The 118,181-nt window shown below is 29.5% G+C and overlaps 2 protein-coding genes and 1 long non-coding RNA gene across 4 annotated transcripts; 2 read left to right on the plus strand and 1 right to left on the minus strand.

Annotated features, from left to right (window-relative positions):
* Positions 1-10,061: 10,061 nt before the first annotated feature.
* Positions 10,062-107,075, minus strand: LOC116771386 (uncharacterized). Of its 2 annotated transcripts, XM_032663233.2 has the most exons (16): positions 106,758-107,075; positions 62,029-62,084; positions 35,610-35,824; positions 16,596-16,671; positions 15,870-15,962; positions 15,461-15,522; positions 15,146-15,217; positions 14,871-15,008; positions 14,621-14,686; positions 14,254-14,445; positions 13,880-14,099; positions 13,478-13,733; positions 13,208-13,376; positions 12,913-13,131; positions 12,660-12,826; positions 10,062-12,556 (listed from the first exon to the last, which is right to left on the minus strand). In XM_032663233.2, exons 3-16 carry the CDS (start codon positions 35,652-35,654, stop codon positions 10,771-10,773), a joined length of 3,561 nt encoding a protein of 1,186 aa, XP_032519124.1. In that variant the 5' UTR covers positions 35,655-35,824; positions 62,029-62,084; positions 106,758-107,075; the 3' UTR covers positions 10,062-10,770. The 2 variants fall into 2 exon arrangements, with proteins under 2 accessions (XP_032519124.1, XP_032519133.1); XM_032663242.2 differs by lacking the exons at positions 62,029-62,084; positions 106,758-107,075 and adding an exon at positions 36,041-36,132.
* On the plus strand, positions 45,865-48,797 carry LOC116771400 (uncharacterized). The gene is made up of 4 exons (XR_004353595.2): positions 45,865-45,956; positions 47,607-47,800; positions 48,173-48,379; positions 48,522-48,797. It is a non-coding gene; the product is annotated as an uncharacterized LOC116771400 (long non-coding RNA).
* An 8,712-nt stretch (positions 107,076-115,787) lies between the features above and the next one.
* LOC116773458 (cathepsin B) lies at positions 115,788-116,992 on the plus strand. Its single transcript, XM_032665897.2, has one exon. It carries the CDS (start codon positions 115,883-115,885, stop codon positions 116,885-116,887), a length of 1,005 nt encoding a protein of 334 aa, XP_032521788.2. The 5' UTR covers positions 115,788-115,882; the 3' UTR covers positions 116,888-116,992.
* Positions 116,993-118,181: the final 1,189 nt, after the last annotated feature.

Below are 118,181 nucleotides of genomic sequence, written 5' to 3' on the forward strand. Positions count from 1 at the left end.
TAGTTGCAAAATGTTGTAAAAGTCAACTCCACTCCGTCTAGACGGCTAAGCTAAAGCCTCAATGCTCATGATAGGTTTTGCTTAGTGCAAGGATTTTTGATTTTGTCACATCTCTACTAGAGGTTCTCTACAGTGTCATGTCAACATAATAGAATGATCATGTCACTAAGGGAACACGTCTGCTGCGGCTTAAGAGTAAAATAGGAATTCTATAGCCATCTTTATTATTCGTTAAATATTTCGTTTGCCTTTTTTGTAATTTTTATAGTTGTTTTATAAAGTTTATTTATGAAGTTAGTATATACCTAAAGGATGTATACTTCAACGTAGCAAAGTATAACTCATTCCAGTATACTCATTTATTCTCATTCTAGTATAACATTCTGTGATATAGATTTTCTTTCAGAAATAACAAAGTATATTGTTTTATATTGTCAAGAAGCAAAAAAAGTTTCGATCCAAATCCCACTTTAGCGACTAAAACTTTTTTTACAAAAGTCCTATGAAATTATCTTCGTAGAAATTACAGGGCTTTATAAAAGAGTCAACAGAATTAAAAGTCTGGTATAAAGTGTGTACTTCGGCTCAGACGAGGTCTATTCATTGGACTAAATAATGAGAACCTTAGAGTTGAGCAATAAGAAAGTTTTTCCATATACCAGTGATGTGATGTAAATAAATAATGATTATTTATTATATAAACAGTAATTTTTTAACAACTTCAAACGTAAATCTGTAATGTAAAAGATGAAGAAAAAAATAAGTACACGAAGCTTTATTGTATGCAAAAAGACTATAATTTTTTTATAAAACTTTATAATATTTTATACATTTTAATATTGAAATGTTCACTAACAAAACGCTTTAGGTTATTGTAGACAAGATATTTAATACACCAATAACATAAGTACACAATTGACGTTGCACGATACATTGTTTTAAAGAACATATGTTCTTGTTACATTATCCAGTAAATGCTTGTTAAAAATTACTATCCACATAGTCTACTTTATGCGTTTGAGTAACGCAACATTCAATTCGTGCGGAAAATGCCATTGTTAACAATGTTTGCTTAAAACAGAAAAGTTTCAGACTTTTCATTGAACAAATTTTAAGCAGTAATTCTTTCGCCTTTTAAAAGGAAAAGTCGAGATATTAGAGGCTGTTGATGGCTGTGAACGTTTTGTTATTTTTCATCCCGTTTGCCGTCAGGTGTACCTGACGATGATTTATATAGCATCCAAAATGAGAGAATTGAATGAATTTTTGGTTTGATTCCGGGTCATATTTCTTACAATCTTTTGATATTCCATTTTAAAAATTGATTATTTGCTTAATTCGAGTCTAGGGGTTTATCATTTTGATTTATATTTAAAAGTAAATTTATGTTTTATCTTTGTGTTATTAATTAATAAGAAGATTATGAAAGAATATGAAAACAGTTGTGATATTATGAGAATATATACAAGAGAATTGGGATGTTATTCCGTTAAATATTCTGAAGAGGATGTGAGTAGACGAGGTTAAATTTTATATATATATATACATTTGTGTGATCAACGAATGGCTATTGTTTTTCACTAGGCGACGATTTTATTTTAGGACCCCGTAACAACAGTCTATTAGATTTTTAAAGAATCGCTATATTTTATTTTAAATTAATTATTTTTTTTACTTTCATTAAAGTTAAATCGCAATCATATTCCATGTATTTAACTGTCAGTATGCCATTTTATTTTTGTGTTTAAAAATGGGTTTACAGCGACAAAAAGTGTACACAAAAATCAACAGCTAATGTATAAGTGTGGTTTGTGAATAAGGCGTGAAATCTCATTTTTATAATTAAAACCAAATTTAATAAATAATTCTCACTTCCAACAACGGAAAAAGAAACGATTACAGTTAATTGTCAATAAAAAAGGTATTAAATTAAGAATGTTATATACGTTTCCAGTCTGTTTATCTACAAGCGGTATTGTGGTCATTAGTAAAGAGTGCTCATTTCATTATATTTTACTACCGCTCTAGAGAGTAACCCTTTAAATGCGCTTGCGGGGTCTTAATGGCCTCTATAATGCTCTTTAACGTCACATTAATTATCACCGCATTTACGTGATAGGATCGAGTTAACAGTATTTCGTTGCTTTGTTGCCTATTTATTCAATATTTTATAATTTTAAAGAAAATTAATATTACTATTTATAAAAAACCGCGTAGAAATATTAGTTAAGTATATATATATTTAGGGGTTTTTAAACGATTACTCATCAAAAGTTAATTAACTCTACTAAAACAGTATCATGGAATACATTTTTACATTGAGTTTCGTTTGTAAATTTTTTATACACAATCGATGGGCTCAAAAACAATTTAAAGCCGCATATAAGTCAAAGTAGTGTGCAATCTAAAAAACGAAACCCATCAATCCATCTTCAAAGGGTTCGTAAGGAGTATTTACTGAGACTGTTATAAATGTTGGGTGAAGTATGGGGTTGAGTAAGTAAAATTCTAAAGCGATTTTGTTTAAATTTGTATGATCTTATAACTATATGTCTATTTCAATAATCTTTATACTACATATCTAAAATTACACTACATGTTCTTTTTTTTAATAATTATATAACTAAATAAATTTGATCGCATAAGTTAATTCTTATGAAGATAACGAAAATGCTATAATTAGAATGCACTACTGTACAAGTGCGTGCTCTAACGTTATAACATATATTTTCAACACTTGAATAAAAAATCTATGTTACCTTCATTAAAATTCTATCTCTTTATACTTTCATTGTTCGTTTTTCATTTGAGTAACTATTATTATAACATAACATCACTTTTGGACATTCACTCACATAATATACTTTTAACTTTAACCTTTTCTTTTCTTGAAAATTTCCTTACAAATATAGGGTTTTCCATTAAGGGCGCTTGATCTTTGAAATGCAAAAACAAATACATGTAGGAAAGATATTTGCGAAATTTTTTTTATTTGGAAGGTCTATCGACCCCATTATGTATGGAATATGACATCATTCAAATGACCGCCACGGCTTCGGTTGGTGGCGCGCACACGAAAGGTCCAATTTTCGATTACTCTGGCGCACAAATCGGGCTGTATTTGATCGATGGCGTGGCGTATGTTGACTTTGAGGGCATCGGTGGTTTGCGGCTTGTTGGCATAGACTGCGACTTAAGAAAACCCACAAGAAAAGTCCAGCGGGGTCAAATCGCACGATCTCGGTGGCCAGTTCACGTCGCCTCCGCGCGAGATGACCATGTCCAGAAATTGCTCGTGCAGAACTTCCATCGTAGCGTGTGCTGTGTGGCACGTAGCGCCGTCCTGTTGAAACACATGTTGTCCAGATCCATATTCTCGATTTCAGGCCAAAAGAAGTTGGTTATCATCGACCGGTATCGCTCACCATTGACGGTGACGGCCACACCATTATCGTTTTCGAAAAAATACGGACCAATCACGCCTCCGGCCCAAATCCGCACCAAACAGTCACTTTCTGCGGGTGCATTGCACTTGGTGAACCTCGTGTGGATTGGTCTCGTCCCAAATACGGCAATTTTGCTTGTTGACATAGCCATTCATCCAAAAATGCGCCTCGTCGCTGAAGATGATTTTTTTGCCAAAATCGGCGTCAACTTCCAACTGCTCTAATGCCCAGTCAGCGAACACACGGCGCTGTCTATGGTCATTAACCTTGAGCTCTTGGGTCAGCTGGATCTTGTACGGGTGCAGGCTCAAGTCACAACGCAAAATTCGCCAAGTTGTCGTCTGCGAAAGGCCGAGTTCCTGTGCGCGACGCGGAATTGACTGCCGCGGGTTTTAGAGGACACTGTCGCGCACAGCGGCGATATTCTCGGCAGATCTCGCGTTACGTTGACGCACGGGAACCGGCTGATTGTTAACTGACCCGGTTGACTCGAATTTGTCCACCAATCGACGGATAGTCGACTCGGCAGGACGATCATCGCGACCGTAAAACGGGCGAAGTGCGCGGAACGTTGCTCGAACTGAAGACCCATTTTTATAAAACAATTTTATGATTTGCACGTGCTGCTCGACACTGTAACCTGCCATGGTGGTTTGGGAGGACGGAATGAATATAACACACTGCATTTGACAGCTGTCACTCAAACAACATGGCCGCAATCAGCTGTCAAAGTTCAAGCGTCCCTATTGGAAAACCCCATAGTTACTGATTTTTATATAGAATATGCTTATACACTTTAAATTGATCGCAATCAGACATTTATATTTTAAAACTAAAAATCCAACGTCTGCAAACACAAATATTGAAAAGTTTAATCTTCTGAACTGAAAGCTACTAGAATATGTATGCTATAGAATTCTGAGTAAAAATTCAAAACAATAAGAAAATTTTGTTTCTCGTCAAAATTTCTTGAACTCTCATAATATTTGCAATGAAGTTTAGTGAATGTATCCTACAATTTTTTATATCATCAAACAAAGGTATAGTGCTGTATTAAATTTACAAATTGCAGTCAGCGCATATTTATATTTTTTTTATAGCTCGCAGACGAGTCAACGGTCCACTTGATGACAACTTTCAACATCACTCATCGACTTCTATACGAATAAAATGGGATGGCAGTTGCGGTGCAGGATTTTAAAACCTTCATAATATATTTTTGTTATAAAAAAATTAATTGCATTTTTAATTTAAATATACCAAACAAACACGCAAACCATTTAATAAATATAAAGACTTTGTTGCAATCTTTTTGTATTAAATTTACTATTCCATTTATGAAAATGTGATTAAAAGCTAATATCAATAGTGAATCTTAAAAAGTTTTAGTCATCAGAAGCCAACGCGCAAGTTCTTTAAAACAAAGTTAAGCCGACTTTACATGTATTTTACATTATTCCCCCTTGCTGTTTGAAACACGGCGCGTGGACACTTTTACCCCTGAGGGCGCCCTTGTAGTTTATTGACATTTACTTTCCTAGCGTAAACATGGCGGCAGTGGCAGTCTCGGGTTAACTCCCGCATAACGCGTCTCATCTACGCTATAGAAGGGGATTTTATTAGTTGTAAGTGAAATTTGCTCAGCATTAGATGTGTTGTATCTCACAAGTATGCTAGATATCGTTATAAGGTAACGCGTCTGCTGTACGTAAATATGTTATATTGGAGTCATTAAATTAAAAGAGAAAAACTTTGTCATTTAATACATTCCTATTAAGTGTACGTAGTCAAAACTTGTACTTGAAGAAATACTTGTATTCAACTAAGGAACTATGTATTTTCCTGCAGTCCTTAATCCAACAATTTCTTAAAATATTGAGTACCATGAGGATTATGTATAATAGTCTTATGAATTTTATTGTTCAGTTCAATTATATTAATATTGTGATTTTGAAAGTAAACCTATTTGTTTTACTTTTTAAACTCGATAATTTTACAGAACTACAATTCCTATGATTTTCACGAGATAACATTTTAATAAAACCATATATATCGATCTTTTTTCAAAATTATTCAACAACTACAAATATAAAAATTCCATTTTTACAATGACTCATATGAATGTAAATGGATTCTGTCTAGTCTCTTGAAGTATTAAGTATTGCTTCGACAGTTCTTCTTTATGCTCCACTCATTTGTTAGTGTCCCACTTGAATTGGAGCCAAGACAGCTACTTGAAGCCAAAATTTAGATTGGCAGTGAAACTGGACAAACATTCTAGACCATACGGCTTTTGTTATAAATTAACTATTTTGTTATTCTACTAAATGGTATTCATTAAGACATTTAAAAGCTAACGATTTGTGTAATCTTTTCATTACAATTCAAGTTGAAGTTAGAAATCTATTATTATCCATGTTAGAGAAAAAAATACCAAGATGCTGAAAATTAGGGATTATTTTAAAAAATTGCTAACAGTATAAATATCCTAGATTTCGTAAATATACCTTACTGTTATATATGTTTCTATTTTAACATAAATTATACCTATACATCTAGATTTTATGTTCCAGCTTTATATTGAGTGCTATGTTAACGTATATTTATATTGTTTATAACAATTAAGTAAATAATAAAATCGTTCATGCTATAGAGATATAGGTACCGTTAGTTTGAATTGTTAGCTTATATGATGAATATTGTGTTGAATATCAAATATCTACGCAAGATAAATTGCTTATTCTTCTCAGATGCATCAATATTTTTACATTTCAATGAAGTTCTATTCTAAACATAATACAAGTTAGCTTTTCGAAAAGATAATATTTTGTTCAGAATCATTTAAATTTCGTAGGTTTTATTTTATTTTTAGTATATTACTGTATGGAGGTGTTAAATTATAATTATATGTATTATTTTAATTACTTACTTTTATAATTTTAAGTCTGGGTGAAAATAAATGTTTTTACATCGCTTATTTCAATATCTAATACTTTAAAAAGTTGCCTTAGCTGCTGATAAGACGCTTGAAGAAAAACTGATTCAGATTTTAACGTTGAGTGATAATGATGTAAACGTTCGTCAGCTAGCTTTTTTTTTAAATTAAACTTAACTTCTTTAATTTTTTTTAATTAAAGGTATTTCGTGTTGTCTCAACTCTCATCCCGATAATATATTGTAAAGAAATTGTTGTTCAATGAAATTTAGTTATTGTAAATTATAGCTACCTATGATAAGCATAGGGGTCCGCAGCAACATGCATACACACAAACAAATGCAGTACAGATAATATAACCGCTTTTGAAATAAATGTGTTAACTTAATATTTCCCATTTAAAAAAATATATCGAAAACAGACCCTTTCACATAAATTTTTATTGTAGTTTTCTCCAACAAGTTTTTTTTTATGTATCCTAAGAATTAGTACTTGAAACGATATTACTTTTTACATCAAAGAGATTTCTGATCGTAAAACATGTAGATTTTATTGTATTTTTATTTTGTAATAAATTTTTGATGGTGTTCACGAATAATTCGTTGATGTTCAAAATTTCATTCCGAACTGTTCGAATAGAACAATTCGATCCAACAGTTTATGGCCGCAAAAGTTTAATCGTGAACATTGCTTGGAGATAACAGTATTGCATTAAAACAGTACAGATGACAGGCCATCTGATACAAAATACGTGTCTGAAATATTTGTGCAATCATTTTTTAAAAATTCAAAATACTTTTTAAAAGTTACGTAAAAAGTAGAGTAACCTTATCTGAAAAGCGACGTTATATAAACCTGTTTAACAAGGAATTACGAAACAATTCCAAGACTCGAATCCAATTGTGTTTAAAAACTTTGTAACACACACTATGTGTCGCTATAATGGTGCTTAACATAAATTAGTGCGACTAAAATGTCGGGTAAAGGCATTTCGCTCTTGTGGTTGGCATCGGTGTGATAGAGACCGCTGGCCGCTGCCAAATAGCCCTGTCCGCTTATCATTTGGATTATGTCTAGCGTAGGCACAATATACAACGTCAGGCTACGCTACCTTTAAAAATATATGGATTTTCACGAGTGATCGAAGGTATTACCCTTTTGGATTCTTGACAGCGCTAGTTATTTGTCTACAAAGATGAAAAGCCTTTTGGTCTTATTAATGCAACTTCCATAAGACTTGTATTCTTTTTAGTAAGGAGACGAAAGTCGAAAATATTAATGTTTTTTGTACTAATTACTTTCACTATAAAATAGTTAAATTCAAACAAGTTTTGTTAATAGTTGAAATGTTTTCAAACATGTTGTTTCTGGAAGCGTAAATGACTTTTATTTACATTACGAGTTTTGGATGGAACATTATACGACGAAATTTTGTTTTCCCTTTGCATGTGTCCAGCTGCAACCGTTGACCAAACTGTTTACGTTTCGTATAAGAACATTGTGGTAACTAGCACCTTGTGTGATTTAGTTTAGTAAAATTTTAAAAGTTTTGTCAACTTTAAACAGCATTAAAACTTTGCAATGTTTGCATTATTTGTGAATTAAATAAAGTACTTAAATATTCTAACTAATATTGTTCTAGAAACAAATCAAGCTTTTAGTTTTTCATGACTTTTAGCAAAAGCAATATGTCGCAATGTTTGAAATTTAGTTTATGTTAACGTGGTTATAGTCCGTGTAAACCGTTTTGTTCATCCGAGTTTTTAGCTTTTCAGCATAGTAGGTAGTCAGATTTAAATAAAAATTCTCTTTCTGTTCGACGTACCAGTGACGTGTGCTGAAATTTAAAACCTTAGGTCATGTTTTTTTACAAATCATTATGTGGATTTTTACAGGCCAAGGCACATGAAGGGGATTGATGACTTGGAAAGCAATGGTGTCTTCGCTCCATTTATACTACAAATTGATTTTTATATAGCGACCCATGTTTGTAATTTGGGGGGGTCTTTTGTGTTATTTGTAACTAATTTATTTTTATTATTAAATATGATGTCAACAAAACCATTTAATTTATATACATTATATACAAAAATGCCATACAAATTGAGAGCGTTTGAATTGATCCCAATTTTTATATTAATTTTTTTATGAAAATTCCACTCTAAGAACTTTCTATAAATAAAAAGAATTCAAAGAAAATTCGCTTTATATTTCTGTAACTTGATATTTATAAGGTAATGGAAATATACCAACCCTAGCACCGCTCCTTTGAAAGACTGAGTTTCCTGAGAGGTATAATCGTAGTTCCTTTGCTCTGAACTTAGTCCCTTTATGAAAAGACCTGAGCTTTTAAATCTGTGACACTTAGCTACCATCAACGTGTGAAACGAATAGTACTGTAAAAATGAACGATGCTTCCTCAGATAGGAAGTCATTATGCGACTAGCTTATATTCATATCGTATTGAACGGTTTATTTAACGGATTTAACTTACTTGAAATCATTCAAGTGTTTTGTTCTAGTGTTTGAACGTCCCCTTATAAACTTTAATTAACTTTGTAATACTTGTTAGGAGTTTGTATTTTTTATCAATTACTCTTATAAATCTTATCAATCGTTAAGTATTTATAATTATTCGTTTAACAATGAAATTATTTTAAAGTTCATTAAGACAAAAAAAAAATTACTTAGTCTTTAGTCTAATTAATTCATTGATTTACGTTGTTAGAAAACTGACATTTTATTTAACAATACTAATAATTTTTTTAGATAATATATTTTTTTAATGCTGAGCAGGAATAAGAAACTTTTAATTATTACATTCTTCTTAATCCAACACTCGTATTTTATATAATATAACAAATATTAGTTCCAAAAACATTTTCTATATTTCCATTTAACTTTGTTAAAAGTTTTGTGAATAGCATTATAACTTTATTTCTGGTTAAATTTGTATTATGTATTCTCCTTAACGCCTGTTTAAAAATAGGAGATATTCCATATTATATTTTTATGAGGACTCCTGCATAATTACTTTGTTTAAATAAACTGTATTTTTTTAAACTGTGTATATGCGTGTCATTCATATCTTAAGAAAGTAGATAGGGGGTAACAAAAATACCTCAGTAACTAACTACCCTGGTATTATATATACATACATCATATACGACGACAATAATTTCATTTGGGAAATTATTTTTTTCTTTCTGGTTTGTAAGGTAAGTAAGTGTATTGTGTTATTGTTGTATAATTATTTTGAAGATAAGTGTGGCGCATTGTATAGATTTTTTTTTTTAAATTTTGATTAAAGAAAAAAAAATATCTTAAAGTTTTTATTACTACTTTACTTTTTATAGGCGATAAAACTAAGATTTTTCTAAACCATATTACTTCTGCATTTCTGAATCACCCCACGGAAACAGAAGTGATAAATCATGAGTTTCTGTCATGGGACCGATTGACGTACATTTTTCCTTCAGGAAGGATATATTGTTCCCTTGATATGGCTTCACGGAAGGTATAGTTTGACCCTGTGATGTTTACTTTCCAGCTTGTTAACAAATGTTATAAATAAAACACAATAAACATTTTACTTTTAATTTAGTTTGTAATCTATTTCAACTTAAAAAATTAAAATCGAGGTTTGTATTACGTTAAGGACGTTGGAAATAAAACAAATATTTTATTATTATAAAAATGTGATATATTCTTTCTTAAAGTATAAATATTTAACTGTACAAAATACACGATGCTTCTAATTTACATAATAATATATGTATATTTAACAAAAAATATAAAAACCATATAGAATTTTATTCAATGGCGGGCGACGAACGATCGTTTGTTAAAGCCTTTCTTAGTTTCACTGTTGCAAATTGCTGCGGCCTGGGTACAAATAGGTTATATAATTTTTGACAATCGATATTTGTTTTTCTTAATTTAAAAAGTATTATAACAGTTAGCTTCATATATCTTTTATTAAATTATTTGATAATATTTTTAAACGGTATTAACATTTATTTATTTTTTTTTAAATTAATAAGTGCAAGTATAAATGACCAATTCACGTTATTTTAATTCTAGAAAAGATAATTTTTACAATGAGTATGTAGCTCAATAGAAAATTTCTATATTTAGTATCTTATCCTAAAAATAATAACAAAATATACAAAAAAACACAATCATCTAACACTTTTATGTAAAAAAATATATATTGCCTTAAAAAAAAAAAAAACAGTGCTATGATACTAATACGAATTCAAAAAAAAAACAATATAATAATTTTACACTACGATTAATGGTTAGACATTATTTTACTTCTTACTACTTCTCTCCTAAATACTCACATGTAAACACTGGTATGAAACTCTTAATAAGCTAAACCTTCACTTATTTGTACATAGCAGTTTCTCGCCCCCATAAATCGTACCATGGTCCAAATGTATGACCGTCTTCTGGCAACTCGTTACCATCTGCGGTTCGTTTAAGAAGCTTCGTTCTTGGCAAAAGTTGAGGTCGCTGTTGTTTTAAAGCTTCGTTAAATTTCTGATCATCCGATTCGCTGTAAGGTACATCAGTCCTACGTTCATTTATACGCCTCGCTTCCAATCTCGCTTCCTCTTGGCGCATTTTTGACTTTTCTGCTTTTTTAGAATCAGTTTCATAATCATATCGAGAAGATCTTCTTTCTTGGTCACTGAAGTACGAAATATTTGACTCATAGTATCTTTCTTCTTTTCGACCATTATACTGTAATGAACTATCATCATAACTCCTGTTTACTCTATTTCTTGCTTTATTATCACGATTTTTTGACTCAATAAATTCTTTTTTTGACTGACGTCGATCCAAAGAATAATCAATCCTTGGTTCCGTATTTTCAAACAAACGAGCGTCTTTCTTTTGATGTCTCGTCTCTGTTTGTGGATAATCTCTAGTATTACCATTTTCAAAGTTATGTTTTCTGGATTTTTCTTCATTAGATCGTTTTTTATATTTCAAAGTACCATTATCGTCGTTATATATCTCTTCTTTTCGACTCTCATTGTTATTTCGCTCCAATGGATTGCCATAACGATCTGTTGGCTGTTCGTTATCCTTATATTTTAAAGTTTCAGAAGAAGCAGAAAAGGTTTTAATTTCTTTTGACGAGTCCTTAAACGTTTTGAATTCCATTACTTTCGGTGGAGATCTTTCACGTGATGGTTTTTTAGCTTTGTCATTTAGTAAAGTTGTACGAACATGGGGCTTTATAGGTGTTACCTCGATTTCTTCAAACTCGGGCATATAAGCATTCTCTTCATTCGTTTTAATATCGTTTTCCATAATTTGTGCTTGACGACGTCTATCCAGTTCTTGTTGTTTCTTAGAAGTCATATGATCATCAACAATGATACAATCGTACGGATCTGTACTAGATGCTACAGAATTATTATCCGAATTGCTCTCGTTATCATATCTTTGAAGTATTTCCCTACGTTTCACAGTTTTCATAACATAGCCATCTCCATTTTCATCATTGTAAAAACTATTTTCAAAGTTGGTTTTTATAGTACTTGTGTTTGTAAAATCAGAGTGCCGGGATTCGTTACGATGTACGAAGTCATCTTGTTTTTCTTCAACAATAGACTTTTCTGAGAAACTTTTCTTGTTTATCATTTGATTTTGCTTTTTTTCTCTTTCAGTATGTTCTTCATGTTGAATAGAACCTAAACTTCTTGCCTGTCGCATACCATTGTTAACTTTTATATCTTTTCTATCTATTGTTTCTTGAGGTCTGGAAGAGCTACCATCTTTTAAAGATGAGGGTTTGTCTGGCTGAATATTATGTTTACTTTTATTTGTTTCAGGTATTTCAGGTGCTGGTCGCAACTCCTTTTTTAATTTTACAAATAGTTTCTTTTTATATTCGGGCACAGTATCTACTATATCACGATGCTGCCAAAGACACATACCCTCCATTATCTCTTCGGAAGTGGTGCGCCCAAATTTCCAAAAGGATTTTGTTCTTTTAATTTTTTGAGAATCTTTATCCATATCCAACATATTACGCAGTAGTAATTGTTGATCGTCAGTCAAATATCCATTATTTGTGGTCTTAGGACCTGGACCTCTCTTTAAACTTTGTGTTTTTAACAGATAAGCTTTATGTTCATTGTTAAGCTGTGCGGATTTACTATAAAAATAATATTGTAAATTAAAAATAATCTAGCTAAACTAAATGAAAAAAACAAGCAAAATAAAATAAGCAAACATAAATCCAAACTTTTCTTAAATACCTGATAGGAACGCGAAGTCGTTGTGCCTCTTCGTCGCTGTAGTCAACATCAGGTTGTGGGGGTGGTTCATTGGAAAACCCGGAATCGTTGGAACTATGCAGGGATACATTACCCACTGCACCTACTGCCGACACAACAGTTTTAGCCGGAGCTACTTTTTGGGCAATCTGTTAAAAAAAGTAAAATAAGTAAACCCAAAGAATAGAAAAAAAATATTGCATTTTAAGCTGATAAAATATCCATTTCAAAATACCTGAGAACGCATTGGTAATGTTTGTGGCCCAAAACTTCTAGTTTCTATAACCGCATGAGTAGTAAAACTAGCCGCCGAAGTAGAGTTTTTTATAGCGCTTGATGCTACTGCTGCTAGCGGAGTTGGATGGAATGTAGCACTTGCTGAAGTGCTTAGAGCACTTGGTGAAGGTGCCGGCAGCGTCGGTGGTAAACCAGGAGAGCTGTTTGCCAGTCGACCCTAAAACCATTAATAAAGTTACGAAACATTCGTCATTACAACAGTAATCATTTCATATTTTATAACAAATATAAACCTTTGCTACATGATGAGCCGTAACAGTGTCTCCAAACATGCGTGCTGGTGGATGATTATGTGAATGAGGGGTAGGAGTTGCTGATGACATTTGGGTGTGCGATATGGGAGCAGGTGGTGGCGTCTCACTGGGTGTCTGTGCACTGCTCCAACGAGCGGGAGAACTCCCCCTGCAAGTAACGGTAATTATAGGAAACTGGTGTTATAAATGTTATCTTTAAAATTAAAAGAAATAAAAAAATCTTTAGGTTTCCTAGATTGTATTACGTACCCAGTTTCCTCATTAATCATGGGTTCTGTATAAGCTAATGGAAACCAGCCCGCGCCATGAGTTCGCAAATTTTCACCATATTGCCAACCTTTAGTTCGATCTCCTAGCAAAGCTAATATATCTCCTTGTTGAAAACTTAGTTGGTTGTCACCAGCAGCAGAATAAGCATAAAGGGCACGGGCTAAAGGAGGATCTCGTGATGTGCATGTTGGTGGCGCAAGAGAAGAGGGACGTGTTTTATTTCGTGTTTCTATATCTACAAATAATAACAGATTTTAAATTTATTCGGGTCTCAAATAAAAAGGTATAACACGTATTTATAGTTTATTTTTATTAAAAATTAAGGTTTCAAAGAATAATTATTTAAATTTGAGAATTTGGCGCATTTTATGCTATTTTCACCTTGTTCCATAGTATGCAGACTTGCTTGTAGATTTAAATCAGATTTGGCTCTAGATATTCCATGGGTGGGTGATCCCAGATCTGCAATAGATCTAACGTCTAGACAAGAAGCATCTACAGATCTTGTTTTGCGTAAGGCGGAACCAACGGAAGCACCATCATCGTCATCGCCATTACGTGGACTGGCGTATACATCTTCATCAGCCCAGAAAGATACTTGCTGCATAAAAATATTATATTAAGCACACATTAAGCTAAAAAATATTTTGATTTAGAAATAAAAAAAAAAAAACAATTCAATGCGCTATTTACAGTTTAAATGTACCGTACCGTAAATACGTTTGAAAGTTAGATGATAAATGTTAAATGTTTACCCTCATTCTGCTCACAAACATGGCTTCAACATTGGACGGCAGGAATTCTCTAGTCCTCGATACTTCTAGCCATTCATCTAGGCCAGTGTTATAAGCTGTTGCACCGGCTGTATGGTATGCAAGCCAATGTTTAGCGAGAGAACACTGGCGCTCTAATACAAACCCGTATCGCCTGCGTTCTTGAGTCATTGCCTGTAAAATGTATATTTATAATAAATGTTAATATAATGCAGAACAAAAAATGATATTAAAGATATTTTTAGAAATAAATTTTTAACATATTGCATAAATAAACTCGCCAATAATGTTTTTTGTCGTCATTATAATGGTCCAAATTTTTTATGGTAATGAGTTGATTAAAACTTACATTTTTTAAACTTTGTTCGCAAAAAGCGTCTAGTTTTGTTTTTTCTTCTTCCAATATTTGCATACTCTGAAAGTAATCGAAATATTTTTAATATTATTTGTTTATTAAAACTATTGCACTATTTAATGATTTTGTATAGAAATAAAACAGAGTTAAACACATAAGTGAGAACTGGTATTATTCTTGTTACTTTATATCAGACAGAATTACAGTAATAAAAAGTTTTAAAATACATGTTCAAATTGCGTACCTTCATTTCTTTGTCCATGGCTGTACCAACTTTGGTAACATTCGTTTTTTTCTTTCTTTGTTTTTTGATGGTTGCAGCGGCCTTGCTGTAACTCTCAGAGCGTAGTTTATGTTGTTGCAAAAATCTTTTTTGCTCAGACTAAAAAAAAACTCACATGAATTCTGAATTGAAAGAAATTATTAGATATTTGTTTCAAAATCATAAATAGTAATTGTTGACACACCACCACAGAAAACCAACAAAGGAAAATTGAAAATTAAAATAAATGCACCAACCTGTACGACTTTCGTATCTTTTTCCAGATTAGTCTCTAGAGGGACCAGCAAGTCTACGTAAAAGGCTTTTAACTGTGACAAAAAACAATTTACCATTATTACTTTTCAAGTGAATCTTTATGGAATTTTCGTCGTTAATAAACACATCAAGTGATATCATTTTTAAGCACTCTTATGAAACTAGATAATATAAAATCTCAAATGCTTTTAAAAGAACTCATTTTCAATAGAAATTTGTGTTTTTATTAACTTCAATGATTATTATTTGAAAGCAAAATTTACACAAACTATATTTTGACTTAAATAAAAACTTACAATGTTCATTTGTTGATCTTGTATTTCTCGATAGACTTCCACAACCTTCATAAGAGCTGTACCTGTAATAAATAAAACTGGATGAAATAACGATTTATAAATAGTCATAATTACTTCAGACCATTATTTTAAAATAAAGTCTGTTGAAATAGTCACGTAAATAGCTATATACATTATTACTTCCATTACAAGTCGATAAGTCAATCTGCCTATAACAATAAGACCTTGAATTATAATAGACATTACAGAAGGCAATCTTTGACTTTGTATGTTGTACGTCTGTTGGCATAATATTATTATGAATACATTCATAATATCTTTTTATAGAATCAAGTAGTTATAACAGTTTCTTCATTAGATTGAACTTTTAAATTTAAAGACAGAAAAAAATATATGGTAGGTAGTTTACCGATATCGGCGCATCCTCCCCAAGTTCCCTGCTGAGCCTGTCTTCCGAGTTTCCCCACAGCATCAACGTACATACGAGACGCAGCAGCGGCACCTAAATGTACAGAAGTATATTTATTTCAATAACATATTAAGTTATATAGCTTTATTGTTTATATGAAATTTAAAACAATCTTAAAGAATATAACGTCTCCACTTGTTTTGAAGTATCACAATTCCATCGGAGATTCTCAAAGCGGTATAAGTATCGATAGAAATACATCCCGCTACACAATAGAAAAGTTTATTACATTTAGCATCGAGTATAATACACTAGATAAGCCAACAGAGACAATTTGGCACCAACGATGCCCCAGTTCCGAAGCCAAACAAGCACAACTGAGGTTTTGCATATAGATGCACCCATTTGGCTTACGGTGTATAAATTAATTGTCTCCGTTTTACTGAATACACGTCATACTGAATTAATTTGACTTGTCGCGAATGAATTAGCCTATAAATATCTGATATCTTTATTAATGGGAGTCGTAGCTGTGTAAATGTTGCTTAATTGGGTCGGTTGAAATAGATCCGATTAAGCCATTTATTTCATTTATATGTACACTCGTTAAATCACGACGGGAAAGTAAAAACAATCGTGTTTAAAAACATACGTCTGTGATAAGAACATAGACATTCTATACTTTTCAAGTAAGCTTCGTGCGGTACTAATCCAATAAATACTTACCGTGTAAAGCCTTTAAGTAAGCTTTACCAGCTGTTATCATCTGACGAGCTCCAGGATTGAACTTGTCCAAGATATTCTGAAACAAAGAATATGTAATCGTTAAATTTCGTAATAAATTATTATTACTGATGAGTTTACATTTAATTTTAAGTTAAAATACATTTAATCATCATAAAATTATTCTATTAATGTAGTTCATTTGTAATAGGTGGGCCACTTTTTCCTCAGTCAGAATTAATTTGCAATTGCAAAAGAAAATGAGGTCTTAGACCGTAAATAGACGTTTAGGAATGTGGCCTTTCAAGGATGCTGCAACCTCGTTACTGAGGTGTGGCAAACTGTCGACTGCTAGCAGCATTCCATTGTAAATATTACTTAAAGCAACTTCTTCAGAAACCTACATACCGGGAAAGGATGCAAATTCTTTGAGGCAAATTTTGGAAGTTGTTATATAAGGTATGTATAATTAGAGTAAACATTATAAATAGTCCTGCACTTCAAACATGTTAATTGTTATTGAATAATTTAGAAATAGCCTTTTAGATCTAAATAATGTATGCAAGCGGCATATTGTATAAAATTTTGTATTATTATATGCCAACTCTTTCTATCGCTTTTATGTTATACAGGAGCTTAGATAACAGAACAGCCGGTATTAATCGCATGCCATATTCATAAATATAGATACGAAGTGAAAGTAAAAGGCGGATGAGAGATTCTAACATCCTAATCCGTAGGTTATAGGCATATTACATAAAGGCGATGCATTTTCCCTTTTACCCCAATATCAGGGTACGTGGGGATACTACGTGCTAATGTGTTTTACGGCCTCGTGATACTTAATGCCTGCCGTGCTGTGCAATGTTCTGGATTTTATTACTCCAAATATTTAGTCATATTATATTATAATAAAAATAAAAATAATTTATAATATAAGAAACTACTTTATTTTATTAGATAATTGTTCACATCAAAACCGCTTGCCTAAAATTTGTCCATGTCTCTATGGTATCCACACTCTCTCTATGTATATGGAGTTCTTTATTACTCAGCAAATTGTTAAAACTTACAGACATATTTCCCTAAGGCGCTTTGAAGCAAAACATTTAGGCCAGGCTTTTAAAGTTCTTGTTATTAATTTTGTAATTTTCATCAGTGGCTTCACTTTATTGCTTCTAGTTAGCGTTAATAGAAAACTATACATATATCAGCCAAGTCAGCATAGATTTTAAAACACCATTACGACATCTGTATATATCAGTCAGCCCATTGTGAATTCTTCGACTCATAAATATTAGATTTTTTTCATTCAAATGGTAGGAAATAGATATATTTTCTTTGTTAAAACAGTAATTAATTTTTATAATAATATGACTAAAGTTTTTGTTTTAATAAAAACATTATTTTTTTCCAAATGAATACATTTATACGTATAAAACCAGATTCAAACGAAAACTTATACGTTGTCAGGTATAAATAAACATAGAGATCAAATAAACTAGATTTTACGTAATGTAAACTTTGCTTGCGAGAAGGCATCGCTACAAGGAAAAGCAGTTTGAAACAACAAATTCGTTTTCCTTTTGCATACACAACGTAAGATACGGCATATTGTGAACTAACAGCTCCTACAGTAATACAGGCGGCTTTATTCCATCCTCTTTATTTGTGGGGCACGTACCAAACGACATTTGGTACCAAATTGCCTTGGGTAGACTCCGTGACTGGACCCCTTCTACCACTCTCCTTCTAATGTCTTACACACGTTTTCATTTTTTGATACCTTGATCAAAGGTCTTGGTAATTTATGTTCTTTATTTTATTTACACTTCCCATTCCAAATAATTCATCAACTATTTTATTTGATAAGTATTTATGAAAAACGCCTTTGCACGTATAATGTAAATAAGTATTATAGTTCTTTACATGCTAAAATATAAAATATCAATAAAGATTAAAATTGTCCACTAAAAGTAATAAACAGTTACTGTTACCTCACATATGCTACTGTTTATAAAATACAAACATAAAATACGACATAATTTTAATTAAATTATAAAGATTATAAGCTGATTCTCATCAAATAACAAAAGTAAGGCGATTTTAATTAGTGAGTAAGCACATGTGATCCTACAACCAAAACTAAGAGATTATCTCTTAAATATGTTTACAGGATTAAAGACGTTGATAACCTACATCATATTTAATTTGTACCTTTATCATAAGAGCATTTTGATCCTATTTATACATCTAAGCAAATGTTGGCTATTAATATTTACAACGCTTTGTAGTAGCTCACTCGACATTTTATTGAAGTACGAGTAAATATTTCAGAAGAAATGACCTGAGTTCCGGAAAAATTCTGTTTAATATCTTTTGAGTTGTGGAAGTTTTTGATATTTCTTTAAAGAATAAATTCTTCTGATATGTTTTTGATGCTTTTACTGGATACTTGTTGCCTGTATTCAGCGACTACACGATATCTACAAGACTACAAGCAACCTTAGGAATAACTGTAATAATATCAGCTAAAAAAATTGTAAACCAATTTTATTCGTTTAAGAATTAATTTTAATTTTACTTTAGTATGTAATACACTGTAATCTCAAGATATACTATGCAATTTTCGTTTAAGCCAATGCTTATCTTTATCAATATAAAGCCAGACACGTAGAAATGCGATTTAATGAGGTAGATGTGGACGAAAGAGAAATCCTTTCAGATTCTTTATTGATTTCAAATACTTTTTTTTTGTTGTTGAATTTTATTTTGAATTCCTTAAAGAAATATATATATCTCAAAAACTTCTCTGTGCATATTTAGGTGAATGATGATCGCTTTAAATTACTTAGCAACTAAAATAAATAAATTAATTGCTTATCAAGTATTCTTATTAACGAAGTATTAATAGAGTTTTCTTAAAGATGATTTTTATTACTTTAGTTGCTATTAGGCAAAGTTTTTATTAAATGACTGGCATGTAATTTGTAACCGATTCAACAATGCATCTCTTAAGTTCTTTGATAGAGAAAAAGAAAAGTATTCCCTTTAACTTTCCTAAATGAAGTTGACTACAAAAGGCGGAGTAAAACGTAATTCAAATGAGCATTGCCGGCGCCGACCACTCCTGCCTTCGATTCCGTACTTTAAAAAGTTAAATTTTTAGTAAAACTTTTCGTCGTAGGACTTTTGAATACGCTTTGTAGTTTGAATACAGATTTATTTCTTTCCTATAATGAATTGTATAGATATCTCCTTACCATTAAAAGTTATGTCGAAGATATTCGCTGTTTTAATCTAGAGGATTTTTTTTTAATAACGATAATTTAATTACTATATAATTCATATACATATGGTTATAATATTTTTTCATGTAAAATAAAATGAACAGGATCAAAAATATGGAACTTTTACAATAGCATTATTCATAAAAAAATGTTAACGGTGTTTTTGCTGAAATGTTTTAATTTTATCCAAAGATTCTTAGCACGTAATGTAGCCTATGGTGTTTCTATATAAAACTAAATCCTAATTTTTATATAAAATGTTTAAATAGAATGAAAATGGAATCATAGATTTTTAAATGCGCTGTTAAATTATCATGATACATCACAACAACAATAAAATTGTAGCTCAAATTATAAAAATACTATTTTCCTCATCCATTTGCGAATTCTTATAGTAAAGGCTGAGATCATCCGTGTATAGAATTATGTATGTAATACGAATCAATGAATCGATTACAATATAATATTGTTACTATAGTACTGCATTTTTATTTTTACTTAAGCTATTTTAGCTTCAATAATTACGAGACAAGATTGTTCATAGGGACTACATTTGCTTGAAATTTTAGTGATAGGTATATAGTGGTTGACAATATAAAAATAAAAAAAAAGAAAGTCCATTTCATAATGAACAATTTGTTCAAAATACATTTCATTCAACATTTACCACCTAATGGGCATATGAGTAATTCCTTTAAAAAGTTGCTGTAGATGAGTATAAAGCCAAAGTTACATATAAATTAAGCTATAAGTTACATGAAAGAAAAATGTCGGAGCAGACGGTGTTTGGTTTAATGAAGCAAACTCATATCAAGGGATATGTACCTTTGTATCTTGTAACTTAGTTAGTTTGTATAACTTTGACACTAAGAGGAGAAAGGTGACGAATGTAAACATGACTTGAATGTCAAATGTTATGAACTCAAACAAGGAGCCTGGTAGAGTATTATAACATCACATATATTGTCAAATTGATTAGAATTCATTTATATTACAATCGAATATATTTAATATTGTAACGAATAACATTTTAATTAGTTTATTATAATGACATTCAAAAACATATTATTTAAATATTTCGTTGTTTAATTAACATATCAAGAACATATGGACGGAATCTGCTGAACATTAATTGCATCAAGCGGTCGACTGTTCTATCGGAATTATCGTTTCCCCATCACGTCATGCGTCCAAAACTATTTAACATTTCGCTGGACAAATATGAGCACAACCGAATTTCATATCATATAAAGAGAACAGTTTAAAAATCAAGTAATCATGGAATACATACATTCATAAACCAACATACGTAATCGTGCAACTTATTATGCGTCACTTGTAGGAATATCCAAGACTATATATAAACAAAATAAAAGAATAAGTATTTTTATGTTACTCAAAGATTAAATTTATATGAATGTTTAGTCTCTATTTCAAAGGTCAATATCAAAAAATCATTGTTTAATTTTTTTATTACATCATACCTTTGAATGTTAAGAATTATTCTATATACTTAATATTTTTTTCCAAGCAAATCAGATCAATCTTAATTCAAGTAATAAATAAATGAAATAAGCAATTAACGTTGTATATACGCAGATGATTATGATGCAAAATGCTATTTAAATGCAAAATGAAGATGCCTTGAGCCATTTCTTGATGGAATTTATACAATATGCTCAAGTAACTTATAAAACCTACTTTAAGATTTACGTAAGATTTTGCAATTTTAATATTATGCTCTGTTACATAAAACTTCTTCTTTGTATGTTACTTCCCCATTTGCGTCCAATGCACGTGTTATTTCAAAGCACATCTTTAAATTTGCATTTCATTATATCTAGAATTTAAATACTAGATTCCGTAAGCATATTTAATATTTGGTTAAGTAACTACGTAGCAGGTTAATAAAGATGTTTATAAATACCATTGTAAGCTATGTTTATGTAATCTCAGTCAGTAATTAGACTAAAATGAAACTAAACACACTAATGGATTCGCAATAATAATTCATTTGCACCGCTTATTCCAATCGGACAATATTAAATAACGCCGAGATATTTTCCCTCAAATAATAAGTTGTGAAAACATCAGATCCGCCGTCTGCGGTTTATAATGAAACAGTCAGAACGAATTTTATTGTGAATGGACTATAATTTGCGGTTGTCTCCGGATTATACGGATTCCTGACAGCAGGTTAAATAGATGGCCCAAAAAGTGTTAAGAAAATATAACATTGAATGGCCTTAGTAACGCAAAATTATATCTTAACCTTAAGTGTGTGATTTTCTCTATTTTTAATAAAAAAAAATAAATGATTTATTTCTTGTACAACGTAAAGGTTTCATAATAGTTTTCTTAATGGACTAATTTCAACATTAAATATGTCTTACCGCTACTTATTTACCACGCTCTAATTTTTATAAACAAATGTTAATCTTTATATTTGCTTTAAAAGCCTTCTTTACTACTCTTCATTATGTATTGTTACTACATGTTATGTTTAGTGAAATTTTATAAAATAGATTTGGATAGAAAATAGTATGTACATATTTTATATAGAACATTTAAGGAAGTGTAGTATGACTCATAACAAAGACTTGTCATAGTCCTGACATAGAAAAGGACAGCAGCAATGGAGGGTCTTTAATAGATGTTCTGAGTTTTTCTCGATATAAATTTAATACGGTGATACTTCGAAGAATATTACGCAGTCTAATCGCAGTCACGATTTAAGACAACAGCCGCGTTCCATACATTCTGTAATATTCTTCCGCAATACACTTAATGGGTCTTTATATCCTATTAAAGTAATAAGTTCTTTTTTTTGTGCACTTCAATGTCCTTTAAAATCTTAAGTAATAAATCATAGGGCTTATTTAAGCTTATTTAATGTATGACTTTATTTAGGCTTTTAGACAACTAATTTTAAAGGTTCTTTCAACATTTACCTTGCAATTAAATGCTGAGATAAATAACACAATAGTGTTCATTCAAATAGTAGAGCATACTAAATCTATAAAACATTTCCCTATTATTGAAGTCTTGATCTTAACAGTATATTCTAAAGTTCTTTGTATCATGGAATATAAATTGTAAAGCGTGTTCATAAAATGATTTTCTACAGTACAGCTTCACTGTAATGAAATTCTTCTAGTGTCATCCTCTTGTACAATTAAAATTCATACATTCGTGCGGTCGGAGTGTTGAATTTTCACTGTCCAAATCCTTTGTAAAGATTGTTATATGTTTGTAATAAAAAATATATATTTATAATTTCTATATTCTAACAGATTTTATGTATGCATACGTATTTAAGTTGATGTAAAGGTCATAGAATGTTAAAAAATACCTAAAATGAATTGGCTTAAAAGATTCTAATTCAGCGACGGCTGTGAATGTGCATGTATATGTACGAAACGAATAATTAAACTAATTGCAGCAACATGCATTACATACATAAGTTTAATATACGCACTTAAGCGTTGTCCCAGCTTTGCTTGAGTTTTTTAGTTTTATATCCATATATTTTTTTTATGTTAAAGAATGATAGACGGGTTTATTAATTATCTACCTGATGTTAGCCAGCTGCAACAGCCCATGAACCTTATGTATTTTTCCTTGTGCTTTATTATCCTAGTTATTAAAGATATTTCGATTGTTGAATTATGTGATTGGAGTGAAGGGAAATGGGACTTACATTTTCCGTTACAAAAATTTAGTGAAATCTATTAGGTTCGTTGTTTTAGTTAAACGAAGTAGACACTAGATTTGAATTTGTTATTTTGAATGCTGATTTTTGTTTTTCTCTAACTCATTAACAAAAAATATACATATTTTTATTTAGTAGGTATAAACAAATTGAAAAAGGTATCAGATTGTAGCAAATAAAGTATTGTTATTTGTTATACAAAGTTAAAATGAACACTGAAATCATTCTTAATCCACATACTAAGAATATGCTCGAAACATACAATATTTAACTTGATAGTACATATTAAATGACTAATTCCTATGATTTTGGCTTTGAGTATACGATTCGGCGTTACCTGAACAATTTTGGACCTTTAATCTTAGCGTATTTAGAAAAAAGTCCCACGTCATACACATTTTTACTGTATTGCTCGCGAAATGAAGACATTATTTTATGTTTTATTCTCGCTGTTATTGTACTTTTTTTAAAGTAAAAAGGAAACCGTTTCAAACAAAAGTGACAGCAGCATCTTTTTGGATCAAAAGAATAGTTTTTCGATTACAAAGAAATCAGAAGTGTATCAAATATGAAAAAACCTTGAGATTAAAAGGCATTTAATATATTTCTATCATCTTTAGTATAGTAGCTGATTATATTTCGCTTCATATATCTTAATTTTTATATGATTTTTATATCTAGACTAACTTCTCTTTTTCAAATTATAAAAAAAAATTACTAGAACAAATTATTTTTATGTAACAGAAAAACATACGAAAGTATTAGAAAATCTGTAGGCAACTGATTGGAATGAAGATAATGCAACCAAAACTGGAATATAAATTGTAAGAACCCAATTATATGTCGTGGTTTTTGTAATAGTTACTTGGTAACCATCAAAGGCATTGGTTATATTTGTTCAAACGTTCACGGCTGGTCAACTAACTGTATAGGGTATTAATCGGGCGGGGCACGTACGCTTTACAACCTGTCGTGCAAATATTTATCCACATCGGATTTACGTGTTAACCGCGCGGAATTGTAATCAGCTTTGATTGAACGATGTTGAGACTAATGATTTTGTTTTGTTCCCGTAATAACGTGAAGGTAAAACAAGAAGCCGGTCAGATATTCGTCAATGTGAATCAGGAGGATGATCAACTAAAACATTTATACATGTAAAAATATAATAGAAAATCCGTACGTAAGAAACAATTTTAGTATAAATGATTAACGAATAATTTATTTTAGCATGTTTTATAAAATTATCTATAGAGTGTTGAAATCTTTAATAAATTTGAATCGTTTTAATTTCTTTTTGAGATCATTAAAGTGAATAGTTCCTAATAATTGTATAAGTTGTAAACAACATGAATCCTAATTATCTTCTACAAATCTTCAAAAGATTTGTGACACACGAAAAATTCTGTTTAAGATTTTTACATATTTTTAAATTTTTTCATAAAGGTTTTGCTACTAATAATAACAAGCTTGTGTACTACTTACCGCAGTTTTTAAATATTCATGGATTTGTCAAATGAAAAGTAAAAGTATTATAAATAAAAGAAAAAAAAATTTTCTATCCAGTTCAGGAAAAAAATAGATGTTATAGAAGATATAAATTTTTCCATTAATTTTTACCGTCAGCAAATGTGAGGTGCAGTTTTATAGAAAAAAATATAAATACTAAAAATTTAAAACAAAATTTAAAAAATATTTCTAATTCATCATTGAATATCAAATTACCACCTATAAACATTTTGCTGACTTTCACGATGTTTGCAAAACACATTTTGTTTTAAGACCAATACAATGTACTACTTAAGAAGCACATGCAATTGATGATAAAGCTTTCACCGATTAAAAACTAACAAAATAAAAGGCATTAACTTCAAACTAGAGTCCTCTGATATTTCGTTCAATGAAGGTTATAAAATTAAATGGTTCCCGAAGACATTACGAAGTTTTCATTGAACCAAGAAAGTAGTAAGTGGCTTACCGATAATTTGATTAGAAAGTCATTCGGAGGCTAGTGATATCATTACTCTCTCCTCGGACTTGCTTATTTTTGACGACTAAAATTCTACTAACTTTTTATCTTTTTCACATTCTTATAAATTGGACCATCAATTTGTTTCGGCTACCTTAAAAAAATGTCTAACCAGTAAAATGGAATTGTCATTGTTAAAATATTTAAATGTTCTAATAGGATCCATATAACACTAACCTTACTTTATCATTCAATATTGAGACTGCATTCAAGTTTATAAAAGTATTAAATTAATGACACATGATTGACAACACTATGTAATATAATTAATTAAATAAACAAATATTATGTGCTTTCATTTCTTGAATTTCACTAACACGTGTAGAATTTCTAACAAAAATGTGTCCGTGAAAGTAGACATTAAGTATAAAGACGTTGATGTGTTTTGTATAATTCTAATTTCGCGGCAATGGCTGACTTAGTGTGTCGTATTGAAAGTGTTACAGAACAATGGTATTAGTACGATTGTTTTAAAACGAACCATCGATTCTTGTCAGTGGCGGATGAATAGCAACAACCATTGTTTGTGAGACAGAATGTTAATTACCGACTATTTGGCAAACAATTTGAAGAATATTTTAGCTGTTGACGATAAAACGAGATATACGTTACTTATTTACAAGGAAATAAACCTCATTAATGTTAATAAATGTAATAAAGTTATAAATGTGATACTATCTAGTTAAAAAAGTCTCAGTGAAAAGATACTTAAATTCGAGATTTCTCAACGGCACGCGGCGTCTGCCGGGTATTATGAAATAGCGGAGCACTTAATTTGCACTGAAACGTAATATATTTAAATTAAAATACACATTTTGATACATTTTATTACAAGTCATTTCAATTGCTTATTAGAATATAAAAATCTAGTTTACGTAACCTGAAATCGGTTAATATTGATTAATACAAATTTTAAGCGAAACGTTCATGTGGACAAACCTTTTAACAAACAATTTACTATAAGTAGGTAATCACTAATTCTTTATAATTTTTAAACTTCCATCATGTTAAAATACAACAAAATATCTTAGAGGGAAATGAAATTTTCTGATCCTATCATGCTGGCAATACGACATCAAGTACTATTAAATACGAAACCTTTTCTGTTTCACGCGTAATTAAGAAAATATTTCTCGTCTAGTGACTAATTTCAGTTCGTTTAAGACGAAACAAGCGAACCGGGCCGTGATAGTACAGAATGTAGGCAATTACGTAAACGACAATCAACCGTACAAAGACAAGAGGGAAAGTCGAGTAACGCAATTATTCAGATATGCCACGTTAACACTTAACACAGAGCAATATGACGGATTACACGACGAGTTTGCGTTTACAAATGACTATTAATACGTTTTAGGTTAACATTCACTCACGTCAATTTCATATAATTTACTCAATCTATATTTATTTAATTTATGCTTAATAAAATTTATAATTTGATATTATTTGTGACTCTAAAGCCAAAGATTCCGCGAAGATAATAACTTTACACAATAAGTCATGTCTTAAACCTGATTTCAATATACTGAAATTATTCACACATAAGTATATGTAAATATGAGTGGAGCTTCGAAGTGCAAGCAATCTTGTAAGACTGTTTTAGATGTAAATAGATTGGCATGCAAATCTGTTCCGGAGTTATATAAACATGAAAAGGAATTAAGTAATGTAACAAGCTTGTATGTGAACATATGGGAAGTACATAAACTTATTTGTTGAATATTTGAAACAACATGATAAACTTTCAACGTTAATGAATCTGTGATTGTATTTTATATCTAATTTGTAGTTCATAATTAAAGAAAGGAAATAATTTAAGAGCATTTTAAAAGACTTAAAAGAAGCTTTGGATAACCATACCATTATTGCAGACGGAAGAAAGCTTAGCTTCACTAAACAACCACCCAAAAGGTTTCATCAAGCAAAATAAATGTCCGCTTCAAGACTCAATAGTGCCCATGTGAGTGTACATCTAAATAGCTACAAATAAGTTCCCAATGTACGTTGTCGCTTTTGTTGGTTGTGTGCCAATCACGTCCGACTTTGAACGGTAATTTAGCCAATCACATCGATTTCAAAAAGTCCAGCTATGCTTATATTTTTATTTAGTGCCAGCGAGACACAACTGTCAAAGTTTTTTGATTTATTTACAATCTGTTATAAAAATAAAATTTTGAGATCCTTATTGATAAAGTTTATGTAATATGTAAGAAACGTAACATTTTCCCGTTTTTAATTATTTTTTCAATGTTAATAAATAATTTAACAGAAATCTCTTAAAAGTAATACAGCATTAAGAAATTTCAAACATAATTTTGATAATTCCAAACTAAGTCAAATGCATCGAGTGTGATATATATAAATATAAACTTATGAAATTTAAAATAATATAGAGAAAACACAAAAGTTTATGACTACTATCATTAAAAACGATTAAAACTTGATAATATTTCAAATTTACATTTTTTTATGAATGTTAATTTACATTATTTATTTAGACCACATAAACTAACAAATTTCCTTCGAAAGTGCAATTAAAAAATCTCTCTATCTGTTATATATCTTACGTAAGCCCCCTCTTTACAAAATAACAAAATTCAGAATAATGTACAACACGTTAGAATAAAATTATAATAAACCGCCCTTTGGACGTCCTACAAAGAAAATATAGCTTGGGGTTAAATTTTTTTCAGCAAAATATATCATCGTTCTTTCTAAATTATTTTGTAGCCATTCAACGACCGCGAGTGAGTGTCCTAATAACTGTCATGCAGATTTAATATAACATATTCCGTTTTGTAGGGGTTTTACCACGAAGCAATTTCCTTCCTTAAATTATATTTGGACGAATACGCGTCAACTAATGCATACGTGACGGGAAGACGTATTTATTTATATTTTACTTTTCTAACATTAAAATAAGCCTTATCAACGTTTTGCTTTATGAATCTAAATATTTTGAACAGAGATACAAATAATTTAATGAAATGTCCTTCTAAATCAATATTTTAATGAGCTGGTTATCAGACGTCTCACAAATAAATGCAGACTACTTAAATATCATTCTTCAAAGGCCGTTTGAGTTATAGTTGTGTACCACTCTAAGAAGCAAAGACTCGGTGAAATTATTTGAATTGACTGTGTAAACGTATTTTTTCTTTTTCAGTTTAAGTTTTATAACTTTATATTTAAAGAAAATAAGTTCAAAATTAAAGCAATAAAGTATTGATAAGAAGCAGAATAAAAAGTTTTTGTAAATTTTTAGGGTCAAAATAAGATATATTTTTTTAAAATATTATTTCTGTATGTTGTATGTTTTTTGTACAAAATTCAGAAACTATTTTGTTACTCTTCATTAAATATTTAGATACTAAAGACTAGTTTGTTTAGTACATTATATAAAATAAATCATTTCGTGTTAAATATAGTAAAGGGAGAAACCGATAAATGAAACTTACCGATTCAATAAATAATAAAGATAAAAGAACACTAGAATCAATTCGACAGAATCATATAAGACATAGCTAGTACATTGTCGTTTGACAATTTCTAACGGTTGGATATGAAATGCAGTGGATCGTAAGTTCCTCACAATAATGACGGCAGACCGGAATCAAATTTTCAAAGAGTCTCCTTTGAATATTTAAAACTATAGTGTCTTCGGAGTTCGGTTTGAAGATTTTATTTAGGTAGAGGTTTTATCTTTACTAAGGGTTGTATAATTTATACTGGAAAAGTTCTAAGAACATGAATTTCATATATAAATTAAATCTTTAAGAAGTTCTATAAAAAATCAAGTACAAGTTTTCAACTTTTTAAAGATTCAACGTCTTAGAAAACTCGATATTTCTGCCGTTTAAGTTTGCAATTTAACTTGATGGGCTCGGGTGTAGGACATCCATTTAAATTTCACCATCAGTTGAGATAACGTGATCATTATATCACAGAAATAGACTTCAAAATTTATCACTCTCACTTCCGATAGCAGATTCAACGGATGTCTTGACTAACATGACGTGAAACGTGATTTGAATATATCTTAAACACGTTATTAAGTCACATTATATTCATATGTAAGAAATCGTTTGTAATCTCGAATCATAAATCCTAAAATGACCAAAACACTACCAAAAACTATTATTACTGAAGTTATTTGTGAGTTAAGTAATTTGCTACCACTACAATTGATCATATATTGCTAAGTTCCCTGATTTTGTGATAGCTACATCCACTGGGGTAACTTTGATTGATGTTATGAAAATAAACATTGTGACGTTGAAATAACCGGATGTAATATTGTAATGGATTGTGTTCTTAATACGAGTTTACAAATAACGATAAAATATAATTATACTGAAGCGATGTTATAAGCGGACTTGGAGCAAAACGTGTTTGATGTTATAAGAAATAAAGCGAATATTTATTATATTATATAATAAAACATTTATTAACGAAGATATCAATTTGTATTATAAATAAATGTCTAGGTTATGCGGTTTTCGCCTGTTTATAGGGTAATAAGATTAATTATAAATTCGAATTCACCGTTTGTAATCCTTTCAAACGAAACTTTATGGAGCAACCAGTTTATAAATTCAATATAAATTTTAAACATAATTTATTGCTCTACCAAACCTCATTTGTGGGAATTAAATTATTAAAAATATCATCTTTACTAATATTATCTTAGGCACTACTATAATAAGTTAATCAGATAATTACATATTTGAATTATATTAATATTTGAAGCATCGCTGGAGCTCAAATCATACAACCAACAAATCTCCAGTCCCATGTTTTAAGGACCTAGTTTAAATAGTCCGACTGAATTACAAAGGGGCTTGACAAGAGGTGAACTAGTATACCCCGGGGGATTGGCCATTCTTATTCAAATAAGTGGCCACCGATTTACCCGCCTGCACGAACTAGATAGAACCGCTGCCAGTACTTCAAATAGTTCGTCTGATTATTTTAGGTTATTTTTGCTACACATATAATCTAAGAGCAAGAAATTTAACGATTATTAAGTAGTCTTTAAATATTTTATATGCCTCTTATGTATCATATATATTCTGATCAATTATTTATTTTTATTTAAAATGTACACTTATATTAGGTACAGTTTTATCACAGTTTTACTTTTAAAATAAAACATAATAAATACATCTTGATGTTTCAGTTTAGTGAAGTATCATGCCTTTGTGAGGTTTTCATTGCGGATTATTTGGAATTATATTTCATGAGAATTTCATGGACCTCACACAGAGGACGCATTTCGAAAATTCTTTTGTATATGATACGATCTTACTATTATTTTATTTAAAAGTCTTTTTACCTAACTTCAAAAGACGCAAATTTATGAAATTGCTTCACCAGGTTTGGAAAAAGTGGAAAATTTGCAAGAAAAAGGAAGATAAAATGCATTTAAAGCAAAATAAAGTGAATATTAGTTGATAGGGAAATAATTTTAAACTAGCATCCTAAATTTCTATTCAATAATTCGTGATAGATATTACTTTATCTTTAATAAGTATTAACAATAATATTTAAACCTACATGTTGCGAAAATGTGTCAGAGTATTCGTTTCACCATGCTCTTAAATATTACAGACCATCACGCAGTAGCAATTTATTTAAGGTTTTTCATTTCCGCCAGACGCGTGACACCAATGTGATCTCGATTACGTTCTCGATTACTATTATTGTTATATGTTGAATTAACTTTAGCTTGAATAATCTGGTTGCAATAATGTGTTACATACATAAGTGTGTAAAATACTATTAAAATGTCGCTTTTTCTTTAATGTAAGTGGAAAATGTTTGTAAAATTTTGTTTATAAAAAGAGTGTTAATGATTTCTGCAGTTTTTACTAGAAATATCTATTTTTATATTTAAATATGTTGTGTGTATTCGTTAAATTTTAAATTTTTAGTCCGGACTACATTTTTTTGCAGTTTTCGTGTTAGGGGCGAGACGGGATTAAACTCACTCTCATCCTATCTCTCATTTTCGATTTGACGCCAATTAATTCTAAAAATGAAGTTTAAATTTTTCTATGATCTACAGATATAAAACGTCAAAGACAACAAAGGCTTAACAACTCTTCGATCTCAAGTTTACTCGAAGTCAATACGCCAAAGGAAATTAAAAATTATATGAATTCATTTTAATAACTTCGTCATTTGTAGTAGGGTTACAAAACAACAAAAGTAACTGTTGCAGGGATTATATGACAACAGTTACTCAGAGGCCTATTGTATCCTTATATAAAATATTCACACATTAAATTAAATACAGCAATAAAGATAATAGATACAATTAGAGCCTTGGCAATATCCTTAATTTTGCGGAATGTGTATATCTTGTTGCTAAAGAAAATCACACTACGATCAAAACAAAATGAACTAAGAGGGACGGTATTACGACGAAAATGTCTTCTGTTTAATGTCGTGGAGCAATCTCTTACGGGCGGGGAACTTGGTAAACTCGACTAGTTACCTTTGATCTGTGGAATATATCATAGTAGGTGATAACTAAAGGTCAATTTAGCTGGTTCTGTAATGTTGCTACGATGTCTAGCACGATATCGCAATAAGACAAATGTTCGCATATACCCAAACAACCTTGACATTCTTATTTAGCATTTTTTTTTTAACAACGAGTTGGAGCGTGAATAGCATTCATAGCGTAATTATCATTTGTATTACATTTAGTTTATACACTATGATAACATGCTTAATTATATATATGGATATTATTAAATATTAATAATACTACGCTTAATGAAGATCACTTGAATAATTAAAATAAATTCTTATTAAATATGTGTCCAGTAACTCAACTGTTTGGGTAGCTGAGAAAAGAACTATAATTATTATTGGGATGTTTTATTAAAATAACTTCTCTTACTGATTACTGAACTTAAAGATAAGCTTTATTTGTATTCCGCTTTACAATCTGATATCAAGAATTTCTTAATAAAAGAAATAAATGCAGACACATGCAAACATTTCATTTATAAAAAGAATTTTGAACGTAAGGTAGTTAGGTACAGGGTACTAAGGGCTGGGTTTAGACTTAAAAGATTTATAATTACAGTCATAGGCCTATTGATTAATTTAAAATAATAGCATTAATGGAAACATTAGAAATGCTGTCATGTATTTGTAATTTTTTCAACATACAGATGAAAGAATTTTTCATATCCTGGATATAGGTATATTTATAAATATTTAATAATAAATCCAAGTGTATTGTAATATTTATCGAGGAAATTGAATTCGTTAAAGGCTCCCGAAGATATTAAGATTGAAAAGGACAATAAATTTTCCCTTTTTGTTCAATATAAAACATTTTATAAGGTTTGTTTCAATTAGAAGACTGTATTTAACTGTTCTCATAATAAAACGATTACATTTTTAGCATCCAGGTTTATATCGGTACAGAATAAATATCTTTAGAATTATTTTGAATAAAATAAGTTGCAAAATTCGTTAAAAGGAATAAATAATAATTCCTGACTTTTAGATATATATTTCGTCTTAGTCACTTGGCCAAAGAAGATATTTAGCCTTACTCCAAGCGATAAATGAAGTATCCCATAATTCGAGATGTGGGCTAGAAATTGCTCAAATAGTAAAAAAAGGACAAATATGTCACTCATTTTGTATATTTTTAACTATAGTTAGTAAAAAGGTTTAACATGAAATTTAGAATTCATAGAATCAAAAATAATTGGAATAAATATCAATACATTTTTTCAGGTATTTGAAAAACAAACAGAGCAAAATTTATTGAGGAGCTTCTAAGGCATCTGGCAATTCTCCAGAGAAAGCAGTATTAAATACTTATCTTGCACGCCTAAGGTATACTAATGCCCAAGTTTAAAGACGGATAAAATATGGCATTAAGGTCCACGGGGATAAAAACAGACATATAACGATATTTAAATTGATTGCTCATTGTATATACCAGGTTTTAATGAAGTAAAATTTAATTTTACAATTCATATCTCGCTTAACTCATCTTTATCTGAATATGAGGCTTCGACAGGCCTTGGTTTTATTTTCTTTTAGTATAATCTTATTATTACTTTTATATCTCAAGCCCTTCAAGTGTTTGCTTAATACAATAATAGATTTCTAACATATTGTCCGTGGAATGAGATCATTTAATTAGGAACATTGACACGACCTGCTTCAGAGTAAATCGTATTATGTAATTGGTGTCTATTGTTATTTTTTTAGGAATTATGAATACTAAAATTATGTTATCGTTCTAAAATTTTCCATAGTACGATTCAATATAAATATTTGCGAATGAATAATCTTGAAACAGCAGGTTTTTAAATTAAATAAGTAAAATTATACTACTTATAATGCTACATATTAGAGCCGGAGATAACGACTGGGAAATTTTGTTTAATGCGACGGGAAATGGGATAACATCATCTTTATAATAATCATCGTCATCGGCGTCTTGCTGTCCACAACTAAATGTAAGCCTCTCATATAGAGCACCAACTATGGAAATATGATGAATGAACAAACAAAACCCATATGAATATTACAATTATAAAAATGTGTTTCAGATTTGGGTTGCAATTTACATAAGTTCCAAAAGGGTAAACCTGATTTTATTGGACATTTTAGCGGTATAGCGATATAAAATCGTAACATTTTTGTTGAATGTGCCCTAAGTATGTAATAAAATCTTCATGACAAGCATTTAGAATATTAACTTTATGGAATTGTAATTTTTATAGTACCTTTAATTAAATTTATTGTATTATTCTTTACTTAGTCGGAATAGCATTAAATATTCTTTGTAAGCTTTCCTTTTTGGTAAAATTTTGACCTCATAATTTTTAACGTTGATTGATCGTTCAATTTAGTTCCTAAAAGACCTTTACACGCTTAAAAAGTTTCCATTATACCCCTACTTCTTCTGAATAAGCCCAGTAACTTAATCTGTTTACCATATTTCGACCATTATGAATTAAAGTAATACCGTCATTTTAATTCCGATCCCTGATATTCGATGAAGACACATTTTAATAATATAAAACGAGTTAGTGAAATCGTATTCCTTCCACGGGTTTTGTTGACCGTTTGACCTTGACATTTGTGGGACCACCTGCCCCACAAACACCTTGAACATCCGCTTGGGTACCGCTTTTGGTATTTGTTTTCACTTTCCAACTACCTTTTTTAAAGTTCTAGAATTTATAATAATTTGATCTACAGTGATTTTATCTTACAACGTAAGGATTATTTAATTGCAATTTATTCGTCTCTTCATCATTTTATAGTGACCATTAAACAATTAACATTTATTTAATGGGTTTGAAGTAACATTAATGAACTATTTGCAATCTATTTAATAACATTTAACATACAAACTGCATTAAATATCCCATTTATATAATTAATGCAGGATTTTATGTGTAGAGTTACATGTAAACATTTTATAACACCAACTAAGTCGCAAGTGATCCAGACGCATAGATCTAGTACTTAATAAAAAATTGTCTTAATTAATATATATTGTATAGAATAAACTTTAACCACACTTCATAGGTAAAGCTCTATACATTGGTAGGTAACATATAATTGTAACTTTTGAAAGCAAATAAAGCCTATTGCACACTTATAAGTATTTTCGTACAAAGACTTAATGTTATAAGTTTGTTTTCCTCTCAATAAGGCCACGTCCAACCTTAGACTATTCCTTTCACTTGTCCGTTTTAATAGCAACCTGTATATATTACAGGTATTTCCTATGGAACTTTCAAAGATTGTTTACGAAACAATTTACTGATTAGGACAAAAATAATTATGATGTGAAATGAATGAAGAAAAGAAAAAAATGTATATACATCCAAACCCTAAGTTACGTAATGTTGTATTGGTAGATTATATTAATAAATTTCAGTAATATGTCACGGCGCTTGTTTCAAATTATATTACGTAAATTATATTCTTACCTTGTAAATGCCGTCAACAAGTTTCGTAAGTTCCTCTGTCTCCATGGTTGTAGAATTCAAGTAAACCAATTAAAGAATATAAGTCACACGTGATAATTCATTAGAAAAGTTTTTACACGAAAAACGATTATAACGTTATTGGCACAAAATTCACATTTCAATACACTAAAGTATTTCAACCCACTTCACAATTAGGAATACAATCCTTCGAACATCTGAAACAAGATAATAAATGATTAAAACATTAAAGTACATTTAAAAGTCTCCATTGTAATTACGTATAAAAAAATTACGTATTTTGAATTAAAATTTTTCTAAAAAAAAAAACAGATCCGCTTTAAGAATATAAAAACACGGCACAGTTAATTAGTAGTGACAAAAAAAAAATAACAAATGGTCATAAAAACGAAATAACGCAATCAGTTTCACACCTTTTGTTTTTTGTCTTTGAATACGTGCGCCGCGGACGGAGCGAATGTGTAGAGTCACCTACCGACTCGGTTTGTGTCTCGCGAATGTTTTGAAACACAGTCACTTGAAATGGAGCGTTGAAGTCTAAACTTGTGTACTGTTAGACGGGTAATTGTTAAGGCTCGTTGGTATTTAGGATGGCTATTTTAACAGAAAATACTGATAAGAGAAACTCAAATATAAGTTAAACAGTCAACGTCGTAGATTGTTAGTAATCTTATGTTATAACTTTCTAGTTTCTTCCCACAGCATCAGCTCCGACTAGAAACACACGACTATACCAAAATTGTAATTATCACTTTCGTTCTATTCGTGTAAAAGCATATAAATATTATTTAGCTAGGAAGTTAAGCTATCTTTTCTATTCTAATGGAAAATTGGTTTAAGAAAGTATAATAAAGAATAATAATTAAAAAAACTATTATTAAAAATTTATAGTTTTATATAAATTATTGTCAAAACAAATATCTGAGAATTCTTATATTTTACGTAAGTAAATCGTGATCTACAGGTTCGTGATGTAAAATATTATTAAGTTGGTTACGAAATATTGTCAATGACACAAAGATAATTGGCAGCATAAATGCTGCATAGCATTTCGTGTTTCTTATACATAATTGATATATATGAATACAATGGCAACTATAATTAATGTTAGTAATTAACGCCTACTGATTTATTAAGAAACCAAAACGTTTTCTCGTGGGCTGTCATTGTCATCTCGTTTAATATCATAAAGCACATTTCACTGCCGCTTTCTAAATTTATGCAAGTTATATTTATTTTATGCAAAAGCCGTCAAAACTTCCTAGTAAATGAGTGATGTTGGTGTAAAATTAACATAATTACGAAGATGCACTCACCAGATACTAATCGTATGCATGGCTCGTCACCACGCCTAAGTTCATTAAATTCAAATAATAATTTCTACCCAATGTTTGCGAATTTGTTATAAACTTGTTGTTGATTTAAACTTGGCGCTAAACATAATCAGATTTGCATTGTAAAACTGATTAAACTTCATTCGTCTCGTGATAGAACGAAGTAAGATAAGTCCGAATAAAATACCATATAAATATACTAAACTTTTCTCGCGTCACATGTAAAGGAAAAATATAAGAGTCAATTTCAAAGCGAGTCTGTAACTTCATTTTGAATAAGAGAGATTTACTTTGGGATCTCCCTGCATGTGCACCCAAACGGGACAATCTCGAAGGAGATTCACACTTTCTTTACTTTCCTGTTACCCCGAGGCGTAAAGAAACAAGTATTCCAGTGCTTATTTCAGTTTAAACTTGTTTAGCGGGGATTGAACTTGTTTCACTCAGATTTAGAATAAGCAATGCTCGTAAGAAATCCCGGGATTTTCAAAGTGAAAAACAAAACCGATAACGTTATAATATTTCCTGCCGAATCGCTTGAAAATCTTGATGTTTTATTGTTTTCGTATTTTATTTGCTTTCATTTATGACGGTACTTTCAGAAGTTGAGAGTTAGAGTTTGCGGAGATATTTAATTTAAAAGTTTAAAAAAGTATTTATCGCTTAGTACTCGTTTGAGCGGAGGTTGAAAATGCACAGTCAACATTGGTAGCTGTTTCGCTGACGAACCTTGTTATCGTGAATTTAACATATAATGCAACTACACACATCTGAATATTCATATTGTATTCTTGTTCCGTTGCGACGTTGCTTAGGCAAATCGGATTTGCATCGAAGATTCCGCCACAGGTACGATGAGATCAATAAAAGATTTGCATTATTCTATTCTTCTTCTATGTTTTGTCAGCAGTTTTCAAATAAGAAGAGATAAAAGTCCTCCATCTTTGAACAACATACTTATTTATCTTTAATCTGGGGATGTTTTATGTCTTTATAGCAGGTTTTATGAACTAAGAAAATGTTATTTATTCAGGTATATTAAAAAAAAATATCACACTCTTTGATATTTGTATGTATGGATAAATAAAATCACAATAGTTTTGAACACACGAGTTATGACACATGTTTGAGGGTTGCTTAATCTATGTATAGCGGGAATCCGTCATTTGCCAGCCGCACTAGTGGACTTACCACTAATGATATTCCGATACACTCGCGGGAAATATACCATAGTACGGCAGGACATAATCCGTAATCAAAATGACGGGGCTTTGTTTCAATTATTCATTGATTTAATCGATACCCGATTTTCCTGGGACAGCTATGACAAACCATTTACGCTGAAGACCCTTTTTAAGAAATGTAGTTCTAGAAATAGTTTTTGAAAATTAAATTCAAAATAATATATTTTTTTCGTTCGGTTGTTTAAAAAAAAAATGTTTTATTATTTTGAGATATGAATGCTAATATACAAACTTCAGACAGGATTTTAGTTTACAAAAACTGAATTGCCTTTTAGCAGAAGTTTGAATAGCCCTCCCAAAACTCTATTCAGAGCCGTCCATATTCCCCGTAGGGACGAACCATTACCCACCAGTGATTGCTGCAGTTTGCCTGAATTACAAGCCGGGGTGCGTGCGTGTTTGTGACAGCTTTTGTATAACTACAATATTCACAGAGTTTCATTATATGAAGGTGCTAACGAACGGTCTCGATCGATTTTCATTTATATGTTGAATCATTATTATTTTAAAACATAAACATTGTTATTTCAGTACTTAAACAAAAGAAAAAATGAGTAATATCTGTCTCCCATTATAACACATATCATTCAAATCGATTTACTATTTTGACCCTCAAAAGACAAGCTATTGATAAAAATAACAAGCAAAGAAAACTTTTATATTCAATTATAACAATTGATTACATAAACCCGTTTATTACTTACATACAATGTGTATAGAACTTTTGGCAGCAAACGTTATGTAAACTCCCTATTTCTTATGACCAGACGAAAGGGGACGAACGGCCTTTGTGACATTTGCTTCCGTGGTAATCTACGCGGATTCTAAGAACCTATTACTGCTATGACAACAAAGAGGAACATTGTTCGTGATCTATACATTTCAACATTACAAATCCATTCCCTAAGAAGATAGACGAATAAAGGATCTTTTGTACTCTATAATATAGGTACAAAATAACCTAAGTAATAGCCAATTTCTTCCATTAAATACTTACAGATTGAAATAATACTTCCTTGTAATCGTTTCTCTCTTTAATTGCATTGAAAATGTATTTGATAGATTTCACACACAGGAAGGTCAAGTATTAGTTTATATAAAGTGATTTTGTAACTCTCTAAGTCATCCTTACTCTGAGTTATTGGTTACATATTACGTTGTAATGTTAAAAGCGTTCCTTATATAAGACTACTCTATTTGATTAAGATGTACTTTGCAACTCATTCGAAAACGTTCCGTCTTAATGTGCATTCCTTTGGAAATATTATATTTATGTTAGTATTTCATACATTAAGGATAGAATCCAATGTAATTATGTACAATCTTTACTTAATAGGTAAAAACAAAATTTCTTTAGGTTAAATATGATTTTAAAAACAACTTTTAGGATTAATTTATAAATAAAATGACATAAAAAAAATTATAACTTTCTTGGGAACTTAAACACTATATATTGCAGATTCGTTAGTAGAATTGGTATGTATTGCATATTGTAGGTAGGTCTTTAATAAACATATCGGAGTTATTTGCGATAAATGGACGAAACTACTATGTTTCTTACAAAAATATTCCCAAACATATTATAATGTAGACAGTTTAATAACAAAACTATTATTAAAAGAAATGGCAGTAAGCTCAACAAGATGTATTTAGTTAAAGGCAAATAATAATAGAAATATTATTGTACACATTAGGAAAAACGGTACCATAGTATTTCTCACGTAAAGGGTTAAATTTAAAAAACATTACATTTATTATTAAGTTTGATTCCGATAACTGTTTTGCCGATAGTGTGCGGCCAACGTTTGTAGTTTGCAGCCAGCTTTACCAAGCTTTCAAATTAGTGTCATGTGAATAATGCAAGGACAACAACCTGCGCAAAACATGTCGTAACAGCAAATGTTTCGTACACTGTTAGCAAGGCATAATGGTTTCTACAATTTTGGAGTGTGGTGTGATAGGTGTAACGTATGTGATTTTACTAAAATTACGATAGAACCTTTTCTTATAACACCCGACACTGGTGAATGTTTTCACTAAGAAAATTGAGACATTAGGAAAATATTTAATTAAATTCCTATTTCAATTACATTTTGTTTGGTTACTTAGCTCGACAATTAAATCACAAAGTGTGCTGTAGAATAAAACAACATTGATTAAAAAAAAAATATTAAAATTAAGGACAAAGAGATAAAAGAATCCAAACTGGTTACATTTTAAACATATTATACTCAAAAAGAATAATACTCCATGAATATATTTTTATACCACACCTTTGTCGTATATTTTATAACATAAAATTGTCAAACGTACAATAAGTCAAGGATTGATTGATCGCAAGCGTCCCAGACAGGTCTACGTAATATGATTTTAAAGTAAACTTTTTTAACTAAACCGTCTACCCTTCGATACGATACGATTGTTCAATTGGCGAGAAATTGCACCGGGAGTAAGCTGGTGGAAAATTGGCGATATCGTTAATATTCACCCGAAACCAGTGGCTCACGTGGCGACTACAAATAACGAAGACAGCCCCGGATTTATGCTCTGTCGTTTTAAGTGATATATAGCATGGGCCTGAGATATCGAAGGATCTTAAGTAACTGTTTATGGCTGATATTTGAAACTTTAATTCTAAGACCGGCAAAACGCCATTCAATATATTTATTTATTTGTGAATAACAATTATAAATCTATGTAGTAAAATTAACATTCCCAAATTGCATTCACTCTTAATAATTTTTTTTTAATTTAATACACGTTCCAAAAACTATGTTTAAAATTTATATTAACCTACGTTTTTATCGATCTAACCGAATTCGGTAGGCAAATTTTTAGAATTACAACAAATCAATGGTCTTTACAAAATTTACCCACAAAATTTAGGTAACTATTCATGAGATAGCAATAAATAACTAAATCTTGACAAGCCTGAAAGAGGCTCAGGTAAGTTTGAGTAACTTTTTCCTGGACGTTAAGCCGTTAGCAAGGAAATTGGAGATGAAAATATTCCGGTCATGTAGACACCCTCTTGTTAACACGAGCGACAACAAAAAATACCTCTTGACGTGGCTTATTTGTTACGAAATACTTACCGTGAATTTATAATCACATGTTCCCATCAATCATTTTAACTCACCGAGTACAGGTGTTTGAATAATATTACCTTAGAGATCCAGAAATATGCTTACAGAGACAATTTCATCAACAATAGGCATTTTAAAAACGTTCATATAATTTTTCACATAAAAATAACATTACGCTAACATTTTTATATTTCTTCGGATAAAGTAATTTGTCAAGCCCATTGGAATATATTCATTTAGGCATCCAAAAAGGGGTCAATATTCGATTATTTTGTAGATGTGTACGGTCGTGAATATTTTGAATTGTGTGTTTTAATAAGATCAATTGTTTGTGAACAGTATGTTAATTTGAAAATGATTAAAAAACAAACTATTCTAGGATTGTTTAATTGCTGGCTTACAGAAGAATTTTTCATATAATACGTGCCGAGAAAGCAAAGCATCGGAAACCTGTATCTTTAAAAGTTAAGGGCTATTTTATTATATTGCAAAAGTAATATAATTTTTAATATAATCTTATTCTTCGCTTCTTGAATCCACTGATTAAAATATTCTTAAATGAAATTCATAAATAAATCATAATTTTACTTAAAAAGGGTACGTCTATTTCACAGAAAAACCATATTTTAATATTTTGTTAGCCAAAAATATAAGGAAGGACCTTTCATGAAAACTGATGTTATCTTGTAACGACTGCTTCTTATGGCGGTTACACAAAATGACACATAACACTAACATTTTACAGCCTGAAGTGTTATTTCTTCTTTTCTTGACATATTTGAAAAAGCATCCAATGACATCATTACATCGGATAAAGTGATCTTATTAATCTTTGTCGAAATTTAGAACTAATTTATTAAGAAAGATATATACGTAGTAAATTAGTACATACTTACCAACATTCTATGTATGTACGTAAGTAAGTATGTACTAATTTACTATGTATATATACACCAACAACCAGATCACATCGTTAAATGACAGTTTAAGTTTTAAATTTATAAAATTTATGATAATATTATTATAAATTTATATTATTTTTGCCGTAAACCGCAGCATGGATAAAGGTTGTATCGCTCGCTGGTTTAAATTAATTACTCAGCCAGATTATTTTTCAGAGTATTTATTTAATTTTATGATATAATTATACCTTTGACTAAAAATATCAAAGATATAATAATTTCATAATTGCAACACAATTGTATGCTTTATATGAATATTTTATATGACACGGATTAAAAAATAAATTTGATATCAATTCCCTCGGATGAAAACAGTAACGATAAAAAAGCTGCCTCTAGTCTTTTGGATTATGAATACTTCATTCAACCATTAGACTAGCTGTAGAATTAAACTATTTCAAACGACAGATAAGATTTTATTCCTTAGAATTCTATCTACTATTATTATCTCCGACGAGGAAATGATTTTTAAACACGTGTTATTAAATCCTTTTATGTCTCAGATAATATTCGTTCTCAGAATTGTAGCATTATCATTTTGTTTCATTTTATACGATGATATCTGTGTATAGAAACTCGAAATTATTACATTAGCAGACACGCTTTTTTTAATCATTTCTCTTTTAATCATTACACACTAAGCTACTTCTAAATCATATTTCGTTAAACGTATCAACATAATATAATATTTATTCATATTCATCTTCAATGTTGAAACAAATATAAAATATTTAAATTAAATTAAGTAATTTTTGATATCTGTTCATTTATACTTTTATCTTTGTTTCTTTATTATTAAACAGAAGTATCATTCTAATGAAAACAAATCCTACTTTATTGAAGTAGTTAATTGTGGGTGAAACTTGTTAAGAACATGAAAGTACGTGCTTGAACAACTGCGTAGGTAGTTTTTCCTCATTGTTACCCAGCAAACTTCTAATAACGCTTTGATAAAGACTATTTTAACTGGTGAGAATAGTTGTTTATTTTATTATTACCGATATTTCGTATTTGAACTTATAAAATAAATATTTCATTACTATTAATTATTATTAAGTTTGTTCAATAAGTAATAATACTCTAATAATTATGATTTTAGTTGAACAGTAGTGACTTGTGTTATTAATATAATTTGAATCTCTTTGAGCATCAAATCATTTAAGTATGTAAAATATCAAAATGATTCTTATAGAAATTGTAAAAATATAAAAACAAAACCATCAATACATTACTTTTAAACACAGAAATATCTATAGTAAAATTTACATTAAAATTTTAGTGTTGTTGTAAAAAATTGTAGGCAACAATAACAGCCTAAAGAAAGTTACGAAATGTCTTTATAAAAAACCTTAGAATATCTAATAGTATTTTTGTTCGAAAAAGGTAACTCAATTGAGTTGTTCCCCTATCCAATAAGGAATTTCACTTTCATTTATTAGCGGGGGAAATGTATGGCGGACTGCGCCTGCATTAATACTATTGAGCGTCCCTATATGCCTTTAATGTTGGTTAAGCCGTTAGTGTGAAATATTCTGTCCCAAGCTTGTAGAGTTTATTAGTTTTCCCTTTTGGTTTTGGACGTAAAAAGTTACAATGTTTGTATTCAAAGGTATCATATTATGCAATAGCGAATAATGACTACTCAATTGAAATTTTAATAACAGTAGATATCATTATCATAACATAGAAATATCAATATCTGGTCATCCATTTATTTCCGATAGGTGCCAATAGATAATCGGATGTTTAACATACATATAAAGACGTTACGAATGCAACATGAACACCTAATTTGCTGTTAAGTTTAATACCACGTTTATATCCATTAAGGGCTCTTCCGACGGGTAATCATATTCCGGGCAGGCGCAGCATAAATCATGAGGGAGGCAAAAAGGCTGGACTTACCGTAACCAATGTTTATTGTCTTATGTGGTAACCAACTACACTAAACGTGTGTTCCTACAGAACGATTATTATTGTAGGAAAAGAGTTGAGTTGTAGTCTTTATCTTTGAACTGCCTAAAAGCTCGTAATAATAGAGAAAAAGACATTGCATTTTTTTTTATTATTTATATTTAATAGTGAGTGTATGTGTTCCATGAGTAAGTTTTAGATGTTCACTAACATTTTGTATTTACCTTCAACTAAATGGAATAACAAAGTTCTCTGTATATTATGAAGTTCCAAAACTTATCTAATACAGAAAGTGGAGTAACTTTTACAATTTCATTTTTCCGTCAAAATGCAACAATTTATTTGGTTCATAATAAGAATTCACATATTTTTTACATCATTTTAAGAGCACTACCAAAATTACATCGTAAATATACGTTATATTTAAGAACCAAAACTCGATAAAAGCCTCAAGTAAATAGACTTTAGTTCATTTGGTAATATTTTCAGCGTTAAAAGCCTGCCCGAGAAAAGGCTTATGTCTGGAGAGAAAATATTGCGTATTAATGTCTTGAAAATAAACAGTGACACTAATCTTTATTACTATTCCTGTCGAGTGCTTTAAATTCGGAATGACATAATATGTTGAATTTTCGCCACTTACAGTTTTTGTAGCATTTTTTGAATCTTATATTTTTGTTATTATTTTAATGAATAAAATATTTTTTAGAAAAATTATATCAAATATATGTTATTTTAATTCAAATATTTATTTTAAACAAGTGTTCATTAACAGTATAAACGCAAACATATTCTTATTTCACCTATTTCTACCGGTGAATAGCTTAGCCTAAAATAGTTCGAAGTAAACAATTTAAGCCTTTACTTATACCCCTAAAATTATCTTAAAAATATGATCGTTTATAAAAGTGAGACCGAATGTTTTCATTTTAAAAACTTTTTTAATTACTAAAAAAACAAAGTTCTTAATAGTTCTTAATCAGATAATAGAATATTTGACGCGTGATATATTTCTATGGAAAATAGGCGTGACGTAATTACATATAAATACATCAACGACTTTATTATATTAGGCTTCCCTAATATCCACAATTGGAAAATCTCGAACAGGAAATGAATCTTTACATATTTCTGAGAAACATTTCTAAATAGTTTGAATATAATACGATTAAATTTTGTATACTTTTTATATAAGAGTATATAATATATTTTTTTGTCTTTACTCGCTTCTGCCACTTCGTATTTCGATAATCTATTTTCGTATCAAACTATGTCTTTCAATAGTAACATGTCAATGCATAGGCTTACTGAGGGATGAAACGTGGAAATTATGTCCATAATTGGTATGATATTCTCATATTTTGATAGTCATCATATTATTTAATAAATAACATTTGAGTACCTTCAGCGTTCTTTCAACAATTCTAATAGAAACATTACTGACTCATACACATCACGTAATTTATAGACATATGTTTCTGTTTACGGCTGGATTTCTTTTTGCAGGAAAATGTATATTATTAAAAATTATAAATTTTGTATTTCAAAATGTATTGTTTTGATATCCGCTCTAATCGGATCTGTCACAGGTCATGACAATGCCTAGACGATTACGCACGGACATTAATGGAATCAATGCAATGCAATTATATATAACACAGTTTGAACCAACACTGTTGTTCAATCCTCAATACCCTCACCGGGTAATGCACGGCTCTCAATTAAACTCTAATTTGTTAATAATTAATATATAATGTTTATTGGGCATACTAAAATCTGCTCTAGACATGTAAGTACAAATATATTTTTTATTATTAATTAGACTTTGTTTTATAACAATCTAGAGGAAATATCTATTTTAATAGTACCATATACGTACATGGTTCTTCTTAAGAATGTGTTATGAATCAATAAATATCTTGATAATATATTTGACACACATTGTGAACAAAACAGGCGCAGTTTATATTGTATAATTGGCTAGAAATTGGAGTATGTTAATTATCTGATGATTTTAACAATGCTGGAACTTGAAAAAAAAAGACCCTCGTAACAACTAGTAAAAAGCACTTACTGAAGAATTGGCAAATTTTTTGCCTAATTGGATTTCAAAACAATAGTGATCTCTACATGTCACGAAACTAAATGAAAGTAAAAAAAATGTCGCCTGTTTTAAGTACGTGGATATGAACGTGATTATAAACTCAATTACTACGTAGATATAATTACTCCCAATCAATCAATTCTCGAAGCCTACTTTCTAATAATTGCAAAATAGACATATTTTCAGGCACTAGTCAATTCGGATTCTATGGGTCAATTGCAATTGTACATAACAAAAATATTACACAAGTACTGGAATTTATAATTTATTTTGATTACGTTTAGGTTTCTAATTAGCTGTGGATAATTTTACACACATTTAGTTTAGATTTACTTTTAAATACAAATAGGACGAAATGGATCAAACATTCAAATTTCCAATTTCGTGCAGTGGAAATTCATATTACTCAACTAATTTCCTAATGCAAAGTCAAAACCATTTAAATCATCTATGGTAATCATGTAATTTTAGAAATAAAACAATGATTATAAAACGAAATGAAAACTATATTTTAATATTGACAGCGAATTTGGGAAAAAGCAGATATACATATTGTTTTAAACGAAAAATTATTTACCTTTGTACCAGTATCATCATAAAAAAGTTTTTTCCTCCAAAAGTCTGGACTTATAACTAACTATAACTTTAAATAAAAAGACAACTAAAAGAAAAGTCTACAAGGACACCAATGTCCTTACTGCTTTTGAAAACTTAAATCCTCGATTTCTAAAAACAGTTATATTAAAACAGTCATATTATAACTAATAAAATACTTAATTAGAGAAAGTTACAAAAATATAAAGGTATGCTTTAGTGTCGGTATGAAAGTGTAGTTTCATTAATCCCCATACATTACAATCATGCTAACTGATAGTTAAGTTACAATTTCACACAATCTGTGGTAGTAATTCTTATTTGAAACTGCATTTTCCCTGCAGCTGTAATCGGTTTAAGAGACGTCCGACAACAGCCAACGACGTGCGGAGCGTGCTGCTTACGAGACATCTCTTACTATTGATAACACGCTAACAAAGACAGACAAAAAAATACATTTTGCTGATTATATCGCAATATGTATAGCATTTCCGTTTCGAATTTTAATGACAAGCAATTAAAAATCATAAATCTTATTATTAAGCAAATTTTATTAATTATTCTGATATTGTTATAACGGTTGCCAGAAACTAGAATGAGGTTTCATCTTAACGTTTCTTACATTCATACGAGTATAAATCGAAATTTATATTATCATCACGTAATTCATATAAATAATTCCATAAGAGTATTTCTAATGTTTCTATAAATACATAACATATCATGGATGTTTATTTTTAGGCAATATAGACAATTATAGGGGAGCGATAGACTAGCCACATCTCAAATTCTGAACGTACTCCGCTCACATGGACTGCATCGTAATATTGACCCGCGTTACACGCACTGGAATTCGTCCTCATTTACCGCCCACTTGGAATTATTGAGGCGAGAAATGGACGATGTCTCTAACTTGAAAATATCAAAGTTAGAAGGTAATGTAATTTAATATAGACAGATATGCCGTTTATTATTGAAGAACTGATTTATTATCTTTATTATACTCGTTAATCTGAAAATAAAACTTAATCCATACATAATAACTTCAATTAAAATATTATTGCAATATTTATCTCTTATACACAACATTGTTATGTGATAAAGATGACGAAAAGAAAAAAAATATATACGCACTCAATTGGAATTAATTTTATGAATAAATACATTTTAAACTGTGTGTATCAGTTCTGTGCTTCAAAAAACTATGGAAGATATTCGGTTATCGCTCTCTTTTATAGCCACTAATATTGAGTTACGATCACATTTAAGTTACCCGATATCGCGATTCTAATGATAATTCACGACAGAGTCAAAAGACGGGTTGCCGAAACCAGAAACGATTGAAGATTTTGAAAGAACGAGCAATTGGAGTCCTGAAATAATTAATTTATAAAAGAAAAATTTTGCTTCCTTCGAATATTTTTGATTACTTTTAAGAACTTGATGAAATACACACAGAGATGGAATTCATAACGAATTTCCTTATTATAAGAGCTTTTATTTAGTTTCCAAAGGTAAGGAAATACAGATAATTAAATATTTGGTGTTATTTTCCTTTTATCTGCAGTTTGTTTGTTTGCTATAGATATGACATAAAAAATTATTAATTATTATATTTGTTAATTGTAAAGAAACAAAATAATATGTTTATTGCAGCAAAATACACTTTTCAACATACTATGCAGATAACCGGCTATTGAAATAAACATTCAGTTCGCGAGCATACATTGTAGTTCAAACAAGCGACATATGGCAGAGCTCACAAAAGCAATTTTGATTAATTCATTGTTAGATTTATGAAGTTAATAAATCAATACAAATTCAAACAACTCCAGTGACCACCGTTTGCAGTTGTCAATTATATTTCATACTCAATGTCAAGCGAAAACCCTTCGTACATATTAATTGTACTGTTCAAAACTATTGTTAAATAAAAATAATATATTTTTATATGTTAGTTTAGTCTATGGGTTTGTATGAATGAACTAAACTTCTGTTAGTAGTCCCATAGTCTCTTTCGTATGGCCAGAATTGAGGTTTTTTTTTTATATAAAAGTTGTTTGAACCGTCAAAACGTACCTATCTTTTATTGAACACTTTTTGTTATATTGCAAATTTTGTACCAAAAAGAAAGTGAGGATAGCATTTTATGTAAAAATATTATGATCTATATTTTTTAATGATCCCCAAATACTTTACGGCGATATTGAGTTTATGTTTCATAATGGAGTGCTAATACGTTTTTTAAATACAACTATGTCCAAAATTTGCAATTCAAATACAATCATCGGGTAATATTTTGATAAGTTTGATATTATATAGCCAGGTACAAGGTCTAAGCAAAATTGATAGGGTGCTTCAAATTACAATAAATTTTAATAAATTTGAAATTTTAATTAACCCTAAGGCTTGATAAATTTATGCAATTCTCGTTAAGTGTGTTATTTCTTTATATTTTAATGTTCCAAAACCATCTTGATCAGCATATTCTTAAAATCAGCCTTCAAGTTTTCTCAATATAATGAAATTAAATTTAAAATGACGTTTATTCAAGTAATATTTATAGAACATGTTTTCTATAATAAAAAATATATCGCAAATTTGTAATGAACATTTGTGTTAATGTAAACATACTTACAGTTTTCTTAGTTCAACTACATGTCTTAATTTCATTTAACAGTTGCTACGTAAGAATATATTCTTTAACACAATATCATACGAGGGAATTCATTTAAGGCAGAGATTTGGCTAAACCCAATAATACATTACCACGGACGCTAATAAAATAAACCATCCGGAAAATCCTGAGAGAGAGTTGGTGAAAATGACACGTCACTTGCAGACGAGGGGTAACAATAGCGTTGAGTTATATTGTGTCAGTGCAACTATTACCTTTTCAGTAGAGTAAAAATTCCGTGACATTGAACGAAATTTAATTATATCTACTAAACATGTTGAGTTTTTTATCCAAATTTGGATATAAAAATTAACGGATCTTATTATATTTTATGGACCATAAAGACAGATAATAAAAATCAAATCACTTTTCTTTAAAAGGGAATGAAAGTAAATATGTGACTTATCCAAAGCCTTTGACCGCGGCAGAATGACGCCGGTTGGTCGTTGTCGTCTTGTCGCCAAAATTGCATTTAAACGGAGACACCCTTCAGATATCGATTGAGGTAGATTGGGTTTTCAATAAAAACTGTATGGTTGAAGGCAAATATGAAGTTAATAAAAATAATAAGACTTGAGTTTAATATTATGCTAATTATAAATAAAAGTCTAAATATATCCTCTCGTTAGATACAAAAGTTCTGATTATTTTCTAAGTGATAGCTTAATACAACAAATTAGTTAAATTACGTATCCACGGCGGAATTGATATTTTTTTCTCAAATTAGTAGTTTTTTCACAGTATACGGGTAGAGTACATTTAGTTTATATTAGTTAAAATAATATAAATCTTTGGAAAACATTACCACTCTCTAATCAACCTAACACTCCGTTAAAGTTTATATAAAAAAATTGATGGGTCATCCAAATAGCTATCATTTATTAATAAAAGAATAATGTACTATCATGAAGAAAATAGGAAAACAAGCATATCTCTATAAGGTCTTTGAGTATCGTACTGAACTGTACTATACTATCAAGAAAAAAAGTCTTCTTATGTAAAAAATATAAACATGTATAAAATATCTCCGGATTACTATTTTACAATGTTTATAAAATTGATTACGTAAAGAAGTATTAGTATTTTTGTATGAAAGATCACATTGGAAGAGTAGTCTAACTAATATATAAATGTAAAAAGTTTTGTTTGAATTTTTAATCCATAATTTCATAAATTCTTATCAGAAAATAACCCGGAAGAAGGTTTTTTGCTTGTTCCAAGTGAGAGGAAATATCTATCTTATTATTGTTATAATTTCTCAGAAAATAACTGAGACTATCTTAGTTATTTTTTCCTTTTAAGGTTTCGTAAATTGACCTTAATTAACTGTTTTCGAAACATCGGAATTCTCTACCATATTTCCTCAAAGTCCTTACTGTTTTCCTCTTCCAGGAAATAAGAAAAGACAACTTAATCCACATGGCTTCAAAGTAAATTGATAGATGTTATCTCAAGAGCTGAGATGCCGGAAAAGAAACTGGAATAACAAAAGCAATGTTTCATATGCCAGTTGTCAAGCAAATAGTATTAGGTTTACCAAATAATTGAAATGTACAAAAATGTGACGTATACATTATAAAACATAATTAGTTTACTAAGTATATTGACGGACACATTAAATAAACAAGCATAAGAGGTGCCTGCTCTAATATTAAAATGTTCTCTATTTAAAAAAAATATATGCTGCCTATTTTAATAAAAATCAAATATTCTAAAGTTTATACATAACTGTTGTAAAATATTCTCTCATTTATCTTACTTATAAAAGTATCGCGTCTAGACTCACATATTATCTTACATTTCTTCCAATAAAAGATGTCAGAAAAAGCTAAGTAAATTTTACACTTTATGCTTAATAAACACTCCCACTTTTATATAATGATTTTATAATAAGCTGTTAGAGAGAAAATGATAAATAATATTAATAGACATATAAGTAATGGTCATACAATTTTCTATTCATTCCAGAACGAATGTAGACTTTATGGTTTATAAATTATAATGCTGTTCTCATACTCGTCTTATATTCGCTAAGAAATTCCTCATCAAGCCGACCCACTTTCTAGAGAAAATGTGACATCTCTATTATTACGAGTTTCTAAGACAACACTACACCTAATGTCGAGTGCGCGATACGGCGTTTAATTTTAATTCTGCCCATATAATTCCCATCAGTTTGAAATTTAAAACATAGCATAGAGTATTTCTACAAATATGAGTTAGTACTGTTAAAATATATTTGACCTAAACATAAACAGCATTTCGAATGTTGTCTACATAGATTAGTTAATTAAATCGTATTTGCAGCCTTTGCTTCATTATCAGGTATCGATACAAGCTAAATTGCGCACCGTGCAGTGACGATCGAGGTTTGATAGCTAAGACACTTTGAGACGTTAATTAGAACGTGTTCCGTAAGAAGCCAGTAACACGTAACACATTAAATAGGATCCTTTACAGTTTATACCGTCTAGTTTAATAATTAGTTACAAGTGATCGGAAATTTAATTAATCTGAAAAAATATATAGTAAAACAACATCGAAAATATAAATAAAATTATGTTTAAATTAGTGACATCAGACATTTAAAAATATATTATTTTTGTACGTATATATGTTGTTAGTATATCTCTTGTAAGGGAATTATAACGTATTAAGAGGCATATGCTAATATTCAGAACTTTATAATATACGGCACTGATCATATTCATAGTTGACGATCTCATATAACAATATAATCGAAATACATGTCTAAGCCAGTTACAATATGGAGACAACTCAACAAAAGGACGCTAATGAGGAAATCGTGTATGCAAGCGGAGATGATTGGGAATTCAGTGTAATGATTGAGTGAAAGTAAGCAACACTGGTCGGTGTTTGCGGCGCACGTAAAGCGAAGTACAATAACAAAGACTGTGAATTCAACTTAGTGTGTTTTACCGTTGTTCGCATCATTAATTTTGTTTTATTGAGAGATTAGCTTTCTATGGAAGTAGCATTGTTTAGGCGGGTTATTGAAAAGTCATTACGAATCGATATTTCACTTCCAAAAAGTAAGATTTGAGAATTTATATCAATGGCTTAAGAGTCTGAATTTCAAATATTTTTTTTTTTTGTTTAACAAGACGTATTCAGTGCCTTTACTGATTTATTGTTACTTTTATTAATATAAATATCAATACAAAATATTGATTTATTTATCAATATCCAAAATGGGCATTTAAAAATGGTAAGTTTTGCAAAGAATTGAGGAAAATAAATTTAAATAAGCATTACTTTATAAACACTTCAATGCCAATTTCTAACTTTGTGATAGTTAAATTCTGTGCAAATCCTTGAAATTTACTGTGACATGTAATAAACAACTGATTTCTACTGTCTTACTCAAGAAATTAGCATTTATTATGTAGTATTAATACATATTTTAAATGAAAAAAGTATTTCTTAATGTGAATTTTCTATTTCACAGTATTTCAACTCATCATCATCATTTTAACCCACATATAAATTAATATTATAACATAATAATAACATAGGTAAAATTTATTACAATAAAACAGAAAAGCTGCTGACAAAAACTAAGCAAATAAAATGAGGATAATAAATTAATTTATTAGTTTGAAAATAAAATGAAATTCTTTAAAATTATTTTAACTAATAAATGACTTGTTGAAAATGTTGTTTAGTCTTCTAAATATACACATATAACCACATTCCTAATTATTCCTCACCTACATTCAAATTTACTTTAATATCACTACGCTGCTTGTTAAAAAAACTTTCCGAATAGTCTGACGTTAAAAAAGTGATATAAAAGTAATACTGAGTTGAAACGCCGAACATCCGTCTCCTAATGGCCCAATAAAATAGATAAGAGAAACATAAAAAATAACAGAAAGTAAAGTATCTAGAGAAAGGAACCCAGGAACTTCAACTTATCAAGTTAAATTGGAAAATCGAGTCGTCTTGTTCTATGCCGCATGGGAATTGTATTAATTGTTTCAATTCTCTTCCCAACACACACAGTTCACATGACTTAATATAACTTAGAGTATATTCGAAACAAGCAAATTGCTTTGTAACCGCGATACCCGCTTATTATCTAGAACCCTATATTCTGATAAAATTTCCTCATATAATATTAACATAGAACAACACCTGATGCTCATATTTCGAAGTGTGGTGATAATTTATTTGAAAGTGGTGTTAAAATGAGGGTGGCTTGCTACATAAACAAGCAATAGTGTTATTTTTTTTTAATAAATTCATACCATTTTAGTATGAATTTTGTTAAAAAAAACGCTTAACAAAAGGAAAGTTGTATTTGAAGCCGACATTCATATCTTCAGAATTCATAACTGAAAGTTTCGATAATCGATTCCGCGGATAACGATAATATATTGAGTCGCTGAGATTGGTTGCAAACAGGCTCAGATAAGTTGTGTACGTGATCAGAATCCCGAGAACTCGATCCCTTTCAATTACCAACATGATCAATAGTCAAATTCGAAACTGTCGGAAGATCTATCTCGGACTCAATACTCATATATCTCTATTTTTCTTTGAAAGCACAATACGCATTGACGTTTAAGTTTTATTTAATATAAATCCATTGTCAAGGAAAAATACAATTTATTCCTTAAAAACAAGTATTTTGCACTCCACTAATGTGATTATAAAATTATTTAACTATACTAACGTCTTAGGAATTTGATGGCTTCATCTTTGAAAACCACCTTTCTGCCATCGCACTACCCGCCGTAGGGTTGGATTTCATCTACATCACCTAGATGCATTCAGTTGCAATAGTGTAAGTGCGCCGCTGTTATTTTTCCACACACGTGCAGGATGTGGAATGATCTTCCGGTCAAGCTTTACCCAGAGAGCTACAACGCAGGTCTTTCAAACATCAAGTATCCAGACGACTCGTCCATAAACAAGGTCGCAAACGCAAACTCATCGATGTTGCATAAACTGGAAAAGCAAAGAGCGACGTCAGCTAAGATTAACCAATTAATTGGATCGCGGCAAAACCGCCAGCAGGCATACACGAGCACACCACACATACCTGTGAATCTCCGAACACTGCACTTTAGATATTCGCTACCATTTTATTTCATCTCGCACTCAGAATAGTTAACAATTATTTTATAACATAGATTAAGACTAAGTAAAACAAAATCCAAATTCACGTTCAATTTATTCAAAGCTCAATTATATCACGGTTGTAATATATAATCACTATAAATTTAAATAAAAATAATAATACCTTTAAGTTTTTCTTGAATATGTCTTTAAATAAAATTATGGTATTCGAATTTAGTTAACGATTTTTCGACTACTCTTCAGTGACCGTGATCACGGGCAGACAAAATGAAAGTAGCTGTTAGTTTGTATTGTTTTTTGTCATCTACCGCAAAAAATTCTAGCACTAACTATGTCTTGAGGTCTGATTGTGTGGTCATAGACATGGGAGATTATACTTTCAATGAGGGTATCCCAGGTCTTAGATAATTGCCAGCTAGTCATAACAGATAGTAAAAGAAATCGCCTCTTAAATCCGAAAAACAATTGTTTAATTTAAAAATAAGTATATCACGTAAAATCAAACCGAGAATTAGAAGAAACACTATATAACACTATATTATTTAATTTGAGATATAAAAAAGTATAGAACAGACTATATAGACTTCTCATACTTAATTACGTTATCTCGAAATAGGCAGGTCTGAAGCAATTTAAAATGTATTATTGTTAAATAGTACAAGTAGAGAAGAAAACAAAAAAAATTTTGAAAGAACATAACATTAAAATTCTTACAATATGTGCAAGTAAAGTCAGAGAGTATTTGCGTAAGACTGGCATCATGAAAATCTCTTTAGAAAATAACAATCTTTACCAGGCTCAACTGAATACAGTCTGGAATAAAAATAAAGACAAAGGCAACAAAGGTTACTTAGCTACCAATGAAAATTGAAGTCATGAACAAGAATAGAACCTAAAGAACGGTAGTTCTTTAGAACTGTATTTGTATTTAGAACTCTTTAACTATGTAAATTAATAACTATTCTAATTAACATAAAAAGGAATTGCAAGTTATATACCAAAATATTTAATAAATAGCACACAATTAAAATGTTTATAAAATATCCGTCTCAAAAGATCAAATTAACAATGGTATGCGTTCATGTATTTAATAATATAAATAATATATGTCATACAAAATAAGATATTTCATTAATTCTAATACTTTGTTTCAATGTTACGAACCATCTGTTTGCCTTTATTAATCAATCACTCACATCACCGACATATAAGATCTGCTGCCACGGCTACTTTTATTTAAAGAAGACTTTTTTATACATCGCTTTTGTTTTTTTTTGCTTATCAAACATTGCTCTGTTCATTTTTATCCTTAATTTTTTTTATTATCTGTTGCTTTGTTCATTTTGATATGTATTGATATGTTTTTATTTATTCTAATATATATGTTTATGTGACTTTCTTTGGGTTAATAATCCTGGATGTCCTTGTGAGGCGTATGTCTAGTGATGTTTAATTAAAATAGTTTTCCAAAAAGTACGCTAGAAGCTATTATTTTGAAAGAGGGTGTTCGTATAATTTCAGGTATGTATATTTTTTATTCTATCAAGTGATTGTTCCATCATGTATGGTCATATACTCATTGATGATAAAAATCATATCAGCTTTTACTATGTAGTAATCGTTCGCCCAATGTCTCATTGAAATATTATAATTAATAAATAATAATTTATTTCATCAAAAGATTTAAATATCATCTAACTCGAGTCTTTTGTAAATAATAAATTTTATAAAAATAAATACAAACAATTTGGAATATAATCATATTAAGCGCGGAGTTTTAAGTATAGATCAAAAGATGAAAATATTAAATTTTCATTAGCGAAGGTCCGTGTCTGATGGCTCATTTTATTTTATATAAAATTAATTAAGAAGTTTGAGTAATTCTTCTGAAATATTATAAAAATATTACATGAAAATTCAATATCCAATAAATTAAGATATTAAATGGGACTGTATGACGTGTTATCGTGTTAGTTATCATCAAAATATTATCTTCCCACTTGTTTATATATACAGTACTGATGACTCCAGCGTCAAGAACAGACGGACAGTCGTGAACCGATGATTCGTTATTAATTTTGTATTTGGGGTCGAGTGCAGTACAATGATAACTGGATAGATTCAATAACTGTTCATGCCTACGAGGTGATATTGACAGCCAATTTTCTCATTTCAATCAGCATAAAATAATCTCCCAATTTCCAAAACTACCGTCCAAGATATTAAAAATCCTGTTATAAAAATAGCATTTACGTTGAATTCAGAATTTACATTCACTAAAATTTATTTGAACAAAGTATAACTAATCTAGTAAGCACACATAGTCAAGGTATTTTTTAGTATTAAACAATTGCTAAATATAACGATTGCGTTGCTTGATTGGGTAACTTAATATTTTTGGAATGTAGACATTTTTTTGTTACAATTCAAAAGGAAAATAAAACAATTCCAATTTAATTTGTTGTACATAAAAATCTGTTAGTTATTAATTTAATTAATATATAATATTTCACAAAACAAACAATGTTTCATAAAATATCAGAAACATACCACTGCCATAAGAAAGACATTAGTAACATTCATTCGAATATTCTTAACATTAAAAAATATATAAATTGAATTCCTTATACGTTGAAACAAAACCGTTAGCTGCGATATACGCACTTGCTCTTCGAAATGCTGTTGCAAACGTTTACAATAAATGTAATAAAATGTCTGTCCTGTCTGTTACAGGTGTCCCAATAATATGCAATAACGTCAGACCTCGATCGCTAGCAAGCTGGGTTTTGTGGTCCATTGTACAAGTTAAGCGTAATAACACACACAGTGTTTCTAGAATATTACAGAAGTATGATAGAGCATTTGTTTAGTTTCTATCATTAAAAAATAAAATTCGTAACATATATATTAATAACATAACCTGGGTTTCAGATTTCACAATACAAATTTTAATTAATTATCTTATTCACGTAACAGGGCTGGTGTCAGGTGAGATTAGATTACATTTACCAAAATGAACTAATTACTTGATAAGCACAGGATCACTTGCTTAAAACTTATTTAATATATAAATTAACTCACATGTGAAATTATTGAAGTAGGTATTCGATTCTAACTGTTTTATAGAACACTGATACATGTATCTTTGAAGGCTCAAGCAAGTTCATACATTAAGACATACTCTTGTCAGTTGAAAGTTTTCAATCTTCCTTAGTAATATGTTCTTTTTTCTTAAAATCTTGTCGATAAAAAAACTTCCTCACCACATTCATTCATATTGTTTTGACTTAATATCTTAGTATCTAATTCTTGGTTGAATTGATTCATTTTTATGCATTCTGTTACTCTGATCAAGCCAACTCAAACCAACTTGAAAATCAATTACACAATTTGCCCCATCCCTTATTATTTCCTCTTCGAATCACAAAAGAAGTGCAGAAATATGATTCACTTCTGCTTAAAAGAAACGTTAAATATAAATGAACTTTTCTTCAAAAATTGTTTACTGGTTTGATGGCATAATTACATATGGCCCTATAAAAAATCATCCACCCAACTGTCGCTCGTATTTTGTGATATTCATATTCGGGTATATTATCAGCCGCAGAATTTTTGTAATATCATCACATATTAAAGTATTATTAATTTTTATTAAAAAAAATCGTTATATCGAAGTTATAATAAAATAAATTATTTATTTATAATCAAAAAGTAGCGATGAAAAATTTAAAAGTAGGTCTATTTATTTAAACATTTTATAGCAGATCAATCATAAAGCTTATATATTAAAATTTTATTTCTCAAAACATTTTTTATGATGGAAAAAAAATCTCTAAGGAGAAATTAGTAATAAGATGTTCAAGACATATAAAATATAGAGCAAATAATTTGAACAGAATATAAAGTGAAATATTAAATTAACAGAAAGCGTTACTATTAGACCATACACGCCGACGGGACACACATAGTAAAAAGTTGTCCCTCGCTTTATAGTTCCAGAACGACCAAATGTCCAACCCCAATAATATAGAGTTATTGAAGTTACTATTACTAAATATTAAAACTTTAATAAATTACATCAAAGACAATCAACTTTTATATGCTAATATGATTCTATTTTCTAGTAATTAATAATTCTACTTTGAAGTAATAGATATCTTGAAGCCGGCTACCAAGATTTTTTGGACTACTTGGTAATTAAGAACATCTTCCTTTTGTTCGTTTTAATTATATAATTCCAAACGTACAAACTATAATTATTTATATTTGTGCTTCAGCAACCTTCAACATCATTTTAACATATCTATTAGCGTTCCACTGAGGTTTAACGTAGGACGGATATCTAGATTTCCGCAATCAATATTCTGGCTTAGGTTACCATAAATTGACAAGAACGCATGCAAATGAAGAATGTTCCAGTTTCACATGTTGCACGAGTTGCAATAAGTGACATAGATTCGTGAATTTATAGTTTAGACATGGAAGACATATACAAATTTTTCTTTTATATAAATGAAACTAATATATTTTCGGATATACTAAGCGGATTTATTATTTTAAAACTACATAATACCGACGTTTCGGTTACTTTTCAGCAACAGTGATCACGGGCAGACGAGATGTGATTTTCTTTTATATCTAAATTGTTAGTAATACCATCTCGATTGATGATATAAAAAGACCTCTAAATTACAACATTAAGGCTATCATCTAAGGGAAGAATATTAGAATACAATGTTAAATATACACATTTTCTAAAAATAAAATATTATAAGTAACACAATGAAACAATCGATGAGTCTGTTCACATAGGACATCGAAGTGACGTCACCATAATTAAAAAAAATATTTGATTACGTCCACCTGAGATACATTACAAAATATCATACGAGAATATTATATATAGCATTATATTACTTACCACTTTTTGTATACAAAATTTGTTCTTAACAACTCGTTTTATAAAAGACATAGGAGCTTTAAATTGAATAATAGGCAACAAAAATGCATGCGAATGGTAAATGTTCCTCTTTAACACGCGTGTGTAACAAGTCGTGCGTTAAATTGCAACAGCTTTGTGTGCCATTTTGAGATTCAAACGAGCTGGGATTTTTTAAAGTACTTAAAATTGGGAGTAGAATGAGCCATAATGAAATAACTCGCTGTAACTTCAAAGTTATTGTGTCTATAGAACTAAATACTTTTAATTTACTTTCGCTACAACTTGACATTCAAATTAAGTTGTTTATAAACTCATTTGTATTTCAATAATGTTAACTTAAACATATCAAAATAAGTAGATTTAATAATAAATTAATATAATGTATATTTCACTGTTATATTCATAAGTGTATAATCGAATGGCAGTTTTGCGACTTTATTTCTAATGGTAAAATCGCAAAATTAGTCCTCGTGGACTGTAGATCGGTGAATTCGACAGCGCTCAGTTGACTTGTTTTGTTTTATTTGTCGGCGGGTTCCTTTCCGTTCCCCATTCACATGAATCAAACCGAGCGAACTCATTTATTTGATACCAAGTACTATACAGCTATACGCTAGGTATCCGCATGCAGACTGCACAGTTTAGTATCGCGATTTGTTACCACACGGCTGCATCGCGACTGAATTACTGCCTAAACTTAAGCTTGTATTCACCGAAAAATAATCGTTTATTTAATTGTTCAGTTCGTTATCGAGCCATGTTAATGAATTTTTATTTTAAATCCACAATTTATCTCTTTTATTCTTAAACTAATCGGTATCAACATTGTTTTGAAATGTAAAACACAAAGTATTGTTATACCATCAAACTTTTTTTATACCATTCAACCTAGATTTATTATTTGAAGGACCTTGAAGAAAGCCCAAATATTAGTTTCGTTTTGAGAGTCTGTAAGGAATAAAAATAATACCTCGTACTTTATTATGAGACGACTCAATTATTTTATGTATATTACTGCTTATTAATAAATAAAATTATAATAGAAAGTTAAATTCTCATTCAGTAATAGTTGTATGTATAAATTACATACATTTGTATTTAACTATTATTACAATACTTAGTTTGAATCTGCTCATTTACAGTATATTGAAAACCGGGACAGCAATTATCTTCCCACCCGGGCTAATAAGCGAGCACTTCGTTATCTTATTAAATTACGCTAATGGGTTGCTTCGAGTAATCCAATCTCATATTGAAATTAACCATCAAGAAAGTCATCTCAACATTGGCTAATGATAATAATGAGTTAGATGAAAAGATAACACGTCAGGATAAATATAACGTCAGAGATTAAATATATTTTTAAGGTTGTAGTCTTAAATAAATGTAATATATAATTTATGTAATATAAATCTTTATATTAAAGATATTAGTTAGAAGAATTTGTTTAAAAGAGTAAAAAATATATAATTGACATAATGACAATATCGACATTGAGTATTTATCGAAATATTATAATTAAAGTTTACAAAATTTATGTAAACATGTCATAAAATAATTAGATATAATAAATAGCATTATTGTACACATACTGAAACACTAATTACAACAATTTATTAATGTTCATTAATTAATAAGTCATCGTGGTTCATTGAATCATACATAAAATCTAATACGGCCAAACCCTGTCACTATATGAGCTTTTAATTGCTGGTATTACATTTAATTGGCGTGATAATTTGGGCAGTTTATTTTGCAGACAGGTAGAACGTTTTTCCAGTATTTATTTTTCTACATATATATATATTTACATTTATCTCTTGAATATATTGACGTAGACATTTATTGCGGAGGTTTTGCAGTAAAAATCGGCATTGGAATATACTAAATCGTCATACAGATAAGTGAAATTTATTGAAAAATATCAATCACCTCCGGCAATGTGACATAGGTATATGGGGAGCTTCTTCATTACAAAGATATTCTGCTTCCTCTAATAAGACAGTTCCGAATGTTAATTAATTCAAAAGATACTTTTTTCAAATTCACTGGTGTTTTCGGACGTGGTTAGAGGGTAATTTTTTTTCGAAATTAATTAAAAGTCACCGTGGACCAGCTAAAGCGAACGTGCTCAAAATACCACCTAACTTCCATTTTATTTCCACTACTTTATTTTTGTCTGTGTCTTAAATTATAAAATACATTTCCGATGTGAAAAATGAAAAAAAAACGGTAAAAATGCATGGAACAATTGAAAAACATTTCAGATTTCAAAACGATTTTTCTAATTTGTACAAATCTACACAGCTATATTATGCTGGCGTAACAATGTTGGTTCTTACAAAATATTTAAGAAAATCAAACGATCACAAAGAATATACAGAAATTACACTTCACTTAACAACTATGAATGTTGATGGTTGTAAAGATATACTTACATCAATTCATTCCCCGCGTCAAATCACGTCTTGTCATAGCCAAGATTGTGAATTATCTGTAACCACAAAAAAAAAAACATCTTATTTATTTATAACAAAGATAGCAATCATTTCACATGTGTTACTTATTTCATATACATAACGTTAAATACATACATTAATCCAATAACCTAATATTAAAAATAAATTCTGATCGCTCTACATACGATTTGTTTAATGATGCAATATGAAAACGTTTAAAAGAAACAACTTCATAAAACTTTTACTATGCGCCTGCAAAACACTTTTTTCATGTTCTTATTGTACCTGCAAGTGTAATTGTTACAGTCTGAGTAAAAATGAATACATATTTCTGTAGAGAAACACGAATGTGAGATTAAAATAAAAATATTTCCCTCCTTGCGAAATGTGATCACAGTTTTCTGACTATTGCGCAAAGCAAGATGTTGTTTACGTGCATTTAATATATATCAAAATAGGCAGTATACTTTGCATAAATATTGTATAATTTTCGAAGCGGTAATAATAGTACAAAGTGGGTAAGGGATGAAATTTGCAATATGTTTAATTTCTAAAGCTAATGTAGCATCATTATTTGAACTAACAGTAATAGAACTGATATAAACTGAATAATATAATAAATAATCCATTTATAAATTGAATAAAAAACAAAACATTGTTAATTGTTAATCAGAATATCGTATTTCAAATAATAATAAGTGAGAGTTAGTAAATAGTATTATATATAGGTAAAGTGTAGTTTTCTTTACTTTGAGAAGTTATTTATTCTGTTCATTTTATAATTAGAGTGCCAATAGACCCAAAAAAATTCTGAAAATCGAGAAACACATGAAATAGATTTGATTTCTATAAATGAAACCATAAATAAATATTTAATCAAAATGCGATGCAAAAGCAATTTTATTATTAAGTTAAAAATCGTAAATTAACTTTGATAAATTATCGTAATACAGAATAATGATCCCCTTAATAAGTCTCCCTATAAATGTTTAATTGCAATGGGATGAAGCAAACACAATAGACTGCCAGCAATAAAAACAGTCATAGTAATACTGAAGTATTAACTCAATATACAATTTAATTCACGGACATGATCATTAATTTATAATTGAAGTTATTTTCAATTATTTTAATAAGACCCTTAAAAATAAAACAATGTCTCGCATAATTGGTGTTTTCTTACTGAGCTCCATGTAGTTTTATTTTGAGACCACAATTAATTATTTTTTTATTAATATAATCAATCGAAAATTATTCAATCAATTGAACTATTATTTGACAGCATATTCACATTTTCAGTATTTTTATTCCAATGTTTAAAAGCACAGGCAAAAACAAAATATTAAAATGTGAAAAAGAAAAGGCCATCACACGTGATAATTCAATTAATATTATCGGTATCTTTCTTATTAAATGTGTCTCTCTTTCTTATCTTTTGTCTCTCTCTTTCTCTTATTAAAATTACTTTAAATTCACCCGAAACATATTTGTATACACAATAAAGGCTAGATGTAAACGATTTTTAATCTTCATCAGCTATCTCAACTCTTTCAGTAATGGAAGTTATAAAAACTACAAACAGGCAGCAGTACTATCAATAAAACATGTGGACAGTCCCCGTGGAACATTTTAATTCCGCTAAAAGCGTCCGTCTCATTGTGATTCCCAGGAATATCAGGGCATTTCCCGAAGTAAACCGGGTTTAATGTAACAGACCTACCAGGTGGACGTGAACAAGGGTTATAACCTGATGTTTGACTTTGCAACGAATTATGGTACACGAAATATGCTTCAACAATTTCCCCGATAAATTTTATTTCCATCAGAACCTATAAAAAGTTATATATCAACTGATATATACAGACATATGTGTGATCCTTATTACTGAGTTTCTGTAATCTCAAGCTTCATTGGATAGATAAATTTGTTTTAATAATACAATTTTCTCCTTTCCGAGATATGAATATTTCAGGGTATATATTATTTATAGAAAATTTAACACTTCGCTAATACAGTGACAGTTTAGATGTTTTAAGTAGTCACTTTTCGGAAATCGTGTTTTTCAGTACTTTTTTTCTTTTAAACAACAAACTTACAAGTATTCTAAGATAATCATACTTAAACGTAGTGCTGTCTACTGCTTTCGTAAAAAGAATAAAGTATATTTAAACAATTTTAAAGAACTTTCAAAGAAATTGTTCTTTAATTACAAGTTCTTTAATTTTTTTATCTGGCTCAATGAATAATAAAACAAGGGCAAGATTTATTTCCAAAATACGTTTTACTCCATACACGTATTTTGTTATTTCTTAAACATATCTTAAGTAAATTTGTTTCAGAGATATACAAATTCCGTTCATATCTTTAGCGAAGAATGAGAATAAATAAGCATCTCCATATTTTTTTTATTTTAAAGCACTTCAAAGAAAAAGACGGATATTACAAGATACATCACAGGATAACGTCACGTATTGCGGCTGTCTCATAATATAAACATACATAGTTCCAAATACAAACTTAAAGCGTTTTGCTCAACGAATTGAATCTTAAGTAAATTGCAAACGATTAAAACTAACACGGCAGCTTGATGACATCTCAGTTAAGTACCAAACTGGGGCTAATTTTATTACTCGCGGTAATTTAATTGGAGCGCACGTGACTTAAGATTTCAAACTTTACACTGTTATGATTATTGCATCTGTAATTAATAATAATTGGACCCCATTAGAAGTAACATTAGATGCTTGAAAAAAAAAATAATACATTATTAAGCTAAATGAGATTGTATAAATGATTAATTTATTGACACTTAACTCACTAAACCGAAGATACAAAATTTGTAAAGCAATAAAGACGGCTTTATCGCTAAAAGCTCATATATTTTTATTCTTATTTATGCGTTTTGCATTTATTAAATAAAAACAACCGTGATGATAAAACACATATCTTTTATGTAAATTTTTAAATACATTATTTTAAGATGAACGATACTGTTACAATGAAATAAAAAATATAGAATCTCTCTCTCTATTCAAACATTCCTCTTTTAATATAGAACTTATGTAAACTGTTTACTACAAACAAAGAGAAGAAATACCCTTTGTGTAAAAGATTTTAAAGGATTCGTATAAGCAGGCTTTAATTTAATTATCCTCGTAATAGGCAACACTGGAAAGGCGTGTGGCAAACGCTCCAAATGAAAAACAATTAAACGTTCCCAACTTTTACAACAATCACACAAGCTCTTATACTATACTCGATAAACTTAGTCTATTTGTATGCCGGCTGCATCTTAAATATGCCTTTGCGATTCTCTCAAGTGGAAAAGGAAAATTAAACATCAGAATTATATTAACTATTAAAGTAGTCTATCGCTAAAGACGTTCAATGTTAAAGAATAGTAAATGAAGTGTGTATAAAGTACTTTGCAATTACTAATTAGTGCTGCATTATTTAAATTCTCTCTCGATTTTCTTATAAAAACAAAAGATTTGTCTCTTATTCTTAGTCTTTTTTATTCCTATTAGTTTTTTAAACAATGCTTATTTATCGTCAATTAAGTATATATTTATATATATAGCTTAGAAAGCTGTTAGAAAGAAAGAAAAAATATCTGTCTCAAACAAACAAACAAACACTACGTTTTCTATGTGACACATTACTGTTATAAAAATTCTAAAAGATTATTTTCTTAATAAACAGACAGAAAAAAGTAGAAGCATTTCAAGACACATAGAAAATACTTACAGAACCTACTTCAATTGAAATGGAAAAGGCAATTTTGATATTGTTTATATTAAGTACATAGCATAATATGATCACGGTTGTCAGGTAAGTAATTAATTTACCGTCGCGCTAAACAAATTGATATATCGATTAGATTAGGCGCATTTGGCGTTTGAAATTGAATTATATTTACGGTACAGAGTACTTTCCAAATATTATGATCAATATCCATAAATGCTATTTTTAACATAACTCGACTAAGTGTTTGTTAAATGCTGTACCTTGAAAGTTATTACCACATTAGCTTAAAAAACTCGATTTAATCTTTTACAAATCATTGTTTCAGATATCTTTGACGAAAATAGAGTTGATCATTAAATATATAAGGGATATCTGTTAACTAAATAAACTAACAATTTCATAATACTATATATTTCATTGTTTATCAAAAAGGTACTACTAAAACAATTATATGGTACTACTAAATTGCAAGTTTAAATCCTGCTCGTGTCTACGAATTGTTCCGTTCATAACTTCTATTCGACAACGCAACAATTTCTATGTATTAGACGCAAAATATGTAACGTTCAAAAACTTCTTTCCATTACTTAAAAATTAAATACAAAAACTAAATTAAAACTTGAAGATAAATTAAAAACGATGAGAAGTCAAAAAATATTTTGTTAATTATTATAATGAAATAAGTTTTAAAATATCTTTGCTGATTATGGATAAGCCTTTACAGGATGCTAAGAAAATAGATGACAATAATTTAATGACAAGCTCTATAAGATGTGAAAAGAAAAATACAAATTGATTCGTAAACAGAGAGAATAATTGATTTATAAAAGTATAGAATCAAATCTTGTGTGAACGATAAAATATTAACTATAGTACCAACAAAACAAAGATTTATAAATTTGAAATAACCAATATAAATCTACCACGATACTCCAGAGAAGCAATTTATATTAAGGAGTAGGGTTTCTTATAAAATTAAAATATACTTGCTTCGGGTATCTAGTGAAGTCCCAATAGACATGAAAAAGAAAACGAAATGCTTTGTTATCATCAAAAGCATTCTTCAGATAGACTCAAATATTGCGGTTTTCAAGTCTTAGATTGAATAGATTACGTAAAAAATAACTTGCCTCATCTTGACATAACATTTTGAGGAATTACATCACTTTATTCGTTTTTGTCTTGTCTTGTCTTGTCTTCAATGTTTGTTACTTACTTATGATTGTTTTAATACTTTCATTTTTATACCTGAATTTCGCTTTCAATCCATAACTCAAAGAGAAAATGTTCGAAATTTGAAAAACATATTTAACAGTATTTAACAGCCTTAGTTATTAAATATCCAAACAAAAAAGGATTAAATCTCATTTCAATTCCATACAAAAACTATTCCTGGATACTTATTTACACTGTTTTATTGAAATAGTGTTCATTTTGTAGTACTTTTCTAACAACCCGGTGAAACAATATTATTTATCGACTTTATTTTATAGCCAGCTGCAGTGAACCTGTATTTATTCTTGAGTGCCTTTACACTCAACGGCAGTTATCTTGTGTTTTTTCTATCTCAACGCAACTGGATTCTGTTATACTAAGACGGTAACCAATTTTGCCGTTTATCTTAAAAGCAACACATTATAAGATCAAACATCAAAGTAATACCAATTTCAATATTAATGAAATCTACGCGAGGGTTCAATATCGGCTTAGAACAGACAAATTGGTATCAGCTAGTGAATATATTACGATCCTGACCATCGGTTTGTTAATTGTCCACTGTTATTTATGAGAGTTCTCACTGTTTATAAGGGGTGAGATGATGCCAGCTATAGCAAGCAATCACATAAAATAGGGTAGTTAAATTACATAGCGTTCATATTATAATTCTCATTCGACAATATTGCTAATAGTGTTTTAGATTTTATTATTCCATAATAACATAATTGATAATTTAAGGAAACTTTAAAACTTGCAATTTAATTTAGATATATATTTCGATAAAATAGAAAGTCTGCTAAACAAGATATTTTGAATGTCTTTGTATTTGTATACAAATATTTTTTTATTTATTATACGACTTCGTTATATTATAAATATCGCAGTAATATCTCCTTCCTAACCAACTTCCAGATTTATTACAGTCAAGTATGTTTACTTATACCAAATTAATTCTGTCATGTTTACTTTTTATGTTTATAAAATTGGCTTTCATAATATATTATATCTTATGAATATTCATATGAAATATGTTCTCGAATTTTCCTCGTTCGTCACTTTCTTTGTCCCAATTTCGTTAAATAAATTCCCGAAGACATATGTCGATTGAGTAGATGATATTTATTTTGATGTTCATTGAACCTGATATTTTTGAGTTATTAAGAGAAATGAAAATAATATGGTAAAAATTTATTTGAAGCCATGGTATAAATAGTGTTTTTTTTTTAAATCAAATACATTTAGAATTTTTATTTTGCTTGAAGTTTAAGATAATGTAATATAATACGTGGGCAACACTGAAAATTTTTAGAACGTGCCAGTTAGAAACATTGCTAATCAAAACTTTTTTTGAATTTCAAATTTAGACGATTTAAGTGATTTTTAAAATATATATTTAAAAAATTTTAATTTGAAATCGACTTCTAAAAGAGAAAAATATCTTTTTTGACTTTATTTTGATGACCGTTTTAACTTAAGTTTCTTATATTAAGCGACATTGTACTTGTTTTCTTAGAAAAAAAATAGAACTGGAATATTTAGAACTGAATTTTTAAATGTTTAGCACTGGCCAGGTAGAAACATTGCTAATGAAAACTTTTTATATTTTTAGAACTCTTTGGTAATCAAATGTAGAATATTGCATTCATTTGTCATTTGTTTTTGTAAATTGGTGGCAAATCTTATAAATATATAATAAATCTAACTTTTGTTACACGTAAAAATGAACCTAACGGGGAAAAAATTTCGATCATTGATTTTTTCTGGGTTTCACTGTGGGCTTACTCAACAACAAAGCTATGATAGGCTGCGATTAGCAATTCTTAATAAAGCCCCATCTCGTGTCACTATTTACAATTGGATTAACGAGTTTAAACATGGACGTAGCAATCTAAATGATAATCTGCGTGAAAGACGTCCTTTAATTGCGACTTGTGAAGATAACATGCTGAGCAACGCATAATAGAGGAAGATAAGAGAGAATATTGGCAACTTTCTATATTAAGCCATTTTTCATTTTCTAAACATTTTCAGTGTTACCTAGGTAATAAACAAAACATAAAGTTCAACAAACATCAACATAATTTTTACCTACTTTATTGCTGGACACTTAATATTAAAAAAATATGATCTTTATGCGAAAACTAACTGCATATAAATTGAGATTTATTTCTAATGAGTGAACAAATGTAACTTAGTTTCGAAGGCATGTCTTGACTAATGTCTACTCTGTAATTAAATGAAGCTTTTCAAGAGGCACACGCTCATTTTGATTTTAATCAAAGCAAATTCGGTACGAAATTAAATTTACGCAAGGAAGTTACGAAATTACATTTGCTTAAGACATATCCAAGATGTTAGAAAATAAAATAGAAGTATGTAATTTTTGAATTCCTCCAAATAATCTACTGGTGCCTTATATATGGAGATGGAAATAATAATAACTATATTTAAAAGAGACAAATCAAATATTTCATTACCATCAAAATTTAACTTCACTAAAAATGTTACACATGATGTGGTCAACGTTATCTAATTAAAAAAAATGATTATAGATTGACTTTTGAAGTTATTCGTAAAAGTCACAAGATAATTTTATGGAGAGTAAATAGAATGACCAAAAATATGCGTTAGGAAAACACTCAGTTTTGTTTTCTAACAAAAGTATACATTTTATAATATTTTTTAGTATTGTAAGTTTATTTTTCCCTGAGGGATAAACTATTTTTACTTATTATCTATTTGTTGTGATCCCACACGTAGTTGCATTGATTTATGAAACAGTTTTATAAATATAATATAATTGCCAATATATATAAATAATGATTCATGATATACATAACGTGTCTCGAGTTTTTGGAGATACAAATAAATCCACAAATGTTGTCTAAAGAAAACGTTTTGTGAAGACATGTATTGTTTTACGTTTGCTTTAAAACATGTTAGTAAAAAATGTATATATTTAAGAGAAAAGAAAGAATCTTTACTCTATTTTATTCGTTCTGCATCCAATAATGAATAAATCAGTGATAGCGTCTACCTCGAGATGGCGAATCAAATCATAGATCCTATGCATTATTTCCTTAATTTTAAAGCGGACTTGTTTAATTTTAATAAGACCAGGATCTCTTTCATAGTCTTTATTCTATACACTACATTTATCTAATATGGTATATATCACAAAAGACACTTATTTTCTTTCGACCATAGTTTCAAACGGTACTTAAACAGTCCATAAATCAATGCGATATGTCCAAGAAATGCCCCCTTTCATCGGAGCTTAGCTTTCGTGAAATATTGCTAGATAATACTATATTACAAAAACAAATGATATTTTTGTCCACACTTCAAAGATAAAATAATTTTGTAGGAAAAGTATTTTAGACAAAATTCAAATATGATTTAAACAAAATTAGACTTTTAAGCTAGGCTTAGATTTCAAAAATATTACATAATAAACGATGTTGCCAATTTATATACGTGGACATTAAAAAAATGCTTTTTTTTGTCCTACAAAGGTTAGCAAGTTGACTTTTAATTAAAGCCCCTTCCGATATCCATTATGCACGACATTTTTAACTGCCCCCATGCTTCAACTACTTACATACACATATATGCACACACTAACTCATTTGCAATGTACATGTATTTTAAAGCGGCCGTTACATTATTGTGTGTAATAAAATATCAATGTAATAAAATATTCCAAAAAGTTTTGTTGCTCTATTCAATTTGAGTGATAATAAATTTGGTTAACTGCAGTTCTATCTAACGTACATGGACTGACTCATTTGTTATCCCATTCCTTCGAAATTGATCTTCGTCAAATGGAAAGAGTCTTATCCTTTACTATTTTTTCAAGTATCAAACATCCAACATACCCGACTGGGCTATTCACAATACGTATATATTTTAAGGACTTCTAATAGGTGATTATTAGTAAAATAGTAAATTATAAGATGACAATAATTTTTATAGTATTAAAATGTATTCTAGAAATATAATTAGTTCTTTATTGAAACTGTTTACATGAGTTTGTATATAACATATTAATAGCCTGTCTTTATACGTGATTAATGATAAACTTTCCGGGATGAAGGTATCAAATAAATAAAATCAATTTCGTTGACATCTGCTCGGTTCGCATAAGCGAATTTTAAGGTTTGAATAAATTTTGGTTATGTAAACATTGATCAATCGGTCGTTAATGAAGCAGGTATGTAATTATAATCTATTCAGTACACAAATCTAGATGAGGTCACTTGTGTATTACAAGCATTTGAATTTCTATAATTAACGTTACAAATACGTTCATATGCTTTTATTGATTTTAAGTACAATAAATTATATTTGTGTACATTTAACTGTCCTTATTCAAGCTTTAATCAACTTTATTTTAAGCCCTTTATAATTGCCATAAGCCAATTGATTACCAAACACCCAAATTGAACTTTCGTTTAGAAGGCTACCAATTATCAAGTTTATTCTTAGTATTAATTAACACAATTATGTTACCTTTACTCTGAGGCGTTTCAATTATTCGTTGCTGGTTATATTCTGTTTTAATGCTTCAATTTCATCAATACTAAAATGTACGCTTTACTGAATAAAACACATTTTTACAAAAAAAAAAACTATTATTTAAAATTTATAGCATTTGTAATGATTTCGAAATCACACAGATTAGTGATAAACATTTGTAAAATGAGTCCTGACTCGTAAATACATGTTCAACTATGAGATGAATTCCAATAGAGTACAAACGAGTAAATGATCACGGCATATAATTCCAAATGTATAGCTTATGGCCGAGTACATTGTGTACAAAATTCAGTCTATTCCCACATGCGAATTTGCGGCAAACCGTTTTAATGAGCTACAGTCTGGTATTAGCGGTTATGATACCTGAATGTAAGCCGAAAATAGTAACTGAACCAACGTTTACTAATGTTTTGCTAAAAAATTATTACTTCATATATACAATACAACTTGTTGTTTATTTTATATTTTTGTTATTTCGTATAAAATTTAGGAAATTTCCTTCAATAGCCAATAGAAACTAATAAAACGATTTTTAAAAATATCTCATTCATAAGACCATGCTTTATAAAAAGTACCAGCAGTTAGTTACGAAAACTGCATTCATTCACCCGTAACTGGTGCCTCGGAAAGTTTTTAAAAGCGCTAAAATGGGCTGGAAGCATAAGTGAGTTTTTGCTTCATACTTTGGCATGCATCGATAGTAAACTCAAAAACTTTTCGAAGATCTTCTGAACTTTTAAGTGTATATTGATTCTTTATTAGAATATTAAAAATTCACAACCATTTGTCTGATTTTCATAATTCAAAATGAATATCGACCTTTTTATTTCTTACGAATCACATTTAAAGTTTTTTGCGACAACTCTTTCTTTAAATGAATTTTTAAATTATACTTTTATTAAAATAAAATGTTTAACATCCCATTACTGTATATATTTTCTGTTATTAAATTATACTTACGAAATCATTATTTCATATGGAGAATATATTTTTTTAATTATATTTATGATTAAGTAGAAACGACATTATACGCAACAAATGCATGTATTTTGATTTGAGCTGAGAAGCTGCAGGTTCAAAGTTGAATTAGTGTAACAAAAAAAAAAATGGTTTATGGTTAAAAATTGTTATAAATAAACATTTTTCTAAATTTTGGTTTAAAAATTACAAAAAGCGCATCCTGAAACCAAGACTTGTCCGAACGACAGGTCCTACCATCATAAAATTAGTATGTAAAGTGAAAACTGCATGTTTTTAAAGAATCGCTGAAGGGATAAACATGGAATTTAACACAGGAAGTGGACGATTAAAGTATATTTTATATTATAAAATATACCTCACACAATGCTATGAACTTACCGCACGCATATAATATCTCAATCGATAAAGATTCCGTAATTTATATATTGTCACTAAATATCAATGTTAATTACATTTCTATTGTATTAATGAACTTGAAATAATCAATTATAGTAGAACATTGACCGTCCGGCGATATCTAGTTCCGTTAATAGCCTGAATTGTATAAGATACATTCGAACTACGGAGTAACCTTATGATTTAATTCTCTGCTTCAGTGGCCACACAGACGGCGTTCAGGTTTGATAACTAAATTAAGATTTTGGAGGATTTGAAAACAGTTAGACGTATCAGGACAGAAACTGTTTATAATAACTTTATCTCTACCGATTTCTGAGGATTACATTATATTGATAGAAATATTGCTTAATTAAAGTATTATTTGTAATTTGTATCTCTGTTTTAGATGTTTTGAATTCTCTGTTTTTTATTTTAATTTTTATTACAAAAAAATAAATACATAACCAAAAAAATTATAACAACACTAAGTAAGATTCTTTTTTAATAATTAGTCTGTTAATGTATCATTATTATTATCATTATTTTTATTGTATGTTTTTGTATAACGGATCTCAAAAATATCTTAGATTAATTAATTAACGGACCCAAAACCCGTTTATTTCATTACAAACTTTAAATTGAATTAAATGCAGGCATAGACATTGCTTCGCATATTACAACGTACCTAGGAAAACATCACCACACTTAAGTTGGTACGCTTGATGAAGGCTAACTTAGTCGCTACAATCTCTTTGATAAACTTGCTAGGAAACTTGCCCCACGCTTGTTTGTTAGCTCGCACTTAACGTGAACAGTAATTGAATTGTCCAGAAGTCAATTTAATTCTTCCTGATGTTTCGATCAGAACTATTTCTTATTAATTCCTTATATTATTTACTATTACGTGACAGAATATAGAGAATCATGTGTAATTATTTATTTCTTAGCATTTTATGTTATCTTCGACCAAAGTCTTAAAAAGATTGTTTACCTATAACATACCAAATGTTTCATAGTAATATTTAGGAATAAAATATCTAATAAAACAACAGTCAATATCTTTCTAAAATATTTACTCTTTTCAACGTCAAATTCTCAAACTAGACTGACGATGCATATCGTATGAGAATGATTCTGACACTAAACTACACTTTACTAGCGTACTATGTTTAAAGTATATAAAAAATATGTTTGAAAGCAATATCATGTCTTGTGTTTAAATAGCCTTGATTATCTTATACAATAGCCTTTAGAAGGGAAGTTAGTTTAAGTAAAACACGGATAAACAAAGCACTTTCAACTCAATTAGTTGCCGAGTTTCATTACTTTGTACCCTCCTTGTAATTAGCTGCGGTTGTTTTAAGAAAATTGTAGCTGACAAATTACAACCAACCATCAGTCCTAACTATTTTTGCATACTTTTCAAATATTTCCGTCAAAAGTAAAAAATAATATTAATATGACAACACATACAAAACACTTGTCTATTTATAACAACGGCTATTTACTTACTGACATTAGCAACTTCATTAGAGAAACAACAAAAGAGAATTGGAGATTTATTTATATTTTGTCTTATTACAACGCTATAAAACGATACAATTATATGAATGAAGTAAGAATAAAACACCGTTGTGCATCACAACAGTTCCAATATTAATATTACATTTGAATCAACGTGATGAAAGAGCATGACCAAAAATTAATTGAAATTTCATTTGCATATCGAAATCATTCAATTACTTTTTATAAACGTTTTCATTCCAAACGAACGTACATTGTTAACATTATTAATAATATCAATCTCTTTTATGGAATTTAATGAGCATAGTATTATAGTGTTAGGTTTAATGGCTGGAATTGATTACTAATAATAAGAATTTTCTTCTTAAAACTAAGATAAACACTCGATTCAATGAAGTCTCGCCTTAAATTATTATTTTGCAGAAATAATACCTATAACAGTCTATTGGGATAGCGATAAATACATTTTTTTACATTATAAAGTATAAGAAAATTCTTAGAAGGAACATGTGAACATATCGTGAGTCTTGTCTATTACAAAAAGATTGTATCAGCAAAATACTATAATGGCTACTCCAATTGTAACATACGATCAAACTAACGAGGGCGGACATGCAAGGTTATGCTTTTAATGTAATAAAAATCGCCTAAATTACATGTTCTTTGACACCTGTATGATACGAAACGATTTTCTGTAAGTAGAATGTCAATAAATCATTATAATTTCGACCCTGCGTGTTGCGTGTAAGTCATTTTAGTTGAATTATATTAAAGCTATTTATTATAACAATTATTTATATAAAAATATATAATGTGTCAAGTTTGTTTAAATAATTATAGAAAATGTCTTTAGTTAGAGGAATGAAGGTATCCGAGGATTGGTACTATTATAATTTCAAATAAAATTATTTATTTCAAACAACTTCTTTCTACTGAGAACTTATTAATTATTATATCCCATAAATCTGCCGCTTAACGATGAGAATGTTTTTTGAAAGTATGTATATATCAGAGATTAAATATTTTAATAAGAAAATTATTTGCATGTTACAAAAAATACATACCTATATTAATTTTATCAAAATACTTAATAAGATATTTTAGTGCCTGTAAATATTATAGAGGTACCTATTGTTTGAATAGTTTATATTTTTTGTAATTGTTTAATTTATCAAAAAAATACTATAATTTATGGGTCCTATATTTGGCAAGGTTTTTGACATCACGCGCGAAACAAGACATTTATTATTATCACTCTGACAATATTTGTGGCTTTTGCCAAACACTATGACGAATATTTTTTATGGTTTATCTTTTATTCCCTCCAATTATTTTGGAAAACAAAATTACTACCTTAAAGTTAGCACTCAAAAGCAAGATAAGCACCTATTTCTTAAGACATTGTTTAGTACAAGAAAATTTCGTTTCCTATATACTATGTCAGGCTCCTTCAAGCTACAATATCAAAATTTAAATGATATCTACTAAGAACTTCATTGAACCAGAATATTATAATCAACATCGATACCAAAAAGAAAAACAGTTTAATATATGAAAACATAATACCTGAAGCAATTTAGTTATGTTTGTGTAAATAAACGCTCTATTTGGTAGCAAAAGCAAATTAACGACGCAATAAATTCGACCGAACGGACAAATATTTCAGAACAATGATCATATCAATCAAGAATTTATTCTCATTAAGGGAGACCGCGGAACCCATCCTCTTATGCAATTCAGACAATATAAAGATCGTAACGATTTTTTCTAAGCATTTTCCCCAAACATAGATACAATTCCCTCTGGATCCACTTTATACAACGGTTTGTTTATCGAGCAATGGAGATTTGCAAACAAAAAAGCCTGTCTTGTATCTTCCGTGCAGTATATTTTTAAAAGTTCGGGAAACCAATTTGGTTTCACTGCGCCAGTATTTACTAAAGGTAAGTGTATTTCTACTGTTTTGTCTGTTGGATTCATTCGGTAGAAATATCCGTAAAGTTGTTCAATTTTGTGTCGATCTTTAAAAATATTGTTAGACAAGAATTATTCAGTATTCAGACTTCAGTACAAAATCGTTATGTGAACTAAACGTTACTTTATGATCTACTTTAAATAGAGGTTTTATTTTAATTTGAACACTTCTGACATTTGCATTAAACTTAACATATAAGTTAAAATCAGCTCATCTTTTCCAAATATTTACATATATAGATAGAGATATGAATATGAAATTCATAAAATAAAGTGAATATATATCAAGAATATTTATAAAGTGAGAACGTTTTCCATTAATGGTGTGGATTTAGACGTGTATGGCTTATTTTGCGACACAATACGACGAAAATGAGACAACAATAAAAAACTTGCCCGCATTGGATCGCCTTGTTACCCGGATAAATCTCCATTTACTTGTGAAATACGAAGTCTTCAACAGGATATTTCTTTTCTTAGAATCATTTTTAACCGACCAAAAATAAGTAGGTTGCGAATAAAAAAAATGCCTTTAAAATTTTCTTTATTTTGTATTTTTTCTATTGAATTCGTATCAGAATATACCAGAACAGTTAAGATATTGTTAAATGATAATCAATTATTAAACAAGCAACCCTCAAGCCACCTACGTAAGGAGCGCTATTAGTGACAATCGGATACTTTGTTCTCAACTATTGTCGAGTGCGGAAGCTCTGCCCTAATTTGTATTTGTATAAATTTACTTAAAACATGTAAATTGTGAAATTAGTCTTGAATATTAATAAGTGGGCCCTAGCCGGCGAACGTTTTTTTTAAATCATCACGTGTTTTCTTTTCTAACATTATATTGTAAGGAAATCGATACATCCAGTATAAATTGTTCTGTGAGAATAAGATTTTGGGGTTCTAATAAAGACTGGCCCACTTATCGTATGTCACTTAAAAGCGTCCCTCTGGATAAGGATAAGCCACCATAAGATGAACACTTTTAAAGGATTTTGTTTCAGAATTGTTTTTTTAGGCTCAAATACGTGCTTAAGAATGAGTAACTAGAAAAGATTAAAATTTAAATCAAACTAATTTATTTATAATAAAATTCGCGTCGTATATCCGAAACATATTAGTTTCATTTAAATGATTAAAACTCGGAAAGTCTTGGACCTCATTAAGATTAAAATTATCTTCATTTCCCGTTTTAATTTATATGTAATGACGAAATATCTTTACTTTCTTTATTAGTTGCAAGTTATCATGATTAAGTTTACTGTGTATTTAAAATTTTAAAAAGCGATTATTTTACATGGATATTATATTATTATTGATAAGAAAATATTACTATTTCAGTAAATGTTTCATATTTCTTAGAAGTAAATAAGTTTACCAGATATTTTTTTTAGCTGCATGATATTATTTATTGATGAATCAGGAATCTATTAAAACATTACTTGTATACAAGTTACAGAGAGCCTGTCGCCCTTGACACATGATGTAATGATCCACCAATGTTTCTATTCTAAACCTATTTTTAAATCAATTTATATCTTATTGCACATGAAATAAGAACTATAAACATCTCAATGTTACTAATAAACTAGGCAACCACTTTATGTAGTCGTTGTAATGTATGACTTGCCGATTAAATAGCAAAGATTCAACAGTTGTGTTCACACAATTTTAATATCTATATATAATATAATAGGGTGTATTCCAGCGTGGTCATATGAAGTCATTACGTCGTTAACACAGTCGTTCTCAGTACAGCTATGATACATCAAATATGCATAAGGCCGCCTGCTCCGGTTAAGAAAAATGTCTCGCAATCATGATCTTGCGACCTGTTAATGATACAGTAATATACAATATTCCGCTTGCATATCTTTTGGTTTTTCTAGTTTTAATTCTAGATTAACGACAAAGTTAACGCTTCAGTTTCATAACAAAATACATATGTAGATATTGACTCACTAATTATATTTTGTACGCGTTCTAAAGTCACGTCGAAGACGCTACGAGCCGAAGACGAGCTAATGCATATAACGACTTGCAATTTCGAAGTTCTAGCCATTGGGAAGGAAAATCTGCAATTTGCAAAATTGCAGTAGCATGAGGGTCGCCGTAATTGCGATCTCTTGCCAATACGTTTGAAAGCGATAAATAAATATGAATGAATTTCTCTCATTGCCTTCCGAATGGTTGTTGATACTGGAACATAACCCGACGTTTTGCGAGTAAATAAAACTCTAGAGTCGTTTTAAAACTCGTTTATTTCGAGTGCGTCGGTATTTAACTAGCGGGCCCTCAATTTATATAACTCATATCAATTTAAATATACTACTAACCGATTTGATTTGAAAAAAAATCACATGAAAATATTTTTAACCATATTAAATTTAATATATTTCAATTAATATTTTGTCGCATAAATTTATAATGACTGACATTTGCAATTAATAGCTTTCAAATTGATCAAAACTTTCCCTAAATAGCAATAACCCTTAATAAAGTTGGACCTATACAACCCAGTATGAAGGTTCTAAATTAACGTGTCATGACGGTGTCCTAAGGTTATATAAGGTCCAAACATGTCATTAACATTTTGAACTTATACTATTTGTATTAAAATTTCTATGTACAGTACTAAAAGGACTATTCCGAATTGCGTTCGATACTGTGGGAACTGTTCAAGCTGGTCCAACGGGATTGATTGTTTCGATTTACGCTGCCAGGTGCTTACATTCCGTGAAAATTATAATTGATATAATTTATGAGGATTAATTAAGGAAAGTGTGTTTATTACCTTGTTAACTTCAAAGGTAATTCTGTCTTAATCAATATGTTATAAGAATGAAACATATATATCATAAAAATATATTATTGGTTGTATACACACAAAAATATGTTCCCTAAAATCCATAGAAATAGAGCCTGACTTTGCTATAGACTTGGTTAATGAGATTTAAACCAAAAAAAAACAAACGAACATTGTTTGTCTAAACATTTAAATATAAAATACAATATAATGTACCTAAAAAAACTGACAGAGGTATATCGAAAGCTGTATTTCATTTTCATCTGAATAAAATGTCATCCAATTGCAATTGATCAGGCACAAACGACTAACGAATCTATTGACACCCAAGTAATTGAAATCCATCAGTCGGATTGCGCTGTACCATTTACCAGAATGTTTTGAAAGACACATCTAGATTCAAATGAAAATTGAAATGTAAACAAACACATTTTCTTACGTTTATCTAATAATTTGGAATTGCAACTTCTGTAAACATATTGCAATGTTTTATTATATTTTTTGTAAACCTCAGCCTTTTTTGCTCATAAAATATCTATACTCACGGCTCTCGTCAATTGAAATTAATACGAAAAAGTAAATGTTAAGTAGAAAAATATTTTGCTGATCTAAAATTTTTAAAATATTTTCTATATCTTAGAATATACCTAAAAGATTTCATAATTTGGCCATAACGTTATTTAGTCATGAAATTACTCTATCCTGATGAATCACATTTTTTACTGACCGACTCAAACGTCGTCAAAGTTCAGCAACTCATTTCCATGGTAAAATATCAAATAAACTTAACATATAAGGTAAAATATCAAATAGAACAAGGCTTTCATACCTCATTTTTGAGTTAGGTTATCTTAACACCTCCGCATGGAATGAGTAAAAATATTTAAATTTCACATTATGAAGAGATTTCAATTTAATTAGTATGCATGAGTGGTCTTAAAATTGTATTAAATAAAGAAATCATTTGTCAATGACAATCACAAGTGAAACACATAAAACATTCCCTATTTCGATCCTCCCCCATGAAGCGTTATAAATGACGCAATCAATAGGTTTCATGATACAGAGATCACTTACTTCTGAGGACAGAAAAACTTATACACATTTTATTTATATTAAAAGGAAATAGTAGAATTTCACGCTAGTACTATAGCATAAATATAATTCACCAGTTTTCAACTATTACTTGAAACACATTAAATATTTATGTAAATATAATTTATGTAAATAAATTTTTCTATTAAGGTCAACACACCTTTTATGTCAAGTCTTTTAAGCTATATCTTTTTCTCGAAAATAAAATATCTTGATAGTAAACTTCGAATAACCGAGCGAAGTCATGAGAGAAATATTGTTAGTAATAAATTATTTTTAACTCATTAAACGTGATCGTCATACAGTCAAAATTGCACATACTTTATTTGTCTATATAAGCCAAAGAACCAAGATCTAAGAGGGTATATATATAGGGATAGATAGATGAATGGATATAACAATATCCATCTCCTTGGTAAATTATATAGGTTATACCTTCCTTCATTAAAACAACATTCCTCGTTAGAATTTATCTCGAGCATATATTATCTTATCCAAACAGATTTAAAACTTAACTCATCTAATCGAACACCAATACTTTAAGAAGTTCATGAATACCTCCTCCATAATTCAAAGCAAAATATTTAAATTAATCATTGTTGTGAGAAAGGTTTGCATAATCTGCGCTTATAAAGAAACTTATCTTAATTACTTCAACACAACGGATGTAACATTTCTGCCTTAATGGATTATAATTAACGAGCCGTTAATATTTTCGCCCTGTCTTGAGTCTTGAGTCACAAAAAAATTTGGTCTTTACATACTAGTACAAATTAAAATATACCTATATTTCAAATATATTTCTTAAAATATTAGATAAGATGCTATTTAGAATTAAGATCTAAGAAATTATAGGTCCGTTTTAACATTCAACTTCCTAAGCAAATATGCATACATCTAAATATAAATGTAAAAGTAGTAGTTGGAATGCTTAAAACAAATTAATTTCTTATTGTGAAAAACCAATGCCAAGTGAATTTGTTCCTGAAAAGATTTATTTGAGAACATCAAAATAAACCGTTCATTAAAGGCATTTATAAAGACAGACCAGTAATAACTGAAATGATAAAATTAATATCAATTTTATTTTAATAATTTCACTAATAAAAACATGTTATGGCTACAGACAATTTTTTATCTAAACAGAAAACAGATTTGTTATAATTCTAAATTAAATAAAAATATTTTTCTGTACTCATGAAAAGTTAAAAATAACCTTATTCATTTTAATATTAATCTGTTTAAGTGTTCTTATATTTTTTTAATATATATCTTTAAATTGAGAAGGAACAACAATTTTTCATTAATAGTAAATATAAAAAAATATATAACAAAACCTCATAGCATCCAACAATACTTGATTAACATTAATATAAAATATAGTTTATTTAATACGAATATGTATATGCATATTATGTAATCATCAAACAAATATATAACAATAATAAATTAATTGAACAATTAATTAATCAAATTCAAAGCAGTAATTGTACCTAAAGGAAGTCAAGTGTGCATTCACATATGAATACTCCTCATACAAATTACGATCAGAAGCTATTCGGTGAACACGAGTGTTATTGATCTGCTGCTGTTTAAAAAAAAATACAGTTAAATCATATAAAACAATATACTGATAATTATACTAGCAACCATTACATCGACATACGAGATTTATATTTTCTACTAATCTGTGTTTCTTTGCTAGTGATCCATGTCCTCTTATGTCAGACACTTTCATCTCGACTACCCGTGCTCGCTGTTGCTGTATAGTAACCAAAACGTCGGCAACATGTAGATATAAAATATTAAAAACGCGTTATATTCGAAAAACTTAATTACATTTAATTCTATGTCCTACCCAAAACATTTTATGTGTTATAATTTTTGCAGAATTATAAATAAGCATTATCTAACAAACAATACTTATTTTATTTTTACATTAATGTCTGTTCGTAATAAAATTTCCAATTGTAATAAGATTACAATACACTGCTCGTTATATTTTACAACGATTCAATAATCTGACCGCACTGTTTCAATGATCCAATGTATTTTATAATAGTTTAACGATAAATAATCTATACCGCAATTGAACCCATCACACTTCAGTTTTAGCGTGTTCAATTATTTATCCATCTGATTGGTAACATGCATGGTGCGGGTTGCCATTTGTAACCGATAAATAAAATTAAGAGGGTTTTCTCGTTACGGTTTTTTTTATGATTTATAACTCCTTCAATTTAATTGATGTACTTTCTTATTTCGTATAAATTCTATGAACATTAGGAAAATTACTTCGATATAAGGTACAAAAACGTCCCAACATCTATATTTTCTACGCAATACTCTGTACATTATATTTTTTAGTTCTTAGCATATTTTATTAATAAATTTTTGTTGACTTCGTGAAATAGAATACCTTTTCTTTTAATAATGTGGGTTATTGTTTTCTCAAATATAACTTTTATCCATAGCTTATTCAATTTAAAATGTCGTTAAATCTTAAAGTGTTTAAGTAGCGTCTTATATTTTGAGAACAAAATATATAAAAAAGACTTGTTTTATAAATTTACTAAAAGAAAATCTTTTGGGACAAGTTTTTGTAGTCTAGATCCCAGACTGAGTTCTTTTTTCGTTAATTATGTCATTTAGAGCGAATTAAGGCTACAAACATTTGCGCAAGACTAATTGTTAAGTGCCAGTGTTATAATTTTGTTTAGAGACGATTTAAATGAATATTATATTAGTGAAAGTTCTAGTACGGATAAACATTTAACTAGACGTTTGTTTTGCAATGGTCTGAGTGCCATTAACATAGTTATTCGGTCATGAAAACGTTCACTGACTGCGCTGCTGTACGAACTTTGATACTAGTAATTGAGATGCCATAGCAATTTCTCTGAAAGTGGTTAAATGGACACAAACTTGTGCTTTACTGGTATTTTATACCTACCATTTGTATTACAAACTTAAAGATATATTCGATTTGTCTTATTTGATTGATCGCTTTTTATAATCCCATGATGTTGGTAGCTTTCTTAATTAGGACAATGAATAATCATGATGTTTATCGTCCATCATTGATACCTGTTTCCTTACGAATATGGTCTTGTAGAGAACATATAGAAAGTGAATGATTTTATTGGTCAATCAGGATAGGGTGAAATTACGTTTGCTGTTTGTGGCACTCATCAAACAAAACCCAGAAATACAATCTACAGCCGGTTGTTAAGAGAAGAATCTTATCTAAACATGTCACAGTTTATTCCTATATTCTTGAAACACTGCTCCCTATTATAATTTTTAATTAGTTTAAGCTTAATGTTCAGTGACAGCAAAAAAATCCGCTACGTTTTTTAAGCAGTCTTAACAAAAAAAATCTGCAAATGACAAAACTTATCTACAAATAAGAGGAACTTTTACAATAAAAACGCCGGGCATTTTTAATTTCCGTCTCAAGTTGAGCTTCAGGATTCAAATGAAATGGTCAACAAGTTCTCGAAACATTTAATTAGTGACAGGAGCGGAAATGAAGCGACACAGGACATCGTCAACACCTTCGTGCGTGCGTCTTTTGTAAATTCACTCTTTTATTTTCAGCTCTAGCTGGAGCGACGACCAGTATTCCGCTTATTCCAGACAAAGTTAAATTAAATGACTAATTTTAAAGAGAAAAGTATAGTCAAAGAAAAGTTAAACACGATGTTTTTACAAAAATAAAAATCCTTTCTTATTTAAACACTGACTCATTTTATAATTATTCTTCTTATAAGTTTTATAAAGGACCTTTATTCTGTAACTTTGTAATTTAACTGTCATTATCTATAAAACAGCTATATTTAGAAAAGGAAAACTTTAAACAACACAGCTTTCTCTATGCTAACGACGGATCGGGAAAGTTTCAAAGCTTACATTACTGACGAGATGTCAAAACTGTGCGCAACGCTGACCGCACTAACAAACATGACAATGCTATTAGAGTGGTATACTCATTTAATTCTTGCGAATGTTTCATTAAAAATACGACCTTTATGTTTTTTTAACCTTTTTCATCTCAATCAAAACGAAATCAAATATTGTTGAAAAAAGTTATTTTATGATTTCATTTATTGAATTATAGTGTAATGTATACACAAATTATTTACCTTTCACTATTTGAATAAATACAAAAACAAATTACAATTTATTATATTTATTTTTGTTTCACTGTTAAAGCTACACATTTCAGTAATATGAATCTGTAGTCTCCCATTAAATAAAAATTTAATTTCAAAGCCATGTTAAATATACAAAAATGCAAAAAAACTCTTCCGCTGCTAATATATTTTTAAAACATAAATACTATATTCCTACGTAGATCCCGCAAAGATAACAATTTAAAGACAAACGTCAGATCTTATATCGCATATGATAGCCATGGCTTCTCATCTCCATTCTTCGGGCCACATTAGCTTTTTGATAGCCATATTTTTACTTTGTACTATTAAAACTGCCAGCGATGCCGAATAAATTATGACACGTCACCGCATTGCGTACTACCAGCATGAATATAAAGTGAGACAATTACAGATAACATATTCTTACTTGTGATGGAGTCAAATAATTTCGTATTTGATCTTTTATAACAGTTATGAAAATTTTGCGTTAATAATTTTAAAATAAAAGCCAATTTCAACATTTTACAATATTTTTCCTCTTCAAACACAAAAGCTACAAACAACACCGAATAGTTATAGACAAAGAATCTGGAATAAAAAATATATTTTTGTACAATATTTCCAACCATTCAAAGTACGTATGTTGGATAAATAACAATAGAATCGAAGTAAGCACAAAAGCACCGAGTGCGCTTAATCCAATAGCTTCGGGAAAACATCTCTTCAGTCTAGTGGTTTCGGAAAAACAAGGCAATGTTAATTACAACTTCATTACACTCAACCTCATAACTTATTCCGATTTGTCACATGTATTAAAATATTCACAAATTATTAATTAACATCATTTATATAAATCTGTTATCATTCATTTATTATTAATGGAACAATTCATTAGATTCACTTTCGACAATTCTATTGGAGTGTTCGTAATTTTTTAAACCTTTCAAAATTTTTTAAAATGATTGGTTATCGAAAATGTATGAGGATTCCGATGCTTTCAACTGAAACGATTTAATAAAGCTTGTACATGATTTATAATGTATGGTGCGCCTTATATACTCTGACTTTATTAAGAAGATATATAGGTATAAATTGCATTTTTAATAACTAAATTAATATTTGAAATATTGAGAAATCTCATTTACAGGTTTTAATTTGTTCTCGTGTATACATTCCATTTATTTTTTATTAAACACGAAAATTTATCTGATCTATTGTCGCTGAACATAGGTACGTGATTTGATATTTATTTATTTTTTTGAAATGGTAATAATATATGTAGAGTAGAGTATATATAATTAGATACGTGTTATACATAAATATTTTTATCAACAAATTATATAAAATTATAAGCTTATGGACCTCGGAACACGAAAATATCTTACGTTAAATATAACCTTTGTACTTTCTTTTTCAATTATATCTGACAAAAGTATGTATATAAAAATATAGCTTCATTTAATTGACCTTAATAATATTATATTTAAGTATAATAAATGTTGCAATTTTTTTTGTTAAATTAAATTAGCACTTTAAAGAAAATTAAAAGGCAGCTAAGAGTAAATTTCGTCGGAAACTGCACTAATTCCTGCTAAGTAAAGTCATCTTGTCTCCATTACACCTCCCACCGCAGAGATATATCTTGCTGTAGACTTGAACGATTAATAACACTTAATACATAGCATCTAGCTATCACAGCTTTAACAATTTAATTACTAAATGACTATATAAGCTCTTTTAAAGAACTCTTATACGCTTCTATATCAAAAACAGCAAGATTTACCTCCGTTTAATATTTTCTATACGTGTTTCAAAGTAAACTTTGGTAAATACATAACTTTTGCAATGGATATTAGATAACTTATGATTAATATTTCAAAAGTTAGTCATAATATACTAGTGCTATTTTAAAGTAGTTGTTAAAGTCTTGAACTTCTACATAATTTCATAACTGATAAAATACAATGTTACATCTAGCAAACAACTTCATTATCATATCATTCATACCTTTAACAAACATATCACTTTGTACGTTTGTACCGATCAGAAAACTTTTACGGCATAATAGCCAAGTATGCGCATTTATAATTCAAAGGGAAACTTTACTGATCTCGTATTATTCTGGCTTATCCTTGGCTTTAGAAGGAAACTTCTCCATAATGATCACCTATGCCGTAAAGATCCTGAACCGAATTGCCCTTAACGCAAAACCTTGTCTGTGCGTTATCACTAGTTCCACGGATATACAATCTCTCGGGATCGTCTCTAAGAACGTTGTATTATTCATGAACGCAGCTTGAATAATGATGAACTAACTTGTCCTAATTTAAAAACAATTATTTCTATAAATTATATTTATAATTATAACTTAATTTCTCTAATATGTTTACATATTGTTTATTTTTTTGTCTGCAACGAAAAATATATTTGATCTTTAACAACACATTAAAAACTGTGTGTGAATGTGCGTTGTGTTGTATGTTAGTCAGAAACCAACTAACGACCAAACCAATTAAGATAAATTTTTGTATTTTGTATTATTTTTTATTAACAGATATGCTAGTTTTTGATCCAGAGTTATAAAACATTCTAAGTTATGATTTCTCCTAAAAATTTTATACGGATATAAATAATATGCTACGAAAATAAATACACAGTCAATACACTTCAATAACAGAAAATTTAAATGCTGTTAAAAGTGGCTATTTACCTAAAATATTCAAATAGTAAAATATAAAGTAAATTCTTAAAGCATTTTATTATATTCCAAAATATTTTCTGAAGGATTCAATTGTTCTAAAATAAATTTTAAATTATGCTTGTATTTTGTAAAACTTTTAAAAAGAGTAAGATTGGAAATGCACGTGTTCCAAATGACCCTAGAAAGCCTACTGAGGAAACTTGTTTCGTATATAAATTTCCCCTAAACGGGAAACACACCCTTGCAAAACTGTTAAAGTGAGTTGATGTTGGGTAAAGTCAAGCCAAAATTCTTTAAACTCTTTCTGAGAAACAACGAAAAGATTTTTGTAATCGAATTTTCTGTTTATAAAGTATCAGGTATATACATGACTGTTAACAAAAGTGTTTTAAAATATATATGATTGATTAGGAAAGTATAATAATAATCGAATTTATTTTAAAACTATATCAATGTTGTATATCTTTCATGTCCATTTTTTAAATACGCTATATAATAAGTTCTTTATTCTATATTTTCATTTTCAAATGTGTACCTTCAGATTGCATTACCTTAAAGTAACACACAAACTCCGTGTTGACTTTGGAATAGGGAAAACGCAAAGGAAAACAACTTCTGTCTGTCACAGCGAATATATAACGATTCGTTAGTCAATGTTCTTTGTAAACACTATTAGCACAGTTTTACGTGCAAGCGTTAAATTGCTGATTAAAGAAATTGTGGTTTGGTATATTTTTTTGGGTCAACGAAAAACGTTCAGTTACGCTGTAAGTTAATGTTATGTTTATGTAATGTCATGCGATATTCATAGTATAATAATAATGGAAATACGAAGGTTATTTCTTTAAAATGAACAATCACGTCTACCTTTCTGTTTTCAATTGATGTTTTTAGTGTTAATTAAAAAGCTTGCTAGGGCAAATAAGCTTAAAAAAGTCAAATAAAAAGTTACTGAACTGGCATTGTAATGGACACATGGTTTAAGCCACTCCTATTCATCAAGCGCTATAATGTACCAACATGGCGTAAAATATTCCCGGTGCACCTTATTATTTGGTTGTACTAATTAGGAAAGTTGCAGTAATTAATAGTTAAATACATGAAATATACATTTTTGATGTTTAGGAATTAAAATTAAACAATCGTCGTATTCATAACATTATATAATCAATAAGAACAATATTTTAGCAGGTGCATATAAAATTCAGTAAGTCAGAGAAATTATAAAGAGGAACAGCAAATAATAAAAATCGTAACAATACGACAAAAAGAAAGTTGCTGGAATTTGGCGGTCAAATATTTATTTCTGCGTGAATATATATGGATGTTATTACCCACAAGTCACATTAGGTTAGGGTTGTAGCGAAATATGATAATGTTAATGTAAAGTCCAGGAATTTATGGTAAACTATCTTACACGCATTCTCTCGGCATCTTTCTTTCATTCACCTTTATGTGACTCATTTATACATCTTGAAAATATTTCAAAGCTGATACTCTAATATATTTTGTAATGCACGTACATTGAAAAAGGTTATATATAATGTTTAACAAGTTTAAAGCCATCGTTTCTGTAATTGAATGAGTAATATTTCTAAAACAATCTGTGTTCTTTATAATGTTCTTCATTATAATTTTTTGTCATTGAATAAAAAGTTCCATTAAAATTTATTTGTCGATTATAGAGACTAAACCGGATATACTAAATTATCTAATATAGACGAAGTCATAAAAAAATTATAAACAAAATACAACAATTACGTCATGAATCTAGTTATTTGGAATCATAAAAGAACACTTCATATATTTATATGAATACAAATATAAGTGTATGTAATATGTAAGTATAAGTGATAAGACACTGACTGCCTTCATGATAATTATTAAATCAATAACAAATTTTTTGATTAAAATTATACTAATAGTTAAAAAAATAAAATAAATCTTGTCTGCCCGTAATAAAAAAATTCATCACAGTTGCTGAAAAGTGACCAAAACGTCGGGATTATGTAGTTTAAAATAATAAAAATTCGCGTTGTAAATCCGAAAAAGTATTAGTTTTATTTAAATGACTTGCGAAAGTCTTAGATCTCATCATCCTAATAGTTATTAAAAATTGAGCAGATTAACGCAATTTTTCAATTCAATTAAATAGTCATTATAAATATTTTAAAATATTCAGTATAAAAACTAAAAATAAAAATAACAGACACAGGTTTCTACAAAAAGATAAACATAACAAAGGATAAGAATAAAAAAGAAACAAGAAAAACTATAGTGTTGAGGGTTTAAGATGGTCTAAAAAAAATAGAAAAGATCTCCGCATCGTATTCAGTGTCTCCTGGTACATGCATAGTGTGATTCTCCTCATGTTTCAAACAAGTGTACATTCCCACGCCGTACACTTGGAGATTGTTTGTACAAGACGTATCCGTATAAGTAGCATGAAATTGATATCATCTTTCCATACAGTCTTATTTACCCATAGTGATGTTACCTTGGAGAGGAACACAAACAATATCAAAACTTATGAGTCACGAATTAATTAATATTATAACAGAAAGCAATATAAGTAATGTCGCATTTCTGCCTCGATTATTACAGAATACACATTTTATCATTTTTTCTATTTTGTTTTATATTATCATGTTCTCAAGTCATTAAACAAATAAAACAGCGGTGTCAGCAAACGTCAAAGTTATGAGGTTTTTCAAACGTGATATAGCGAAAGATAGGAAAGTCCCTACCATTCCTGGTCATATACGGCCTATTCATTGCGAGGGGTAACAAAATTTTATATCAAGTTAAATTGTGCTCAGAACACAACCAATTCTTATTTATCGGGGGCCAGCACAGTTGACTTAATAACAATATCATCAGTCCTCGCTTTTTGTTCAAAATATTATATAAATATTTCATCATTGATGCGTATATCAATAATACTGCGTTTTAGCTTGATTCTTTTTGTATACAGTAAATGCAAAATATTTTAGATCCAAATTTTTTGGGTCTTTAAATTGATAAAAAAGTTCCAAAAGCTTTATTAAACAAACTAACATAACATTTGCTTTCACGTACATACTAAACTAAAAAAAGTAGGTCAGTTTTTTAATCAATTTTCCAACTCAAAAAAGAAATCATGAAAATGGCTACCTTGATATTTTTTTTAATTCTTCAATTTTATCCACTACATGTTTTTTATTAGTGGACAAAAAAGAATATTAATAGACAAAGTGAGTTACATGATATATTGTATTTGTACAAGCATTCAATATTTGAAATAACAAAATCAACAATCCAAACAAAATTCAATTGCAAAGCTTGTTTTGTCCGTAGTATTCTATTACGAGATGTGTGCCAAAAAATCTGCAATATTCCGCATCAGTTTATCGAGAAATCATAAGCGACCCTCGTATTTCCTCCTATGCTTTTTGTTCGAAGATAAACCTCATCTGATTAGTTTCTCTTCAATGTCTACTTTTTGCGATTTTGCTTTTCAAAACACTCATGAAATTCAGAGTACTATATTATATAATTATATATATATATATATATAGGGGGCCACTCACATACTTTTATGGTTTTATTGAATAGAATATATTCAACTAAATATGTAAAAGACGTTCAAACTTGTTCTGTTATTCAAATATAAGATACAGTGAAATGAGAGAAAAATGATAGATGGAATGTTGCCTGTCAACTTACAATTGCGATTAAGTTTATATGAAATAATCTACTTACATTATGACGTGACAGGCAACCACTTTTATTGATGCGTTTAGTATGTTTTTTTTTATTAATTGTTATTTATGTTCGGAAAATATCTTTTAAATAAAATACCTACTTATTATTAATAAGCAGCCAAGCAACGAAACTACTACCGTTAGTTATATTTTAAGACGTATCCTTTTATTATATATAATATACATGGATTGTTTTAAAATTTTATTATTTTAATTTTTTACTGTAGAAAAATATGTCTTGATAGTACAGTTTATTTGTGAAAGAAAAAAGTAAATGTAGTGACAAATCAGTGGCACAATATCACAGGTTTGTTATTTTATTACATCCAAAATAAAAAAAAAATGTTCCTATGATTTAGCAGTTTACCGTCTAAATGGTTGCTACAATTTTATTCCTTTTCACATAAACCAGAGGTTATCTACAAAACTGTTTAAAAGAAATGAGAATATTCTCATATCTCAAATAATAATCAATATGAAAAACAGGAGTAATCTTCTGGAACAAAACAATTAAGCTAAGTTACATTCGGAATCCAGTTATGAAGTCCCACAATATCTTATTCGATTCCTTGTTTAATTAACGTCCCCCCGAAGTAAACACCCCAGTGTCACCATTAAGTCAGAACTAGTGCGACAATGGAAAGAGGCATTGTTTGCACAACTCCGTTGTTCAGTACTATGGCATCACCTCAGTTGACTTAATGCCGCGATGTTAATTAGAATCACTGATACTATATGCGATATTCCCCTTTTGTTGCCGTGAGCTATGACTCTGTAGCCAATTAAGGATGCTACGTCGATTGTTTTATGGTTAAGGATTTTTAAGGCCATTGTTTTGGACGGATGTTCCAATTTCTCAAGCTCTCTTTTCAGAGCATTATTGTTGCGATTGGTATGAATAAATAGAGTAACTTGGAAATAAAATAAATTTATTGTTTCATCAGATTGTACATCGACTACTACAGTTATAATTTTATATAATTTTACGCTTCGTTTACGTTTAATTGAAAATATAAAAAGTAAGTAATGATATTAGTAAAAGATAAAAGAGCATTATTTAAAAGGTAATTCATACTAAAGTGAACCATATAACATGATTTGAGTCTAAAATAGTTTAAATATATTGTTACTGACATCTAAAAAGCAATTACCTCCGCAAGATTTAAGGTCTCTTTCCATTCTTTCGCGAGCTTTATTTTTATTGTATTTTTTGTCTTAAAAACTTTGTTCGTCTGGAAACACCGAGAAAGTCTTATCAGATGAAAATAAATCATTTTACGGTTGGCCTTGATAACGAGAGAAAGTTTTAAGAAATTCCGTAGTTTGAATAACAAAAACCTGATAATTAGAATCACTTCTTGGATCTAATGAATATAAAAATTTTGTACAAATTAAGAAAAAACAAAATTATCTTTAACTATTTGTCTTTATGTCCTTAACATTTAACTACTTTATGTTGGACAGTTAATAACCAGGAATTTACATAATACCGTTACTAAGCCACAACTAATATTATTACAATCTTAACATCTATTAAATTAACAATTTCCTGACTTCAAACGATCTAAGATGTTTCACTGCAGTGCAAACAGCAATCATGCATTCGAAATTCGAATCAGTTAATGTCAAATACATGCAGGTCTGCGGAAGGAATGTTAGCATTTACACCCCGAGCGCCCATAAGTCGTGAGCCTTAAATAACCGTTGGCTTCTTCAAATGAAATACATTTTATTAAACCACAGATTCACACAGGAGAAAAAGAAATGAGGATATTTTGTAGAACGTCAAATAGCTTATCTGATATTATAAATGTAAATTGTTATAACAGATCTTAACAATATTTAAAATCTATTTCACACAAACGAAAATAACTTTTGTTAATCGATTTAGACGTTTTATGAAATGTACTAGAATAGCTGGAATATATATAAATTAAACAAATACATTAAATTCCTATAACCCAAACCGCTGACAAGCAGATTATCACATAAGCGGCGACCCAGGAACATAATTCATGATCATCCAACTAACTCATACAGGGATTACGACGCCAATCTCAAGATTGACGACTGTTACCGAATTGTTGGAATCTTGAACTACGTATTGGAGATAACATGGTTCGGAGTGGATTAGGAAGTTAAAACTGACGAGAGATAGATTACATACAGCATTTAGTCCAATTTGAATTTGGAAAAGCAAAAATAAATTCAAAGCCTCATGTATTGGCGGAGATCTTTCTTCACCCTAAGGATTTACAATTTAAAGCAGGAGTCTGTTTATCCCAGACGCCTTAATATTCTAAGCAAACATATCCAAGACACTAAGATTTTACTGTCGCGGAAGAGACGCAGTTTCCTTGAGAATAAATTTGAGTAATTGGATAAGTTTATGCAAGAAGAGTCGTCAAGGCGCGAGCACAATGCTTTCCCCCAGGTACAATGTTATCTCATATAATATATTCGCAATAATTTCACGACCCCGCCCTAGTTGTAAAGCACGACTGACACTTTTACTGTGGGCGTGCGTAAAGGAATAAAGTTACTTGGAAAGGACCGCTTTCACTGTCTATTCTAATGTAATATGGTTAATCGAATTCTGAACCGAGTTTATAAACTTATATATACAACTTTTTTTTAATTTGCAACTGGAGAAAATAATCTTAGTTTTAGATCACATTCATTATTTCTAAAAGATACTATAACTATCTAAAAACTGTTCAATTAAAACTTGTATTAAAACACATTAATTAATTTACATTTATTATTACATGAATTATGTGAGTAATTTATCAACTCTCGTTCGTCAGACTTTAATCGTCGCCATTATCTGATAGCAAAATGATAATATTTTATTATTTCGCAGTATTTTGAAACGGCCAAATTTTAAAAGCCTTTTTATATAAATTTACAATTGCACATAAAGAAAGTTTTCGACACTTTTACCATTAAGATAAGAGAAAAAATTGGCTCTTCCATCGAAGTTACATCAACTCTTCAAAGTTGAAAAGGCACTTAGTGAATACACAGCACCTGAGTTGATACGGCAGAATTCAAGTCCTCGGCTTCCGTAATATATTACTTTGTAATTGTGCTTGAAAGCACCCTCACCTATTATTCGATGAAGTGTAAAGGACCGTTATTTATAGACCGAACCGTGGTTGTTGATTGTACCCGAAAATTATGATAATATTATTTTAATTGCCCTTTCTTTGATAAAATTGTTAATAAAGGACGCTTAAATAACAGAATTTTACATTCATATGAAAATTAACCGTAACAAATGGTACCTACTAAGCTACATACTCTTTGCTTCTCAACAGAAAAGATAAAACAGAAATAAAAACCTTGCTTCTAGGACATATCTTGAAGAATACAATATTTCACATATGAAATTCGTCTTATAACTGCAAAACATGGGGCAACGATATTTTATTTTTGTTAATTTAACACAGAATTATATTTAACTAAAGTGAAAATATTTTTATCTTATTCATAAACAAACAAGCAGGTAAAACACTTATTCGGACTGGCCCAGCGCATAACAAACTCCGATTCATAAAAGTTAAAGAGCACATTAAGGCAAGTAATAACCGACCGACTTTGTACCATCAGATCTCTGTTCCGGTAACCTTTTTAATTAATTAATAAGATTGCAATCAGACTGCTTTTAAACTTCAAATATGTCAACAACTTTATTGAATAAGATTACACTTTGTAAAAGACCCTAGTTTTAATATATAAAAAAAAAAAAATGGCGATTCTCATGTTTTCTCTTAAAAAAAAAGAATATATATGTTTCTGTTGTTTCAAACAAAACAGTTTAACATTTCGAACAAAATTGTTTCTATCAGTTAAAAAAATAGACCTAAAACAACTCTATGAAAAATAGAGCATTGTGATTTTGCAGCAAGGTTCAGTGTCTGTTACGCAACACCTTTATTGTCTAATCTTATTTAATAGTTCAATAAACTCACGAATATTTTATTGCAGTCACTTACATTTCGTAAACAGACTACGAAACAAAATTGTAAGTCAGTTAACGCACAGATTTCTACAACAAAATGTTGTCCTATGGTAAACACGAATTATTATGTAAACCTGTTAGAAAATAGCATGAGAGATCGGGAAAGCTGTCTGAATTAACATATGTGGCCTAATAAATAGATTAATATCAGAAGCAAGTTAGCTACCGAAGTCATAAATGACCATAAGTTCAAATAGGAAAGCGGGAGGGCCGCATTTTTGTAGGTTTCACTCGTACGGCACTTTCACTCAAGGTTGTCTACACTGGTTTGTATATATTAAAATAATGATCTAACGTTGCCCTTAGAAAGGAAGTGATTTTATAAAATAAAAAAAAACTAAAAGCAACAAATCCTTATTATTTTTGGTAAAATTTCCTAAATATTTTTTTTTTCGCAAAACCAAACCAATTATTCATAAATACACAGGTCACATCTTACCTTTTACGAAAATTTCCTTTGACTAATTAATGCTGAAAATAATAATTTAATTAAATTGTATCATTGTCTATCTTACGATTCGTTTCTTGCATTCAAATTAATTTATGAGAACATTTGTTACTGAATAACTTTCTTCTTACTTTTCTAGAAACTTGTTTAAAATGAAATGTCACTTTGAAGCCATAGGTCCTGAATTTTAAGTGGGCTCTAACAAACCATTTCAATTTATCGTTTCTTGTTTATGTACGCCGCTGTTTTTAATAAGAGTATCCATGATAGGACGCTTAAAATGTAAAATTATATTACGTATACAATAATGTATGAACTATTTGAATATATAAGTAAGAGAATATAAAATAAACATATTAATTAAAAATCAACACAGTATCAGAGTTCTTAGAAAATCCGTATTATAACAAGAGATGAGTCGAAAAACGCTGAAAGCTTTCACCTAAAGTAGGCCGAGCTAATGTTTTGTCCATTATGAACTCCCGTAGTTGGGAAGAGAGAAATATAAATTAAAACCACCAATGGTCATAGCAGCTCACTTAACTTTTTCAGTATGCCGAAATTTTGCCGTAAAAGCTTATCACAATCTACATTAAACACTCAGATTATTGAAACTATAGAAAGATATAAAAAATAATTAAAAAAAAAAAACAGTATAAAAAATATTCTTTTCGGATATGATATAAATTAAGTTTTTTAATAAAATTACTCGTCTTTTACCATATTCCGAATAATTTTCTTTACTCGCTGTCACAGAACATTTCACACCCTCAGGTGATAAAAGCATTTAATGAGATTAAAGGTTCTTAATGATTCCGTTCTGAAAACCACCCAATACTCTTATCGAGATGTGACCAAATTTTCTCAATTACCGGGATCAAGAAAAGTAAATGAAATGGGAGTAATCATTATCTTATTCGTTTATTCGTTTCTGTACGCCTCTGTCGCCGGCGGCTCCTTAAAATAAAGCATTAAAGACTGCTACAGATTATCACACAATTTATTCAGGTGCTTAATTTGAGCGGCCATCCCACTTAACGAACAATTTACATTTTTTATTTCACTTTATATGGATCTAATAGGATTTACCTTCACTTTTCATTACGGAAATGTTTTTATTTTAGAATAAAATCTCTCTCACGCGAGTTATCAAAGAACAAAATCGTCACAACCGCAAAAATGTTTTTATGCCTTTTCAAGTTTGTTTTCATTCCCCCTTTATATCAGTAGTTATAACATTTGTCGATATAGAGCAATACGTTGAAGTTGGCAATGGAAACTTTATAATTATTAGAAAACAAATAGATATTACACTGAACACACACGTTTCGACTGAAGCTATTAAATCCTTTCGTCGTACCATGAGAGCCGAACATACGCTTCGATTGCACTCGCCCGAGTGGTTGGCAGCCCAATCGAAACTTTTGATTAAAATCAAGCAAACCAAGAGCTCTATGCACTAATTCTGGATGAATGCATATATCTTTATTTGGACTCCAACATTAAATGTGTCGAAGCATCCGCCGTATCTTAGCCTCTAAAGTATATCTTAAAAATTATTTCACAGAGAATCCATCCTCTCAAGAAAGGAGAAAGAAAACATTAAGTTCGATCTGTTATTTAAATATTAATTGCTCATTGAAAAACAAAGCATAGGACTCTAATTATACCCTTTCTGTAGAACGTGAGGTCGACGTCAAAATGCCACATGCAAAAATCATTTAAATACACGCCCTAATCCTTTCAGGCGTGAGGTGCCTTTAGGAATTAATCCAATTAATATAAGGGTTAGGGTAGAATACTGTTCGCCCTTTACTAAGTGGCCTTATTGAATCATGGGACGCAATCACAATCGTAGAAAAATAATAAAAATAATAAGTATTTATCATTTAATAGTCGAACGTATTTATCATTTATTCTTCAAAACTTTTCCTATAAATATTATTTTTGAGTAATTTAACATCTGCAAGTTACTATCTTCATTTAAATATAACTTGTGTTCTCTCCCCGGACGCGTGCAGTATGCTGACTTCCGATGCGGAAATTCCATTAGTGGCCAAATTTGCTGAGCTCAGTATTAAAATCATAGCTGCTGTAATTACAATTGAAATTTAGTTAGTAGTTGAAGTTGTTACCGTGTTCATTTGTATTTTTACTTCATTAACCTCCTACTATAAATACACCCGAGTCTTCTTAATAAATATCTTTTTAATTATTAAATTAAAAAGAAAAAATTTATGACTTTTCGACTTACAATTCAAATAGGGATGATATATTTAAAAAATGATTTAATAACTCCAGTATCAAGAAGCAGTGATTAAAATACTTAACATTTATAACAACTGTACAATATTTTTAGGGATTCCTTAGTAAAAAATCCGTTTAGGATTTCGTAAATCTGAACCTGGGCATAACATGTTAGTGATTTTGATCTCATTCGGTAGGAGGAGACCATGCGAAAAACCTATTAGCGACCAAAGCTAGGATCACGTATTTGCAACATCAATTCAGTAATTACACATATAGTTCGCTTTGAGAATTTCTATAACAAGCAAAATAAAATCATGAGCAAATTTTACTAAAATTTACCTAAAATGTTGAAGATCCGTATTTTATGAGAATACACACATTTTTTTTTTTTAATTCAAAAGTGCAAAAGGATATAATATTATCTATCATTCAAGTTTGTCTTATTAACGTTTAAATTTAATATATAATTATAACTGTTTTAAAACTATTTCATAGATAGTTAATCGTTTATTCCGGCTCATTATTCAGAAGTTCTGCTTAATCGGTAATTCTAAGCTGAATTAACAGACAAAAACGTTCGACATCAGCAATCCTAAAGCGGCCGCAGTCTGATTAACGATATCAGCCTTCGGTTCATTCTAACTAGTAATAATTTTTTAACTTAAAATATAAACAAAGTTCATTGAATGAATTAAACTTACATAGTTAACAGTATACAAAATTTTATATAGATTTTACCTGATTATTATTTTGTTATAACCAAGTTAGTATACATGATAATAAACGCAATAAATTATATTTTTATCACGAACACATGGTCATACGTACAACTTATACCCAAGGAAAACTTACGTTTTACTTACTTACTTACTTACGTTTTAGGACTCTCAAACTTTGGTACTTCGGCAATAAGATAGGTATCCTAAAAGCTACTAAACCAAGAAACCATAAAAATCTTAATTCGTCATAGGTGTGATTAATTACAAACAGACACAGTATCAGACGTTCCTTCTTAGTGACTGTTCACCTTTGCTTGCGGACAGTGGAATTTGACCAGCAGATATATTTAAAAAAAAATCCTACACAACAGTGAAGTTAATTCTTTGACTTACTTAATTTTCCTCTTTGGTCTTTACTAACAACCTTCTTAAGATGATCACTAGATTAATGAAAAAGGTAACGCCCGTCTTATTTCATCTGTACAGAAGCCTAAACTACAAATCTCCGAAATCAATACTTCCGTTTTTCACTATTGAGAAGTAAACTGATATTAATTCGCACATAAATACAATCATTTAGATTCATGTAAATTGTGAAATTAGTAAAATTAATAACGCTTTACTAGAAATACTACTTGTATTAAATACTTATATTTTCTAGAATTCGTATGTAGAGGAAACTGTAAAATACGTTACTTTTATACTGAAAACTACTCGTTACTACCAAAAAATGTGACATCTTAAAGAATATTTATTTAATTAATAATGAAACATTATAAAACGAAAGTCGAAATAAGTTATAAGTATTTTAAACTATATTTACATAAATCACTTTTAGTATAATAAAATTTCAAAAATAATTCACTTTCTTTTCCTAACGGCATCTCGTATTTATGGTTGGAAAGTAATTATCGGAAGAGTGCAAGAACTCTTTACTAAAAAACTTACTGATTCACACCTTTGAATTTTAAAATGAATTTATAAGTAAATAAATAAATGTACAACTACTTGCTCAATTATTTTTATTATCTTATGTAATCGAATGTACCGATTACTCAACAACCTTCTCCTTAAGTGTTTACAAATTATTTAATGACACTGACAAGCAAGCACTATTTATACGACCGTGACCGATCACAAGCTGAGGTCGAAACTATTAAAATAATTAAATAACATTTCATAATGTATCAAAACCTTATTTCCATAATTCAAAATTCAGTTTTTTATACACCGAACATAAAACACTCATATTCGTATTCATGTGCCTGGAAATATAAAACTGCAATGTGAAAAGTGTGTTTTAAATTGTGCTAAAAGTATTAAGTATTACCATTAAAAGTCAATATTGAAATGCGACATGTATGGCAGCATATGCTATTAATGACTAGAACATTTTTTTAGTGGAAAATATTTTCTATGAAAAAACAAAAGTGATATATGATATTACCTCGAATAACATGAAAAAATAATTTAATTACGAATGCTTAAATAAATTTATATCAATATAGTAACTTTATATAATTAATAGGTAAACGATGTCATTCCCAACGTCGAAACTTTTTGTTCCCATTCTACTCCATACTATTCGGAACTTTATTAATTTGTGGCTCAAATTCTTTCTCTTTATGTAATATGTCAATTTATGAGTACTAAATACATATATCATTTATAACGTACAACACGAAAATAATTCACGTAGAGAATTATATAAAAAAAAGATATATTTTCTTAAAAGTGAGAGCTTCTTAAGGTTGATAGGTAGTTGGAACGTATATATTATGTAATTACTATTCAGAATAACAGACAGAAACAAATTATAATAACAATACGATGTTTCGAATAATAATTGAAAAGGCAACTAAGAATTCGTGAGAGAGCAAATAATTTTGTTTAACCTAAGAACGTCAAGGTCGACCGGTTATAATTGCTTTTGTTTATGAACATGGAGTGTCAATATACATTTAAATTTTAAAATAAATAAATGTTACCACCAACTATTATGAATATCAAAGAATAAAGGTATGTTAATGTGAAGTCGCAAAGGGTATTTTTTAATTTTCCAGCCCACTGATTACAAGTGCCGAAAAAACGGTGTTGACGTTGTAAATATTCAGCTATTTTATATTTATTATTTAAAAAAATATATTCATAGTGTTTTAAAAAAGTGTTTCTGTGTAATATTAATACATAGCTTAGTAAACATTTAAATTTTATTTACCATTTGCGAAGACTGAACCGTTGTCTGGTTTTGCCACAAGTAAAAGTTATACTTGTATTATGGTGATACAAGTAGGTACATGTTATATTTGATCATTAAGTACTTAATGAAAAACACAACCATAAAAAACAGTAAAAGGTGTAATGTATAGCGTAGTTTAAATAAAAATCCTTTGATGTTGGAGGGAAAAATTTCCATTCCTGTACATTCTGCACGACAATAAACAGAATAATGACAATTCAAGGTTTTCATTAAAAAAAATTAAATTCAAAATTTTCATTAAAAAAAAAACGATGTTCATAACAAATAGTTACACTTGTTACCTCTGACGATTGACACAGTCGTGCGAATATAAAATTATTTACAAATTACCATTATCAATTAAGTTTTCTCTTAAATTACAATACCTTTTAGATTTTTTATACTCTGTATACCACATTTCATAAAAATTGATTCGATATCGTTTGTGTTATTGAGAAACAAAAGCAAAACTAGAAAAACAATGATTTTTTTTCATAACAATGAATTTTAAAATTAACAAAGCTTACTTTTTTTACTGAATTCATATTTATATTATTGGCATAGTTACCGTTCTTCTTTTGTTGTTAATAAATCTTAAAAATATTATAATTTGTTATTCATGTCGTCACAATGTTATTGTTTAGAACACAGCTATATCGGACGCAGAGCATTATACCGGAGGTTTCAGAACTACTACCAAACTATTAAGAAGTTTTGTTATAATTAAAATAATCATACTACTTGATCACTCTGATGACAATAGCAATGCGATCATATTTCCTTCATCCTTTTTTTATGTGAAAGGTGGCAAACGAGCAGACGGCCTACTTGATGGGCAGTAGTGACCGTCGCCCATGGACATCCGCAACAGAGTTTTTGCAGATGCGTTCCCAACCTTGGCTGTTTAGGAAGAGGAAGGGGTGGGAATAAGGAAATGCCAGGAAAGGGTGGAAACAGAGAAAGGGCAACCAGCTCTCTCCACTCATCGGACGAAACGCAGCCATTTAAAATAACTTCACGCCGATCTTCTGTGCAAGGGTGGTACGTCTTCGGTCGAGCCAGCCTATGTTCGATCTGTAGTTACTTGATCACAGCTAGACTCTTATCCAGAATCAAGACTCTTCTTATCTACACGGCCAGTTGTACCAGGTTTCTCGAAGTCATCAACAACGCAACACACTTATTTACTTATTAATAAAAAATAAAACTTCTATTGTCATCGCCAAAAGCGCAACTGCCTTAAAAAAACAATTAGGTCAATTAACAAGAAATTCACTCAATCATTGGTGTATAAAAGAGTTTTTTAACTTCAAGCTGTGAGATTTGATACGCAGTAAAGAAACCACCTGTAACAATCTCGTGCAGAGTGAAACACGATCTCACCGGTAAGTTGGTATATCCGTATTTATAAGACAAGACGACTGCGCTTACGTAAAATATATTTTATTAAAACTACCTTCATATGTTAAAGCAAATTATCCATCCCAAAATATTGCTTGTGATCCCTACAAATAATAAAACCGTTTTGAAAATAATGTAGTAAACAATTTATTATCTACTTTAATATTGGAATAATTATCAAACATTACGATCCGGTCACAACGATTCCCAGCGGCCTTGCCAATTTAAATTATATTGTTGTTTTGAAAATTTGATCACAGTTTATAAATATGATAACTGTTCGTATAATAACACTATCACTGATGTAATGAAAGTACGATTTTTATCTATTCACACATCATATAATTACTATCAACGCTCACTAAGTATCGCCAATACTCCTCATAAAAAACGAAGGTCAATCAAGACTGTAGACAGCGTAACCAATCTTCATAACGGTATTGCCAAATTCTGGCACGTACCATAACGGTCCTTCCTGACAAATTACATTGTAATCAATTAATTTTAAGAAAATAATAATATTCAGTTTCAAAAACGATTAACTTAATGAAAGAAAATTTACGAATGTTGGTTTAGATTTATTGCAGTAACATACTTTATCAAAAGAAGCATGCTCTATTTACTTATTGGGTTAAACAAAAAAAATCCCCTTCAATTATTGCTTAGCTAACATTTTGCCCTCAAATTGCGATCCGTTGTGGGCCCTTGTTTAGTGATAACGAAGAAAAGTGGAGACCATTTTTCGCTTATTAGCCCCCTCTTTCCTGGATATGATTTACAGTTTATTTTTGGACAAGCCATAACTCAACATTTCAGCAATCAATTATCATCGGGAATACTGAAATTTTAATACCGTATTGTTTATTAAAAATAATATTAAATCTAATATATAACCTTTCGATGTTTACCATTATTAAGATTAACAATTTTTTATATATATTTACATCGAGAATGTTAGTAGTATGCTTTTGAAATCATAATATTTCATGTTTAAAATTTTTATGTTCACGAACACTTCTTATTTTAAAATTTAAACGTTAAATATAACAATGTTCCACGAACGGAGACGTTTCTTAACAATTAATTTGCTAACATTAATTAATTTTACATTTTTTTTTTTAAAGATTGTAACTGTAAAACCGATGTAAGTCAAATGTAATGTTAGCAAGTTTTGTAACAATAATAAAATAGTAAGTGATATTATCACGATGTAGGATTTGCTTATGAACGTATAGAAACATTACGAATTATCTTAAATGTCCTTTATCCGAATTATAACATTTTTATGAGAATCAATATTAAATTTTATTATAATTAACGAAAGAGAGGAAATTTAATATCAAATAACTTAATAAAAAATTCGATGAGAAAATATTCTTCAGTAATTTTTGTATTAAAGATACAAATTGGTTGTGACGTTTTCTTTGACGAGGTATTGTTTTAAGTCGATCCTGTGAGTGTTATCGCCTCTTAGCCCCAGCCCTTCCTAAACATACGAATATCTAGAAGTATATAAAATATAACTTTTTACATGTCAAGAAATCTTAGTCTCGTATGTGTAAAAATCTTATTTTTGTCCACAACATTGACATTTTCATATGCCAGTGAAAAATTCATGGTAACATTTCAGTTCGATGTTTCCATGAAAAGATCAAATCGCTAAACCTCAAACGTACGGGAGCTTAACACCGTATTGACCTCATATTCATTACTCTATCAATTATTGTTACTAGGTTAGCCACTGATTGTAGCAATTAAACTAAGAAGATTGATTAGATTATAATGCATATTGATGACGCAAACATTAATGGTGATTTGTTTACCGATTGCCAACATAAAGTTGGATTAACATCTGAACTATCGGCTAATGTAAACAAGACATAAATGAACTTCATTAAGAAGTATAAACTTTGACTTTGGTTTACTTGAAGGAATTTGAAAACCAATGAATTAAAAAAAATGTTTAGACAACTGTATCATTTTGATAACAAATTTGACAACGAACGCCTCAAGCTAAAAATAGTGCTTAATATTTGTAACGGTGTAAGTAAAGGTTGGTGTGAGACGTTCCACCCCCGTCATTAATCTCATCGCCGCACCAAGTCACGGAGGCCGCCCGGGGGCAGAGCGCTTCCGAAAGTTTAACAGATTACACCGGCCGCCGTCCGACAACTATTTGAAAGATTAAAATATATTTTATGAAATTTGATAACATTGATTATGATTTTGAATTACTTAGCAAGAAGATAAGAACTAACCGGGTAAATTAAATTTAAAGAAATAAATATTCAATTTTATTTAATCATAATACAGATGAAAGTCTTATAATTTTCAGTCTCTTATATACGTTTAAACCGGTTACTCAACCTAATCAAATGTTATCAAAGTATCTCAATATTATTCGCACTGTTAGATCGATTAAGTTGATAGTGAGCACGTTGTAAATGTTTTTTTAACCTAATCATGGGGCAAAAAATAATGAGCAAAAAACTCTATTGACCCTCTTCCGAAAGACAGTAAGTAACTGGGCTGACATCATTTATGTGGAATAAAAAATATATGAACGAATAAGAAAATAAAGCAAATTGTATGCTTAATATGAACTTATAATAAGCTCTTACTTTTCGACACGTTACGTGTGAGCATAGTTTTGAATTCTAACACTCGTCATGAGTTACGGATTGTATGAGATCGAATTCAATGACTTCGATTGCCCATTAAAAGTTCATACGCGACCGTCATATAAAAATTGGAAAATTTTTGATATTTGCCCGAAAATTTTATAGCGGAGTAAAAGGTCACCTTTACCTTAGTACCTACCTTACACTTTTGAAAGTTCACCCTTGATAAATAGAACAAAATTTTACTTTCATTTTACTCTAAAGTGAATAACATTGACCACTTCACAGAACTTAGTTATTCCGAAAAAGTAAACCGTCTCTTCAATTTAGAGATGTTGTTTTTTGTTGAAACTATAAGACCTTAAAACCCTATTTTGGCCCTTCTAAATGAACACGTTAATTCAAAAGATTGAATTTAACACCAAGAAAATATATTTTTTTTACTATAGGGAAAAATTCATTAAAAAATAAAGAACAAAACTTAATATATTAAGATAATGAATTATATAAAATTATTAAAAATATAACTTCGTGAATTGACACATATAAGAAATTTTTTTTTTCGAGAAATTCAGGTCTCCAGTTGATATTATATTTATTTTTCCTTTGTTTGAGCTAGTACGTTTTAACTTTCTGTTTAATCTAATTGTTATGATAATAGTAATAAAAAGAAAATGTCTCTCTATATTAATTTAAAAATGTCCTATTGTATAAGAATCTATATGTTTGTTTATAATTCTACTTCTTTTATTGTGACTAGTTTGTTTAAACAGACGGAAAATATATTATTTGCAGAAGATATTTAACTTCACAGACGGTTGAACAAAAAAAACTAACGATGTAAAAGTAGTAAGCTTTTAATAAATTTAACGAAAGATTTTTAGCACATGATCCTCAAATTGCACAATTTTGCACTCTTCTGTTTAATAAATGAAACTGATATCAAAGGAACAAATTCAAATTTGAACCATTTTTCTTCATATAGTATGTAATTGATAATTTTATTCACGGGACATGTAAATTTTTCATCCTTAGAACGAACAAGAAGCTTAAGATGTTTAACCTAAGCATCCTGACCTACATCACGTCTGTAACTAACACTTATAGAACCTCGCGTTACACGTACCTATATGTATTTAATTCATTTAAATCAAATCCTTTCAAATTTTATTCATTACACTTTTAATTCTATGAGGATTAAATCCACATTGATTTAAAATTAACTCATATGTTTAAAATGTTTAAAAATATTACATAAAGTGAAAACTTTCTTGATATAAACGGGATTCGAACCTGCTGCTTCCGTAATATCGCGACCCAGCGTCTTGCCAAATAAGCTATCAGGTCTCCAAATAAACCAAATTAAAGAATATTTTTTTTATCTATCTCAAATTTATGCCTTTTGTCAATTTAAGACCGCTAATTGCTTAATCCAAATTCAGCTTTTTCATATTAAGCAAAGAGAAAATATATGAATGAACAATGGACAGTACTAATTTAGAAATTCACAGCATATTTTATGCGTATACTTTAACATAACCTTTTATTTTATGATAAATCGGGGGATTCTATTAATAGGAGACGTATCTGGTAAAATCAGTGAAGAATATATTAGACAAGGATACAATAGAATTCAACCGTTTTATACACACTGACGGGATTATGAATATCTGTAGCTTTAAAGGAATAAATTAATGGCATAAAATCATACAACTCATTTCAGGTTTAATGGAACCTTCCATTTTATCTTAAGACCAATATTAATAATAAAACTCATGTTATGAACATAAGTAATTTAAATGTTTTCGCTCCAAAAATCACATCGAAACGGAGTTTCGGCATCGGCCTAATGATATTTCATTTTTACGTTTTTCCTCATGAATACTTGAAGTAGCTCCCCCATTTTAAGCCAAAATATATAGCTCGCTTAAGCAATTTAAATCCATCATTTGCATTCATACCATTTTTATATTCTTTTTATAACAAGAATATACAAATAACTCTAATATATGTTTATTTATATTTACCTAACAAAATATATGACTCAATAAAATATAAAAATTATAAATATAATTTAGAGCATAAAGTTTCCAGTATCTATTACTTATTATAGAAACAAAACATATTTAAAATAACTCACCGATCAGAGAAATATCGACTTATTGCGTCAATAATCAAATCACAGTTTTATTTAAAAAACCGTGTCGATATTGAAACTAGTCCAAAAGAAGTTTTATATTAGTATATATGTAGACAGTACCGCTTAGTCACTCCATTTAACACCAAAAGTATAGTTCACACAATCTCGATATCTCCTATCAATCGTTCGATTTCACTTTCTATAGATCCCGTAATAAAGCTCGAGTCGGAAATGACTGCCGGTTCTAAATTTCCGAGCGCAACATACGTAAAACTTCGAAGCGTTTCTCTGCGCCACAGAAATGAAAGTCCCTAGCAAGCACGCCGCCCGACCGTCGAACAGCGACTGCGATAACGACTCTTCTTACGAATGAACCTGCGGACCTCTGTATAGTCAGCGTATAAGCTCGCCTCTCTCTCGCCCCGTCTACGCACCAAACGTATCTCTATCGAAACTGGTTTAAACAGAACTAAACCGTAAAATAATCATGACAAAAATCAAATTCAATTGCCTCATATTCCCGAACTCGCCTCGTTCATATTGCGTAACGAGTTTACGGTACGTAAATCGTAGTAGATTTGTTTTTTAGTCTGGCCACACTAATCCGATTCTTCACTCTGAGAGTTAAAGCGCTTTTTACCTAATCTTGTCTAGTTAAATAGAGCCTTCTTTTTGTGCAACTGCCATCCGTAACCTATGTAAGGAACTCGCAATAACCGCTATGGACAAGATGCCAACTTTCTAAACTAAACCTATAAGACCGCACTATCCGCTGGTGGTTGACGTGATTTTTTATTGGAAGTCACAACAATCGGAAGAATTGTAATAAATCATTTTGTAGATTGGTCTTTTTAAGTAGCGACGTGTTGCAATTTGAGTTTTTTGCATAAAGCTGTTGTCATCTATAATGGTTATTACAATCGCGGTTGCGCGTTTGGTGTCAATTATCAAGCTGCGGTCGAAGCCCCACAATAACAGGCTTAAATTGGATACCAGTCGACCAACCGGATTATTTTCTCTGAAGGCTGCTCGGTATTATGTCAGAAATTTACCGTAAGCAGTTTATAGTACTAAAAATATCACATATATAGGTCATGAATAAAGTCGCCTCTGAAGACACTTGGGAACATTAACGATAGAACTCGAACTATTCCCATTATGTGAAAATAGTAATACATAGAGGATAACAAATATTGAAAACCGTAAACCCTTTTTGTGATCCCGCGACGATTCTGAACTGGGTCAGCAAGCGTGCTTCTATGATAAGGGATATTTCATATAAAGTATTTTTAAAACTCTTTCAAGCGCCTTTTAAATTGTTTATTAACTTTTTTAGATAAGCTAATTTGCTAACAAAAATATTTGAGATGCCACCTTAAAAACATTTTCCTCTTTAAATTTCCATTAAAACTTAAGTAAGACATAAATAAATAGTTACATAATACTCTTGCAAAAGTATAATGATTGTTCGACTTTTTTCCAAAGGAAAACATAATACCATAAATTAATTATTAAGTATTAAATAAGTGATCTCATAATGTATTTAGCTTCAATATTAGTAATATGGAGGTATTTTTTTTTAAATAACGCGGTCCTTTTCGACATTCATGACTGATAGATAAGTTAATTCACATTTTAATAACAGACCATCACATGTACCGATATATGATATAATTAAGAAGTAAATCTCTTTAGAAGCTTTAAGAAGCCAGATGGCTGCCATTTTATTGAAATAGTCTTTCAATAATCCTTTTGAAGACCTAGGTACGTTAGTAAATTTTCTGCCTAAGAATATTTCGAAAAAATGACCAATATTTATAGAAACTACAAATGTTATATTTTCTTTCCAGATCTTGTGTGACTTGAAACGTGATATGTTTCACGATTCTCAATTTGAACTCCGTTTAAAAGTTTTCAATAAAGAAATGGAATAAAACGGTCTAAACATACCCTAACTACGGATATCGTTTGATATCCTTTGAGACGTGTGATACCACTTCGATTTTACACTTCGAGATTACTCGGGTAATGTCTGACTGGAAACTTTATAACATAGTATTGATATGATATTTGTCAATTTCAATTGATGAAATTCTATCGTTACTTTGTTTCACAGAGCACTTCTATTGGTATTTCAATATAAGACGCTCCCCAGATAGTAGGTACTTTTGATGTGGCGCTATTTACTTAGTTTGGCAAAGTTGAATTTGTGGGAATTCGTATTAGTATTGTTTAATACATGTAATTCATACCTATCGTAAATAACAGAACACCGTTAAATAATTATATAATATTTTTTTTGTGTTATTATTTTTTATCTTATTAACAGACCTCCAATGTACCTACATGACTGCTGACAGTTTAATAAGGCTAGATGTCGATTTGGAGCCAAAATGCGAATCGCGTAACATATGTTCGGTGATGGGATGCGTGGATTTTAAAAACCATTTGTCGTCCAAAACTTTTTCGTATATAAAATTATTCTGAGCTTCAGTTTTTGATACTAACGAAATCCTACTAAAATATTTTCTTACTTTTCATATTACAACTTAAAATTAAATGTTTTTTATGACTTACGAAATAAGCTTTCTTAAATTCAAACCCACAATTTCCAATGTACAATGCTTTTAGAAAACTAACATTAGTCATATGCAAGACGCAACAAAATGTTCACTTAGGCTATTAACCTAAATGTTAACTTTTTCTAGCTATTTCAGAGTTAAGCTGTTACATAAAAGCATGTAAGGACACTTGTGCAAAATGCCGCAACACTCTGCGCGTAGGCGATCATACCGTTCAATATAGTATGATGTATGCATTATTCATGCTATGCAGACTTTTCCTATTCTTTAGTTTCTGACCTGTAAATATTTATGCTTGTGGGATTATTGTTTATACGAAGATGTTCTTTCTTCGAGTTAGTTTTAACTTTTTTTTCTATCTTAGTACACACATTTTAAAATTATCATTGAATTTTATGAAATTATTTTACAGACAAATGTCAAGCTATCGTGAATTAACTATTATAAGTTAGTGAATATCGAAAAATGAAATATAGTGATGAACGTAAATACATAGCTTTATTTGCCGAATTACATTTCCATAAAGATACTTTTCTTATCTTAAATTTTCTTTTGTAATACTGAGTGTTGCATTATTCAAATTATGTTAATGAAACGACGTCATTTCACTTATATTATAAGAAGCTGGTTTTCTTTAAGAATGATTTCTTTATCTTTTAACTCTCTGCATTAAACGAATTAAAATAATAAATTGTGCTATGAAAATGATAAAAAAATATAAAAAAAATCAAATATCATTTATATTTTCTATCAATAATAGTCACACAAATTATTAACGGACATAAGAAAAATATTATTCCGGAGACTTTTATAAACAACACAGGTTGTATAAGGCAATATTCCAAGCGGATATTATTAGGGAAAGATGCTCCCCTTCCATGCAGCTGTAATTTTGGCGCCCGACTGCCTTTTAGGCTCATCGTCGATCGATGACAAAATTCAGACAATAGTTTGTAAAGCCCACAATAATACGCCAGGCTTTTACGAGGGCGTCTTTGATAAGACTCGGAGTTTTACATGTCGCTTTTATTCGTCCTATAAAACTTAATCAAGCTTTGTTGTTGCTGCCGTTCTGTCCTCATTGATGATACTAAAATTATGTTCTTGTGTCATTGATATGATAGCTCCCATAATGGACAATATTTCGTAAACAATACATTATTCATAATATAAAATTTAAGATGATAATATTGTTTATAGAAATACGTATAACAAAAAGCTATAAAATGGTTTCACTTTACAATATCACATAAAACATTGGTTTTTTATATTAAGGAGCTTACTAAATATAAAATATTTTGTTAAAATTATTATATATTCTATATCCGTTTAGTTTTGTGTAAAGTTATATTTTCATAATACTTTAATATAAAGTCATAGCGTATTAACATTTATGGAACGAAGCTTTTTAGCATAAATCATAAAAATATTAAATAGCTGTGTAAATATGTAAATCTAAGAGGGCTGTGAGGGTGAACGACCTTTAACGTAAACAAAAATAGGTGGGTATTTATTTATTTTTTCATATCTCATATTTTACAATCGATTTTTTCTTTACTGACTTCTTCTAATATCTTACAAATATATAAAATCCAGATTCTAGAAGGTAGGTATAAAAAGAGAGATGAAATAGTAATGAATAATATTTCAAATTACTAACATAATCTTGGTTTTCTATTTCACATTTCCAATGTTAAAAAAAATACTTTTTCCTATAAAATACAAAACGAAATAGGAAAGTTGAGTAAAATTTTAAATTCATAATAAAACTTGAAAACTATAATTTAAAAGACTTATTGGAATAAATAATTTTAAAATATGCGATTCATTTTTTAGTCTTTTCAGATCAGATTTTTCTTCTGTCCTATTAGAATGTCCAATTCTATTATATCTATATCCTATTAGAAATTAGAAGTTTCCTTCTGTCCTATTATATATAGTCTTTTATAAAAACAATTAAATAAAAAGGCCATTTATTCGACTATTTGATTTCTTTTATGAAGTATGTATCTTAATAGACTTAACTCAATACCAGATCTCACTAACTATTAAAGGACACTGGGAACAGGGTTCGAGTCACTAAAGCGAAGCCCATTCCTACTGTTTATAAATTATCAATATCAATGTATTCCTCGCTTTGACACTTGTTATAATTTTGTAATCAATACTTAATCAACTTATACATATTTGTAGTAAATCACTCAACAACCCATTTTGATATTATTCATCTAATATTTAACCAATTAAATTAATGCACTAAGAAGGGTTCTATAATTAATTATTTTGCCCAAATTCATGTCTAGTTAATGGTTCATAATCCTGAACTAAAAAATAAAAAGTAATTAAAGTTAATAAAGCAATCAGGATAACTTTTATCTGCTTTTATCTTTTCAAATCGATCAACACTGTCAGGTTATATAATAAATTTGTTTGTTTGGATTTATTAAAATTGTCTCGTATGCGCTATCGTTACTACATCAAAAATATAATATTGTTTCTACTAATAATTAACTTAACGCAACTTTTTCCTAGCAAATTAGTAAACAAGGAAAATATAATACAAAGAGATCTTCGTATAGTTTTAGCTTTCGTCGTGGGAAAAATAAAACACAAAAAATGAAAAGACACGTACATAACTTTTTCTATCACATTTGCCATCTGTCTAAGAGCCCCTATCAAAAAGTACTTTTTTCTATTAGGTACTTCTCCTGTCGCAAAGCATTAGAGCAAAATAAGAACAATGTTCATTGTCTGTACCATGTTTAAATTCTTTATTTTTTGAATCTTAAAAAAAATTCTTTTCTATCATACAAAAGTTTAATTCAGTCAATAAATACTCATGGTAAGGAAAAAATCTTATGTTTATATTATAATTTTAAAGAAGGAAAGAATTGCACCTCGTTGATATACTAAATAATCAAACATTAAAATATCTAAACATTTGTTCTTCGAAATAGAATCTGGATTATTTTTTAAATATGCAATAATATAAAATAATGTATTTTAATGATAATACTTTAAACATGTTTATATATGTATAATAAATTCTGTGAATGTGGCAGAGATTCTTACTACATAAATGCAGTAATTTTTTTTCAAATATTCTGAATTCTTTTTAAATTGCCATACAATAGACGTCAGAGACAAGAACTTAAAGCATCTACGTCGTAAATATCTCAACTCGCAATGTTCTGAGCTGAACACTTACTGTAACATTATTAAATTACTAGTATTTTTCGTACCAACCGTCTAAAAGACGATATATTAAATGTCGATACTCATTGTATTCTATTTTTGTTCTGAAAAAAAACGTCACTACATTTTTAATTCAAAAATTAAAAAAAAATATATCACAAATGTCGAGTTATAGAAAATCACATCATTAATATACATCCCTCAGCAATATTAAGCAAGCAGATGTGTCGAGTAAGTGATTCCAGGCTAATTTGCAATCTGGGGCATCAACCCCACACTATCTTGATACGTTAAGACCTCTTGCCATCAGTTATACGACAATCACGAAGTTACAATCTCATATTACTAAGATATGAAAAGATCCTTCGTTTGAGGTCTTATATCTTGATCTTAGTGTTGCCAGCCTGGTTATTTGTGATATAAATTAATGACAAAATATTAAGTTTATACAAATATAAACATTGAGTTGTCATTGATACTTTGATAGGTATAAAGTAACAAATTCATTGAACAATTTGCAGTTGAGATAATTTAATATTAATTAAGTCGATATTGTCTATAACAACTACCCGTTCCTCGCAATGAAAAAAATATTTGGTAAACAATTTTACAATTTATGTTATTACAAGTTTTTACCTTATGTATCTTGGCGTCAAAATTGGGAATAAATTTTATCAAGATATTATAATAATTATTAGTAAATCTTAATTAATCTCTAATTTACTACACTTGAATGACACGTTTAAATTTTAAACATGCATATAAATTGTTAAAACTTAATGCAAGTCATAAATGTCAGAAATATATGATATCATAGAACTGAGTAAGAGAATAATTTATTGTTGACCGTAAATCAATCATAAACAATAATTTCAAAATGAACTTGAAACCTTACAAACCTTAGCATTCAAATATGAAATGTGTTTCACTGACAAAATAACATGTATCAGAATTATGAACCAGAGTTGAACATTTATTTATACATAGGCTGTTATTTAAGATCGTTTTCCTATATGTCATAGTTTTTAAAAACTAGCTCTGCCCCGCGATTTCATTCTTCTTTATGTTTTCATTTATTCCAAGGGAAGTTTTATGTTATATAAGCAAAAAGTAACAATAGTATTCAGAAACAAATCCTGTGACTTATACTATTCTAATACCCTCGAGAATATAAGGATAGGCAAACTGAGAAAATTTATAAAATGGCATCAAATAAAACTCTTGAACAGAAATAGTAGTATTAAAATCACAAGTGAACCTCATATAATTGCTTTTATCATTTTAAATATCTTATTGTACAATTCGCTTAAATAATTTTAACCATGTGTAATAAATATTTTGTATTATAAACAACGTCTTGCTGTGATGATGTTTAGTTTACCGCTAGGTTTAGCCCGCGGTATCGCATGCATAAATTTTACTTCTGGGTAATTTCCTGGAATAAAATTGCAATAAATTTCCAATATTGCAGCATCCTCCATAACAAATGCCGTGATATATAACCAATAAGCTGACCCTGTCTTTAACAAATATTTGTGCCGAATTTGAATATGTTTCATGACGATATTATAATAAATCGTATTAATAGTATGTATTTGAAAGGAACAAAATTTAAGAGTAATTTAAAAAGTAGTTACTTGTAATCTATAACATCCTGTTATATATACAGTTATATTAATATATTGATGTTAAATCTTGAAGCTCTAAACATCACAACTATTCTTGACACAGGCAGTAGACTGGAATTGGAATTCATTGATGATAAGCAAAACACGATAAAATAAATACGAAAGATTCTCTTGATTTTGACGAGGACAATAAGCGAAACCAAACCAAAAACCACTTAGGGTTCTCTTTTATTTTTTTTATATTTGAAATTAATATACGTACGTCAAATTCAGAACGCAATTGAAATGTCCAATAAACTCATATGTTATTCGAAAAAGGTTTTATTTTTTTTTCAACACTCAAATCAGTTTTAATTAAAAATAAAAATAATTTATTTTGTTTAAAAACTATCAAATTTTTAAAAGACTAAGTAAATGTTGAGTAGGCAATTGTTTGTGTTGGTTACTCAACTGCCAAAGCCTACAACTGCGTGAAATGAAATTAAGAAAATAAATTGCTTTAGATAATGAATAACACATTGGCTACTTTTTGTCCTGATTCTTTAATCTCTTGGGATAAGGAACGAAACCCTGAGTAAAACTAATACAAAGACAGTATACTTACGTAACGTATAATGTATAGCAATAACTCCCTAATTCATAAAAACATTCAAGGAAAATTTATCAATAATATCCACTTCGGTGACTTCTTGTTCGCAAATAACAATTCTTTCAAAATAATAAATACGATATAACGTAATATTACACTTGATGTTATTTACTCTACGAATAAAATAAACTTAAGCTAGCTGAATGATACAAATATAAAAAAAAATAACGAACGCAAACACGAACTCTTCAATTATAATATGTTTTTCTTTAATGAACATAATTTTTATTTGGATTCTACAAGAAAAAAAAAAGATATCTTTTCATTTCAGTCTCCATTTCTTTAAGTTTAATGAATAGAAATATAAGGTGGGCTTGGCATTCTTAATAGCAAAATAGTTACAAATAGTATCCGTATATGTAAGAGAAAAAACTAGAATTACTTCACGCGATTCATGTACTTATAAGTAGCGCATAGTGCATACTGAGAAATCATGTATATCGTCTGCAAGTAATATTTTTTTAACATTATATGTGATTAGAATAATTCAGTATTACAATAATTTTAAGTGTGATAAACCCAACGTTGCTGAAATGTAAATGCTTTTAGATAACCGTAATATTAGCATTTTAATCACTATTTACCACTTTGAGAAAGCAGTAGGTACGTAAAGATTCACTAATGTTTGGATTAAAAAATATTTTTAATCATTAAAATTTTAATTTTAAAAATTAATAAAACATGCTTCTAAATTAAGTTTATAACATTTAAACGATCCCCATATTATTTGTGAGATATACCAACGCACTTTATATAAACTATTCAATATAAGTGAAAAAGAAAACAAAAATTACTTGTATAAATATTTATATAAGTCGTTAGTTTGATGACCGTTATTTATGTTTTTCTAAAGATAATGAACTGATTTTCTTTGTTCTATACGTATGTAATCGTAATTAACCTTCGACACTCCTGGTTAAATGTTCCTCTCGCCCCTCGTATCGCGCGATCGCTATAAAGGAGCGCATGAGCAATAATTTATTAGTACACGTACTGAGTACCCAGTCGACTCGGTGCAGCCGAGCTAGTTGCGCGTTCAATATTCGTTTCCTGTGCAAATAATAAGACAAAATGATACTGATTCGCGCTATCTGTTTAGTGTTTCTATGTGGAATTGCAGTTTCAGAAATTCCTCACCCATTATCTGATAAATTTATAGACCTTATAAATTCTAAACAAAACACATGGATCGCTGGACGTAATTTCGACATCGGTAGGACATTAAAATCTATCAAGAAACTCATGGGAGCTCTTGAAGATAAATACCTTCATAAGTTGTACACAGTTGAACACGATGATGACACAATAAATAATCTGCCTGAAAACTTTGACCCGCGCGACAAATGGCCAAATTGCCCTACTTTAAACGAAATAAGAGATCAAGGATCTTGTGGAAGCTGCTGGGCCTTCGGAGCAGTTGAAGCTATGACTGATCGTTATTGCACTTATTCAAATGGTACAAAACATTTCCATTTTTCGGCAGAAGATTTACTTAGCTGCTGTCCTGTTTGTGGACTGGGATGTAATGGTGGTATTCCTTCTCTTGCTTGGGAGTACTGGAAACATTTTGGTATTGTATCCGGAGGTAACTACAACTCATCACAAGGATGTCTCCCTTATGAAATACCTCCCTGCGAGCATCATGTACCCGGCAACAGAATCCCATGTAATGGTGAAACAAGCACTCCCAAATGTCACAGGAGTTGCAGGAAAGAATATACAAATTCGTATAAATCTGATAAAAAGTACGGAAAACATGTGTACTCCGTAGGAGGAGGTGAGGAACATATAAAAGCGGAAATATTTAAAAACGGTCCAGTTGAAGGTGCATTTACTGTGTATGCGGATTTGCTTACATACAAAAGTGGTGTCTATAAGCATACCGAGGGTGAAGCTCTTGGCGGACATGCAATTAAAATAATGGGATGGGGAGTTGAAAATGGAAACAAATATTGGTTAATTGCTAACTCTTGGAATTCAGATTGGGGAGACAACGGCTTCTTCAAAATCCTACGCGGTGAGGACCATTGCGGAATTGAAAGTTCAATTGTCGCCGGTGAACCATCGTATGATTAAAATTATCTTATAACAAATACATAGATAAAATTGTCATTTCTTCACTTAGTAAAATTTAAATTAATCTCATAAACTTATTGAGTGTAATAAAGATTTTAAACAATATCTTGACTCATTCCTATACTCATCCTTTGTAAATTGATTGAAAAAAAAAATATTATAACTCATTCTTAGATTTAGCCTCTAAACATTGACTACAAAAACTATGAATGAAAACAGGAAAAGACAATTACTGTTAATCTTTACTTATTTACAAATGATGCGTAGTTAATTGAAGTACTTATTTGTCTGAAGAAATCGATAAAAACAACAACACGCCATTATAAAACATGTTATTCATGATGTAAAATATACGATTAAAAGGATTTAGCCCGGGACCCTAATGCCATACTCTTTGAGTAGAAATTTTAATGAAATGCGAAACGGGTACTTTTAATGTCCATTTTGGCTTTACTGTGCTTAGAGTAAAATTAGGCGGGGGAAGTTATTGCTTTAGCAAAGTTGCGAGTGTGTGGAGAATAAAAGTGTGGTAATTATCCGTTGAATGGCCAACCAAATCTAACACTTCATTTCCACCATTTAACAGTGACCGAGTCAAGTATGAAACAAGATTAGGATATTGAAATTTGACTTGTAAAGCTGAATATACCGACTTTTTATGACTTCTTATAAGTAGCAAATTGGTTAATATTTAGATAGTTTTCTATTATCTAAGATAACTAGATTACAATTAGTTTGTATAAAAATAATGCAAGTTTATGTTAAAGGTTTTTTATTTTTAAATAATTGATGTTTCTTTTAAGTCTTTCTTCAAATCAATGTCATTTAAATAAAATAATACATTGCATATTTAATAAAATGTGAAAAAATATAATAAACAGAAAACATCCACTTAATGGACAGCCGTTTTGAAATCTATTGAAAAGCTGAACAACGTCTAAAAATAAAAATAAATAAAAACTTAAGTTGTACCTACATGCGAGTTTGAAGTCAAAACACGTATAATTCATTCGTAATTAAATTAGAATCCCTTTGAATCTAATTCAGTGACAGCTTATTCAGGTGCAACTTCGTAAAAGTCTGAGGGTCTCGAGCGTGACCTACAACGGGGTGTGGTATTTAAATTGTGCTCGCAATACTGAATGCATTTCATAGCATGAAATTTACTCAGATTATTCTTTTAGGATTTAAAATTATGCATACACGGAACCAGCTGCTTTTATATTCGGTCGATTTTGTGTATAACACTTTTATTTGTATGAATCTAAATAATATTTTTATTGATTTTTACGTT

The sequence above is a fragment of the Danaus plexippus genome, chromosome 8 (genome assembly GCF_018135715.1).
Source record: "Danaus plexippus chromosome 8, MEX_DaPlex, whole genome shotgun sequence".
NCBI lineage: Eukaryota > Metazoa > Arthropoda > Insecta > Lepidoptera > Nymphalidae > Danaus > Danaus plexippus.

What these genes read in the sequence shown, in the direction of transcription:
- LOC116773458 (XM_032665897.2), top strand. Translation starts at nt 115,883, where the DNA reads ATGATACTGATTCGCGCTATCTGTTTAGTGTTTCTATGTGGAATTGCA.
- LOC116771386 (XM_032663233.2), bottom strand. Translation starts at nt 35,654, where the DNA reads ATGGAGACAGAGGAACTTACGAAACTTGTTGACGGCATTTACAAG. An exon ending in TTGTTGACGGCATTTACAAG is followed by an intron (nt 16,672 to 35,609) that starts GTAAGAATATAA and finishes TCTTTGTTTCAG; the next exon opens with AATATCTTGGACAAGTTCAA. An exon ending in GCGAACAAAGTTTAAAAAAT is followed by an intron (nt 14,446 to 14,620) that starts GTAAGTTTTAAT and finishes TACATTTTACAG; the next exon opens with GCAATGACTCAAGAACGCAG.